General features: G+C 41.7%; 1 long non-coding RNA gene across 1 annotated transcript; it reads left to right on the forward strand.

Annotated features, from left to right (window-relative positions):
* Positions 1-18,851: 18,851 nt before the first annotated feature.
* Positions 18,852-19,560, forward strand: LOC136373366 (uncharacterized). Its single transcript, XR_010745643.1, has 3 exons — positions 18,852-18,945; positions 19,073-19,143; positions 19,396-19,560. It is a non-coding gene; the product is annotated as an uncharacterized lncRNA (long non-coding RNA).
* Positions 19,561-144,179: the final 124,619 nt, after the last annotated feature.

The raw sequence follows: 144,179 nt of genomic DNA on the forward strand, positions 1-144,179 counted from the left end.
TGGTCTCTATTTACTCTACTGTTCAGAGCAGTGTTTAGCTGGAAAATGTCCAATTTTGTGAGTAACAGCTGTTACTGTAGAAGTGACAGGCTCCATTAATTTAAAACTATCTCCAACCTGAGCTGTACAGCCAAGCAAAGGGACCTATCCCAGGGAAACTCTGCTGCTGCAGATATGTGATGCATTAAAGCTCTGAGAAAGGCAGAGAGCATTTGCAGTCTGTCAGGAGAATGGAACAGCTGATGGGGAAAAAACCTGCAGTACCAGCAGCATCCAGGCAGGCCTTTTTTGCAACATATTTTTCTGTTGAGTTCTCACTTGGTCTTGAAGAGAAATAAAAAAGTAGACAGTGGGTTTGTGATATGATTTTGATGTTGTTACCCTTTCTTCTGTGACTTTCAGGAAATTACCTTGGAGCCAAATTTCATTGTGTCAGTATTTCAAATAGTTTGCTTAAATGGTTGTCCCTGAGGCCCCTTCAGATGTGGAGTTATCAGGGCAAAGTGAGCTCATCCTGCACCGGTTATCACTCACAGGGACTTCTTTTGACATACATACTGAAAGTGAGGGGAATTGTGTCAATGTAAACTTCCTCCATTTTTTTTGTCAGTGAGTGACCTACAGCTTGTGGAGCTGTAGTGCCTCTTTCCCATGAGCTTCATTAAGCTTAATAAAAGAGAATGAAAATACTCTTAATTGGACATTTTTTCTGCTTTTCAGGTTTCCAAGGACAAAAAACAAATCTGTTTTCATGTAACACATTTGCCTTCGTTTGCAGAGTGCCATGGATGAAAGTCACAGGGACTGGTGTTTGTTTTTGCAGTAAAGGTTCAGGGGAGTCTGAGAGCTGTGAGCCTACAGAGAGGTAATAGACACAAGAGAGCTTCAAAAACAACAGCTCTTGCTTAAATTTAGCAGCTTCAAAGACCAGGCAAAGGCTGTGATGCAGAAAGCTTTGAGGATAGACAGAGGAGAGCCTGAATTACCCATCTGAGCCTTGCCACATGCAGACAAGGAGACAAGAAAAGGGACCAGCTGTGGTAAACTGGTAGAGAAAACCTGTCCTGATGTCTATCTGAGATTTTATGAGGTTTGGATGGGGAAATGCCTGGCAAGATTCTAGGACACCAGCTAGTTTTTTTCACTCAGTCCTCGCTTGCAAAGGAAATAACAGAGTGTTACATCTTGTACCTCTCCCAAGGTGTTCTCCAGAGGCAAATTCCAGAGCCAAGTTCAGAGGGTTCTCCCATGCTTGTGTTTGCTGAGCTTCCATATCTCTCACAAATTCAGCAGTTTTTGTATTTTTGAAGGTACATTAACTGACACTGAAAGGTTATTTCAATTGACTTCCAGCTCTTTGGAAATATGAGAGGCAGAGATTTTGCTCAAGCCTGCCCTTGACTTTCCTAAACACTTTCCACACTTATCTGTGTTATAGCTCTGTCCAAGAAAGGATTTTATGAGCTCTTCTGCTGTCAGGACTTCCTGTACTCTTTACTTGTTCACCTCCTTCTGACGCCCCAACAGTGCCTGGAATAAATTAGTTAATCCACGTGCTTGTGTTTGCATATGCACAGAGATCAGAACCCCCTTCCTACTCAAATTAATGATTTAGGGATGATTTGTCTACATACAGTTTCATTAAAAGAAAATAACAGCATGGACAAGAGGCAAGCACTCAGAAAAATAACCCCACCACTCTTCTAGTTCCTGACTCTACTGTCCCACCAGCATTGCCTTCAACAGCCTTTTACTGTTGTACATGAACTTGGTCATTTTATGGCTTCCCTACCCTTTATGATGTTTTCTTCTACTTGCTGTGGTACAGCACTACCCTCATGCTCTGCTCCTCAGGGGATCCATTAGTGTTTCATCTCTCTCTGGATCACAAACTGCTAGTCACAGAGAAGATGTCTTCACTTTCCTACTTTTAAGTCTCAAAAAATTGCAGGTAGTGATGGTGGTAAAAGCAGGACTTGACGACAAAAATAAATAAAAGCAGCTCATTTGATCAATTGGCAGCACTTACAATAAAATTTAGAAAATGCACAGTGCACCAAAAGCAGGCACTTTAAATACCTAAATTTTGTTGAAAGGCTGCAAAAGTGTCTGAAAATTGTAAAAGTGTTTTTTGGTTTGTGGATAGCCACTCAAGTCACTGCGATTTCCTGATGCTATAATAGTAAAAGCCAGAAAGACTGCTCAGCCCAGCTTTTCAGATCAAATTGATTGACAGGAAGACTAATCCCATAGAAGCCACAGAATCTGCCCCATTTTCTTCTCCTAAGACCCTCATGCATCACTGACTCTCATTTACCTCTGCACAATTTAGTGTAATTACATCTCTCTATTTTAAGTAGAACTTTTTTTTTCCTGGCAAAGGTGTGTTGAAAGATGTCTCTGGCAACTTCATGGGACTTTGGTCTCTGTACTGTAGAAAAATACAAACTTCATTCTTCTGATTGCTCCACTGTTTCAACCTCCTTCTCTGCTCATTTCCATATGCAGTAGAAAAGGGATGTAATTCTTATGTGGTACTGAGTTTCAGTTTCTGAATTCAGCTCCTCCTCAGACAGGAATTTTGTTCAAATCAATATCAGGCCTTATGGAAAATAATCAAGACTGTTTCTGCCATCTCTACTGATTAAGGATAGGAAAGGGAAATTTGGGGTCGGGCAAGCGGAGATGTTGATTCTTTACTAAATACATGACAAGATGTTTTCACAACCAAGAGTAATTGAAATGCACAGTAGAACAGACTCATGCACAATGAGATGTCTTTGATTTTTCCTGTCATCTTGGGAAGCAGCAAAATTCCTGTGGCTGTTTTGGTTTGTGAGGCAGATGCTGACAAAAGTCTATATTTTCCCTAATCCCTGTGTGTTGAATGTGTCCTGGTTTGGAGTAAATTAGGGAAGAACCTCCAAAAGGAGTCACCTAAACCAAACCTCCACCACCCCTTCCCCCCCCCCAGCCCTGGGTTCGGGAAGGAAAATACCTCGGAGGAAAGTGGAAAAACCGGTTTATTGACAAAAATACACTCCCCAACACCGAATAGTGGGAAAAAGACGGGTTACTGTGATGAGGAGGGTGCTGACGCGTCTCTGTCTGGCCCGGGACTTCTCCAACTTCTCAGGTCAGGTCAGGTCCGGAGCCGGTTCAAACCTGGGGGGGGGGGAAGAAGGAAGGAGGGAAAAAAAAAACAAACAGAAGCAGCGGGGCAGGGGCAGCCGGAGAGCAAAGTGAAGCGAAGCGAAGAAGGCAAAAGGAGCTGAGCTAAAAGGAGCCGAGCTAGCAAAAGCAAGAGCCGAAACAGGGAAAAAAAAAAAGAAAGAACTGCAGGCTCCCGCCCAAGAGGGCAGGATTCAGCTGAGAGACATAACAATGTATCCAAGATATGGGATGGATATATGGGATAGGAGGCAGCTCAACCCAGAACAGAATGATACATAAATAATTATGAAAGAGCTCACTAACAGCTTCTCATTTTATCCCCAAGCTCTGTAAGGCAAGCCACAGGTGACACCATCATGGTGGCAGCAGGAGAGACGGGTTATGTTTTGTTTCTCCTTAATGTTTTTGCAATTTTGGGAGAGCTCCAAACTGCCCTGGAGTCCTGATTGCCACCAGAGTCTAAGGCACATCACAGCTCCAGGAACAGAGACTTCACAAATGTTTTCTTTGTGAAGAAAGTGAACCACAGAATCCTTTAGGCTGTAAAAGACTGTTAACCCAGCACTGCCAAGCCCACCACTCAGCCATGGTGCCAAGTGCCTCATCCACACACACCTTTTGAACACTTCCAAGAACCACTTCCCACTCTGGGCATGTTCTTTCCCAGTTGTATTTCTTTTTCTCCTGAGCATAAATGGCCACTGCCACAGAGGCTGGGCCAGTCCTTAGATGGGCAAAGGTCTGGAGACCAAGCTCTGAAAGCAAACCAGGGGTTTGGTGATGAGTGAGCAGAGCTCCCAATTCAGATGCCTGCTGCAAACACTTCTGGGCAGCAGGTTGTGTCCTCCACACTTCAGAGCTTTTTCTGTGCCTGCTTCTCATTCCCAAGCTTTTCCTGCTGTACTGAAGCACTCCTGGAAATGAATGCTAATGGCACAGTGGCCAAGAGCAAAGCTGCCCAGCAGGAGGGGAGCTCTTGAGCTTTGCGTGAGGAATTTGCATCGCTGCAGCACCAGGGATTCTAATGAGAGGGTCAGGACTCTGTTTGGTGGGGATCTGTAGGAATAAAAAATAGCAGAGCTCTCAGTCTTGGGAATAAGGAACGTGCAACAGCATCTGAAAACAGTGAGAGAGAAGGTGTGAGAGTAAAGGAGGAAAACTGCCCACTAGGGACAGATAAAGCCACTTGTGCTGCTTAGCCTCAGCCAAATCCTTGTGAAGGTCTACCAAGGCTTCATAAGCATGAAAATTATACATAAACATGATTTCATAAAAACGAAGAGATAATAGTAACAATGGCAATATTAATGAATGGTTGCTTAAGATGGTTTAATTTCAAAATAGACCATGTTAAAGGTGAAGTGGGATGTTTACCTTTATAAGAACAAGGAGCTTGGACACAGTATTATCTTTATATATCTTATTATCTTTTAATTTAGGACGTGAAACTCACTGCACAACCTGTTTTTGAGTGTAAATGTCTCAGGTCAGGATCTAACCCAATCAACCTCAACAACCAGGTGACCCCTTCTTAATTACAGGGTAGCTTCAAGGGCAGGGAGGAGAAAGAGGAGAATGAGATACTGCTTGATGCATAGCCGTATGACATGCATAAATTAAAGCAATTTATATTATTTAACGTTTTTAAAGTCTGTTACTCTCTGTCAGGTTGTTGTTTAGGCCATTCCATGACACAAGAGTTCCTCCACGTGCAGAAAATAACACAAAGAACATTATCCACTTTGTTTTAAAAAACTTCAAAACTGGTCTTTATCCCTAAACTCTTACGTGGAAAGTAAAGCAAAAATCTCATTTTACAGCCTGCATGCAATTCCTTTCCCTATAGGAAAGTGCTTCTGTGACATCTAATTCAAAAGTTCATGGTTACAGAGAAGAAATTTTGGGTGACCCAAGGGCTAAGGTACAGCCAGCTGTACAGGCTGTAGGAGTGGCAGTCACCCAGCCCAGAACAGCGTGAGGGTCTGGGCAGTGGAAACAGAAAATGGAGCCACAGAAAACATACTCTGCTGGTTCCTGTAGGTCTGACTTGGAGAGACCAAGGTCAGGTATGCAAAATTCCCATTGTGAAGCTCCAGCTTTTGTAATTGGCATGGAAGAGCTGAAGAGGGTGAGAATACTGTTGAAAAGCTGGGCTAGAAAAGATTTCTGGTCAAGCCATTTCCTCAAAAGGGTATTGACTTCAGTTCAAACCATGCCAGTCTAATCTTCCCTTAAATATCTCTGCTGATGGAAATTTTGCAGCTTCCCTGTTTGAAGGATTTCTGTAAGTAATCCTGCCTTGATTAAGCAATATAATTTTTTTTTTGTGTGTTTTCCAGTTTTTCTGTTTTGTCTGTATTGTTGCTTCTGCAGAAAGACCAGGTTTCGGCTGTGGCTACAAGTAGCTAATGTAGTTATGTGATGTGATTTTTCTTTAAGAGACTTGTATGTTTATTTAAAAATAGAAACAGTCAAAAAGACCTTTTAAAAAGTTTTTTTTAAATTAAGACTTTGATCAGATCCTTACATGAAAATTCATCTTCTAATCAGAGATTGTCATATTCCTTTAGGTTAATTCTGCAAAATAACACCTGGGGGACTTTAATACATTAGACAGTCTGTAAAACTTCTCTTCCAAAATCTGGGAAGCCTTGTGTTGCTAAGGAATGGTAGAAGATCTGTTGCACTTCTTTATTATTGAAATCCCACATCCTTGGTTGGGAATGGCACAGGTTATCAGAGTATTGTGACATTCCATCAGAATTTAAATCACACAGCAAGAACTACTGGCGTTTCTTTCGAGTTTCAAATAATCTTTCCTTCATGCTTGATTTCTCTCTAGAGCACAACAAAAGGACAACCTTTAACAGCTCAGGAGCCCCATGACAAAGTTCTCAAGGGATGTTGGCATGAATTCTGATTTTGATGACTATCCCATGGTGGGCATTTGTAAGGAGAGCATCGCTCAGGTGTTTTTGGCTCAATGTTTTGACTCAACCTTATCCTGCCTTCTCTCCCAGAGTCTGCAATGACTCATGGTACAATTACAGTTGTTACACTTCTTGAATAGATGAATAAAACACTGAATAACCATAAAACCACAGAGAAATTTGGGTTGGAAAGGACCTTAAAGATGATCTAATTCCAACTCCCTGCCACAGGCAGGGACATCTTGCACTAGACCAGGTTGCTCCAAGCCCTTTGAGCCTGGCTTTGAACACTTTCCAGGGATGGCATCCACAGGTATTTACTGTGCCAAAAAGCATTAGCAAAGGCAGAGCCGTGGGAAGGGCATGTAAGAAAAGACCCACTAAGTTGTTTGGGAGGGAATTCACATCCAGCTCAGTGCTCTGGACAAGTTTAAAAAGGATTTATTGCTCAGCCAGGGAGCTGTTTGTGAGACTGGAGTCTGTATGTCCAACTCCTGAACTGTGATCTGATTTCTGCAAGCAAACAGTTTCTCCAGGGTCTTGTGGCTGATGAATACATCCTGTGATTGCTGTCCCTGCAGGCAGATCCTGGGCCAGGGTTAATGGAAACAAGTTCAGTTTAATTTTTTTCCCCAAAACTTTCTGAGCAAGCAGCTTCCTACCCTCTGTCTTGAAAATACAAACCCAGTGATGGACTTGCTGTGGGCTGATAATTTTTAAAGCAGTGCTGATCTCTCTAGAGGTGTGTGGGAGTTCTCTTAGACCTCTGTTTTAACAGACTCCAATTACCAATGCCCTCGTATCTTTATTTAACCCAATAGCAACACTGACAGTGGCCGAGGTGATGCAGCTGCTGAGACTTTCTGTGAAATATCCAGGAGCTGTAGAGTGTTTCTCACATTTCTGTTTTGAAAATGCCTCGGTTCTGCTAACCTGTTCAAAGTCAAGTTCAGGAATTGACACTGATGTGGAATTAGTTTGCCAGATATTTACATCACCCTTTAACATGCTTTCCTTTAAACCTGCAGATGTCTGGAGCAATTTTATGAAGTAAAAGCACAATGTCCTCCTAAGTGCAAAGACCATTTGAGCAATGTAAAAAGTGATTTTTCAACCATTTGATCTTTTGATGCAAAACCTCTGGGTATTGGTAAACTCCAAGTGAAGTCCAGGTTAAGTTATTGCCAATACCAGTTTCTGAAAAATGACCTGAAGATGGTTCCAGTTGTGCTGCTATGCAGCCCTGAAAGCCTCTGAGGTATTGCTCAGAAAGCTGTGGCTGTCCCATCCCTGGGAGTGTCCAAACCCAGGTTGTTTGGGGCTTGGAGCAACCTGAGATAGTTGAAACTGTCGCTGCCCATGGAATGAGACCAGTTTTGAGATCCCTTCCCACCCAAACCTTTTTGATTTTCACAAACCCAAAAAACCCACTGCCTCATCCTGTCACAGGTTCCACCTGCCTGTGGGTTCTTGGATGTTTGACACTGCAACTCTTTTCCTTCTAAACAAGATCTCCTGTGACATTGACAGGGCTGAAAATCCAGAGGTGGCATTAATGTCACTTCCCTTAGGTGGTGCCTTGCTCAGTGTTGGAAACACCAGGCTCACCTTACAGGGACTGCAAAGAAACAGATATTATCAGCTTGACTGATTTTTAACATCTGAGTAATACCCTAAGATGAAGTAATTTTTCCATTGACTCTAAAAGGACATTCATTTCTAGTTCAGGTGTAGACCTTTGGACCTTTTGTTGAGATGAACCCAAATCACACAAGGTTTTGACTAAAGAATGTAATTTTATTTAGGAATGTTGTAAATCAATAATTTTTAATCTGAGATGTCTTCTCTGAGATGCCATTTTTTAAAAAAAGAAAATTTTCCTTTCTTCCACTTTTGGTTTGTCCTTTTTTCTTTGGTTCTTGTTCCTCCTTTTAATTTTTTTTTCTCCAGCTGTGACTGCATAACATCCATCTTAAAGCAGTTTCTTAACTTTTTCTGCACTTTCTACTCAAAGTGTAAGAAAGTTCAGGAAAAGTTAAGCATAGAATTGCTTCACATACTAATATTTCATAAGATGTCCAAGAAAGAATATAAAAATTGTTAGACAAAAGGTGATCTTATATTTTCAACAAAATGCTAACTTTAATGAACTAAAGAGTGATGAACTCCAATTATAACAATGAACTTTAATTATACCATTCATATTTTCATCAATACTCAGGCTGACTGCAATCTTGGCACAATGAGGTCTCTTTTACTGATATACAGAAATAGTTTTATCTATAAAATTTCAATGACATTGACTAAAGAACAAGTTGTTCAATTCTTGGAAGAGCTTTTAACTTAAATGTTAGTCTTTTCTTTGACTGTAGAAAGGAGAGATAGTTAAACGAATGAACAAAAATAACAAGAGACAATGGAGAGACCTGGAGAATAAATGGTATTCATGGTTTGGAGTTAATCCAAAGTCTCTATTGTGCTGTGATGATCTATCTCAATGGCAATAACTCTGATCTGCTGCTGATGAAAGGAGCTACAAGAAAGAAGGAGAGGGGCTTTTCACAAGAGCATGGAGTGAATGACAAGGGGAAATGGTTTTAAACGGAGGGAAGGCAAGTTTAGATTAGATACTAGGAAAAAATTTTCTCTGTGAGGGTGGTGAGGCGCTGGCACAGGTTTTCCAGAGAAGCTGTGGCTGCCCCATCCCTGGACGTGTTCAAGGTCAAGTTGGATGGGGCTCTGAACAACCTGGTTTAGTGGAAGGTGTCCCTGCCCATGGCAAGGGGATTGGAATCAGATGATCTTCAAGGTCTTCCAATCCAAACTCTTTTGTGATTCTATGATTTGTTTTATAAGTGTTAATACATAAGATGTGAGCAATTCAGAAAACCTGAAAAAACCCAAAACCCTAGAGTGCCATTTCAGGCACCATGGGGTGATAACAAGGGGGAGGATGGCGTGAAGATGTGGGGTCCATGCTGAGACACCACCAGGGACAGCGTGTGCAGTTCTGACATCTGGAGAGATGCTGCTGGAATTTAATAAGGCGAAACAGAAGTAATTAAGGCGTTTGGATTTCTCTGATGTCAGAGAGAAGCAGCTAATTGGATGTTCAGCCATTTACAGGGTGTGCATGTTTTCTTTCTGAATGTAAATTCCTTCTGGCAAAATCCCTAGCAGGAGAAAAATTAGGGGAGGTACCTGGTGGTTTATGCTTAAACTGTAGAAAAATTGAATATGGCTCTGTCCTCTTTCTTTTTTTTTTCTTTTTCTTTTTTTTTTTTTTTTTTTTTTTTTTTTTTTTTTGGTGCAGCACTGGTATAGGAGATCACTGCTAAGGTGCAGTTATTACTATTAATGATATAACGTGCAAAATGTAACCATTTCTCTCTAAGACCTACAGAAGCATTTTAATATAAATAGTGCACAGAGAAGCTTATTTTGCATCCTTTTAATTAAAAAAAAGCTAAACTCTTAGTCTGGGTGTAAACCTGAAAAGAAATTTGAGCTCAGTGAGCCTCACCAAATTTCTGCTTGGTAAATATGCATATCCCAAGTGCTGAGCTCTCTATTAGAACATGATCTGTTCACTGAAAGCTTATTGCTGGTTACTATAATCATGCTAACTTTTTAATGGTGAGTCGCACATTTTGGGGGGAATATTTTGAAGGGGGGTGGTAGGAAAACTGTGTAATCAGCCACCTTATCTTTAAATTCTCATCCAATTTCCATTTTAGAAGTCTTTCATGGAAGAAGCATGTTGTTAATTGATTGCCATTAAAATCTTCAAAGGAACAAGCAAGATGAGTGTTTCTTAATGCATTCTGCTGTAAGCTTAACGATACGACACTTCTCCAATTGATTTTATTAGAATTTAAGATGAGGAATTAATTGAGTTGCTGTATTGATCCATTTTATTTTCCCTCCATTTAACATGTCCAGTGGAAAAAAAAAAAGCTATTGAGCTGTGGAATAGTAATGAGGACTTAAGAAGGAAAGTCGATTGAAGATGTATTGGCCAATAAAAAACTTATAAAACCATAGTGTGATGGCAGAATATAGTGGCAAAGACCAATTTATCTCTAGGATAATTAGAGTAATTAAGGTTAATTTTTTGTCATTTAACTGCTATTTTTGTCTTGCTTCACTACCTGTTTGTACTAGATACTGCTTCCTGGTAAGCAATATTCTGCAAATCCATCCAGTTCTGCAAAATTTGCCTTTGAAGATCTCTTTAGAATTACCTCCAAAACCTAAAACCCACTTCCATGCATATGTTTCATCTTTCTTAAAGTTTCTTAAGGGTATTTAAGATTTTTTATTGGTCTACTTCTCCTAGAACATGATTCCTGATCTTTTCCTTGTAGGAAATTTAGGTGTTTAGAAATTAAGCCATTAATTATTTTGGCTGATAATTGTTTTTTGTGTTATTCTGGGATAACTGTCCACAACTTCACAGTCATGGAAAGGATGATATGGGGTGGATCTTTGGAGATAATCTAGTACACCCCCTCATGCAGGTCTGGTGGAAGCAGACTGCAAAGGACTGTGTCCCGTTGGTATCTGTATGGATGGAGCCTGCAAACAGACCATTCCTCTCATTTTCATAGCATAAGGTTAAAATACTTCTAAAAAATCATGGGAATTGTATACAATAGATCAGGGGAGGTGGAAATGAAGGTGAGCCTCGATAGGCCTGGGTAAGGGAACCAAAACTACATAGGCCCTAGGAACAAAGGTTGGGGTTTGTGTTTACTAGATCATGTGAAACTGCACCTGCTAATCATCATATGAATGATATGATTGTTAAATGTAATGATTGGTAATTGAATATGATTATTGTTCAAGAATCATGAGAAACGATATTTGGGGGGCCTGATGAAAACTGCAAGAATTCATGCTTGGATAAGATCAATGTATACAATAGAAAAATAGAGTTTAATAATTAACATATATAGTTATACAATGAAAGAGTATAAAAACATGTCCATCTCGAATCCATGTCGGAGTCAGATTGGGTCTGTACCTTGTTCCCCTGATTCCCAGAGTTCTTCAGTAAAAGCACCTGCATATAATAATTCTGTGATTATAGCTTTCAACATTAAGAATTTCTTTCTGAACCAGAAATTTCAAAACTTAGTGAAAAGTATTCTGAAGGCGAAATGCTTTTCCAGAAGTTTGTTGCTGCAACTGAGATTTGAGGAGCACTGTTTTGGCTTTGGTGCTTGTGTTGGGCAAATTAACTGTTATAGCTGAGATTTCAGAGTTCACATTGATGCGTTCTGTCTTTGTTATTGATATGCTAACTGGAATATTGTGTTTATACAGAGAGATTGCAGTGTAATTAAATACATGATTTATAATTGCATTTTAAGCTCTGGTACAGTTTAGGAGAAGCTGTTTCTATTTGAGCCTCCAAGCTGTAAATTCTCAGCTGACTTCTGCTAATACTTAAAGCTGCAACACAGCTTAGAAAGAAATGGAGAATGGACCTTGGAGGTGTTAATTATAACCATGTCTGGGTTTCCTTGGAATTATATCTCTTCATCAAACATTAATATCTTTTCTTAGGACAGAAATCCCCACATATTGATGTTCTCATTCCCTGTGCAGAGGGAAGGAAATTATAATGGAATGGTAACTTAAACAACATCAACAGCAACAATATAATTTAAATAATAATAAAAAAATCTGGAAATAGACCTCCTTTCTTGTATTGGAAAGACTCTGGCAAAGGAACAATGATGTCAGCTTTCCAGCCAAGGGGGGCTTTTGGAGAGAACTTGTTTCTTTTGCCACTAAATAATTTACACAAGATGCTGATGCCTTCAGTTCTAGCTTTCGTATTTTCCAGATTCTGCACTGCATTAGTATATAACTCTGAACTTCATATGAAGTGTTAGCAAGTTCTCCTCACAGTGTGGTTAGACAAAACAATCCTTTTCCAGCCCCAGAACCAAGGACACCATTGCAGCTTCAGGCCCAAAAAGTATCAACAACAGAGAGTTGAGGAGAGCATTCTGGGGGGATGGGACTTCATAACCTGAAGCTGTAACTGGACGATTAGTCCCAATGTCTTTGTGGACCAAAATTTATAGAACTGTGAAAACTCGTGACCCATTGTCCATCATGGTGTAGCCTTGGCTGGGCTCTTGCACTGCCCAAGGTCCATCCTTTGCAGGCCTTTTAATAAATACTTACTTTATTTCTTTAACACTGTCTGGCCTCTGTTCTAGGCAGCCTCTCCAGGCATCAATGCAGAGCCAGTTTATTTGCAGCCAGATAGCAATCTTATCAAGCTCTATTGATGTAGCTCCTTTGTTAAAACCGTGAATAGCCTCTTATTCCAATAATCAGATCATGGTTTCTCACACATTACTATTAGTGACATTAGCATTAATTGGCAAAGTGATTGCAGAAATAGAGTGTTGTATTTGGGAGCAACTTTAATGAGCTTCTAGAGGATCAAAGACTCTTGGAAGTTCAGAAATTGCCCATTTCTGATGTTCAAACTAACTGAAGCTACTGGCATTTGGAACATTGCACTACAGGAGTGTGTTCTCAATAACAGCAAGGGAAATAAAAATAACAGCAAATATCTCAAATGTCTTTTTTTTTTTTTTTCTATTCAAACACCAGGTGTAAAGCCAAATAATTGTCTTAAGTTGAAGTGAAATGTTGATTACAGAAGTCCACAGTGAAGAAACAGATCTGAGATATAGCCAGAAAACACTCATTAAAAAGGAGTGATGGCTTGGTAGGGTAAGTAGGTAGACTTTAAGAAGTTTTCCCAGTGGTAATTCTCAAAATCCTTTTAGTTTAGATGTTGCAGAAATATGGGTCTTAGCTCCAAATGGGCAGGTACCTGCTTCACCAAAGAGGCACAAAACAGCGTGAATGAGCACAAGTCTTACTTGATGCTTAAAATTAAAAGTAAATTTCAGAGCTGTGAGTCTTTATAAACATGGAAGGAGCTGTTTCTCTTTCACTCACCCTCTGGCTGAGGAAGGAAATCTGATGGAGCACCAGAGGGTTTGATTAACCCCTCTAATCTTCAATGCCAGTGAAAAAGGCTGCAGAAAAAAGCTTGGAAGAATTGGCAGAAGCTTCAAGTGCCTTGATTGTATTTTGTTCCTACTGTTGGTAGTGACACCATGAAATCGTTATGAAATTTGCTGTGAGTGTGCCCACACACACAGACACCATTTTGTGTGAATTTCTTAAAAAAACCTCTGGAGGCCAGGAGAGCTATTTCTCTTCCAAAGAGTAACTGCTTTCACGGCTTGCATAGTCAAAAGGTGGAAATAAACCAGTACTTTATGAGTCCTAGAATAAATTGCTTCAATTTATTTCCTCTCTGAGCATTTGACCAAAGAATGGTGCTAAGTGAGAGCTAATGAATTCACCAGGGAACGAAAACAAAGTAAATACATTTTGTGAAAGATCAATTAGGGGCTTGCAGTCTCTATCTCTGTGCCCATTTTCCTCTCTTTCCCACTCATTTGTGGATTTTGTCTCTCTGCAGAGCAAATAAGGTTGGATCACTGCTCCTGAAACTGGTACATGCCTGGCTAATGAGTGGAGCAGGGGAATTATGCACTGTAGTGTCTGTCACTCTTGCAATTTTTTTCCCAGATCTATTGGCATGGATCTGAGCAAGCACACACATTAATCTATGCCCAATTCACTGAATTATTCCTGTAATTAACTGTGATGTGCCTGTCAAAATAGAGGTGGGAAAGCCATTGAATTTAAGGAAATGAGGCTTGAGTGGTGTGCTATATGAGAGGTAAAGTTCCCTTCACCAAACTTCACCTTTTACGCATCAGTTGAAATTTAAACTGTCCGGGTTCCCTCAATAGCAGCTGGGAAAGGACACGGGAGAGCCTCCAGAGAGAGCTGGTGCCTGAGTAACAGTTGGACTCAATGATCTCAGGGGTCTTTTCCAACCCTTAAGGATTCTATGATTCCACAAAATGGCTTCTTACATTATCTTAAATCTTCTCTCCCTCTTTGCTCGTTCCAGTTATGTTTGGTCCTTGACATCAATGTCTTCTCTGCCATGGGAAAAAGTGCCCAAGTATTTCCTGAATATTTGATGACCTCTTTCTGTCAACACTTCTCCAGAGAGAGCAGGAAGCATTGGGAATTCAGCACAAGAACAGCATGATTACAATTCTGCTTTTTCTTCAGGGTGCTTAATATCCATATTGTCTTGTATGCATACATATTTAAATGCTACATGCTTCTTTTTAGCAATAGGCTGCTGGTGGCTTGAAGTGCCCATAAAACTGCTGGAAAGTGGCAATGCCAATTAATCTGTTGACAGATTTGTTCTTTAAATATTAAGGGGATGTTAAGCAAATGTTGGCTGCTGTACTGAGATCCTTCAGAGTGCCTTCCTCCAAAGAGCTGAGGATTTCACTCACTGAAAATGTCCTGGACACTGCAGGATGGGAAGGTTGGCATAAATGTTCTGTCCCTTTTCCCCCCACACTTCCTAATCACACCATAAATACCACCTACCCCTGTGAAAAAAAGATTTATAAAAGTCTTATACAGAATGTAAACCCCTTATAGCAATAAAAAATTGAGTTGTGAGTTTGTAGAGGGTATAGCAGGGAAAGGTTTAACTCCTGACTGCTTCAACTTGGCAGTGGAATGAGAGGTGAAAGCGGGGTGCTGAATTTGTCTGCTCACTTGGTGATGTGGGAAACCCTGGAAAGGCCTCTGGAGAAGAAGGAAATTTTGGTGCAAGATAAAGATGAGCTTGTGCTGCATCACCCAAGAGTGCTGTGCTGGGGTGAATTTGACTTCCTTGGGACTCGGGGTGCAGAGAGTTAGAAAGAGGAGGTTGGTGGAGAGCAGGTCTGGTTTAGTCCTGTCCATGAAGAAAAACATGGGGTACAAAATAAGGACATTGATTTCTTTACTTTTGATTTTCCTGGCCAAATACAGGGACCTTACCGAAGCCCTGGAGCCCACAGAGGCTGACAGACCATGTGAACTGGGACATCAGATTGAGGCAGCAGCAACATGACAGTAAAGATGCCTCCTCCTCTGCAATTTCAGACTGCTGCTTTTCCCATTTTCTTTTTCCATCAAGCTCATTTGTGGTTCTGAACAGTTTCTTGTTGTCATTTCATCCTTTTACCTCTTTTATTCCAATGAGTTTCATATCTCTGAACCCATCCATCACATTTCAGTTCAGTCTTGCATTGCTGCTGGAAGCCTCCCAATTTAATTTCTATTATTTTAACACATGACATAATAGCATGAACATAATTTGTTGGCTGTTTCAAACTGAAGTTTTTCTTTTTTTTTTTATTTAAAGAAGGTTGTGATAAAGACTTCTTTGAAAGTTTTCAAGTATCCTCACTGTAACCTTATTTCTCAGCAACCAGAATAATAAAAATTTATTGATTTTACTGCAGGTTCACTCCTAAGTATTGGTCAATCATTTGGGTTGCATATTGCAGTTCTTTTGTGACATCTTTAACAAAATAAGGAAGTAAAAGAAGGTTTCTTTTAAAATAGTAATTGAAAATAATGACTCAGGAAAACCAGGTTGATAGCAAGAGATCTGCTCTGGATTTTGAATTTTTCTGAGTTTAAAAGGGTTTTTTCACAGGGGCTGTCAGCTCTCCGTGTCTGGAATATTGTTTGCAGAAATCAGCATGGACAAAAGTTCAGTATTGCTCCACAGTTCATCTTTTGCAGCTGCTCCTCTTTCCTGAGTTACGGTTTCCTGAGTTGAGCTGTAACAAAGATTCCCCATTTTATTTCAGTAAAAGGCATGGTACAGCCATGGCTGGAAGAGAAGAGGTGGATACAGCTTGAAATGAAGTCTCAGATCTCTCAAATCACAGCCAGATGAGAGCATTCGGGTCTCCTGGGTCCCTGTTGCTTCCACTGTAGACATTCCTCTTCATCTGAAAATTCCATTTGTTTTGCTTCCTTTCAAAATAAATCGTGAGATCTGATTTTTGACTTGAGATTAAATAAAAAATGAGTAGATAGCCAAAGAAAAAAGGCTCACTAAACCAAGAAAATGTATAGGTGTCTGTGGAATAAAAGCTAATTTACCTCAAAAAAATCCGTAATATATTGATTACGGTTTTTATTAAGAGGTTGCTGCTGAGTCAGGGACAGCTTCAGTAAATAATACCACAGATCAAAAATTCTCAAGCTTTGGTTTCACAGAAAAGGGTGATAATTACAGTCTGGAGCAGTTTAAACAGATTAATAACTTCTCTTAGAGAAATATAAACCACGGAGATGACATGTTCTTCTCTAGGCAGAAGAGATTTGGATATTAAAAAAAAGATAGGTGACATAAAGCCTCATGTCATTTCCTTTTTAAAAAAAATTTCCTTTATGTGCTTACCCATATTTTTTATTTTATTAGTTTTATTTGGTATTTGCTGTGCTCTGATTTTCTGTTGCACAGAGAAGTGTTATAACAGTGGCAGTTTTGACAAACCCCTGTGGGGTTTTTGTTGTCAAGTTGTGAATTTCTGATCCCTCTGTTACTTGTCACACATCTGATCATTTTGTCTCATGTCCTTTCATGTTGTAGGGGAGAATGCAAACCTAAACAAATGCCAGGTAAAATCAAACCCCGTATTTTCTCTATTTATATAAATATGGTCAGCATGGTCCCGTTTTTCCATGAAGTCTGTGCCTGGCTGATTGTAAATTAACATTTCAGGCTCCACACACAGCTCTCTCATGCTCTTTCAGATGCTTTTGAGGTTGTCTCATGGCCTCAAAGTGCTTCTGCATAAGGCTTTGCATCACCAGGAGGTTTTCTGCCCCAGCTGTCAGTGCTGGGCAGGCACCTCCCACACCAAAGTGCCTCAAAGGGCACAAAAACTGGAGTGCACAGTGAGAGTGAAGACACAGGCAGTGTTCACAGGAGATCATACTTAGCACATTCAGGATGCTTCCACCTTATTAACACAGTGCAGAGGTAATTTTCAGGCTGCTACAGCCCTGGGTTTACCAGGTAAGCATGTGCTACCTGCCTGGTGAATGCAGCACATTAACAAAAGGAGAATTAAACAGCAAATACAGAATAATGATTCCTAAAGGTGGGTGCTGTGTTTAAAGGGTGCTGTGGACTCTGCACTGCTGGGTGTTGGCACACAACTGTCTGTTGCTGCCTGAACATCAGTATTTGGAATTTCTATTCACCTGAGTAATGAGTATGCAAATGAGAAGTCTGTTACTGAGCTGGTTTGGTGACCCTGGAAATGAGAAGCAAACAATGGGAGGAGAGAAGCAACAATGGCTCCATAAATAAAAAAATCCCTGTAGTTCTCACCACTGACATGGAGAAGGATTGAACTCCTTAGCCAGTCATCCCATCAGGATGGGGATAGCTCTTTACAGAAACATGGAATTGTTTAGGTTGGAACGTACTTCAAAGATCATCGAGTTCCAATCCCCTGCCATAGACAGGGACATCTTCCACTATCCCAGGTTGCTCCAGGCCACATGTAACCTGGCTTTGGACACTTCCAGGAATGGGGCAGCCACACCTTCCCTGGACAGTCTGTTCCAGGCTCTCCTCACCCTCACAGTGAATAGTTTTTTTCTAAAAAGCAATCTAAATTTGTTTTCTTCCAGTTTAAAGCCATTTCCTCTTGTTCTGTCACTACATGCTCCTGTAAATAGTTTTTGTTTCCTTTTGAAAAGAAGTTCTGGATCTCAGTCTAAACCTGCTCTTGGATTTGAGAGTCTTGCTGTTCATGTGCTGAGCTGAAAAGATTCCTCATATCTTTTGGCCATGAGTCATAAGTGCAGAACCTGCAAAATCTGTTAAGAAGCACTGAAGTTCTTGTTACAACCTCACTAAACTCTTTTTTGTACATTTAAAAAAGTTGGTTTTCAATTCTCTTATATCTTCCCTTATTCCATCAGTACAGAATTCTCACTATTTCAAGGGAGAACTTGGCCAGCAAACTTTGTGGCTTCAGTGGAAAAAGAGCGTTGTATCACATTTTAATAGCTTCATCCAGAAAGAATTCCTTAATAGGCAGGGGTTTCCTGCCAGGAAAGGAAAAGAAAGATCAGGGCCATTATTACTTTGGTGCTTTTAAATTTTTTAAAATTAATTTTCCAAGGCACTTCTCTTGAGGAAGACCTTCTTTCATCAGGCATATCTTGCTCCCCTCTTCTTCTGCAGAGGCACTAAAACTAGTCACATGTGTTACAGTGAACTACAGTTTTGAAATATTTTTTTTTTCTCAACGTAGAATTCTCCTATTGTTTCTTTTCATATGTATTTTTGATGTTTTATAGTTGCAAGAGCAGTTAACAAATATGAGCTAAGGATAATGGATTGCATCTTTTGTGAAGAGGGATTTGTGGTGTGGGCTTTGACTTTTGCCAGCTCAATGGACCTCAACATGATTTTCACAATCACTCCTGATAGTGGTACCCCATGGCTGGAAACCATCACCACTGGGAGAAAAAGGCTCTTTAAACCAGAAAGTTCTGAATTAATGAGTATTCAAACCTATAATAAGTCAAATCACTGAAATAGGTGAATCTTTCTCCAGAGCAAACACGTGAAGAAGCAGAATGTGGTGCTACTTCTGGCTAGTGATCAAACAAGGGCAAATGCAGATGGTGATTTCCCTCCAGAAAAACAGAACAGACAGTGCAAACTGACTTTTAGCACAAAAGCTACAGATAAATGTCAAGCAGGAAGCAGTTGGGTTAAGAACAGAACTTAGTTAATGTTAAGTCCTGAGAGCATGAAGAAAAAGCCATGATTTTCAGACTTGTTTTATCATGCAGCAACAGAAACATCTTAACCAGATACATCTGCAAGGTTTGGGAAATCTGCCTTTATAGAATTTGCAAAGTGGGTTCCTTTTGCTGGGCTGGTGAAAGTAGGGTTTGCTGTCTGTGCCTGGCCCAGGGAGATCTGCAGAAATGCTCATCAATATCCAATTTAGGATCTAGGACTAGACCTGCAGAATTTTTGGAGGGATTCAACTTAACTCATGATGCCAGAACTTGGGCATGGGTAAGTGTCATAAACTGGATATAAAGGTAGATATGCTGTGACCTGGATAAAAAATAATAGTCTGATTTCCAAACTGGGAGGAGGGTAAAATCTGTGTTAAACAGCAGCATCTGACGATTTTTTTCAGGCTTTTCCTGGTTTGGAGACTGTTTTTCCAGACCCATCAAGTGTCCTAGAAATGGGATAAATGTAGCAGCCCAGACACTGGGTGAAGGGCTGGATTCTCGTCCTTGTACCACCTTTACCTTTCAGAGTGATGAAGTACCTGAATCATCTTGAAGAGTCTGACATAATTCAAACATGAGAGAATTATCTAAATCTTCATCTTGACTGACATGAAATCACTCCACAGCTGTCCAGAACCCCCAATCTCGTTCTTCTGATCTCTGAACTGGCCAGACATGTTTGCCCACAGAGAGTGCATTTAAATATCCTGTGTGGGGGCATAGAGAAGATGTAGTCAGACTCTTCTCAGTGGTGTCCAGTGACCAGGATGAGAATAAATTGGCATGAAGAGTAGTATAGGAAATTCCTATAAATATAAGTAAAAAATGTTACTTGTAGGTAAGGTGAGGCAGATATTGATGCTTGCTACCTTGGTGAAAGCAAACTGGTTTGTACCACTGTGACATTTATTAAATTTTTTCTGCTCTCATCCTCCTGCAGCCCAGAGATTTTCAGCTTCACCACCAGAAGAGTTGGAGCCCACTTTAATAACTACCTCATTTAATGCTTGAAATGGTGCTCAAAGAGCCTTTTAAGCATGGGATTGTTTATTTACAAATGTGCTTTGGTAGCAAAAGTGGAATTTACTGAGCACTCAACAGCAACAAGAACAGCATAAAGATGGTGTTCACCCTAATATTATACATTAGCTCATCAGGATGAATATTATTTTGATAAATACTGGACAAATTAATAGGCATTATACTGTTGTGATTGGAAATGATTATATGGATTTTTCAGCTGAGTGAAACTTCTGCACATGATAAAAGATGCTTGGCAATAAATATAGCATCCCTGATTAAATCAACTGCTGTGCTGTTAAGAGTGATTCTGGATGGGTAGGAGATGAAGTAGGTGGTTCTTCCAGTTTTGGGAACATGGAATTCTGTGCCTGCATTTGTTTTCTCAGATTTAGCAGTCCTAGATATAATGCTATATAACATGCTGGAAGTGTTCCCAAAAACATGTAGCTGTGTTGCTAAGGGACATGGTTTAGTGTTGGGCTTGGCAGTGCTGGGTAAATGGTTGGACTCAATCTTAGGGGTCTTTTCCAACCTTTTCTTTGATTCTGTGCCATCTGTTTTGGTTTCATTTGCTTTTATTTGCCCATCTCTGAAGGAAGCAAAAACTGTCAATTCAGCATTCTCCAAACGTCTCATGACACTCTTCCTCCCTCCCTTTGCATCCCTTTGGATGGAAGACACAGCAGTGCAAAGGCTGAAAGATCCTGACCAGTCTGTTCTATACACCAATGACATCTTTACGTGGTCAGAAGGATCAACTGAAGTTACCTAATTTGATTTTCCATAGCAAAGAAACCAGGAGTTTTTCTGGACTTCATGATAATTCGAACAATAACTTGACATTTAAGGAAACCCCTTCCCTCTGCTCAGTAATGGAGAATCTACTGTGACTTTAATAAGTTTTGGTGCTTCACTACCCTTGCAATTAAAAGCCTTAACTTCATTTCCCTCTGCACTTGCCAACATTAACCTCCTGTTTACCTGATAGACACTTTCCCAACCAATATATAGGAAACCAAATGATTCTTTGAGTGCATAGTACAAACATTTTTAAATTTGTACCCAGTGTTCTGCTAAGCAGAAAGCACCTGTTATACATTTGCCCTTCATAGAAATTTATAATCTCATTATGGCCCCTTTAACTTTCTTTTGGCTGAACTAAAGAGATCGAGCTCTTTCTGTTTTGCATGCAAAGGTTCATTTTGTGCCATTGTATCATATTTTGAACTTTAGATGATTTGCAATGCTCCTTCTTGCTCCAGGGGCTATTGGAACTAAACGAAAGGGAAATAATCTTAACATACCACCCTAATCTATTCTGATTTGCACAATCAGAGTCTTTATTAGCCTTTACAGCTACAGCATGGAGAAATATATTGCAGAGAATTGCAAGTTAGACTAAACATCGTTTATTCCACAGGAAATTAATTACTTCAGTGATACCACGTGTAGCGTAAGAAACTATCTTGTAAAACAGTAGCTCAACATTTATGAACTATGGGGAAGGTCTTCAAACAGTCCTAGTGGGTCAAAATTATGCTGACTGAAGAAATATTACCTTTGTTTTATGTTAATATAGGGAATAATAGTATAAATTTAATTGTACCCCAGCAGATGTGATGAAGGGCAATGCAGTTGCATTTTTAAAAAAAAACCTCTGAAATACTCAATCTTGTTCAGCCTTGACTGGTTAAAGCTGCAGAATACCCTTCTCATGATAACTCCCCCCAGCAATTTGAGGAGTTCTCTTCTCTCTTACTTGTTTTTTGTGCCTAATTGCAGGGTTTTGTTATTCTTTTGACAAATCACTCCCTGGTTTGTTAAAATAATTCTCCCTTTTCCCTGCACACTGGCAATGAGAAGAGTCTTTCAGCCTCTTCAGTGTCTCTAGTCTGATGATCCTGTGTTTTTCCTCTTGTGCTGTCCGCAATTTCTTTATGCTGTTATACCATGGTATCAAATGTATGTCTGTATTTTCACTGTAAGCTAAAATAAAATACTTCAGCCTATTCTGGAGTCTGTTGTATTGATTTTAACAACTTGAGGGACATTGTGAAATACTGGAAGAGAAGCTGTGGCTGTCCCATCCCTGGAAGTGTTCAGGCCCCGGTTGGATGGGGTTTGGGGCAACCTGGGACAGTAGAAGGTGTCCATGCCCATGGCAGGGGGCTGGCACTAGGTGATCTTTAAGATTCCTTTCATTCTGGGATTCTGTGTTTTGATATTTGCTTTTCCAGAGGGATTTGAAGTGAGAATGGACAATATTTTTTTCAGCTCATTAACATTTTCCAATAGCTACTGGTAAACACCAGAAACACGTAGTGGTGGCAGGATCTGCCATCCAAAAAGCAGTGAAAACAAGAGGCTCTAACAGTCTTTACATGGTGGGATTGCATTTTGCACAGGAGTATTGGCACAGCAGCAGCAACCAGCACAAATCACTGCACAGCCAGGCAGAGTATGTAATAACACCACAGTTCTCCAGGCTCATTTCTGCACATTAAACTCACCACTCTCTGTCACAAACACATGAATAATGCATTGGTTCAGCAACAAAGTTGGCAAGCTGAGGCTCATCAGGATTGGATTTCTTTCTTCCCTCCTTCACAGAGATCAGAAGCCTCAAAGGAAGCTTTGTGGGAGGTACTGATAGAAATAGTGGGCAGAAATCATTCACTTTTCCCAAATTGCTGCCAGGATCTGGTGTGAAAAATCCAGGGACATAATAAGCCCCAGGGAACTGAGGTATCCAAAAGAACATGATTCCCTTGACAGGAACCCTTCCAGGAAAGACCTTTATCTGTTTGCTTCTTAATCAAGGCTAACCTCTGTATAATTTATACGATCTGAATTAATGTCTTTCTTTTTTGATGTCTTCCAGACTATGAGAGAAAATAGAACTGGAAGGCACTAAGAAAATGCACAGGATCAATTGTTCTGTGTTATTCTGTGATGGATATTCGGACTGTTTCTGAGAACACGAAATGTTTTTGGACATGTAGAGAGAATTTCTGTGCTGTCTATCCCAGATTTCTTTTATGCTCCTTTCAGAAAGGTGGCTTTTTGTGGGGCATTATTCTTATTTGTTTGTGGATTTTCTAATTTTTGTTTCTCCAGGACCAAGCCTATATTCCCTTATTTCAGTCCAAACCCTTGTTTCTCACCTCAGTCAGAAAGCAGGGTGATACATTCTGTCTCTTTCATTTCTCCTTCTTTGACAGAAAGGTCAGTTCCTGTTTTCTTCCCCTGCATGCCAGGTTTCCTAAGTCACTGATCATTATTGATAAAGCAGAAATGTAATGTCTTCTTTTCTTCCCTCTCCCCCTTCCTTTCTTTCCCCCTTTCCTCATGCCCTCAGTGTTCTGATGCTCTTAAATCTTACACAAAGTAGTAAGGAATTTTTGTCGACTTTCCACCCGATTTTATTTGCCCAGGTTTGCACCTGAAATATGGAGCTGAATCCCACCCTTGGACAGCAAAAGTTCTTTAAAATTCACATATGGAATGTACTTCTGCTGTGAAATGTCAAAGTATTTTTGAAAACTGATGATTTTGACAATATTTTGTTCCCAAAGTATGAAAAATTGATCGTCCTAGAAATAATTCAGCAACTCAGTTTCTGATTTTAGAAAAGCTTGAGCATTGCTATTCCTGGTTTTAATTTTCTTACCCAGTCCTGTGTGACTCCTCTTGTAACTTGATGGCTTTAACAGAGTCTGATTACATGGAACTATTTCCTGAGCAGACTGAGACCTACCTGGGATTTGGGTTCCTGACCTAAATGTGGCCTCCTGACTGCATGACATGAACTGGAATCAATCATCCAGATAAACTGCTCACAGATTTCTGATAAATAAATATTGCTCAGTTCTGCAATTACCAGTAAGGAAGCTGGGGACAAGTGGTCACTGAAAGATTGTCGAAGATAACCAGATTAAATTATTATTACCAGCACAGTTAGAGTGCCAAGTGCCTGTTTATAATAGGCAATGAATGTTCATTTCACTTTTATACTTTTTATTCTTTTACTTTTATTCTTTTATCTTTATTCTTTTACATTTTTATTTTAAGAAACATAACCAAACCCTAATTTTAAAAGACAATTTTTCTCTCTTTATATATGTATGTTTGATTTTGGTAGTGAAATGACCTAGAAATATTCCAATGCATCAAAACAAAATGAAATGCCTTGATTGAGCTGAAACAATTAAGGAATGTTTCAGGCAATTAAATTTTATAAGAAATGTCAAAAATTGGCTTTGTTTCATTTCAGTAAAACAAATCTCTTTTGAAGATGTCATAATTTCCACAAAATGGAATTCTCAAGTTTCTATGAGCTTCACATTTATTGTTATTGGGTTTTAGACTCCTGTGAAAATGACTTGACATGTTTATTCCAATACAGTAACTGTGAAACAAATGCTTTTCTTTCAAGTTGTGATTAGGCTGGCTTGTGCTTGAACTTGTCTGATGGCTATTTCACATCCCCCCCTTTCTTTTTAATTATATTTATTGTTGTTTTTTAAATTATTCTTTGAGCTTGGAGCATCTGCTCTCCTTGAGTATGCACAGAAAATTTGTGGGTCCCCACTGATGCCAAATGGAGACTCCAGGAGATATGGAATTTACAGAGCCATGAGTGCAGAAAGGTGATGTGATTCAGGCAGTGAGGAAAGGATGTGAAAACCTTGAAACGTGGATATTCATCCTGACTTCACCATTGCTCCCATTTGGGACAAGCCATTGTCGCTTTTAATCAATTTTGGCCTGTGATTTCCCAGCATCTCTCTGCCCTTTAACTGTAAATCCAAACTGAAGGGAATCTTTCTTTTCCAAAAAAAAAATACATATCTCGCAGCACTATCTTTTTTTTTTTCTCAATCTGAATCTCATACAGAAAATAAATTTCCTTGTGTCTTTCAATTCTGATGAATGTCAATAATATTGTACATTACAGAAATTTCAAGACTTTATTTTATTACTGAGCTAGTATTTATTAAACAAAAGAAAGGCTTGAATCTTTTGATTATTGTTAATCTTTGTTCCTCCTGTGAGTAAAAACTTCTTTACACAAGTACAAAGAAATTTTTACCACTAAGTGTTAATCACTTACACTGTAAGAAAACAGTCACTTCAGGATTTTTAATAAACTGCCTCAAGGTTAGAAGCAAAATTAAGCTCAGGGTATGCTGGAAAATAAATTCCCCATGTCCCTTAATGTCAAAGAGAACAAGGCAGAACTGTCTTCTGCAGAAAACGTAATAAAGTTAATGCTTGGATAAATATTTGTACCTGTTGCTGAAGTAGCAGCAAGATTTTAAGGAACTGCCAGTAAATGCTGTTGTGCAAGTGTTTTGCAGGTGCAAAGAGTAAGATAATTTGTGGGGAATTTGTTCCAAAAATAGGTAATCAAGATAAATATCCTTGAACTGAAGCTGCAACTAAAATCTTGTTCTCTAGAAATGTATTTAAGCATATGATTTGCTCTGAGCACACAAACACTGGCACTGAAAACAACCTCAAGGCCAAGCCAAACTGAGCTGAATTGAGTTTCTTCTCTGTTTTATAAAGTGGGTATTAAGCAGTTAACACTGCTATTGCTGTACCTTCTCTTTTGCCAAGATGGACTAATAAACATGACATTTTTAATGTATAATTTGCATAATGCTTCTGTTAATTTGTTATTTTCATTACGGCAACAGAATGAAAACGACATATTACGCCCATAAAAAATATACAGCGGTGCTAATCCCTGTAGTCATTACACTGTTAACCGAATTGCATCTTTTGCCTGATAATTATTGTTATTTATAAAGCCTCTTGATAAAGGCTGAGTGCAAGGCAATGGGAAAGTCTCCTGATTTATCAAGAAAAGAATAAAATACTAAAATGAAGGAGAAAGCCAAGAGGGAGGGGAATTGGGACCCAAACCCCAAACTGACGAATGTGCTTTGGTGCAGAGATAGAAATGAATTTGTCTTGAAGTGAGATTTTTTTGGTAACAATTGTTTGCTCTCTGGATCTGCCTGTACTAAATTTAACCCCTCACTGTCTCAGGTGTCTCACATACCTAGCAAAAACCTTTGTCCCATTACACACCAGTGCACTGTGAGCATTTTGAGGGAGAAATGATCCATTTTTATGTACAGAGAACTGTGGAGGAAGCTGGCATAAAGCGTATGGTGTCCCACAAGTATCTAAGATGCTCAGAGGGCTTGAACACTTTGCTGTGGCAATGGGCTGAGAGCTGGGGTTATTCAGCCTGGAGAACAGAAGGCTCCAGGGAGTCCTCATAGCACCTCCCTGTACCCAAAGGGGGCTTTACAGGAAGGTTGGAGAGAGAATTTTTCCAAGGGCAAGCAGTGGTAGGACATGAATAATCACTGCCTGCATTTGGTGGATAGAAACTGAGGCACAATAAAGCCTAAAATTGAGTAAAATGAGTAAAAATGGCAGAGGCTTTAGTGAGTGGCAGTTGGTCTTCAGGAAATCCTCAGGAATATTAAAAGTTAATTGAATGATTGGGTCACTTGTGATGTTAAGCAAGAGGATTCATTGCCATGGTTTAAAAGGTAAAAGTGATAGAAGAGGTATGATCTAGCATAGGAAAAATATTATAATACTACAAGACATATTATAGTAGCATTCCAATAATACCTAAAGGGGACTTCCATGGAGGCTGGAGAGGGTCTTTTCCCCATGGCATGGAGGGACACGACAAGGTCAAATGGCCTTAAGATGAAGGAGGACAGTTTTAGATTAGATACTAGGAAAAAAAATCTTTAATATGAGGGTGGTAAGGCCCTGGCACAGGTTGCCCAGAGAAGCTGTGGCTGCCCCATCCCTGGAAGTGTCCAAGGACAGGTTGGATGGGGCTTGGAGTAACTTGGGATAGTGGAAGGTGTCCCTGTCTGTGGCAGAGGGTTTGGAATTAAATGATGTTGAAGGCCCCTTCCAACCCAAACCATTCCCTGATCCTATGATACAGGCCAAAAGTTGAAAAAAGGGAGGGAATTGTTTTTCTCCTGCTCCCATGGCCTGCTGTCATGCTCCTCATGAACATATCATGAAGTAGTGTTAATGCAACACAGGAGTTTTGGATTAGACACTGGCAAAGAAAGTTCTGACACTGAAAGTTAAAAAATGCTGGAGCAAATTGCCTGAGTCAAATGTGGACTCTGTCCCACAAGGCTTTATAAATGTGGTGGGTGAACATCTGGGAGGAATGACCTAGTGACAGGAAAATAGGATAGCATATGAGTTCCTGAGGTCCTGTCAGCCCCATTTTTGATAATTAAGTGTGAAATTATTACTACCAATGCCTAGTCAGACAGATAAGGGAGACTACAAGTGACTCTATTCTTCCTGACTCCCTTTCTACCTACCTATGATTCCTTAGTGCCAAATTTTCACCATTAAAAGAGTTTCTATTTGCTGTTTTTTAACACACACCACTCTTTCTCCCTCTCTCTCTTCCATTATAATTCATCCATCACCACTGCATCTATCTCAATGTTCCTCATCTACAAACATCATGCATGATTAGGTATCCCTTATAACCTCCTCTGCCTCCTCTTTGCCCTGCCCAGACTCACACAGTGCCTTCTGAACAGTGCCATTAGTTACTGAATACTCACAGCAGTGCTGCTGTCTGAGGTTACAATTTTATTTTCTCCTGCACAGCATTACAGCTGACTTACAGCCCTTTCTCAGAGGGAAAGCAAAGCTGAGCCATTCTCTCATCTCATTCTCAAATGTAAAGTAGTTAAGAGTTATAGGAAGCTATTTCTTTATTGCTTTTGTGTTCCTGTCCTTTTAGCCACCTACACAGCTGCCAGATGATTTAAGACTCTGACAGACAAGAGGAGATAAATCTTGCTGCAGAGATGAGAAAGGCAACCACCTGCTGCCAGTGACTGCCACACTTTCAGGGTGGGAGGATGCAGAAGTCTGGATTTTGGTCACTGAGCTCAGCCTGACACTTGTGACTGAAGTGCCCACAAAAGTGCAGTGAGATGATAAACCTGGCTTGGCTGGATGTGTCTTGTGGCCTGATGGTGCCGCTCAGCTGAGGAGCAGTAGCTTCCAGTAGTGAGGAAGGGAGTTTAGCTGAGTGTCATCTCTCCTTGTAACCTGATGAGGCCAGGGCACGGGCCACTGTCTCCTGGCTTCATCAGCAGATAATGATCCCCTGGATTTTTCACTTGGCTGATGGCCTTGAAGGTGGTAACACCACAAATTACTTCAGCAAAAAATGTATCAGAGATCGCAGAGGCAGGAAGATTTGAGATGATTCCTGGGGAGACAAAGATAGCAGGAAGGACTGCTTTTTTGTACCGAATGTGATAGATAATATCAGTTTTATATGTCTGAGTTTATGTTTCTTGAAAATAGGATGTCAGATGGGCTGTCAGGAACAAGAAGAGCCTATTTCCTTTGGACTCCTCCTGAACTCCCTCCTGACAGGGAGCAGTTGAATACACAGTGGAACAGGCTTGCAAATCTCAGCATAGAATTGAAGACCTGTAAAAGTGCAGACCCCAGGGACACCAAGAGATGACCAAGAGGCTGGGGCAGATCTCAGGGAGGACAAGAACTTGCTGAAGGGGAGAAACATGTGGGCAGGGTTTGGTGCTTCTCAGAAATTCACTGAGTTAATTAAAGGTCATGCAAGGATGCAGTAGGCAACTGAGTGCTGTGTGGAAATGTTTTAACAGATTTTCTGTCTGACAAAGACAAAATGCTCTTTCACAACAGTTGTGCCACTGCCCAGGGTAGAACCCTATCACTGTGGAGGTGGCTGGGCAATTTGTGGACATGTGTGAGGAACTGAGTCACCTCAGCTTAACAAATTATTTCTCATTAGCTGAACACTGTTAATGACTGAATGCATGAGCCTTGTGTGCAGTGAGTGCAGAGTGAAAAGTTTTGACTCAAACAGCTTCCAAATATTTCCCTCACTTCTTAGAGCTGGGCAGAAGAAATATCTTTTCATTTGACGATACTGGCTTAGAAGATTGCTCTTCCCCAGAAGCATTTGGGATTGGCTTACCTTTTAATAATTCTGATGGCAGCTGCATCAGCACTGCTTTTTGGATCCCAAAGCCTTGACCTGGGCTGTGGGAGCTACAGAACACATGGCATGAACTAGGGGGATGTATGGCACACTGGATAATGCTGATGGGAAAGGCAGCGGCTTGTAGTCCTATTAACCAATTCCCTTTGCCTTTCCTTAGGTTAATGTATCTTTAGAAGGGTAAGATCTCTTCCCTTGAACTGATTGTTCTTCCTAACCTTGCCCAGAATCTTGTTGACTATCGTTGCTACAAGAGCACATTGCTGTCAGGACTGTGGTCAGTTTATTGTTTGCCAGGATCCCCAGATCATTTTAGACAGAGATTTCTAGAGGATGGTACCCAGCCTGTACTGAAAATATTCCTGAGGTGTCTGCTGATCCATTCCCAAGATTGACAAGGTCCCCCTCAATGGCAGCACACCCATCTGGGGTGACAACCACTCCTCCAGTTCTGTATCATCTGCAAACCTGCTGTGGGTCCATCCTGCCCCGCCATCCATGCCATTAACAGGATTGGTAAAGTGTATTGTCCCCAGTATTGATCCTTGGCAGACAATCCTGTGGACTGGCTTCCATCTGGATTCCACAACACTGATCACAACCTTTGTGCCCTACATTTTCACTTGCTTTTCAGTCTACCTCAGCGTCCACTTATGCAATCCATTTTTCATCCCTTTGTCCAGAAGGATTTTATGAGAGACAGTGTTAGAAGCCTTGCTAGTCTGTTTACAGTAATGCAGTATTTTTTCCTGTCTTGTACACTTAAAAATCCAATGCTGATACTTCTCAAATATTGCATCTGCAGAGAGGGTGAACTTGCTTTACTTGCACAGTGCCAACATTTGTATAGGTGCCACAACCACTGTGAATTGTGGTTCTGGGTATACAAATGCTAATTGCATCCACAGCTGCTTTCATTCTTTTGCTCAGTGCAAGTGACCTCTCATGCTGACATGATTAAACAAGTTCATTTTTTTAAGACATGTTCACACTGCAAAATGCCTGAACTGGCCCTTATGAAACAAGTTTAAGTTCCCAAACAGGTCTTTATGCGGCACTATCCAGCCTGGTTTCAGTGAGCCCCCACGAAGAATGATGCTGATGGCATTTTTTCCTGCCACCAGCCCTGGAGCTGACCAGCAAAGCAGTGTTATCTGCACAACAAAGTGCTAGTAAATGCACCACTGTGCTCCTACTGACATCCCAGTAAAGCCCTTATGCAAGGAGAAGGCACTGATATGTTCAGAATATAACATCCTTCTCTTCAGAGCTGGTTTAATATAATTATGTTGGCAATTAAAAGAAATAAAAGAAAGTTTCCAAGATAATTTTCAGGAGGAGTTGAGGAAGAAGGGACAAGACAGGCTCAGCACATAATTGGGAAAGTCTGGAAGACATTGGAGTTTGGTTAGGAATCAGAGCCAAAGCAATTCTGAAAGGGAAAAATGCCAGCTTAGCTGTGTCCTGTATGCCAGAACCACCTCCCCTCTGGGCAACTTGATATATATACTCTCCTTTAATTGGTTTAGATGGCCTTTGCTCTTTTCTTTTCTAAGCTGGGGTTCATGTCTTGCAAAAGCTGTTTGTGTTTCCTTTGCTCATTACATCGACTACTGAGTTGGAAGAATTAATTAGTTGATTATGATAAAATCTAATTACTGTTTGCAGTTGGATTAATTAACTAAATTCTGAGAGATCCCTTCTACTCCCTAGCTGTTCCAGTGTAAGCAAGAAGATACATCCTAAGGGGTAATGACTTGGTAAATACTTAATAAGCAGCATCTGCAATAGACATATTTGCAAAACTCAAACATTGGAATTCAACCCTTGGATGTACTTTGAAAACTTGTCATTGAGTAGGAGCAATGAGAGGATGGAAGTAAATATTCTCACAATGAAGATGCACAACTGATGTGAAAGATTCTGTGGTTGAGGCCTAGTTCTGTTGTGTGAAAGGAGACCTGCTCTGAAAAATAAGTTTGGGCAAAACTCCAGCACAACCAAAAAAATGAGACAGGAGGCAGTGTGGTGTCATTGCTATCCACTGGGCTGGCACAGAGACTCTGCAGGTCTGACACTAGAAGAAAGAAAGGCTCTGTAGATGCCTGGAGCAAACTGCATCAAAAACGCATTCATGCTTTCATCAGTCTCTATCAGCCACGTCATTGTCAATCCTTCTTCCGTGCTGGTACGTTGGACTGGGAAACGTGGTTGTGGGGATGGGAATGTGCTTTTTTCTGGCAGTCCACCCTGCATGGTGTTGACCTCCAGGAAAAGAGAGCTGCCAGTGCTGCTCCATTCTCATCCTCTTGCTCTACCCCTTGAGTGCCCTCAGGGCTTGGGGATAGTTTTGGGGTAGGTTTAGAGAAGTCTCCTGCCTCTTTTTGGATATTTTCAGTGGTACACCTCTTCAGTAAGGTCACTGCTTTTGACCTGGTGAAGACAAAAGAGTGTGTCTAGGTGGAAATTCATCTGAAGTAGGTCAGATATCTACTTCAGGATGTGATGATGGGCACTCTGGAGAGAGCTGTTCCTCTGCATTGACTACAAAACGACTTCAGTTCACTTACAGACTCTCTAATTTAATAGAATTACAGAATGGTTTGGGTTGAAAAGGACCTTAAAGATCATCTCCTGTTTCATCTGTCCCATCCTGGTGTCTGCAGAAGGCATGCAGCTGTCTGTAAGCTGATACTAAGAGTGTTAATATGCCAAGGAAAGAAAAACAAGGAATAGGGTGCTAGGACATCCTCACCCAAGTCCAGTTTTAGCCATGGCTCATAATCTGAAGACTGTTCATGCTTTCAATGTTTCATGCTTTCAAATAGCATAAAATGTAAATATATTTGGAGGAATATTAATTTTGAATATGCCATACCTAATGGCTTTTATGTATTTGTGGTGACATATAGCAGTATATAAACTTCTACACCAGTAAATGAACCAGCACAAGTAAATACTCTCAGATACTGGCGCCTGCTTTGGCCTGGGCAAACTCACCTCTTGAGGGGTTGCTAACACAGTTACAATGGCCAGTGGCCATCTGGGCCAGGCAGCTGGATGTGGCCATCACAGAGTCACAGAATGGCTTGGGTTGAAAGGCACCTTCAAGGCCATTGATTTCCAGCCCTTCTGCCATGGGTAGGGACACCTTCCACTAGGCCAGGCTGCTCAAGCCCCCATCCAGCCTGGCTTTGAACACTTCCAGGGATCCACGGGCAGCCACAGCTTTTCTGGGAAATCTGTGCCAGGGCCTCACCATCCTCTGAGTAATGAGTTTCTTTGTAATATTTAATCTAAGGCTATTTTCTTTAAGTTTGAAGCATTACCCGTAGTTCTGTTGCTCCAGGCCCTTGTAAAAAGTCCCTCTCCATCCTTCTTGTAGGCTCCTTCAGGTACTGAAAGGCCAAAATCTGATCATACCAAAGCCTTTTCTTCTCTAGGCTGAACAATCTTGATTTTCTCAGCCTTTCCTTGCAGGAGGTATGCTCCATCCTTTTGATCATCTTGGTGGCCTCCTCTGGACTCACTCCCAACATTTCTATGTCCTTCCTGTGCTGGAGATTCCAGAGCTGCAGGCAGCTCTGCAGATGGGATCTCACCAGAGCAGAGCTAAAGCTATTCCAATTCAAAGCACTAATTGTCCATGTTGAAAACAGCTGAATGGTTTTTTCACTGTGAAGTTTTTTGTATAAACTCAACCCAAACAATTTCAGCTCAGGAGTAGAAAAATACAAGGCTGTCCTACAGATGTCTGGCTAGTTGACTTCCTGTCTGGTTGATTTTCTTTATTGGCCAATTATAATCTGTGAGAAAACTTCCCAGCAGCACATTGTGGATAAACATGTTGTGAATTGAATAATGCTACAGATTATATGATGTTCAATAAAGTGAAGGGACAGCACAGACAACATCTGGAAGTAAACGAAGGGTTTTGTTGTGTTAGGTGATGGCTGTGAGTCACCACACAGCTGCATGTAAAATGCAGGGAAGAGGCAACAGTTTTGGGGCAAGCTGGATACAAATATATGCCAGAAAGTAGGAAAGCATGAGAGAAATTGTAGAATGGTGCTGTGTGAGGTTAATCTAAACCCCACATAAATTCAGTATAAACAGTTAATTGAAAAGGTTATTGTCTTTTACAGATATGTGATCTGAGACTCTGAGAGGTGAGACATTAGTCCAAAGTCACCAGATGAGTCAGTAGATGAACTGAGAGTGTCTAGAAGTGAAACTATGGTCCCAATGAAAAAAAAAAAAAAATCCATACCTCCGTGAACCAAAACTTTTTCTTTAATATGTCTCCTAGTTTCCACTCCTATATCCTGCTTTGTCAGACAGTTCCTAAATTGCTCCATTTGGAAAAATCCTACAGGGAGTATTGACACAATTCATCATTCAGATGAAGAAGGTTGATTAAATGGGTGATAGATTATTTGAAGTAAGTAGTGCCAACAAAAGCTTCATGTAAAGACTCATCTATCCCCCTAACTCTAAAATCCATCAGTAATAAATTCTGGACTGTCTACAACGCCACATTCAAAGTTGAGCTTGGTTTCAAGCTGTAAACTTAACCCACACTGGTCTTCTGATATAGATTATAACTTATTCAACTTCTTTAATTGCTTTTATGTCATATTTTGTGGGGTAATTATGGAGTTTTCCAAAGGAAGTTCAAATCATTGACAAAATGGAAGAGCATGGGTTGCAGAGCCTGTTGGAGCACTTGTGACTGATATTTGGGAGACACTCATTGAGCTGAGATGAAGCTCAGAGTAGAGATCTTTCTGAAAGCTACACTTTAGGTGGTTGAGGGAGCTGGAATGGCTCAGCCTGGAAAAAAGAGGCTCAGGAGATGCTTTTGTGCTCTCTACAACTCCCTGACTGTAGGCAGTTGGGGGCTGGTCTCTTCTCCCAGACAAGAAGAGGAAATGGTCTCAAATTGCACCAGGGGACATCAGGAAGGATTTTTTTAACTGAAAGGGTGGTCAGACATTGGAAGGGGCTTCCCAGGGAGGTGGTGGAGTCACCATCAGTGTAGGTGCTCAAGAAACAACTGGATGACCAATGCTCTGGACAAATTGACAAAGTGATGCTCAGTCGAAAGTTGGACTTGACAATCTTGTAGTTTTCTACCAACCTTAATGATTCTACCAGGGTCAGAGTGGGTATTGCTGACCTGGAAAAAACCTCCTGTATATCAAGATCTACAACCTGCTTTAACTCTGAGGCTGATTTCACAGCATCTTCAAATCAGGACCATTCAAATAAATTTGAATGAGACCAATGCAGAGAGGATTATGTTCTGCATCTGAGTAATTTGCTCAGTTAATTTCTTCCAGCAGTAGAAGATTGCTCAAGCATTTTGGAAGCAAACAGGCTGCAATCCAGGCCATTGAAAAATCTCCACTGTCATTGTTTTGTTTGATTGGTCATTTATGTATATTTACAACCAGGGATGCTTCACAGATGATTATAGTTCTGAATGAAATACTGACAAAACCAGCTAATATGTAGGATGGTTTCATTTCTTTTTTGTTCAAGATCCTACAAAACTACAAAATGTATTTTTCCTAAACTGAAAAACAAAATATTTTTAATCACATAATACACACACACACAGAGAAAAAAAAAATAGTACAAGAAAATGGTACCCAATGTGTAATGTTCTGGTTGAATTAAGAAGAGAAAAGCAGACACAGCATTTCTGATAAAGAACCTGATTTTGTAGAACAGCTGAGAAGAAGAAAAAAACATTTTATAAATAAATTATTTTTGTTCTTTTATTATAGAAAAGAGATTAGAAAGAAAGAATGAAAACCTGACATTTTGTATTTTAATTTTGTTAAAGTGTTTTCAGTTAGAACAGAACTTCAAAGTTTACTTTCTGTCTCTCTTGTTTGCTTTGTTTGGGGATTTCTGTCTTACTGTTAATTCTTTGAAGGTTCCTTCCTTCAGCAAACACATATTTCCCTGTCAATTAACAGCAGCCTTTCATAGAAACAGAGTATCCTGAGTTAGAAGGGACCCACAAGGATTGCCAGGTACGAGTCCTACTTTCACACATCTGTTTTTCACTATTTAGTCCATTCTAGTCATATAGAACAAGGACTTTTACTTTATGTTTGTCTACCATGCCTAGAGAAATTGTATCTAATCTAGTTTAAGTTATGACCACAATGTAATTCTGAGCACAGATCACAAATTTCTTACATTTCCTTATGCTGGGTTTCTCAGCCATCTGCTCCAAGGTGAGAGAATTCAGGCTTGACTGTGCTGTTGGGACTCAGTGCAAGCCTTTCTTGTTGGGGTTTCTGCTGCCAAGAATTCACCAGTGATATCAGAAGTTGTCTATGGTTTGGCACAGTTTAGTGCCATGGCAGGGGATTAGAATTGGGTGACCTTTAATGTCCCTTCCAACCCAAAACAATCTATGATGGTTCTGTGATTCTATGACTTTTATTTTGGACACTGTATCTATGCAGATAGTTCTGCCATCAGAATAATCAGAATTGTTCCAATATCTTAGGGGAGGCAGGAGCCTCTCCAGATGTGATCTTCCACTCTTGGATAGCAGTGACCCACACAGGTCTTTCTGAGCTTACAGGGTAATTGTCATCCTAAATGATTCAATGACTAAATAATAAATTTTTGCCAGGGTGACTCTCAATGAGTCCAAGGGAGTGGGCAGCATCAGGAAGTGTCTTCTCCTATAATAACATAATCATGGAATGGTTTGGGTTGGATGGGATCTTAAAGCTCGTTCAGTTTCAACCCCCTGCCATGGACATGGACACCTTCCACTATCCCAGGTTGCTCCAAGCCCCATCAGAACTGGCCTTGGACACTTCCAGGGATGGGCAGCCACAGCTTCCCAGGGAAACCTGTGCCAGGGCATCACTACACTCACAGTAAAGAATTTCTTCCTAATGTGATGTAAATCTGTCCTACTTCAGCTTAAGGCCATTCCTTCTTGTCCTTTCACTACACTGTGGTGGTGCATTTTGTTTAGGTTCACCTTTATATTAAGTTTGTAAAGCTACATGCAGTGGTTTGTTCTATGTACCCCTCCCCCATGTTCTTCCCCTTCTGTTTTCCCCCCAGTTACAGTTATCTATCAGTCATTTGTTATATAACCCCCTGGTCCTGTCAGTCACTCAGGGGCCTCTCCCTGTGTCCAGAATATTCCACGGAGAGCGTTGAGTGATTGGACAGGATCCAGGCTTCCCCCTCCCATTATGTTCTGTATGGTTATTGCACCTGTCTATTGTGTGTTGAGCCCACACCTTTACTGTACCCCATTGGCCTCTGACTGAACCCTCCCCTGTGTTACACCCCCACTTAAAGTTGTTGCAAATCCTACCCGGGGTCTCTCTGAGGCTGGTACCCCGAGGTGAGGACTCCACCTCGGAGCCCAATAAACCCCTGCTGGATTTACCCCCTTGAGAGTCCCTTCTTTATTCTCTCTGCCATCATCATTCTGCACTCCTGACAAACCAAGACCCAGATCTTGCTGTGGTGCCAGGGCTGACAGGACTCAGTGATATAGGCACCGCCACACTACACGTCCCTGTGAAAAGTCCCTAATAATCAGAAGCATCCCAGAACACACAATTTTCCTGCAGATGTTCCCAGACTGACTGACTTGCATGTCCTCCTTCTTACCTTCCTTGCAATCCTATGCTTGGAATCACAGCATTTCACCCAGCAAGAGGCAGATATTGAAACCCAAACCTTTCCAGGTGTCTCTCTGTCTCTCTCTTTTTAATTTTTTTTAATAGCACTGTTTTCTATCTGGGAAATTTTATCTTTATTTTCTTCTGGAAATTACCATATTTTGTAAACAGCTACTGACACAGGGGCAGATTCTGGGAGATTTTAATTTTGCTTGAATGAAAAGTGTATCTCAGCTGGTGGTGGTAGCTTTCAGGGCAGGAAAGTGATTGTGTCATAACTGTAGGGAAAAAAAAAAGCAAGGCATAATTTGTATGGACCTACATCTGGCATTTTCCAAAGCAAAACTACAACACAATCATGATCAATAATTGCCAATTTCAGGTGAGTCATGGTTAGAAGAGCTTTTGTGAAGAACATGTAGGGAGTCACAGGATATTAATGGCAGTTTTTGTTCTGTGGGTCTTTTGAAAAGAAACCATTTGATAAAAGAGAAACTCATCTGCATTTCAAGGCTCTCCCTTCTCCCCCTTTTTTTGCTTTGGTTCTTTGCCACTCTCTGCCAGACACTTAATTAATGACCTTAAATGGACACATTGCTGCATGTGACTTTGATGCTGCCCCAAACCTGAGCTTGTTGTCCAGGTTTGACATAGATTTTACAGTGATGTTTATTTCCTCCTGAGCATCCACTGGCCTTTTATCCCTCCTGAATAAATCCAAGTCTTGGGCACAGGAGCCTTTCCTTCAATACATGTGCTTGTACATACAAAATTGCAAACACTGGGCATCCAACATAATCCATTACTAACCTTGTCTGGGTCTTCAGCACAGGTTACAGCACAGAAAAAGAGAGAAGATGACAAATGTTTGTCCAAACAGCCAAATGAATATTGGTAAAGAAAACCATGACTGGGGAGGATGAATTGAAATAAAGGGATTGTTCAATTATAAAAGAGAATTCTGGTCTCTGCACTCTGACTAGGACAAAAAGATTTCATTTAACATTCAGGAAAAAAAAATCAGTTGGGGAGAAAAGAAAAAAAAATGAGTACCTGTGGAAGCAATACTTGCTCTGTCCATCACTGCCCATTTTTAGCCACAGGTTATCAAATAATTGGAGAAATGATTCAGGCGTCAGTAGTGCCTTGAGAGAGGATTAGGGCTGTGCACCAGCTGCCAAGAGTTAACTGCCTATATTTTAATTCCTTCTGGCTGGTCAGTGAAATACTGGTCTCTCAGATGAACTGAAGTGCAGGAGGATGGCCAGTGTTCCCTAAATTAGCAGAGAAGGGCCTAGGAGGGATCACAAGGACTCAGAGGAGTTTGTGAAATATTGAGAAAGGTAATACTGGGTGAAAACTCTTCCATCCTTCATGGCAAGGCAGTGAGCCAGCAAAGTGCTGGATAAGTAATTGCTGGCAAAAACTCACTTTTTCAAGTGAGGGATGTTTCCAGCTAGAGCTCTTCCTTACAGGCACCTCTCAGAGCCCACTCTAAGGAGTAAAGATGCTGTTTATGTAGGAAAAGAAGTATTGACATAGGGGAAGGTGTCAGCAGCTGTGGAGTAGATCTCTGGAGCTGTCCCCTATCCTTGATTTCTCTAAGCTGCATCAGGGAGCTTTGTACACCATAATTAGGGAAGCCCTGCTTTGTATGGCACAGCTGGGCTGAGCACATGAGCAACTGGGGATGGGGAAACAATTAACACCCAGGATTATAACTGATGGCAGGGTATGGCCTCCCACTCGTGGGTGCTTCTGCTCATGTTCCTTGTGCCTCAGGGAAGTCCTGTAGGGAATTCAAAATGCTATTTTTCAAATAAATATACTTCAATAACCTTAATGAGAATGCAGTCTTATTAAACACTTAGAGAAGCTGAATCAAAGAGAGTTTCAAGGCCCATCTTGTCATGGATCATACAACCCACTGAAAGGATTGGGGTGAAGATTGTGCCCTTGTCCCCATGCAGGAACTGGTGGGATTGAACCACTGTCCTCTGGTCCTGGCACATGATTGTTCCCATGGCAGCAGTCTGAGAGTAGAACACAAAGTAATGACCATGTCCCGATGGAAAATTTGCCTTGATTAAATAAAAAGACTTCATCAGAAACATTAGCCCTAGCCAAACTTATTTTTCAGCCATCATAGGATATCATACAGCATCCTGCAACTCCTGAATCTGCACTTCAGACTGGTTTTGTAAGGGAAAACAAGAATTTTTGGTCCATTGTGTATGCAGTATTACCATATAACATACAGTATGCAATAAATTGCCAACAGCAGTGGCAAAAGAGAGGAAAGACAAAGGCTATTTATGGATGGGATGCAACAATTTCAATTGAAATTCAAAAAGAGATGCTGTTCAGGAAGAAATTCCCTGCCATTAAATAATGTTTGGGCAGCTCCAGTCAGCCTCCTCCTCCCTTTACCTTGCCTGTAATGTTATTCGGATGATGGCAACTGCAGGCTGCAGACAAGGGCTGCATTTCCTCACCCCATGAACTCTGGGTGAGATTTCAGGTGCTGGTGTTCTGCTCTGGATGAGATTTCAGGTGCTGGTGTTCTGCTTTGGGCTTCCCAGGGATTATCCTCCAGCCCAAGTTTCTGTTGCAGGATGAGGAATGGGCACAGGTTAGGTGGGAATATACCTGTTCTGAACTGAATTTCACCTGGTTCCTCAGAAATGAAAAATTATTCCACTTCTTGCTATGAAACAAGTCTGAAGTGAGATTTTTGAGCCATGTCCTGGTAGATGTGAACATGTGAAAACCTGTGGTGAGTTAAGAGATATCTCATGCTGTGTTTGTGGTGGAGCTCCCCTGCCTTCACTTTGATGGTACGGAGAGCAGAGCCCAAATTTTTCCATCTCTTTTCCTGGGAAGGCTCATGCAAGGCACCCAACCCAGATTTTCCTTCTCACTATTTGTATATAGATCAAACCTCATGCTGTATATACTTCCAGCACATTATGGAATTATTTGAAATTTATTTCACCTCTGACTCACTAATCTTACCTAAAACTTAATTATACATGGAGCCAACCACTCCTGTCCCTTCCCCACTCACCCAAGCACTCGTAAGGCTGATTTATTGTCACTCCAAACTTATTAATCACAAATAATTTTATCTTCCTCGGCCTCCACAGAGACCTTCCCTAGCAATTAATATTTACCATAAATGTTTCATGAGAAGTAAATTAGGAGAGACCAAATAACGTTTCAGGTATTACAAGGTACTTCATAGGAGTTTTTATCTGAAGGTAACGGGTGGATATGAAGGGAATGTGTAGCTCCCCATTGCTGTGAAATGAGACAAATTGCTCCAAAATGACCCTTTGAAATTCACTATGTTTAGTCTAAATTAAAAATCCTTAAATGCAGTGGAGTTGCTAATTGTTGACAGCAAAGCTGCTAAATATGTAAATTTCTAATTAAAATATAAATTAATCCTCACAAATGAATACCTGCTATCTGCAGAATGATGAGCAGAAATTTTATGCCATTAATTAATGTTATCACCTATTAGCTTTATTTACATAAGTACATAATTCATGCTGCTTTGCTTTTTCTGATATGCAGCAGTAGATTTTTTTTTTTTTTTGTATCACTCTGAACTAATTACTGTTCCTTTGAACTTTCACAGTGTATTTTAGGCTTTCTGTGTTACCTTTCAACATGTAACTTAATTGGAGGTATTTTTCCTTTATTACCTCTGTACTTGATGTCATGGGGTAGGTGGAGAAAGAATAGGGAATTGCTCTCAGGCAGCCCCAAATAAAACAACAGTCACTGCTCATTATATTCTGAGTCTTAATGGATTAGATAATTATTTACCATTTCCAGCTTTGATATATTTTTATAGGACAGTTGAATAGAATATAACTGTTACATTAAGAGATTATAAAGTTCTTTCTGGATTAATAAAGCATAATAAAAGCACTGGCATTCAGCTTGTAGGTATAAATATGTATAATGACATTGTCTGTACTTCAGGCTGCTTTTCTAAGGGAAAATATGACTTTTTATCCCATTGTGTATGTAACTCTAGCATATAATAAATAGCATGCAATGAGTTATCATCAGCAATGGCAACAGAAAGGAAAGAAAAATGTTATTTATAAGTGGGGCTGCGACAATTTCGATTGAAATTCAACAAGGGATTCTGTGCAGTAAGAAATTCCCTGCCATCAAACATCATTATTTGGGCAGTTTCCCAGTTTATGTTTGTTAAGTGCCTTTCCCAAACTGCCCTTTGAATGCAGCTGATGAATTAATTTTCCCTCCTCAGGTATGGCTGCCTGGTGAAAGGCATCAACCACCACAAATTCATAGCAAAGCTGTTCTGCTGTCTTGCCTGTGTCTCCTATTCCTCCTCAGGGCCAGCTCCATGCCTGCACTGGATCTTCTCTCTGTGGGGAACCATTCCCTAACAACAGATGGGATAAACAATCGTTTTCCTAAGCAAATCAAGAGACAGAATCCACTTCAGCCTTTCCCACTGGGAGCAATTCCCACTTTCCAAATGCCACATGCAAAGTGAGTCCTGCCAAGTGTTTTTGCAAGCTGCTGCTCCAGCCTGGGATTTGTTCCCTCCCCACCATGGCTTGCGGAGTCTGGCTTGTCCCAGCCTCCTGTTTACTGACACCATTAACTTTTATGGAATTACAGTGCTAAATGTTTATGGCCAGTCTTTGCTGGATTAATCTTTAATGATGTTTTCACGAAACACAACTGCATGCTCTCTGACCAGAACCTTGCAGGAACCCAGGAGGCATTAAAAGGAAAATTCACACCACTCCTGACTGCAATGACCTTTCTGAGAACCACAACCACTGGTCGAAATGGCAATCATCCAATCTGATAGCAACTTAACCCCCACCCCAGAGGGAATCTGCCCAGGATGGGACAAATCCATAATGAGATATTCTATGCTGAGAATTGTTCTCCTTCTTTCCAATTGTGATCAACTATTTAATGGGTAAAGAAATGAAAATAGGACTGTTTGAGTTTATTATCAAGTATCTCACAGGGTTTTATATCACAGTGCCTGCTGAGATCTGCAATTAAAGTAAAAAAAGAAGAGTTCATTTCACAACAGGAGTTCAGGGTTTCTTGATACAGTTTGGTTTGGTGTTTAAGATTGTTTATAGCCTTTGCTGTGCATGAGCTTCATTGGAGAGTTGCTGTTATTCTGAAGTTTGCTCTTTTACTTAAACCAACATTTGGGATGTGGAGGGTGCTCCTACAGGAGTTCTTGAGGAATTGGCCAGGGTGACTTTTCAGAGAAGAGTTTTGGGTCAGATTATAAGAAGCTGGTCAAAGAGCAAACTTGTTTCTTCCTCCAGCCTTGTTGCACCATTCAGACTGCTTGGGGGGCGTTACAAACCCCTGGAATATTATCACAGTTCCAGTTAACTTTCCTGTCAGGTCCCAGGCTCTGGAATCCCATGCACATTGGCTGGAAACTAAATTGCTCTGACAGTTAGACTGAATTGTGCACTGACCGCTGAATCCAATACAGATTCCAGCCTCTCGTGTTCTGGGGATCACACCCTGCTGTAGCCCTTCTCACCTCTCCTAAATAATCCCTCTGATTCCACTGTTTCTGTAGGATTTGCACACAGATAGCCTCCCATGGCCTCCCTTTTCTCTTTCAGACATTTCTTAGACACTCAGCCGCTAAAAAACACCGTCCTTCAGTGGACTGTAGTGCAACCATGCCAATTAATAATGTTTGAAGAACTGGAAAATTAAACTCCTTTAAATTTATTTTAATGTGCTGTTCCATTCTTATTTTTAAATTTTAACTTTATGATTACTTTCTATTTAAAAAGATCAATAATCTTTTAGAGAAGGAATGTAGTGAATACAGATCTGTGGATATTTAAATACAATAAAAAAAGCTGGTAGGCACCATTTTATAATAAACACCCTAATTAATCACAAGAAATTCCTTTCTCTGCTGTATGTGATTTATGAGACAAATGCCACACCTCATGGACTGTTGATCTGTCCAGAATAGCAACTTTAGATTTGATATTGGAACAAAAATCTTTACTGTGGGGTTTTTGAGATATTGGAACAGGCTGCCCAGAGAAGATCTGGATGTCCCAAGTGTCCAACGCCAAGTTGGACAGGGCGTGGAGCAGCCTGGCCTTGTGGAAGCTGGAATTAGATGATCTTTAAGGTCCTTTCCAACCCAAATCATTCCGTGATGCTGTGGTTTTGCTTACATAGGGAAGTTTCCCTAACAATTTCTAAATTTATAAGTCTCCTCCGTTACTAATGTTCAGAAATCTCTTGAGTTGAAGGAAACAGCTGTTTGAAAGTACTCAGAGACAGTATATAACAGTAAAAAACCCAAAACCTAACTTACTACAAATTTCTTAAATTATCCAGAAGTTATCCATATTTGATCAGAACCTTCTCTTTTGTTTTTTAAAAAGCCACAAAGAAATTTTCCAGTATAATATTCTACAACAGCTTTACTGCTTATATAGAGCCTGTCATCTGGACAGGATAAACAAAATTTCTACTACATTTATTAAGGATGCACTTTCATTACTTGGAGCATACTGAAGAAACTAAGCTGGACATTGTTACATTTACATAAAAACAGCATTTCTAACTGTAACAGTGCTCAGAGCACTGAGCTGTGTGTGCAGACAGGCAAAGGGTTCCTGCTGAAGCCCAAGCAGGGCTGTGACCCTTCTGGTGTTTGATGATTTGATGATCCTGAACTGTTGCATGCTTTGTTAGGAAGACCAACCTCCTCGCAATGTTGCCTTTACATTGCATTCTCCAAAATGTCTGCCTACAGCAGAAATGTTTTTAGTCTATTTTTCTTCTATTAAAAGGCAGTATTGTCAATATGTTATTATTGATATAGATGAAGAAAATAATACTTAAGGTTTTAAATACAGCTTTACTTTTTAAAGGCAAGTTTTATGTTTTTGCTGTGCACTTGTCTAACCTTGAGCTACTTGCTTGCACTGCCTGTACAGTGGGGGGAAATGGGCTTCTAGTTCATCAAATGTGTTTTAGTAAATAACCTTAGGGAGTCTGACTCTTGCAGAGCGAAATCAGGTGAATTGCCCTGCCTTTTTCAGGCATCTGAACTCTCTCCTCTCCTTGTTGCTTTGCTGGAGTCCACTCAGCCCCCTCACACACCTGTCAGAAATGCAGCACGTTTTCACAGGGATATGAATTCAGGGAGATGTGTCAGGATGTAGGAGAGCTGGTGGGGGAAGGATGCAGCAGAACTTGCTCGTTCAATCACAACTGCTGGAAATGACATTTCAAAGGCAGCAACAGGCAGCACTTAACATTTACGAGGAATTGCCTCCTTGCACTCCTGGGGCATTAAGTGTTCATTGCTGTCTGCGTGGGAGGGGTGGTGTGTGCAAAGCGCAATATGAACTGTTTCTAAAGGTTTTTTGAATGCCAAGAGATCCTTTTTGCTTTGTTCTTGGAGAGGGTTTTTTCACTTGCATAGAGAAAAATTAGCAAAATATATGCAGAGTGAAATGTGGAGCTGGAGAATCCTTTATCCGGAATTATGACGCTGGTTTACCAGAAACCACATGAACTCTATTGGATTCTGAATTTTTTTGTGGACACGGTTTTTGCACTGAAAACTGCCCTGTTTGGTAGTTGTCTTCATATAGGATTTAATTCCTTCACCTTCTGTGTGCCTCCAAGACTGAAGTCCTACAGAGAACTTTGCTGTTCCACATGAATAAAGACAGCAGAATGTCAGCTTGTAGGTTTAGTTTCTGATAGAGATTCTGGAGATCCTCTCTTCATGTTCCAAACCTGAGCTTGGGAACAAATGGAGGAGAGAAAGTTAAATTCTTGAACTCTTAAGTGTTTCATGGTCGATATAATTGTGACCCAGCTGAACTGGGCCGGTGTGCAGCCTGCTTAGCATGAAACTATGCCTCACCATATAAATGTTGTGTTGGTGCCATAAACTTCTACATCCCAGACTTCTGTGTCCATTTAATTACAACCTCTGCATTTCCCTTTGTTACTGTAAAAGCTGGAATGCTCATAAACCCTGAGGAGCTTTTCAAGAACATGAGGGCGAGGCTGAAAATCCCCCTTGTTGTCTCCTGTCTATCTGCTCCTGGGCAAATTCCCTGAGGAATCAGAAACAGAAAGTTTTCCTTTTGGTGTTTTGTGAACTAGGAAACAAACAAGAGGGAGACAAAAAGGGAGGCTGTAGATAAGCACCAAGAAATGCTCTGTGAGTGGCTTTATTTACATTTACACCAGTCCCACCCAGGGTGAGCAATTATGAGCAAATCTTGCCAGGGAGAGTAGAAGCTTCAGGACAAAGTTCACTAAAGAAGCCCTGCAGCTGACTGAGGGTCAGAAGGAATTTGTTTTTTGTGTTGAAACTCTTCCACTGGAAGAGATTTGAATAAAGGTAAATGCTTTCTTGCCTGAGGTTTTTATGTACAGCTTGAATTTAAGAAATCATTTTGTCTCACAAGTGCTAAGGACAGCAAACATTTATAAAAATGAATTATTTATTGAACAGATAAGTAACAGATGAAAGACCTTAATCAGAGTTACGTAGTGCAGAGTCTAAAACTAAAATAATTACTAAAAGATTACAGCATAACATAAAACAGTGCTTTATATCAAGGTATCTATAGTGAATCTAGCAAAAGAAATGGTATTGATTTGGAGATGAATGTAATTTACAACAAAATTTTGATAATCTACAAATTCCTTTAACCGGTGGGAGGAACCATGAAGCAGCATCTTCACTCACTGGAGAAACTCCAAACTTTTCCAGGGAAATTTGCAGAAGATTTCCACTTTGTGAAAGTTTGGTGTGGCTTTTATAGCTGTAAATCAAGTGTCTGTTGGTCAGAAATCCATCTTACCCTTTCAAATCTCACTTCAACACTAAGATGTTTATTTTCAGCTGGGAGATGCCAGACCAGTGTTGACCCCATGGCACCAAAATAACTCCCTACAAGACAGCTTGTTCTGTTTGAGTTATCTGACTGGATAACAATCAACAGAGAAACTCTTGTGAGGGCTTAGATGCCCTGCTACAAATGTCAAAGCTGTTCGGGAAAATTTAAGTCAAGAGATATTTTTTAAGCTCTTTCTCCAAAGGGACAGCACATTCTGGCCCGTTCTTAGACAAGCAACACAAGCCACATTTTTATGCAGGGTCACAGAATCATGGAATGGTTTGGGTTGGAAGGGACCCCAAAGATCATCCCTTTCTATCCATCTTCCATGGGCAGGTGAGGTCCTGGCACAGGTTGCCCAGAAAAGTTGTGGATGTGCCATCCCTGGAAGCACTCAAGATCAGGCTGGATGGGGTTTGAAGCAACCTGAGATAGGTGGGAAGGGATCATGGAAAGGTGTCCCCGCCCAGGGGGGTTGGAACTGGATGGTCTTTGACATTCCTTCCAACCCAAATCACTTTGTTATTCTGTGATTACACGATCAATAGATAGAAAAAAGTGTTCTGCAGTCCCCTGTGACCTCCCTGTCTGTCATGTGAGAACAAACCCTCTGTTCAAAGCCAGATGAAAAGTTCTTCATGAGCACTTCATCCTACCACAGCTGGCTTGAAGGTATTCATGCATGGGTCTGAAAGTTGAAATCTTCCATGGATTTCTTCCACCTTCTTTCACAGCCATCTTGGTAACTTGTATACCAGAACATGATTGTTGTTTTAATTCCTCATCTCCTTCCATTATGACACTCAAGGCCTTTCAGGGCAGAAAAATGTTGACATTTTGCTTCTGTCTGAATAAATATTTCTATTGTAAGCTAGAAAATAATCAGTTGTGTGAGCTGTGCTTCAAATTAAAATTCTTATGCTACAGAAGAGGATAGCTATTTCTTTCTTACCCTGTTTGGTTTATCTGTGGAGAAGTTTAACATTTTTTACCAAAACAAATTGCTTTCTGTGATGAGATTCTTTTTTTTCCTTTCCCTTTACAGCCTGGGTATGTTGAGAAAAAAAATGGAAGGGCAATCAATGCCCGCTGAAAGATGGATACATCCTCTATTGAGTAAACAAAGTTACTGTGTATTGGCAAAAAGTTCCCTGGATTGGATTCTTCATTGGACTCGAGTTGCCAGCTCCAATAAATCAGTATGCTGGACTTCTACCTAGTCAATGTTTCTAGACAGCAGTGAGAGAGCTTCGTATGTTAAAGTGTAATGAATCGTAACAGTGAGTAAGTCTACTCCCAGTCCCTGCTAGCATCTATCAATATAACAAAGTGGCTGTCACCCTGATGTACAGACAGACACCTTGTCTGACTGATGGGTGCATCCCTCCCTCCCTGAAAATACCCTGAGCTGGCTGAAAAAGAAAGCATCCCTTTTTTTTTTTTTTTTTTTTTTTTTTTTTTTTTTTTTTTTTTTTGCCATGTGGGCCTGCATTTGAGGAATATGTGTCCAGAGGAGATTTTGGTGGGGAGAACAGGGGGTTTAGATAATGAAACAGTTTAAACCACCTAAACAAGAGGTTTTAACCCCCTAAATCTCTGGGGCTTGGAAATCCTCTTCCCATGCTGATAGACCAGGGTCTGTTTTTAGCAATTACTATTCCTTATTTTAATTTGGATCAGAGGGATGCCTGAGTAGTCCAGCTAGAGATGACACTTAGCCCACACTGGGGGATTTTTGTGGAATTTATACCTTAATACAACTGGAATAAAAAAAGTGAATTACATCTGGTGAGGCCCAATGGATGGACAGGGATAAATGTGTAAAGTACTTGTGTTTCTTGTAGACTACTCTATTAAGCAGGATGCATGTGAAGAGCCCTTCAATTCCAGAAGACTTTGTAGAAAGTAGGCAAAGATTTGGCGTGGGAAGATCAGCAAAGAGGAGGTCACCAGCCAGCTTCAGTGGTCAACATAAGCCAGAGTCAAATACAGAACTGTTCATTGATGGACAAGGCTTTTGCCTGGCCATGCTGCCCCTTTCCATTAGCATTGGAGAACTGGGTGGAGAATATCAATCAGCTCTGTGTTTCCTCCCCAAAACGTTTTGAACAATTGAGTGTTTTCAACTGCGTAGATGAAGATGATGAAGATGATAAATTGGAACTCAAGTACTAATGAGATTGTGGAAACTCACATGGATAATTATTGGCACTTGTGTTCTAGAAGCTGGGCATTAGATGGGGAGGGAAATTTATTTTTGGTTTCACAGTCAAATTTGATGACTTCTTGGTATAACTGACAAAACCTCCCAGTCTGTTCTAGTGTATATTCCCTTGAAACTTACCACAGTAAAACTGCAGTGGTTTTCCTGTAGGATCAGTTTATCTCAGGCTTAAGCAAATTAGGCTGTTTTGTCCTCAGGCTCCATGCGGGAACAGATGGAGCTTTTGTGTTTTGCCACAAAAAATATTTGGCCTTATCATGAGGAGGCACTTGGCAAGAGATATGGTAAAGGTTGGATTTAACAATCTTGGAGTTCCTTTCCAACCTTAATGATTCTATGATTCTAGAAAGTGCTGCTGCAGATGTCCCAGTTGGGTGCTACCACAGGAGATGCTCAAATACTGTTTGTGGTGGGCATTTTTTCAAGACTTTGTTGGCATAACCAGCAGGTACCATGCTTGCTGTAGGCTGAGATTTTTTTGAGAGTAACTTCTTCCTCATGAGTGAAATTGGCTCCTTTCTCAAGACACCCACTGCAACCTTCTTTAAACAGAAAGTGAGGAACCTTCTTCCATGTGAGAAAGAACGTGGAATAGAGGATGACTTGGAGACTGAACAGTGCTCCTGAGCAGGAAGCAGGAACAGGCTGAAGTGCTGGTTTTCCTTTTTCTTAAGGAATCTGAGGTACAAAACTGTCTGAGGGACACCCTTCATAACTTCTGGGCTCATGACTCTGTTTGGCAAAGCTCACGTTCCACTTGGTCAGGAAATATTAGGAAAGGAATAAAAATCTCAAAACCTGCACAGTGTTTTTGAAGGGAAGTAATTTTTAAAGACAAAATTTTAAGGGTGTTTTGTAGAGTGCCAAAATGCACTCTCAGGGAGTGCCAACTGACTTAATGTCCTCTAAAAGATTGCCCCAAAGCTGATTCTGTTAACTAAGGATACTTTATGCTCAGCCCTATGCTCAGTGATTCATTTTTCCCCAGAGGGTCACAGCTGCTGTGAATTCTGTGCAGAATCCAATTTCTGATACATCTCCAGGGTATGCATCATCAAATAATTGAATCAGAATGCAGACCTTGCACTGGCACCAGGAGCCAGGGAAAAGCCAACTGCAAGATACAGGCACAGGCTGAGCCATGGAACATTGCAGTGCTCAACAGGTACCAGATGGAGTCTTGGCGTCGGGTTCACATTCAGCTTGAGGTAAAACAAACGCGGGTGTTCCAGCCTGAGGCTTAGAAACATGAGGTCCACTATGGCCACTGTTGTTGGATGGGAACCAATACCTCTGAAAGCTAAAACCAAAAGAGATTTGGAAAGCTGGTATTGAGGAATTGCTCCTAGCCTTTACTGGTTGAACAGTAAAGACCTTTCAGCTTCCCTGTAGCCTGATGAGGGAGGGCTGAATTCCTCAGAAGGCAACAAAGATGTCATTTTGTCAATTCTTAAAAGCTTTTGTACTTTCTGTCGAGTGTCACCTTCATTCTGCCTGAAAACACAATTCAAGAGACCCAGCCCATGAGCACAATTCCTCACGGGCATTCACATCAGAATATCCTGAGTTGGAAGGGACCTGCAAGGATCACTGAAGTCCAGCTGCTGATATCTCACTGCAGTGGGCATCAGTGAACTGCATCAGCTGATGTCTGACAGCTGAGCTCCCTGGTGAGAATGTGATAAACCAGCCCCAGTCCCTTGCTCCCACTCCACAGATTTTTCCCAACTGGTCTCAGTGGAAACTTCCTGACACTTACCCTGCTAAATTTGGTGGATATGCTGCCAGGCTGGTGTTGTGAAAAGCTTTGTTCTGCAGGAGAAATGAGATTTGACACGTGCAGCTCTGACTCTCAGGGGAAATGTCCTTTCCACAAGATTTCAGTGGGTTGGCTGTTCTACTCTGCCATGCAGAAAGGTGGTTCTGCCAACTTCAAAAGCTGTTCCTTGTTTCTGTCATCTGACATAGAATAAACAGTTTGTTTTGTTCCATGTATTTAATTAATCTTGCCTTTTATTTCTGCTCAAAAAGGCACTTTGATTTTTTTTTTTAAATCTGTATCCAGAAAAATTCTGTGGATATTTCATGCCAACAGATTTCATACGCGTCTGCTCCTGGACATTCACCATCTCTGCATGACAGAGCAACAGAGCCAAATGGAGTTTTTAAATTTTCTGACTGGACATATAAAAGTGGACTAAAGAGTTTTGGAGGTTGATATGAATAATTTGAATACCTAATTTTAAATTAGGCTGATAGTATGAGGAAACATACTTTTTCGAGTCCTCCTCATAAAAACATGGATAGATTTTGCAAAAGGTGGAGTAAAGGAAGACCAATAGCTCCTACTCTCCTCAGGAGATCCATTCCTGAGGCTGATCAGAAGAATAAAGCAACAGGAAGAGAGAACATAAAACTACAAAATCATGGACTGGCTCAGGTTGAGAGGTACCTTAAAGATCATCTAATTCCAAACCCCTGCTGTGGGCAGGGACATCTTTCACTAGGCCAGGTTGTTCCAAGCCTTATCCAGCCTGACTTTGAACACTTCCAGGGATGCGGGATCCACAACCTGTGCCAAGGCCTCATCACTAGATTTTGGGGTGAGCTGACAAGTATTAGGGAATTTAAATGGCAGAGGAAAGCGTGTGAAGGCATAAGGTCATAAGTGATTTCCTTCTGCTCTTCACAGAGTCATTTGTCTAAACATGGTACTGAGATACCTTCTACTATTTCCTAGGCTTCCTTCCCACTGCTGTTTGAGCAGGACTCAGTTTGTTGCATTTTCTTTATCACATCAGACTGGCACAACAGCTGGAGGCATCTCAGATACCTTAGGCTGTCTGAACTGTCATAAAAAAGCCTCTCTTTAGGCAACTGGCTGGTGTCCCAGGGCCGTGACTCTTGCTAAGGTAAATGTGGCGATCAGTTCCCACCACAGTTGATGAAGATGCAGTCAATGCAGACTGAATTTTTTTGGGATGATTTGTCTCCCAGTGAAACACCTGTGGCTTTTGGAGCAGGAAACATCAAAGCCCAACAGGCCAGAGAGTAGAAGAGAAACCAGGTATAAGCCTTATGAAAAACAGGTTTCCTATGCTAACTTTTCTTTTTGGATTTTATCCTGGAAAGAGCTCAAAGGGTGGGATTCAGCTACTTAACTTTAGTTATCTTCTGTGAAGATTTTTAGGTTGATCTAATTGACCAATCTCATTTTATACCAGCTGACAAGAAAGAAGTGCTCTAGGGCCAGATGTATGTGATGGATTTTAAATATCTGAATAGACCAGATGAATCAGGTCCCAAAAGTGAGTGTGCTGCTAATTAATGCATCTTTTTGGCCAGCTGTAAAATTCCACAAAATTGTAACTGTGAAACATTTACATCTCTGTCAAATGTGGCTTAAGCTGCCTTAGGCTTTGCTTCTGTGGGACTGATGGGGCAAAATGAGGGAGGAGGACAGCACAGGCTGAAAGATGGAAGGCCCACTAAACATAATTACCTACAAAACTCTATGTAAAATGCTGGAAGTGAAGCAGCCATAAATACATTAGGGAGACAAAGCCAATACACATTAAAGATTCATGTAGTGCTATTCATTTGTGCTCTCTCTTTTGGCTCTGGATAGGCAGATATATGCATTTAAGACCAGGTAAAGTCCTTTTAATGACAGACAAAGACTCATGAATCCCAGGAACAAGTCCATAGCTCACAAGGACAGTGTCTTTTGCCCCACCTTTTGTCTTCCCACAAAGTTAGAAAAGCAGATGTATTGTAATCTAAACCTACCTTCTGACCTATGTAATTTAATCTGACATTTAAAGGAACAAACACTATTTATTTAAAAATAAATGCCATTTCGATGTGAGCTGTTTCGCCAAGTGGCCCCTCTCCCCCCATGCCCCCATTCCCCCAAATATCACAGGTTCACAGACAAAAATTGGCAAGATTGGAAAAAATAAAGAGGCCACTTGGTCTGTCCTCTGGCATCTGGGAAATAGATATGTAAGTCGACATGAGGACATAAAATAGGCAGGTAAATGTGAAACCCTCCACCCTACAGATTCCAAAAATGAAACAAAACACACACAATAAATGATTTAAGAAACCAAGAACTTAACAAAGTGACTTTATCAGTTTGCTAAGGACTACTGGGGTATTTATCTTAAAAGTAGGGGAGCAAGAAAGAAAGAAAACACCAAATCATCACCTGAACTACCTAAAATGATGAACAAATAACAGAATATCACAACTTCTTCACCACACTGAGATTACATGAAGTAGAAGAGACTTTGGAGCACTAAATTGCCTTATGAAAGTCCACATAAAATAGGGTGGAAAAGAAGCAACATTCTACTTTAAAGCCCAAAGAAGAGATGACCTAATAAACTAAAATTTACTTTGTCCATGCTTCAGGAAGGAACTCACCTGCTATGAGAACCTTTTCCTCTTCATTCTTTTTTTTCCCAGATGCTTTCAGATACTGAATCTTATTTTATTATCAAGCTGTTCCCTTTCTACAGTATTTACGTATTAGAGTGCATTGATAGAAATTAATTGATCAGCTAATGGTATGAAGAACCTGGAGATGCATTTCTTATTGTAAATATGAAAAAGTTATAGATGTTTCCCTGGTAACCAAAGCTTCATGTTCAAGGAAAAATTTTCTTCTAGACATGTGGAGAAAGGAGAAATCAATCACTTAATTGAGATGCCTGCAGGGGATGTGTATTTGCCCTATCTATGCTGCTTGGAAAATCAGTAGAGAGAATAAGGTTCCTGCAGAAGGTGATTTAGATGTTCAGCTGTTTTACATGGTAACAGATTCTGAGTGTAGACAAGCACTTTCAGATGGACAGGGATATTCTCTCAGACCTTCTGTTGTGGAAGGAGTAGGTCTGTCCAGCCATAAATGGCAGAATGAAGATGCTCATTAAATATAGTGCAAGTCTGTATATGTTTTCTGCTTCAAAGTGAACAGACCTTTCTAAATTATTATGTACTTTCCAACACTGAATAGCAGATGATATAATAAAGGACTTCTCAAACCAGCAATTAAGCACTGTGATCCCTTTGATGAATGTTACTAAACAACAGAACTATCTCATTTTGCTGCAGCTTTCCCTTAGTGTCTAAATGGCATTTCATTTTTTGTCTCTCTTTAGGGAACATGCTGCTTCTGACAACCAGCTCAAACAGTTCTTCTGTTTATGCAAACCAGTTGGCCAGAAGATACAGCAGTGTATGGGATACAATGCCATGACCTCAAAAACTGACAGCCTGGGGACAGAAAAAGAGAGAAGGTGCTGAACTGTAGCCCCCTGCACTCAATTGTCCATATCTATTGAATCAGAAAGGGATTATAGGGTCAAAATGAAAACCCAGAGCATGTGGTTTCTCCAGAAGCAATGAATCAGAGTAGTGTGGATTATAGAGGAAAAACATGCCAGGTGCTTGTAACCTATGAGACCTCTGAGAATTCCAGGAATTCAGATGTTTTCAGTTCGGGATATAGTGTTGCTCGGTGCTGGTGAGATGCCTTTGAATTTTCCCACACTATGGTAGTTATGTAATTTTTCCGCTTTCTCATTTTCTGCTGCTCCTAGAATACTTGGAGAAAGGTTCAGCAGAGCAAGGAGAGCCTCAGAGTATTTAATCCTTTAGCCCACTAGCTGCTGGTGCCTCTAATTTCTTTCCAGTTCTTTTGTCTTTAGCCTCTGCAGAAACAAATGAGCTGTGATTAATGCTGATGAAAGCATTAAGGAGATGATTTCCTCTACTCCCACCAAAATTATTGACTGGAACGCATACTGAGGAAATCCAATTAAAACTGTATGATATGTCTGTATTTCCTTCACCATCTATTTAAAGGATGGATAAGGGGCATCTGCTATTCCCTTTCTCTCCATTATTTAGGTTGTAAAGTAGGTAGTCAAAGCTGTTCTTGAGTATCAGTTCTGTTACACTTCACACATTTATCTCATTTTTAAGAGGTGTGGGAAAAGAACTTTTTCTGTTTAACAACAAATAACAAGATTCAATTGTACTGCGTGTGCTCCGGGTGACTTTCACCATTGCTGTGTTACCTATTAAATTAAGACATGAGGACTGGGATTGAAAAGAAGTGGGTAGAACTTGTAAATTAAAATATTTTCCCTCAGTCATCTGGTCATGACCTTTTTTTATTCTGAAAACTCAACATCCTGCCCTGTTCTGTGTGTGGGATATATTTTAACAAGCTCATAAATAAAAAATAATTTCTTCTGGAGTTTAGATAGTCATTTCCAATTGTCCAGAGCAATAATAATTTAATCTGTAAGGAGCTGTAAATGTGGAACTTCATTACAACAGGATATCTCTTCAAAAATATTTTTTCATTTGTTTCTCCATTGAAAGAAGAAAATTTTTCTGCATATAAAGACATATCTGTAACTGATGTTGATAGGGCAATCTCTGAATAGCTCAGTATTAAGGAAATGCTCAGTCCTGTGTCTTTCTTGCCACAGGAGTTTTTCTATTGACTTCTGAGGAGTAAAAGACCAGGTCCATGGACACTTTACATCCATGGCTCTGCCTACACATAGCAAGTAAATTTTTTTTCTGACCAGATTTATCCTTACCAAAAGAAATTCTTTGAAATGTGCTGGATCAACTACATTCGCTGTTTCAACTGGCTATTCCAGGTTCTTTGTAAGAATAGAAAAGCAGTAATTCCACACGCCTGGCACTGTCTCAGGCCAAAGTTACTGTGGTTTAGCTAAACCTCTTGGGTTCTCATTTTGACTTTCCAGACTACTTGAATCCTTGACATCCAGATTTGAGGCTTTCAGGTCTCCAATTTAGAAGCCACTCCTCCATCAGAAGTTCTGAGTTCTGAGAATTTCTGAGAATCAATCCTACAGGAGCTATTATAGTATAGGAAGGGGTGTCCTGCTTTTCACCTGACTCTTCCATGTTGAGTGAAGGGTTACAAAGTCATTAACCCCTTGGCAGGTGACAAAGGGCCTTCTCCTGTTGCCTAAAATCAACAATCCAAAACTTGCAACAGTGTTCAAACAGTAAGGTAAAAAGCAGGTCTTAAATGCAAGTTTTCAGGTGCTCCCATGGCTATGGGCAGACCCAGCACTGGATTTCTACAATTTTCATAGGTTTAACTAATTGACATATCTGACAAATATTGTCCAATTAGAAGAGCAGTTGGTTAAGATAACATCCCACCAGGTTCTGCTCTTCTGGAGTTGTTTCAGGGGCTTTCTTGTATCTTCCAGGTTCTAGTGGAAAACAAAATGTTCTTGTCAGGCTTCTCAGGACTAAGACTAAACAGAATTCCAAGTATGTATTAGAATAGTTAGCTTATTATTCTAATATCTAAAAGAAAGGGTAGGAAAAATACCTGGAGCTATATAACCATATATTAACAGTCTACAAAGCTACAAACATCTGAAAAATGCATAAAAAGCTAAAATCTTTAGCATGACTGTCACTGGATAGGTATTTATAAGGAGCACATTGACAACTTTTTTTTTTTTTTTTTTTTTTGTCTCGTTCTGAAGTTCTGATGGAGGAGTCTGGGTGTATTTCACTCAGTTTCTTTAAAACCTTGCCATCCATAGATGTCTTGCTCACTTTGGGATCTTTCTATCCCAAGCTTGTCCCATCAGAGGTGGCAGAACAAAGTGCACATCCATGCTTTGACAGCCCCAGTACTACTTCCAACTGCTAGCAGTGGCAAAACTGCATTGAGAACTGGACAGAATTCAAAAAAGATCTGCATTTTGAATTAAATTAGGCATGTTGGACTGAAGTGATCTAAAAAAATGTCTATACAATTATACTCGTTTGATGTCAGGAGTAAGCAAAATAATCTCATTCACAGTCCTTCCCACTCAGATACTCTTATCCTAATTAAGAATAGCATTACTTGTTCTGCTTTACTTTGCTTTCTAAATGTTCTAAATAAAACTGAAAGGAAGCCAATCCTGCAGTTATATCAGAAAACTGGTATCGGTGGAATAAGAAATACTGTCCTGTGCAGGCAGGTTTTCAGCCTTTCAAGTTACACTGTGGCTGTGACACAGATACCTGAGTGCCAAGACCATAAAAATAATGACAGTATACACAGTGCTCCATTTGGGACACATTTTTTATTTATTTCATTCATCACAGCCTATATCGCCTTGCCTCCTGAGGGATCATCTACAGCGACTTTTCCAATGAATATTAATCACCTGGGAATGCAGAAGAAACCACCTCTGCTGTGACAATAGCTTGACTTCTCTCTGGGGGAAAGGGGTTGAATCTCAGTGCCTCTCTAATGACATTATTTGTTATTTTCAGGACAGGCAGTTGCATCCTAATGGAATTCAAACATAATACAAGATAAAAAAGAAATAAACAGTCAACAATGTGCTCCTAATAATTACCCATACAGTGACATAAACCCCTCATTTCTCAAGGATATCAGAGCTCTGCAGTGAACAAGGGTCTGGGACAAGTCTTCCTTTTGGATTTTGGGGAGTGTTTAAGCTGTTTTGTGGAATTCCGGTGTTTCTACTACAGTTTCCTTCCTGCTTGTTATAGAAAAGTGGACATTAAAACATGCAAATCCTCTGAAACCCAAGAATATATCTTGGAAAAGTACATCCAGGTCTTGCCAGGAAAGTGGGTGAATTTTGTGTCTTTGAGGATCTCTTGAATATTCAGAGCATAGAACTGAAAGGAAATCCAAAATCACCGTCATTGGTCCTTGCTTCAAGGCTCCCAACAGACTCTCAGTGGTTGCTTGCTGAGCTCAGAAGACGGTTCTGAGATCAGGGAATCACTGGTCCTGTATTTAGTGGAAAAAACTGAGGTTTTTGGTGCATGGAGAAAAATAACGAAAGTATAAATAGCAATTCCTACCAATAATGAACAGATTGTAAGCCAAGTCTTTCAGCAGTAATAAAAGGGATATGTTGCCTTTATTACCTACCCAGAAAGATTTAATGAGTGTGAATTATAGAAAGGTTTGCATTTCTGGGGGATGAAAATCACTGAGATGAGGCTCTGTTGGTGGCACCAACACACCTAATTTCTACCTAGGGACAACCTGGTCCCTTCAGCTTTTGAGGATAGCTTGCAGACTGATTTGTCCTTTTGGAAGTTCTCTTTTGATGACTTTTAAGTTCTAAGTTCTTGCACAACTCTTTTCAACAAAGTGATAAATGCTGGAGTGATCAAGAATTGTGAAGATAAAGAAGATGGGACCTAAAGAAGAAGAGATGGAGATGAAGTTGAAAGATTTCCATGTGAAGTTCAGCTACAGCTGTTGTGCTGCACTGGGATCTCATGTTCTCATTCTGCTTTATGGGCAAAATATCCTGCCAGATTTTATTTCCTACCACACTTCCCAAAGCAGAGCTGATCTCCCACCATCTGTTTAACAGCACAGGCTTCTGTTCCCAACTGGAAAGAAAGTGTTAAAGTGGAGAGTGTGCTGTGGTGTTTTTATATTAATTCGTCACTTCCAAACTCATCTCTGGACTTATTTATTCTGTAATTACTTCTCAGTGACATGAGTGATGAAGTGAAAATGCACTAAGTCTTCCTGATATTGGATTCTGTTGGCTCAGGTCATCCCCAAAAAAATCGTTGTTTGGAAAGGGATGGAGACAGAATATACATTCTGTCAGGCACTTGTGGATCCCTCCAGATTAAACAACAACAACAAAAACCAAAAAGCATATAAAAGACCATCACCTCAAAGGTAAAATGGAAATAGCATTGAAGACCAGAGAATGACCTAAACCTTTAGTTTCATGGTTTTAAAGGCTTCTCAGAGTATTTCAAGTTAATAAAACAAATAGTACAAATGTTTCAAAAAAATGTGCAAAGAAGAGCAAGATCTAAGATTTTGCTATTCATGTCCATTGTATTGGTTAGCTATTATAGTTTTTTAAAATTTAGAATACTGTTCTCTGTGCTTTAGCCAGGATCTTTTCAGACTCTAAGGTCCTAGGGGATAACATTAGAAAGACTCAAGGCTTTTTAACAGTGAATATTTTTCTTCTTTTAAATATTTTTTAATTGGAAATCATTCAGCAAAATGTGAAGGTTTGGGGTGATGGTGTCTCTAGCCACGGTGGAGGTTGGAATGAGATTGTCTTGAAGGTCTTTTCCAACCCAAACCATTCTATGATGGATCCTATGGCAAAGCCTCCATTCGAGGTCAAGTTCTAAATGCAACCAATCTGATTTTTTCCGCAGTGGGTTTATGTCCTGAGGACAAAATACCCCAAACATACATGCACATTTTATGGACAGCCAGTCTGCTCCAGCCAAGAGTGGATACCTTTTCATGATTACTATATAAGGATTCACAAAGTTCTTTAATCTCTACCTCCTTTGTGGAGAAGGGTGACTGTAAGATGGAAAGCCACTAGAACATGAGTGTGTCCATGCATCATAATGAATGAGTGATTCACTCCACCCACCCATTACACAGGATTTTGGTGTCCCAATTAAGCTGGAAAATATCTTCACTTCTCTGTCATGCAGTCACACACTCTCAAAACAGATTCTGAAGGTAAATTCTACTGCAAAGATGAAGTTTTACATTGCTTTGATTCTACATTTAAAGATCTGGCTGGAAGACAGTAAATAATCCATGGATCACCCTTTACCAGTAGTGCTCCTGACCATGAGGGTGGTAAGGCCCTGGCATAAGTTGCCAAAGAACTGTGGATGTCTAATCCCTGGAATTTTTCAAGGCCAGGTTGGACAGGGCTTGGTCTAGAAGATTGTGTCCCTGCCCATGGCAGGGGTTGGAAGGAGATGGTTTTTAAGGTCTGATTTTAACTCAGACCATTCTGTAACTATGATTCTATTTGAGGTACCATCTGAGAGGAATCAGTTTCTTCGGGGAAAAAAACCCTCAGCTGGCCTTTATGCAATTAATTATTATTAACCAAGTATCCTTAGCAGTTAAAATGGACATTATTTGCTAATTTGCTGCAGCTGAGTAGCCCTTTTCTAACAAGCAGGGTTGTCTTACTGTGGAAAATAAAGCTGCAAAGCAGGGTTGAGAAATGTAAAAAATATTACAAAGGGTAAAATAACTTGTAGGTAGAAAACATCTCATCTCTGATGACTCAGTAAATCAGGGTGTTGCTGTAGGAATTAGGATGTGCTGAGCATTAGGACAAGGAAGACATTGCAGAGAACAGGAGTTTAGGGCCAAAGCCTAAATGGGTAGACCAGTGAGAAGGGATGACTGATCTGCATTACAAAGCAGATCAGGGTGAATGGTTAAAATGGTCTCATCTGGCCTTGAATTTTTTTTTGTCTGTGGAAGGGTTTCATTTAAATTATTCATAACGAACAGCAAATTCTGAACAATTGCAGAAAAAAAATCAGTACAAGCCTGCTGTGGATTGTGGGATTTGGTCTTCAATATCTGAGCTCTTGAACTTTCCTAATGAAAATACTAATAACTTTTTAATTCTAAGCTTCAAGCCTCATTGCAGAAAATCATCAATGATATATTAAATTGTAAAATTCACAGAGGGCTTCACAGTTATATAAATCATTCAATTAAAAAGAAAGTGCATTACATAGACTGAATCAATGAAATGGAGGTTGAGAGTGGATTTAGTTCTGTACTTTTCTTTAAAAGCACTGTGTGCAGAGGTATTTGCTGTTCATATAAAAGCTAAAATAAAATTTCAGAAAATTACCTTTTTATGGTGCATGATGTTAAAAAGGATTATAATAAAGAATTATGACTTATTTTTCAGTAAGGATTATCCCTCTGTTTCTTAAATGTGTTTTGAACCCTCAGAAACACAGAATGTGGGTTGTTTTCCCCCTAATGTTGCTAAATCTTTAAATTCATGCATGTACAACTGTTTCTAAGTGAATAAGTAGCAGGGGAATTAGAATTTGATGATTTGGAAGGTCCCTTCCAACCCAAGGCCATTCTGTGATTCTGTGAAGTAGTGGTTCATGTCTCATTTGAATGACATTTGGATGACAAAAGTATCAGCATTGCTTTGTCTGTGAGCAAACACATATTTTCTACTTTGGAATAGTGTGTATAATCCATAACTTCTGCCAGTCCTCTACCACTCATCTCCAGCCATCCTCATTGTGCTCCTTTTAGTTGTTTCTGGCATTGGTAGAAGCTCACACAGCAGCTCTTAGAAATCTGGTACTTGATAGTGCCATTGTTGTCCTGTACCTGTTCATGAGCCTCACCTGGGCTATGTTGGAGGCAGAAGCTGCAGAGTTTGTGCTGTCATACCCCAGAACACCTGCAGTGCTCAAAAGGTCAAATGCTAATTGAGAGAAGCAAAGAAATAAATATATCTATGATTATGTAGGGCATGTGAGCAAGACGGATTGCTCAGTGTGTTACAGGACCCATGGAAAGATGGAAAGAAATATGGCCTTCATTGTAATGACTGTGCTTCTATAGCCCCAGGCATCAAAAACGTCATCGTGTTTATGTGCTAATAAAATCTTAGCAGTAATTCTCTCTCCATGCACCGAACCTTTGCTACAGTCTGTCCTCTGAATCACCTTTGAGGGAAAAAAAATAGTAATTTCATTCTTCCTTAGGGAGGGATAAAGTTTGTGCTGCTGTGAGACTCCTAATGTTGGTGTAATGCATGGGTCATTGTACCTGGGAGTTTCTGGAATGCTTGGGAGCTGCCTATTTAGGGGGTTGTGGGAGGATCAAGGGATTGGATCAAAAGTTTCAAATCTAATGAGTATCTGTTAAAGTTGCATCCCTTGATCATTAGCTTAATAATATTTGAAATCAAAGGAAAATGCTTTCTTATAATATTCAGCTAAATATGTGGAGACTCGTCTTAGATTTTTCTGATAAACCCAGCCTCACTCCTCTCTCATCTAATGGTGGAAGTGAAACATTTCAGTATTTCCTGTTATAAACAAAATAAACATGATACTGAAATAAATAAATAAACACTAAAAAACCCCTCCTTGGTTCCATTCTTACTGGTGATTGGGCAGCTGGAAAAGGAAATGTTCAGGTGCCATCTGTAGTGAGCATCTCAAATACCTTTGGGAATTGAGAACTGGGTGGGATGGCAGGTCTTAGATGGAAGCTCTTCTGAATTCAGAGAGCAGAAGTCAGAGCACCATATTTAGCATCCATCCATCTCCAGTGATGTGGATCTGTGATGTGGAAAGCTGCAAGCTGTAATGTAAACAGCACTGGTATGCAAACACAGCATAGAAAAATGGGTTCAGGAGTACACTTGGAGGATTCTCCTACTGAGAGTTGGGGTTGTTCAGCCTGGAGAAGAGAAGGCTCCAGGGAGACCTTGGTGCCCCTTCCAGTGCCTAAAGGAGCTACAAGAAAGTTGGAAAGGGATTTTTTCACAAGGGCATGTACTGATAGGACAAGGGGAAATGGCTTCATAATGACAAGGGACAAGTTTAGAGTAGATAACGGGAAAAAATTCTTTCTTTGTGAAGGTGGTGAGGCCTTGGCACAGGTTTCCCAGAGAAGCTGCGGCTGCCCCATCTCTGGAAGTGTTGAAGGTTGGATGGGACTCTGAGCAACCTGGTCTGTTGGAAGGTGCTTGGAACTGGATGATCTGTAAGGTGCCTTCCAACTGAATCCATTTTATGTTTTATGATTCTATGATCAACACTGAACAGGGCTTCACAATTTGGGTTTTGGGACTTAAAGTGAACTTCTTAGCACTCAAGAGCCAACTCTTACCATCAGTGATATTTGAGCATCCAACCTCAGCTGAGGGCTGGGTCTCAGAAGTGCTCGGCCCACCCAACTGATCCTGGGATGTCACTGTGAGACAAACCAAGAGAAGAGAATATCAAGAAACAATAAAAGACACCAGAAAGTGGAGGGGAGGAAAGATCTCATGAGAGATGAGAGGTGGAAAGTTTTACCTTAATCATGGGATTTGATCTGATGTACAATAACGAAATAGTCATGGACCTGTTCACTACAGGCAGAGAAATATAAGAGTTTTTCACCTCCCTGGCCTTGGCGCATTTTAACTCTTTGTTCCCAGCCTTGGCAAAGCTGTGTGTGGTTTTAACTAATGTGGAACAGCATCTTTGTGTCTAACATCTTCTATGTTTTCTATTGCAGCTTAACCTGTGTGAACATACATTTCTACAGAATATGATATTCTTCTGGCAGTCATCTCATAAAGTGGGTCAGAGCCCATCCCTCAGACCTCTATTTCAGGCCAAGAAAATATCTCTGTATGCATCCCGTACAAGAGGGAAGAGGAAGCATCTGGGATCTACTAAATGCATCCATGTTCCTCCAAACATATAATTGGCTCCTTTGTGCTGGGGTGGAGCTGTAAATCAAAACACGATTATAAAGGTGAATGCTAATGCTGAGTGACACTCATACCCTAAAGGCTGCTAGGCAATAAATAAAGACATTTTTTTCGCCTTACATGATGTTGATGTATAGGCTAATCCCAGATCAGTAATTCTTCTCTCAATCCTGCCTGTGCTTTTCTCTCTGGCTCCAGATGCTGGCATTTTGTTTATGACGGTCTTGATGGGGTTTATTCTGCTCCTGGGAAGTCTCATCTGTAATTTACTGCAGCCAGATTTGTGAATCTGCTTAAGCAAAGTTATTCACACCCAGAACTTCTATTAAGCCTAGGAAAAAGGATTTTAATTAAGTATAACGGAGTTCTGAAAGGTCTAATTTGAGACTGGCAGTTAATTTCTTTGTAAGATCATCTCATCATGGTAAAAAAAATAAATAAAATCTTCCTTTGTCAACCACAGGAATTTTCAATGTAATCAAAATGTATTTTAAAATTCTTTCTTCCCACAAAATCCTTTTTTTTATGGGGAGGAAAAGAGCAAAACGCTGAACCCAAAAAACATGATAACATGATAATATTTTTGTTTAATAGGTTTTGAAGGGTTTATTGTAATTTTTATTTAAAAATCAAAGAATTTTGGCCCAAGACCAAAGAATTTCAGCACGAGGAAAAGTATCAGTTGCTGAAATGCATGGTTGATGGCTGTAACTTACAGCAATACAACTTTTTTTTTCAGATCATCATGATCCTTTTGCATGATTTCAAACTTGGGTCATGAAATCTGAGGTACAGTGATTTAGTTTTCAGCTGAGTATCCCCTTGATTCAACATTAGAGTTCCAATAACCTGATGAAAGCAAGTAGAGGTTCATATAAATGAGTTTTTCAGGCATCATGAAATATGAAAACTTTTGGAGGGTCATACATTTCCCTTTGGCTGTCACTACTTCAAAACATTTAAAGGTCTATTTTTTTTTGTGATCTATTCCATAGGAAGAGTGTATAATTTACCAGATATCCCCTGCTCTTTTGGTTGAGATAGAACGTGAGTTGTGTGGTCAGCACTTGTCTCAAATATATCACCCAGTAATATAGTAGAAGTACCTAGTTTATAAATCTTTTCAATAATATATAATAGATTACACAGCCATTTGTTATCTGTCTTCCCTTTCTCTGTGTCTCATTCATAGTTTGACATATCACACAACATGGAATTTTTGGGTTGAAAGGGACCTTCTGCAGTAGTACAACCCCACTGCCATGGGCAGAGACACCTTCCACGACTCCAGATTGGTCCATGCCTCATCCAACCTGGCCTGGAACATTTCCAGGGATGAGGAAGTCACATCCAGGCAACTTCTCCCAGCATCTCACCACCCTTACCTTTACAAATTTTCTTCCTCATAATCAGACTCAATCTACCATCTTCCAGTTTAAAACTGTCCTTTATTCTGTCACTACAGAACTTGGTAAAACTCTCTCTCCATTTTTTTAATGTCCTTCACTTCCCCTTATAGAAAAGCTTCTAAAGGTCTCCCTGGAATCTTCTCTTCTCCTGACTGAGCAGCCTCAATTCTCAATGACACAGGCTTGGCCTTGTTGAACTTCAGAAGGTTTTCATGGACTCATTCCTCAAGCCTTCAAGATCCCTCTGGATGGAATTATTTTCCTGGAGTGTATCCACTCATCTAAAAACTGTCAGTGTCAAAAATCCCTCTGTCCATTTCACTGATGAAGACATTGAATAGCACTGGTCCCTGCAGGAACTCCACCTTTAATGGGTTGCAGTTGGACATTGAGCCATTGACTATAACTTTTTGGATGTGGCCACCCAGCCAATTCCTTACCCATTCCTTATCCATCAGAAACACCCCCATGTCTCTTCACTTTAGAGGTAAGAATGCTGTAGGGAACCAAATCAAAGGCCTCATCAGTAGCACTTTATTTGTCCACTGATTGAATTCTTCTGCGTGGGAGCAGCTCTGCTGAGGAGTTGTAAAGGCTGTGAAAATGAACCGAGGACAAGCCAGGCCATGAACCACTTAAATGTGTGACAACAGTGGATTCCCTCCAGTGTTAACTATTAGAAACTGCCATTAACGTTGTGGTCAGAAGAATACAGAGCAATACACACTTGTCCTATACCAATCATGTGATTGTTGTGAAGCAGAGCAAGAACTCTGGCATTGGGCTCTGACCAATTTAAGAGATGTGAAGCATTAGGAAACATTCAAAAGGCTACAAATCACTGCTGAGATTCTTATGAGATGTGGGAAGCTGAGAGGCTCAGAAGATTGACTCATAATAGTCATTTAGGTCCTAAATGCTGATTGATACATTGTTCTGCCTGAATGCATCAATGCCAGTAAGAAGGGCAAATCTGAAAATTATGTCATCATTCATTGGGAAGTAGTTACAGCGTGACATGTCAACCCTCATGATTGGACCTGCCATCCAGCAAGCTGTGCATCAGGGTTTTTAATTTATTAAAATGGCTGTTTTATTTTTCCTTTGGAAAGGATTTTCTAAACAGCTCATTTGAAGGATGGTATCAAGCGTCTTTTGCTTCATTAGTTTCTTTCAGCATATACTATGTCTTAGAGCCAGACAGGGAATTATAAGGCCATTATAAGGATCATAACTATTGCTGTCAATAAAACACAAGGATGAATTCAGAAAATAATTCCCTCTGGGTTTAATTGGCAAATAAAATTGATATTTTTTATGACCTTTATGTCTTTTTCTACAGTGGGGATTAGGTTGGGATTACTCTAGACCCAGGTTTCTAAGAAGATGGATCTTTTCTCATGCAGAATTTTGTCCTGGCAAGAAAAGGGAGTAGTAAGCCATTTTTCTTCCATGTGGCCTCTTAATGAGGCCTAAAAGTAGGAAACATTTCAGATATTTAGAAACCAACAACCTGTATATAGCAACCTGCAGTGATTCAGGCAAATTCTGGATTTGTTGACTTTTTTGCACAAAACTCTGCTATGCCTCTGCTTCTAAGTTTAAGGTCCAAGAAACGCAAAGAAAAATGAGGAACACTTGATCTATTCTGCTGTGGCATGTTGCAGTGTCTTGGGTGTTTGGTCCTTGGATTACTCTAGAGGGGAAATATCATCCTATGTCATATAGGAATAGAGTCAATTCACTTCATTGCTTTTCCTAACCTCTGCCACCTGGTACCTGCAATTATAGATACACATTGTTCCTCCCAGTCCTGTATTCCAGAATTTTAGTAGAGTAATCGCTTACCCTGATCTTTTCAGAAGGGAAGTATTTGATTATTTTTCTTTCTCTAGTAATATCTTTTATTTATTACTTTATCCATTCTAGTTATGAAGTAATGTACTACGGTAGAAAAAAGTTTCAGTTTTGTCAAGAATTAATGAGTCAAATCCAGTTTGCATTGATTTTAACATTTCTTCTGTTGAGATTTACCTCAGGTTTGTCTTCCTGTCCTTCGATCAGCATGGTGACCTGCCTTTAAAACTTCCCAGGTGTACAAAATGCAGAGTTAAAATCCGGATTAACACATGAGAAGGAGCAGCAAGATCACTGTGTGTTTTCAGAAAGGTGCTTGGCCCTCCATCCTTGCTGTCACTGTGGTGGGACATGGCTCAACTCAAACCTGCAGTGACTGATCTGCAGCATAATAACAACGAGCTATCAGCAACAAGACTGTGAGGATGAAAACATGAGGGAAGCCATAAAAGGTCAGAAAGCTTTAAAAAAGTATTGATTTTATGTAGAAATTTCATAACTCAGTTTCAGGGTGTGAAGGTCAGAAAAACTGGGAGGATCATTGGGTGGGGGATACTTCATCCTGTGATCTGTCAGCTGGATGGTGAGACTGGATTGCAGTCAGTAGCTGAGCCCTGAGATTCAGTCTCTTTTATTTTCTTCTTTTTTTTAATTTTTGAGAGTCACACATACAAAATCAGATTTTTATAATGAAATGAAAAAGTGATGATAGAGAGAAAAACTGATGGTATACAATCCATCTTCTCCTCTCAAAATAAAATATTTTAAGGGATTTATATAAGTGTGAAAAAACCCCAAAGAACAAGCCACCATTTTGTAAAAAAAGAAGTGTGAAATATCAAGGATCCATTCTGGAGTGGTTTTCTTTCCATTGCTTCACCATAGCACACCTTCCAAAAAATTACTATACACTGGTAGAATAGAGTTCTTATCTGTCCTCACCTCAGGTTTGGGTCTAAAAATTTCAGCAGGGATTACTGTGTTGGGAATTTGTTTTTCTCATACTATAAGATGTGCTTCTGCTCTTAGGGACAAAATATGGCTTCGTTGGTCTTCTAAAGGGGTTTTCAGGCACATGATTTGAAAATTGTGTGAAGCAAAAGAGATGTGAATGTGCAGTGTTAATGCACTGGGTGGCTGAAAATGGAGACCTCCCTCCTTCCCAATGTTTGGCCTTTGATTGTATGCAAAGATTCAATACTAAGGCCAAGGTAAAAGGTTTGAAATGACAAATTCTGAGAGCTTAGTAGCTTTGCCTCTAAAAAATCTTCCCAGGAATTCAACAGTCCCTCAGATGGGAAAAATTCCCTTAAAAAATTCTCAGTGCTCCCCTCTTTATGATTGTGGATACTGCCTCCTGATTTAAGCATGTTTGGCAGAGGTAATGCTGATGAATAATCTTTTTTAACTGCACAAGGCTTCAGCGAGGCTGCTGAACAATGCCAGAGGCAGAATTCATTGGGAGACATTAAATAGTAAAGTTTAATACATTGAAAATGAGTTTTAAATTGATTAAGGCTTATAAACAACACTAGCTTGGGTTCTCAATTTTTTTCCAAGTTTGTTTTTACTTGTTCTTTATGAAAATTAATCTATTTTCTCACACGTCATTTTTTCAGTACTTTTTATAGGTTGGCTTGATTGCTGTCAATTCATTTCTTTAATGTAAGCAATTAAACGGTTGATCGTTTTGCTGGCTTTCAATTATCTTCCTGCTTGACAATTGCTCCAGCTGTAAGTAATTTTCCTTCTTTATGTTCATAACCCTCACCACATCAGCTGTGTCTTGCAGACAATGGGAATGTCAGGTGTTAGCTGAGGTGAAGGAGAGGCAATGGCTGCAGATTTGGCCTCTTGCTTTGTGTTCCTGGTCGTTTTTGCTGGTGTGAGCAGAGACACAATCCCTTGGATTAAAGATGGAGTCTCTGAGATGGTGAACAGGCTTCCCACTTGGAGGAGGTGGCAGCTTGCTGGCAGGCAGCTGGAGCAGACCCTGATGCTTTGTTATATGTTTATAGGGAATTTGCTTGCTCGGTATAGAGGATTATTTGGCTTGTGATAACACAGGCTTAGGGCTCACTAAAGTGTTTCTCAAGGAATTGAGCCTACCAAAGAGCTTTGAAGGAACAGGAAAGAGTGGGGAAAAAAACAGAGCCCAAGGCCTCAAGTTTTGGATGAGAACTAAACTGACATTCCATCTTCACACTGACATAGAATGGTTTGGGTTGGAAGGGACCATTAAAGATCATCTATACCAATCTTCCTTCCATGGGCAGGAACATCTTCAACTAGACCAGTTCTCAGGGCTCCATCCAACCTTGAATGTTTTTAGGAATTAGGAGTTCAAAACCTCTCTGGGGTATGTGTTCCTCCTTCCCTATTAATAAGAGGTTTCCATTACATCACTGGATCTTTCAATTTAGGTTATCCACCCTGAGGTCAGGGATAGAGCCTTTGTTGTTGAAAACTCTTCCAGGAACACAAAACCTTTGTTTTTCAGAAAAGTTTGTAAACTTTTTAATTTTTTCCCCCTTTATTTCTCTCTTTAGTGTATTTCATATTGGAATTTTTCAGACTACCCTGATACTACCAGGCATAACTTTCCTCAAAGCAGGGAAATTGTCCTTGCAATGAGGAGGCCTAAACCAAATATCCAATAAATCCCACAGAAAACGAGACTCATGCAAGATTAGTATTTTGAAATACAGTGTTCAGACAAGTTGTTACTCTTTGGTGATTGGAGTCACCACAGTCCCTTAGACTGTGGATCATAAGGGCCTCCTTACGCTGGTGGTCCCTCTTCCTGGGTGAATTATTTATTTATTTTATAATTACTCTGTAGGAGTAATAGATTATAGAAAACACACTAAAAATATTATCTGGATCTCAGCTAATGAATCCAAACTATTGTGGCAATCCAGTGCCAAACTTGCTGACTCCAGAACACAGAGGCATCTGTCCCATCAGGAAAAATACTATAACAAGGCTAATTAACTGCAGGACTAATTAGCCAAGGATGGGAATTAGCATACTTATCCAGCTTTCTAGGTCTCACCTGACTATTTTTACAGCATGGAGCTCTGCCCAGAGTCATATCAGCATGTTCAGAGCTAACTTGAGCCTCTCTAACCTGGCACTGCATCCCCTGATGGAGATCACATTCCTCCCTCATCTTCCTCCCTCCATTTCTCACCCAATTGACACTGTCTGCTACAATTACTTGAACACCTCCAGCAGTATTTTTCAGGATAAATCTTAAAAATGGCTTCTCATGGCAGGAAGCTGTCAATGCTGGAAATACTGCTCATGTGTTCATGATGTTCAAAAATCTACTTATATTTAAAAAAATTCAAAGGACATTTTTCTGGGAAGGGTTTCATTATAGGCAAACTTTCCTGTTCCTCCTGTTTTGACAACATTTGTGGTATTGTAAATACTTAAATGCTGAGCATCAGTATCATGATAAGTCAGTGGCACTACACAGCATCCTGCAGGCAAAGATGTTGACAAACTGAAGCTCACATTTCTCTGAGCTCAGAGGAACTGAGAATTAGTTTCACATTAGTATCACAACAGCTTTGCTTTTTCTACCTGTGCAAGGCACTGATTACCCTTTCAGTGCTCGCTGAAGACATCTGTGCAGCAGATAACTCTGCCTCAAGGGCTGAGGGGAGTTAAAGATAAACTTGTGCTCGAGAGCAACGTGCTGTCAAAGAAATCCTCCTGTCAATTGCTCAGGCAGAAGCTCTTTTTCATGAAACTCTGAAAACCAGTTTAAATCTAAAAGTGTTTGTGAAAGCTCACTAAAGGACTTCCACAGCGGGAGTGAACACCCACACCTCTCATTCCAATACACGAAAACCTATAAAACAATGGGAGCAAAAAGTAAGCAATTCAAATTGGACCATGGGGGCAACCACAGGCAATTTATGAGAGTGTTTCACAGCCAGAAATGTGTCATTAACACACCTCTCACTACAGCATGGGCCATGGGGAAGATTTGCTAGCAGAGGGGGAGGATATACATATAAAATGCAGATTTTTTTTTCCTGCAGTTTTCAGAAAAGTATGGGTCTAATTAATGTAAAATAAAACATAAGTTTTGCTGTGTCAGGCAAATCTGTGAAAAATGCAGTACAGACAGTCTGGTAATTTCCAGTACGTTAAGACATGTCAAGTGAACACGTGGTGTGAGATCTATAGAGCGATGGAAGAAATAAAGACAGGTAACAGAGCAAAAGCAGAAAGCAGCTGTTTTCAAAGATGTATCTGTCTGATTGATAGAGCTATCTGTAAACTGAAGGAGAGTCTGACTCCTATCTGTTAATATGTTTAATGAAATATTCTATGGCAGGGGAATATTTAATTTGCATAACACACAATAAATTTCTTTAAGAAGTAATGAAGTTCTGTCTCTGCCTTGCATTTTGGCAATAGTCAGGAAACTTGCTGTACCACGAAGTGAATGGGGAAATTTGGGTTCTTTTCTGCTCAGAGTTTTTACATGACAAACAAAGTTTGCCAGTGCTGTAGAAGATGTTACACTTGCTAAAGAGTACCAAAAAATGCATATCTGACCATATGATGATCACAGAATCAGAGAGTATTTTAGGTTTGACAATAACTTTGCAGTCACCAAGTCCTACTGTTAACCCAACACTGCCAAGTCCACCACTAACCCACGTACCTAAGTGCTACATCTAAGGGCTTTTTAAATATCTGCAGGGATGGTGGTGGCTGCTTTCTTTGGCAGCCTGCCCTTGACCCCTTAACGAAACCAGAAGTTAGATACAGACTGTAAGGAGCTCCTCTAGTTTCTCTCTGCTCTCTGAAAACTCACACAGTGAGATACACAGGAGCTGGAACACAAATCATGCGATTACCGCATGAGTAGTAGGTGACTTTCAAGATTCAGTTCTAAAGCAACAAAGTCGTGGGTACAAGGAGTATCCTACCTTCCCCATCACACATAACTTGATTATGAGTCAGCTGCTTTATTCCACAAAGAGGACAAAGGAAGTTTTCCTTGACCTCTCCCAGCTAGGCATCCTGGCTGCATGGCAGTGATCTCCCCTTGAGCTGGAAGGATTCTGAAGTGAGAGGGACTTTACCAGTAGCAGATCTTTGGTAATTGACTGATATCTGGCATAACCTTGTAGTTTGGCAACTTCGACTTGTCACATGGTAGGCTAGAATCAATGTTCAAATGACTATACCAATCAGTAACAGAGTGACTCTTGATCTCAAACTTTGTTAAGTCACATTTTTGAACCTTGTATTAAAACCACCTTTGCTAATAGCTTTGACAGTGGTTCTTGAAGTGATCAAATCACCCATTCACAACATATTAGTGTAGTTTTCAGGATGGTGAGTAGTATCTCTGATGGCTTATGGCAGCATGGAATAAGTCTGAGTCCCAAATTCTCAGAACTGGTTCACCACCACTGGCATGACTGGAGTGTGACTGCAAAGCAATTTAAATTATCAAGAAGAAATACTGAAAATGGTAGAGGAAAAGAAATTATTAGTAAGATGTTAGGCAGCTGCCTAGAAACCATCTGTGAGGACACGAAAAGGCATAATACAGAGAGACAAGATCTGAGAGAGAGAATAGAAGGCAGCTGAGTTACTACTGTACATGCAAATTGAGCAGTTACAGAAGCCATTACAGGGAGAAAAGGAGAAAGCACAAAAGTTGGAAGAAAAGATCTAAATGATGGCCATGTGGGCCCCACATTCCTCTAACCCCATGAAAATTAGGAAACTGTGTCCCCAGAAGTTTGGTATGGTGGCATTTGGGGTCATCCTGATGACTGTGATGAGGGAAATGATGACCAGTTGTTTCCCTCAGATTCCTCTGGATATGAGACTACACCCATCATTAAAGTAGAATGAATCTGATTCCAGTTGGTCCTTGACAATATCAGCTGAAATTTCTAATAGGATTGGGAGCACAAATTTCAGCACTAACCGTCTAGGATGCCAAGAAGCAGGATATGTGACCTGGATTGTGGAGAGTTAAAGTCACCAGAGAAAATGGAGCCAGTGTTACTCACCAAAGCATGAAAGTTAATTTATGGCACCCAGGCAAGAAGCAAATTCATCTACTTGTTTTGTGATTATGAAGCCCAACAAAAGTAATTTGGGGTTTGATGTTTTGACCACATGAAACAGGTGCTTGCCAAAAGGCAGTGTGTGGTTCTTAAAATAAGTCCTTTAATATTTAACTTGACTGAATTTGAACAGACAGAACAGAGACATTCGAAGTGGGGCAAGGGGCTTCCATCTTTAATATGAGCAGTTAGACTAATTAAACCACTAAGGGGTGAACTGCCTGTAAAACTCCAATGCGACTTGTGTTGTTTTGCCTTTCTAGGAATGACAACGCAACAAAGCTGGGGAAGGGCTGTGGGGAGTAAGGCATGTGAGGAGCAGCCGAGGATCTGTGGGTGTTTATTCTGGAGAAAAGAAGGCTCAGGGGAGACTTAAACTCCCTCAGAAGATGGTTGTAGCAAGGTGGGCACTGGATGCTTCTCCCAGGCAACAAAACAAGTGGAAATGGTCTCAAGCTGCACCAAGGAAGTTTGGATTGGACATCCACTTTTCTTCACTGAAAAAGTGGTCAAGCATTGGAGCTGGTGGAGCCACCATGACTGGAGGTCATGATAAGTCTGGACATGGCCCTCAGTGCTGTGGTTTAATTGACCTGGTGGTGATGAGTCAAAGGTTGGACTTGATGATCTTGGAGGTCTTTTCCAACCTTAATGAGTCTGTGATTCTGTTATATCAGGAATGATACCAGCACATGTCCTCTTTAGATCAGTTTAGCCATTTGAGGATTGCTCATCCTTCTCAAAGGAGAACCCAACATACACATCAACACAGCTTGACCCACAGGGTGAAGACCCTCACTTCTTTATTTATACTAATTGATACGGTAACTATAGTTAAATTCTACACCTTGCGTTACATATCTTCCTCAGCTGTGGCTGGAACCTGCTGCTATAGCAATTAATAGGGATGGCAATGAGGGCACATTGGCCACTGATAAACAAAAGGTAATTTGGGATTATGACACTCACTTTGAAAGGGCTTCCAATCTTTGTGACATCCTGTTAATGACACTTATTACCCCACTGATGGTAAAGCCACAGCTTTTCTTTTAACAGTACTTGGTGCTTCAGTATATTCCTTAGACCCAGTCGTCGTGCTGATTAAATCACAGTGGAACTGTCCTCTATCTGTTAGAACATATAAGTATGAGCCCAAAATGGGAGCAACTGGCCAACTATGGATGTTGATGTGTGATTGGACAGGAACAGCAAGGATTTATTTGTGAAAATAATACTATTAAGAACTAAGGCATTTGCCTTCATGGCTAACAAAATGTCAACATTGTGCTGAAACCCCTAAGACTGTATTTGCATATATTGGAAATGGTTGTATCTGTGCAAGAACTCTCTGTGATTCTGTTTACAATAAACACCACTGTAGAGACATACAATCACTCCAATAGCCATATATGTAGTTTTGCAAAAATTATGGGATGTAGCTTTAACTATTCAGCTCCTTCACAACCCACCAAGTGCTGCAATCCAACAATACACTGTGTCAAGTTCCATTGCCTATCACTGCTGGAGTGAATCTTGCATTGACAAGGAAACTGTTGCAATGTGATGATCTGAGTTCACAGCAAAAATGAACCCTCACAACATACAAAGAACCCAGATTGCCACCCATCGTCATGCAGAGAAGATGCACCATGTCCTAGAAAGAGTGAAGAGAGATAGAGGATATTGCTGGTGGGAAACTATTTTTGGAAGGCCACCCACAGCAACTGGAATTTTGAATTTAATGCTGCATCCAATAGTAGTTTTGTTAGTTTTGGATTTATTGTGTTTACTGTTTATAATCATCCTGTATATGCTGTCAGAAGATTAACCAACTTATATCCATCCAACATATAAACCATATACAATGAACTGATTACATGAAATGTTATATAATTAATAATAATTCTGACCCATAAAATTAATTCTGACCCAAAAAAGAAAACCTATCAAAAAATGGTACTCTTACCTCTGATCTGCAATATGCAATATATTTATGACAAAGTGGAAAGACATAACTGTATTACAACTCAAGGAATTGGTAGTGTGGATTAAATGTCGTCACAGGGTGATGGAACTAAAAGCTGGACATAGGACATGAGGTATGGCCACAGCAGGGCTCACCTGAGAGGGACAGTCACCACCCTAGTCCTGCTGGCCTTACTACTGCTGACACAGAATGCCAAGATGCCACTGCATTGCTGACCATAATCCTGCCCGACCCTCTACCCTGTAGGTATGCATTTCCCACACCCGGCAAGTGTTTTCCATATAGAGAAAAGTTTTAGATTTACCCCTTGCACTTCTTAAAAGGTAGAGAAGCCAGAAACTTCCATACCCTCCTTGCAGTGATTGGCTCAGTGTCAAGAAAGAAGCATCTATTGAACCATTTTGCTGTTCTTCAAATCCTGTATCTCTCCTTATTGGCACCAGGCCCAGTTTTCCCTCCTAAAATATTCAGTATTTAGGAAGGGGCTCAAATAAAGCGAAGAGGATTTTTGGAGCGTATTTAGGAGGGTGTGAGAGGTCTTCTCAGACACCTGTGCAAGAATTTTCATTTGTTTAGTGTAAGGCTTGTTATTTTCATAATTTTCTTTACTAAACATTTTGCTTTAAAAAACACCTCTGAAGATTATTCTCACAAATTGATTTAGCCACTTCTCTGCAAAGGCTGGACCCTCAGACACTGATACATTTAAACATGGTTCATTACACTTGGACCACGTGTTTAACTGTACCACTGTGACATCTGAAATAAAAAATGGACATTTTCCTTGGCAATCATTTGTTATTAATATTTATTTAAAAGAACGCTTTCAATAGTCTTTCACCGTAGTGACTAGATTAAGTTCACACAGAGCTTTTGACTTTCTGATCATATTTCTACCTGCGGTTGGGGCCAAGGGCTGGGACACATGGAGGGATGGGTGGCAAAAGCACTGTGGCACGGCACAGAGCTTCTTTGGGGAGGTTCAGGGGAGGAACACACAAGGTGGGATGAGAGAGAGCTGTGGGATGAGAGAGAGCTGCAGGTCATTGGGAGAAGAAGAAGCATAGGCAAAGTTGAGAGGCAAAGGCCCAGAAAAAGCCTTTATGACCAGGGGTGTCGCTGCATGGAATCCGCCAGGCCTCTATACATGGGGCGGCCATGACCACCAGGCCTCTGTGACCCGCGGTGACATCGTGCCAGGAGGCCATTGTGACCCAGGCCCGTGTTGTGACTGTGTGGGCTACAAGCCCCTGCGGTTGCCACTCCCAGGAGAGCAGCTCTCTGAGGAGGCAGCAGCTTCTCAGGAGGCAGCAACTTCTCAGAAGGCAGCGGATTCTCTGGGTGATTGTGGTCAGTGTTCATCAGAGCACTCCCACAATGTCTAAGAAGGAGGAGGCGAATGCCTACGGCCAGCCCCGTGAGGGGCAGCCACTTCTGTACAAACGGCGACAGGTGAGGGACCCGGGGATAGAGGGAGAGGCTGCAGTGGGATCTGAGGGAAGCCCTGGGGCAGAGACAGCCATGCCTGGCACCAGGCCTTGCTCTGTGGACGGGCCAATGCTGGGATGGCCCAGACAAAGCAAAGGCCCAAAGGCAGCGAGCGCAGCTGGGAACCCAGCCCAGCCTGGCTACCATGGTCAGCGCCTGCCTTGGGGCCAGGCCTGGGCTTGCAGACCCGTGGCAGACACTGTGCCCTCACGGCTGCCTCCATCCCGTGCCTCTTCCTGCCCACAGGTGACCCACAGGCAGCCCCAGGCAGCACCGCAGGTCACCTGGACGACCATCGTGCCCATCCCTGAGGACGGGCCGACACTGTTACCCAGACCCGTGCAATCACGGAGCCCCACCAGATCCCGCTCACGCAGGCGCAGGCAGGAGGGCAGGCACTCGGTGCCCCGCAGCAGTGTCACAGGGCCACAGAGATTGTCGGTGTCGCACTTGCCGCCTCTTCACGGCCCTCACTTGACACTGGCACCTCCACGCCAGCTCAGTGCTCAAAGGCCAAGAGCAGCCTGTGAGAGCGTTAAGCTGCCTGCTCTGCCAGCAGCACCAGCCTCTGGATCCTCTCCCAGAGGCACAGCACGTGCTGTGGGAGCAGCCTCTGACAGTGTCAAGCTGCCTCCTCTGCCAGCAGCAGTAGCTGCAGCAGAAGCCTCTGGGACTACTCCCAGAGCCACAGCACGTGTGGCGGGCCCTAAGGCCCTGGGCCAGCCAGAGCTTGGGCCCCCTTCTCTGAGGGGCACTGTGTCTGTGGGCAGAGCCCAGGGAACACCTTCCCTGGAGAGCAGAACCCTGGAAGGGCTCTGGCATGGGTCAGCGGCAAGGCAGGGCCATCGCCTGCTGCCCATGCGACCCGCATGTGGCCTGCCGCTCTGCACTGGGAGCCAACTGGCTTGGAAGCACCCGTGGTGCTCCCAGACAGAAGAGCCGGTCGAGGTGCAGGAAGGACATGGTGGCAACACCCACAGAGACCATTTTGGAGGCCTCAGCACATACCTGTCGCAAGACAGGTCCATCATGTCCACCTGCACCCATGAGCAGTCAAGCGTCCACCAAGAGGGAGGTGCACAGTCCCAGGAGCTGCCCAGTGCTTCCACTTCAAGCAAAGGCTCCAGAGTACAGGTGAGAAAATGCTCCAAGCACTGTCCCCTGCTGAGCTGGCAGAGCACAGCTGTGTCTCTGAAAGCTCACAGCCCTGGGACACTTCTGAAAAGGAGCTGGAGGAACAGCAGGAGGAGGAAGAGCTCCCGGAACCAGAGGCTGCAGGAGAGCGGGACAGCGACCTGCAGAACGCCTTGCCTGCCCCATTGAAAGAGAATGAGGTAGAGGCAGAAGCTTCTGCCCTGGCTGGGGATACCTGGGATGAGGGGCATGGCAAGCTCTTCCTCACATCAGAGCCTGAGGAAACCTCAGGCTTCTCAGCTTCTCCTTTGTCTGGAGGCCCCTGTGAGGAGGGGGCAGCTGGTTGGCCAGCTGAGCACGCTGCCCTTCAGAAGCAGCTGTGCGTGGGGCCTGATGCGTTGATTCAGCTCATGCCAGAAAAGAGAGAGAAGCTAGAGAAACTGGAGGAAGACACAATGTATGCAGAGCTGTTTGGAGACATCTCCTCCTGCACGAGCAACGGAGAAAGCCCCGTGACATCCAGCTGCGTCCTCAGGGATCCAGCAAGTCCCGCGCTGGAACCTGTTGCAGACCCCTCGGTGCCGCACGGTGCTTGCAGTGCGACCAAAGTCGCCACAGGACGGAGGCCAAACTACTCAGGGTTTGTGTCTCCTGACCTGTTGGAAGACTTGTGGTCAGGCTCTGATGACTCGCCGTGCCTGGAAACTCTTCTGAAGGAGCTCCTGAAGAAGCAGGAGTGGGAAGAAGCGGCACGAGAGAGGGACAGCGCGGTAGAGAGCCCGTTGTCCCTCTCACCACAAGGCGAACAGTCTGAGCCAGCACCTACTCCTGCGGATGGCGATCTCAGTGACGAGGGGCACAGCGAGTCTTTTCCCTTGGCACCTCCCAAAAACCCGGAAAGGTTGGAGGTTGGCGCCTTGCCTGCTGGTGCCGCTGCTGAGGACGACGCAGCGTGGATGGAGGTTTGCCGTGCCCAGCCCACCCCTGGCCAGGAGAAGCCCTGTGGGGATGAGCCGCCGGCAGAGGCTTGCCCGGAGCCCGCCCAGCACCCGGCACGCAGCGTTCCCGCTTGCCCCGCTGGCAGCGCAGCCCTCCCGCAGCCCCCGGCCCCACGGCCACGGCGCTCCGTGCTCAAGACGGCCCGGCGGGCTCTGCGCCGGCTCTTCTCCTTCAGCTGCCTCAGGGGGCAAAGAGAGGAGTGAGCCCGGCTGCCGGCACCAGCTCGAGGACGGACCTGCGGGACCCAGCTGGACCCGAGTGTCCTGGACCGTCCTCTGACCTCTTTCCCACCTCATCCCCGCCCTGATCTTCCCCATGTCTCACCATCCCCACTCTTCCACACCCCACCCCATCATGTATTGTCCTCCTCCCAACCACACTCTTCCACCTCTTTCCTTCTCTCCTTGTCCTTTTCTATCCCTTTCTCTCTCTCTACCCCATACCTTTTTGTCCAATAAATCCCCCATTGTTAACTCAGCTAGATGCGCTCGCTTGGCACCTTAATTTGCGCACAGGCGTCTCTCACTCATCACAGCCCAACAGGGGCACACCTCTGCACACAACATGCCAGGTGTGGCTTCCCCTGTGCTCAGCACAGAGGGACAGTCACAGCCTTGGTCCTCCTGGCCTCACCATTGCTGACACAAAAGGCCAGGCTGCCACCAGCCTGCTTGCCCACCTGGGCACACACTGGCTCACGTTCAGCCACTCTCAGCCAGCGCCCCCAAGGCTTTCCTGCTGGGTATCTTTCCTCACACTCTGCCCCCAGCCTGGGACACAGCAGGGCCTTCTTGGCACACAAAGGCAGCACCCAGAATTGCTCTTCTTGAACCTCACTGCTCTGGCCTCACACCATCAATTCAGCCTGGCCACATCTGCCTCTAGAGCCTTCCTACACTCTGGAAAATTGACACTCCCACCCACCTCGGAGGCATCATAAATTTAATACTGAGGCTGCCCTCAATGCCCTTGGCTACAACAGCAGCACACACCCTGAACAGCAGTGGGCTAAGGGGGCACCGCTACTGACTGCACACCAAGTGGATGCGGCACAATTCCCCACCACTCTCCGGACACAGCCGTCCTGACAGTTCTAAGCCCAGCAAAGAGGGCCCCTGCACAAGCCCTGGGCTGCCAGCTTCTCCAGGACTGTGCTGTGGGAGATGGAGTCAAAGGCTTGGCTCACCTCCACAGACACTCCATCCACCGCTTTTCCCTCTGCCCCGAGAGGGACCACCCACACCCCCAAGGAGATCAGGTTGCTCAGGCAGGACCTGACTTCCCTAAACCCACAGTGGCTGGGCCCCATCCCTCACTTGTCCTCTCTGGGCCCGAGCGGTCGCCCTCACGGCAATCGGCTCCTCGGCCCTGCTGGGCCCCGAGGTCAGGCCGACAGGCCAGCAGTTGCCCGCATCCTTCCTGCGGCCCTCCTTGGCCGTGGATGTCACACGGGATCCTGTCATCTGCGATCTCCCCGACTGGCCAGGTCTGATGACAAGAAAGAACAGGAGGGCGGCCTAGCCAGCTTTTCTGCTGGCTCCCTCAGTAGCCCTGGGGCCCTGGGCCAGCCCCACAGACCTGTCAGTGTCTCAGTGCCTCTGCAGGTCACTAACAGCTTCCTCCGGATTGTAGGCGGTCTGGCCTGGCCTGCTCCCCGTCCCTGTGTGCCCGCTCAGGGGGTCGCTTGCCCTCCCGTTTAACCCATCTGACTGTTGAAGGCTGAGGCAAAGAAGGCCTTGCCTACCTCAGCCTTTTCCTCATCCCTTGTGACCATATTCTCGTCGTCCCCAGGTCGATTAAAAAACGGCCATTTTCCTTGGTGCTCCTGTGTTCCGAATCTTTTGAAATGACGACTTTCTCTTGTCTTTTACAATAGTGGCTTTTATAAATAGAGTTGATTTTTGTGGGAGGGGTTCTAAAATAACGTTGGCCTTCGTTGGTGGGGCCATGAATTATTAATCTAATGAGTTGTTAGGTATTGTTAGTTAACATGACACAGTTGATGTAATGAGATGTAAAGCAATGAGCTGTTCAGTTAGGTGTACTGTTACACGAGAGTGGATAACCGCAAGAGGGGGACAATGAGAGTTTGATGAACTAACCAAGAGAACCATCCAGAAAATGACTTCATGAGGTGATGGCATCAATTTGAACTGTGATTGGAGAAGGAGCCAGCCACTGAGATTAGAGTGTTCCAGAATGATTGGTCAAGAGTGCACCTTCATATGAACCAACCACACCAAGGGAAAAGGACCAATCAACAAGGGGATTGGAAAGTGCACCAATCCGACAGCTCCATTTAGACTTTAAAGCCCCCGGGCGCCAAGCACCTGGGTCCTTGGGCAAAACATTGTGTCCAAAGAAGCACCATGTGTGTGCACGCAGTTACTGTTACTCTGACTTGCCCAGCAGGCCTTAGGCTTATCTTAAGGTCTCATCCCCGGCTGTGTTTAAGTTTTAATAAACAGGCTCAAAAGTCACCAGCCTTGTTCTAGCCTGTGTTTTTTTTAACAGTGGCTGGATTGAATTCAAAAAGGTTTTTGTCTTTCTGATCGTCTTTCTACCTGGGGTCGGGGCCAAGGGCTAGGACACACGATGGGCTGGGTGGCAAAAGCACTTTGGCACGGCACAGGGCTTCTTCGCAAGGTTTAGGGCAGGCACGCACAAGGTGGGACAAGACAGAGCTGTAGGTCATTTGGAGAAGAACAAGCGTGGGACAGGACAAAAGGTAAAAGCCTAAGAAAGGAATTTGCGACCAGGGGCTGCTGCACAGAAAGCGCCAGGCCTCTGGGACACGGGGCGGCCATGCTCACAATGGCCTTTGTGACCCGCGGTGACATCGTGCCAGGAGGCCATTGTGAGGTGGGCCCGTGTCACGCCCGCGGGGGCTATAAATGCCCGCAGCGGCCACTCGCCGGAGAGCAGCTCTCCGAGGAGGCAGCGGCTTCTCAGGAGGCAGCAGCTCCCCAGGGTGCCCGTCGGCAGCGTCTGGCAGAGCACCCTCAGCATGTGGAAGCAGCAGGAGGCGAATGCCCACGGCCAGCCCCGGCAGGGGCAGCCACTGCTGCACAAACGGCGTGCGCTTTCAGCGAGGCCGGCCCTTGGCACGCCGCCCGTGCGGCCCGCACCTGCTGGGCCGCCCTGCTCTGGGAGCCGGCCGGCTTGGAAGCACCTGGGGCACTCTGAGACAGAGGAGCTCCTCACGGTGCGGCAGGGGCAGGCGGGCAACAGCTGCAGTGGCCTGTTTAGAGAGCTGGGCCCGTATCTGCGTGAGAGCAGGCCCCTCACGTCCACCCCGAGAGCCACCAAGTGGCTGAGTGGACGCCAAGTGGCGGGGGGAATTGGTCGGCCGGCCCAGCAAACTGTGCGTGGCAAGCGGCTGTGCGCGGAGGAAGAGGAGGCTTTGATGCAGCGCCTGCGCAAGAAGAGACAGGAGCAGGAGGAGCTGGAAGACAAGGTGTATGACACCATGTTTAGAGCCATCTTCTCCTCCCTGGACGACAACAGAAGGCCCAGGACGTCCAGCCGCATCCCCAGGGATCCACCAAGCCCCACCCTGGAGCCAGCTGCAGGCCCCTCGGCGCCGCACAGCCCTTGCCGCGGGACCAAAGAGGCCGCTGGAGAGAGACCAAAGTGCTCCGAGCTGGTGTCTCTCGACCAGCTGTTGGCCGAACTGGGCCCTGTCCCTGAGGACTCGCTGTCCTGTGACGCTCTCGTCAGGGAGCTCCTGGAAAACTGGGAGCAAGAAGAGCTCCCTGACAGAAAAGCGGCAGCAGAGAGGGACAGCCAGGCAGAGAGCGCCGCGTTTCCCCCAGCAGGAAAGAAAGAGGGACGTGTCCTCGGGGATGGGTCGAGCGTCACCCCGGAAGCGGCGGCAGGCTCCCAGGGGCCGCACAGCACTCCGGCCGTGACCAAAGGCTCCGCAGGAGAGGCAGAAACCAGCGCAGAGGTGGCACCTCCTGACCTGTTGGCAGGCCTGTGCTCTGGCGACTCGCTGTCCTGCGACGCTCTTCTGAACGAGCTGCTGGAGAAGTGGGAGGAAGAAAAGCTCCCTCCGAGAGAAGCAGCAGGAGAGAGGGACAGCGAGCCAGAGAGCGCACGGCCGCTCCACCCGCCAGATGAAGGAGCAGAGCCAGCGGCTTCTGACCAGGACAGCCATCCCTGCCGTGAGGGGCACAGCGAGTGTCTCCCCACGGCACTGCCCGAAGAGGCAAAGGTGGTTGCGGTTTGCGCCTCGCCTGCCGATGCCGTGGACGAGGCCAAAGCAGCATGGATGCAGGCTGGCCGTGCCCAGGCCGCCGCTCCCCAGAAAAAGCCTTGCGTGGCTCAGCCGCTGGCAGAGGCTTGCCCGGAGCCCGCCCAGCGCCCGGCACGCAGCGTTCCCGCTTGCCCCGCTGGCAGCGCAGCCCTCCCGCAGTCCCCGGCCCCACGGCCACGGCGCTCCGTGCTCAAGACGGCCCGGCGGGCTCTGCGCCGGCTCTTCTCCTTCGGCTGCCTCAGGGGGCAAAGAGAGGAGTGAGCCCGGCTGCCAGCAGCAGGACAATGCCCAAAGATGCCAGCTCACCCTGAAAATGCTCATCTCCCCTTTCATTATGTTATTGTGATGGTGAATAACATTATCATGTTCCAAGTCTTCTTGCAGGGCATCTAGCAATTTTTATTAAAAGACAACATCTTTTTATACATGGCTTTGGTACAGTGGTATGTGACTGGTCATTAAGACCAACGCCTCTATATAAGCCAGCTGTAAAAACAGCAGGTGCAGAGATTAGAAATGGTTTGGAATGTCTGTCTTTTCACAGCTCCTCCAGAGCAATGCCTGCAAAAGTCTATCTGACCTCTTTTCTGCCTGATGCCTAAAAGTTTCTCTTAGATTTGGCTGTCAACATCCACACTCCCAGGGGCAGCAGCAGCTCCCAGAGGCAACGGCACCAGCTCTACACAAACCCTGGGTATACACATCCATGGATGGATGGATGGCGCTCACGCTGACCACTCGCCAGAGGCAGGTCCTTCTGGCAGCCTCAGCCCCTCAGCCCATGCCAACAGCAAGGCAGCCTGGTCAGGGATGGCCTGCTGTAGAAGGATGCCAGCACTGCCTTGTAGAATGGAACAGAAGCTGAGTTAAGGCCCAGGCTGCATTGTGGGGGTGCATCTCCAGCCTCAGGGAGGGAGATTTAGGAGCTGAGAAATGTTCCTTAGGCCTCAGAATTGCTGGGCAATGATAACCAATCCTCCTTTCACATGGTGCATAAGAAAACACTTCCCTGATTGCTGAAACATGGCCTAGGTGTAGGTGTTAAGAATGGATAAAAGATGACCGGGGCTCCTCACCTCCACAAGAACCAACAGGACCCCCTTTGCACAAGTGGGATTTTCGAAGGACTGATGGGACTGTGCTGGAGCCGAGCATCTTAGATAGTCTTCTGTTTGATCTCTTCCCCATCCCACCCTGGCCCTGATCTGCCCCATCATACCTCTAAAGCTCTGCATAAAACCCATGGATGAATAAAGATTTTTTTGTTTGAGGAGGGATCTATGCAGACATGATGCACACAGGTACTCCTATTTCAATGAGATATTTCAGTTTCCCATGAAGTATTTTTTAGAGGTCTCTCAGTGAGGCCTCCATAGAGAGCTTTCAGTTCAGTTGATGATAAATCTGCTAATAGCAGCTAGCAAAGATGCCTTTTCTTTCTTAACCTTTTAGCATATGGCTGTATAAAGCTGCGCAACTAGCAAACAGTCATCCAGGGAGTGTCAGACAGTTCTTCCTTTTTTTTCTATTAATTTTAATGGATGTGACAATATGTTCTGTCTTGATTCAGGCAAAAGTAAGCAATCAAACCTGAGGGGCAAACAGCAACAAGTGCTGAGGGACTGGCGAAGGCACAGCACCTCACAAGCTGCAGAGAGGGGCCAACAACATCCAGGGAAGCTCAAAGTCTGTAACAGGATGCTGGAAGTATTATACACAGTGCTGCTAAATTACTGTCTGCCTCAGAGAAGAATTCGCAGGAAATTTTACCAATCAAATTTTAAAAATGGAACAAGCTTTAGGCTTAAGTCCCTTTGAGCCTCTGAGCAGAGTTTCTCATGGCAGCAAAGTTCTGCATGCAACCTGTCAGTATGAAAAGTTCACGCTGAAATGTAAATTCACGGAATGGGAAGCATCTGATGAGCCATGGGGACAGGCTCTGATGATTTTCTCTTCCATTTATACAGGAAACTGGAGATGATCCAATGGTTGGAGCATCCATGCAGGCCATGGGCTCTCTTCCTGGCTGCTGGTGCTAACTTCAGGTGGCCGTTTTGCTCCAGGTCCTCATAAAGGACCAGGGCTCACAGCCTCAAGACGTAATACTAGCTATGAGATGTTAAATGGGAGGCTGTAATTAACTTAGTCACCTCCAGCTCTCTCTAGTCACTGGAAAAAACTGAAGATTAAATTAATCATCTTAGCATCTACCAATCCTAACCCTCTGAAGGTACCTATAGCAACTGCTCTACTAAAAGTGGAGAAATTTAGGTTAAATACTAGGAAGAAATTCTTTACTGTGGGGCTGGTAAGGACCTGGCACAGGTTGCCCAGAGAAGCAGTGGATGCCCCATCCCTGGAAGTGTTCAAGGCCAGGTTGGATGGGGCTTGGAGCAGCCTTGTCTAATAGAAGATGTCGCTGCCCATGGCAGAGGTTTGGAATGAGATGAGCTTTACGACCCCTTTAACCCAAAGCATTCTGTGATTCTAATAACTGCCTCAGTTAGATGCCTCAATTTGAATGTGAGGTGTCTGAGCCTGAAATCAGTAGGAATGAAAAACATTGAAGGTCACTCACTTTGTCTAATTTTTTGCATTTTGATAAGCCTGAGTTTTCTTATATCTGAGAATTGTGCACTGTATTATAGACTGTAATCAGGCTGGGATGCCTGCACTAGCAGGATTATAGTACAAAAAGCATCCTTCTTTTCCCTGTTACTGACTCAGTCCATTTAGGTGACAACTCATCCAGATAGACCTCATCCATCCCTTACCTGACCATTTTTTTTTGCCTGCTTTCCCTCCTCAGCTATGGGTAATTGTGACTCTCCAATCATCTTATAGCAGCAACTATGGAGATTGATATTTTGGCAGTGATACTGCCAGATTTATATCATCTGAGAAATATTTCTCTGGAACAAATGAAAATAAACATGACTTGGGAAAAGAATCAAGCAACTTAACTCTGACTTTTGTTTTAGGATCACTTCTCTGCTCTATTCCATAGAGTCTGTCAGGATGCCTACTTATTTTTATTCCTGTCAAGCTAAATATAGCAGGACAGTTGGAAACTGCAAAGTAAAATCCCAGGTATGGTGATCATCCTTCAGCTCCAGTTTTAGACAGCTTCCTTTATGCCATTTATTATCATCCTTGCTAACAATCATCTTCCCCTGACTTATCCCATGTTGCAGTCCATCTGGTGCCTTAAACTCCAGCTTAAGTTTTTATAAAAATATTTTTTAAAAGTTTCAATACTCATTCAGCAAAATTTGCTGGAAGTATTTATTGGTTCTTTTTACTTGGAAAACCCAAACCAGTATGGATCAATTTTTCATTTTGTAGTGATGGATACGTATATATTTCTATCCTATTGGTGGATATGTATGCAGTGCATCTTATGCTCATTCATATCAGCAATATATATATACACACATTGCTATTCCAATAATAAAACATATAAGTCATTCCAGGTTATTATAAGTGCACCCAGAAAACCAATACATCATTTTGGTCTTTTGAGATTTTCAGCTATAAATCTCTGAGTTGTTTGACATGAAGTTCTGTTTTTATTTCCCAGGAGAAATTAACTGGGAATATTTTGGCCCAAGTGAGCCTAAAATGCACTCTGACCATGTTAGAGATATCTGGAAAATCTTTGTTGGAAAATTTCAGATACCTTTACTGGAAAGGATATGCATATTCTTATCAGATTTGATGGAATTATAATGATATTCTTTCTCTGTACTTGCATAACAAAACCAAAAATATACATCCTGTCATTGAAGAAATCTGGGTGCTTCCTATGTCTAAATTCTCTGATGGAAGTCATAGAAGAGTCCTTTACCCATCACTGCCTTTCCTTCAGCAGCTGTTGCACAAAGTGTTGCCACGGGGAAGTTAATTTTTTATATGGTCAACCACCATGTAATAGGAGATGTGTGTCAGCAGGGTCCAGATACACATCACTAGTCTCCTTGTAATCTGGAAATCTTTAAATTATCACTCTCTAATGAAACAAGAAATGTGTATTCTAAATTCATAAAGATTTATAAACATTCACTTCTGCCATCTGACAGATTTATGCATCACCTGCAGTTCTCTCATTCTTCATCTCTGTCCTATGAGCCATGGGAAAATTATGTTCCTGCACCATTATGCAGGACTGAGAAATCTGAAAAAGGTCAAGTTACAGAGTCTGAGGGAACTGGATGACTAAGAATGAACAACAAAGGAAGAACAAGCCACTTAAAATGATAAATCACAAGACAAAATATTGCACAGGAACTTGCCACCTGGCTTTTTTGCCTGGTGTTTGACAGAGTAGTCACTGGATGCCTTTTTCTAGGGCAGAGGTACCACTGCATTGGCACTGGAGCAGTGCACAGTGTTCTGGCTTTTAATAGTCAGTGCAAGACAAAAGCATTGTCAGAAAATAATTTTCTTCCTCCTGTAAGGAGCTGACATTTCATTACAGAAAGCAATGCCCTCTGCCCACACACAACATGTAAACCTCTTAAAACTGTTCACTCCAGAAACTGGGAAGCATTTCCATTAAATTTCACTTTTCTAATCAGGCTTCGTATAATCTACAAATGAAGGGTCTGTTTTACCACTGGAATTCACTCTGATAGCCCAATATTTACTCCACTTACCTGTTGGACTAAAATGACATCAAAGTTTGATGTGACAAATGAAGAATCCACCACTTCCTGCAGGGAATTTGTTACAGTCTAATCATCTTCAGCCTTACAAAATGCATTAACTTCCAATAGAAAATGGTGTAGATTTAGCTTCCAGCCACTGATCTGCATTCCTTCTCCAAACTGAAGAGCCCCAGTGCATGTAATAATTCCCCTCCACGAATTTTCTGATTTTCTATAATTACAACACTTTTGATTCCTGTCTTATGATACAATAAAATATTTGTTGTCCTGTACATGACTCAAACGTCTCTCTCTTTACAGAATGTAATATCATGCATCTGGCCAGATGAAGAAATGAAAACACCTTCTAGCATAGCTGTGGATTGCAGGGTGTTATTCTCCTGAAAGCCTGTGCTGATGTGTTGATGCCGTGGGATCAGGGCTCATGTTCACTAAGCATCAACCCCTTTATTTCTGGGCAAATGGTTGTGTGGAAGATGTGTTGGTTACACAGTCCTGTCCCAGCCAGTGCTCCTCATTGCTCTGAATCCAGACATGAATCCATCTGTTTGAATAAGGAAGGGGAGACAGTGATGTGGCTATTTCACTGTTACATTCAAGATATTGCTCTGCAACAGCATTAATTAATGGGTCATGGAAGAAATAGAATCTCTTTCAGCCTCTCCCTTAACCACACTCTTGTCTCCATCATCTGCCAAGATTGGTTTTGTCTATAAACAGCAATGATGGGGTTTAGTGTATTACACAACCACTGATTCAGGTGTAAAAGCAGGTCTGGTTGAGAGCTGTGCAGGGTTTGCTGTTGGTGTTGATATCCCTCAATGCAAACTGTTTTCAGTTCATGTGTCTTCAGTGCACAGGGGTAGTCTTGCCCAGATATGAGGCTCTGTGGCACTGAGTGCCTCATGCAAACTTTCTTTTGCCAGGTCAGTGCAGATGCTTTTGCCAAGGATGAGTAGACCTGGACAAAGACTGTACTAACAAGTGTACACAAAGTTTGAGTAACACCCTCTGAAACAGGTGATTTTTGTCATTCCTAAAGTACAGCTCAAGAAAAAATTCTTAAAAAGAAATGGCAACACCTAGGTGGGGCTGAGTTGATAAAGAACATTTGGTTTCTTAATTTCCACAAAGTCCCTGATCATAAATCTAGCCACCTTTCTCAGAGAAAGAGATTCAGAACTGGAATAAACCAGCATAAATCAACTCCTTGGGAGAGGAGCACATCAGCCTGTGTCTATCAATGGATCTTGGTTTGAAATTATATTTCTTGGATTTCACAGACATGAGACCATGAGTGTCATTACCTATAGAGAAACAAGAAATGGGTTTGCAATGCATTTATGCAAGAATTCATTAATGATCATCATTTATTTACTCCTAACAAAAGAAAACAGGCATGCTGAGGTTTTCTCAGTGTGTGTGTGTGTGTGTTTGTGAACATACCATTCCCTTTTGTTGTGTAAATCAGAAGAAAACACAGTGGCGATGCCAGGTGGTCAATAAGAGATTATATTAAGCAAACAGCAAGTGTCAGTGGAATGTATTTCTGCCTGACGATCCAGTGGATAACTGTAGATAGCTCCAGCAATCTATGCTCACTTTTAGCCTCCACTATTAAATTGGGTAAGCTACCAGCTCCAAGTAATTTGTAATTTTAAATTAGTACAAGGCTCATGACATTTCTCTTTTGGGACTGTTCCAGTGAGTGGTTTGCTGCCATCATGTTCACATTTAAATAGGTAAGGCTGCTTTGGTCAAACTCTATTTATCAGTTCCCTGTTCCTACTGTTTCCTTGGAAGCAAAAAATGAGATTGAAAGGGAATGCAAAGGAAAACTTTTGCTGGTAAGTCTCCATGTTTTCCGAATTTTTGTTATTTCAGTTTAATTCTGGTTTTCACTTGGGGACATGTAAGAACTCCAAGTATTAGTCTGTTACTTGCCAACTCCTCTGGACTGGAGAAAGTGATTATTAGATATACAAAGAGAGAAAGCTGAATGGAAGTTTTAAAATGTATTGCTGTGTTTCTGTCAGCTAGAATTATCTCTGCTACCTGCCAGCTTGACTTTTTATGTGGAAAGGAAAGCAGAACAAAAACAAACTGAAAGAAAGGCTAAATTCAGGAACATATTTCCCACCTTCAGTCAGTGGGGATGACCTGTCCTGTGGCTATATGACCCCCTTACCTTGCCAATCCTGTTTTCATTATCAGGTTGGATCAGAACAACATTTATGTCCTCTGCATTTGAAATTTCTCAATGTAACTGGTAGGTGAAGAGATGAGCAATGGTGGACTTGGATGAAAGGGAAACGAAGAAATAGGAGAGCAAGGCGAATGCCTCTGGTTCTCCTCAGAAAGTGGACTCATTATCAGGAGAGTAAGTAAGTCCACTGTGATTCTCCCTCAAACCAAATCTCATTTATTTTTTTTTCTACACATTTCTACCATTGTAGTGCCTGAAGGAGCCTTACCACTGTTACTGAAATTGTCATGTCTTTACCCTGGTCAATGGGAAAGCTGAGTATGTGAATCCTTGAGGGAAATCATGGCAAGTGGATCTGCACACAGCTCTTCTCTGTCTGCCCTTCACCAACATGAAGAGCTCGAGTGGACCAGAGGAGGCCATGAAGATGATCAGGGGCTGGAGCACGTGCCATGTGTGGATGGGCCGACAGAGGCGGTTTTGTTTAGCTTAGAGAAGGCTCCAAGGAGACCTTAGAACACCTTCCAGTGTTTAATGAGGGCTTACAGAAAAGATGGGGTAGGACTTTTTCTCTGGAGGTGTAGTGACATGACATGGCAGAATGGCTTCAAACTGAAAGTAGTTTATCTTAAGAAGAGATTCTTCCCTGTGAGGGTGGTGAGGCCCTGGCACAGCCTGCCCACAGCAGCTGTGGCTGCTTCATTCCTGAGGAGTGTTCCAGGCCAGGTTGGATGGGGCTTGGAGCAACCTGGGATAGTGGAAGGTGTCCTTGTCCATGGCAGGGAGATTGGAATGAGATGACCTTTAAAATCCATTTAACCCAAGCCATTCTGTGATTCTGTGAATGTGATTATTTTCACTGAAATGTCTATGACAGGAAATTATCCAAACAAGATAAACAAAATCAGGTTATCTACTCTGTGATTCCAGTATTTGTGAATATATTTTGATTGTGAATAGGTAGGCAGCACGCAAGTGCCAGGAGACATTATGTAATCAGGTGGTGCAGGAAACTGAGCTCTCCAATAAATACTTCTCTTAGGCATCACCATATTTGAAAGAGAGGTCAGATCTGGAAAACTTCAGAGTTCGTTCTCTGCTTTAGTCAATATAGTGCCCTATATAGAAAGTATGACCTGCTTTTGTTTCTTGATTTTTAACTGTTTTCAGTCTTTGCCTGATTTCATTTTTTTCTCTCCTGCCACCAGCCCATGTTGTTGGAAGCAAAGGTTCCTGAGAGAGTCCTGTAGGAAATGATACCACAGCACTTCAGCAGCAGTGTAGTTTAATGGGATACTTCACACAAGAACAGATTAATTTGCATAAACCACAACTAATTTCAGTCTCACACATTCACGAGCACTGAGAAGCTTTTACTTTAGAGAGCCAACCCATAATTCAGGCATTAAGGCACCTGTTTCCAGGGAATCCTTTTGGGATTGTTTACAGTGAGTAGAGGACAAGGAAATCAACTTCTGAGACCCTCCCCACATTTCATGGTTTCTTTTTAAGTGAGTACTGTTGGTTTGGGATGTGTCTCATTGTGCCAACGAAGAGCTGAAAGTGATTAATCTCTTTAACCTGACCCACCTCTCTAAGTCATGAGGACTGAGTCACTGTCTCTGCTCCAGAGCTCCTTGTCAGGAAAAATTGCAGGAAGTTGTGTGCTGGGATCTCGATGACCTGCTGCCATAGGTGTCAGCAGCAAATGCCTTTTGGCACCTCTTCTTCTTCTGGTCTTTTGTTCCTGTGCCTTCACATTCAGCCTTGATTCATATCAGTATAAACATATTTTTTTCTACAATTTGTCACAGCTGTAGAACTTTCCTGGGCCTCTGTTTTCTAATACATCGTAGACATGTTGGTACATACTGACAAAAAGAGGTGATAGCTACCTCTTATGATGCAATATTTTTCACCTCACAAATCTCACAAGCTCTTGGTATTGCCCCAGGTATTTCAGCAATATATTGCAGTAAACTTTCCTCCTTCCTGGCTCAGGATTACAAAGGAATATTATGGTTTACTTCCTTCCATGTAATGATTTTGCCTATAAATTTTAATCTGATCCAATCTTCATATTTTCTCTATTTTATTGGATTCTGGTGAGAGTTATGATGTGTCTTGCTATTTTCCCATCCTCCTTTATTCGATTTATATAATTCCTGTTTATCCAAGACAAACTGAAAAAGGTTTGAAAGGAAAAGAAAAAGATAGAACAGACAAAAGGAAATCTTATGAATAATGGAAAAAACAAGTAATGAGTTCACTTTAAAGTATAATTCTAAGTACTCTATTTGCGTATTGCATTGTTTCCATTCCCCCCATTTTGGTCCCTGATAGACTTAATTAACTTCCCCCATCCCAAACACCTTGGGGCTTATTGAGAGCCTTCTGAAGTCAGGGACCCCAAGTCTCCATTTGACTGTTATTATTTTCCATTCCCTTTAACATTCAATTATTCACATTTTTATTTCTTGTTAAAGAATATTTTAGTCCTTACATACACTTCAATGTCTATATATATACTCAATTTATATGTATACACAATGTATATTTACACACTGTATATACATATATAATTATATGTATGTCAAATGCATCTATGTGTAACATCACTCGTATTTGTACTCTCTATGTTTATATATAGAAAGAGAAATCTACATATCTAGAAATATGTACATATTTTTGTCTGTGAACACTCCTGGGTCCAAAGGAAAGGGACAGTCAAACAGCTCTTAGATCACAAGGGCTCCTGAAGTGTTTTCTTGGATAAAAGCTGTCCATAAATGACTAATATTGAAAAAAAAGAAGGAAATTTAGAAGGGACCGTTGTAATTATAAGCACAACCCTTGAAAGTAAAGCAGATGATTCTGCCAGAGACCTCAAAGGTATGAATGTAAATCACAATAGTTCAGTTAGATGGCACTGAAAAAATGCAATTGTGACATATAGAAAGAGGAACTTCAGGATTTACAAGAATTTTTACAGAATAACAACCCTCACAATGGACAGCAAAGACATCTGTAAATTGTATGTAAGAGCATAAGAACATTAACTCGTTGAACAGGCTTCTCTCTTCCAATATCTGCTGAACTGGTCCCTTTGTGTCCTCTACTGCTACAAATGTGAGCAGTGCTTTGGGGTTATGAAAGGAAAATACACCTGGAGGAGGCAGTGGATGAACACATGGAATGCCTGTGGGATGCAGGGACACAATGATGGCCAGAGCATGATTAATCCCACTTCAGCCCATGTACAGTGATTTCATTCAGATGGACACCAGGACCTGTATGTGGATGGGGACATAAAGCAATGTGAGCTCCTGCAAATCCCAGAGACTCAGCCTGCCCATGGGGAGTTTTAGTCAGTATCACAAATTTATAGAATCTTCTTTAGAACGTGAGGTGCGACCTCTCATCTGGCATGTAGTAGGTACCACAAATCTGTACACTTCTTTCTAAAGAGACTTCAATAGAGCTCAGGAAGTATTTGGTGTAAGAGAGAAATTGTCTACAGGATTTAGCATCTCCTTTTTTTTCTGTTTGACTGTTTGGCTTTTCTTTTAGCAGGATTAGTAGAAAAAAAAAAAAACAGAGGAATGAGGCCAATGGAAAAGAACAATGCAGGAAATTTATAAGGAGGGTAATGCATCCAATTATAATTTGAATCCTAAACAGTGTGCTGTTAAGTGTAACTGCACTTTTAATTCATTTTGTTGGTCCTATCAAGGAAAGCAGGCTAAAGCACACAATCTATTTTTTCACTTGGCATTTCTGTATCCATCAAACAATCTCAAGTAGCCTGAGAGTAATTTCACATTATGACCATTTCCCTTTAAGTTAGGCCAACTCAAGTGTGTAGAATTAAAATTAATTATTCAATGACAACAAAGGCTCAAATGTGATCAAATTTGGCTGGTTTGTTGGTTTGTTTGTTTTTCTCCTCTCCAGGCACTTCAATTCCCCAGGCTCTGTCCTCCTCTTGTGTGTGGCATTTTGAAAGGCAATGACAGATTGTAAATTCAACCCAAGGTTGCTGAACCGTTCAGCAGAGTCAAGGGAGGCCTGATGAATTCCTTTTATGTGTCCTGCATAAGAGTGTATTATACACTCGTTAACAATGTGATGGCCTGAAATTTGTTGCCGTTTTGGTACAATAAATCATTGTTCCTCTGTTGGTTTGGAAAATCTCTGTTCCTCCTGTGAGCTGCTTAAATGCCACTGTGCATAATCGAGTATCCTTGAGGTGAGACAAATCCTGACTGTATGTTTGTGGTGCTGACAAGAAACTTCACCTTCAGCAATGTGGGATGTGAATAGGGCTGTCCAGGACTGCTTGAGGTGCTGGAGGGTGTCCAGGACAGCCACATATGGCAGTGACACATGCCTTGGGCTTGTAATACATCAATACCAATGGCATGGCCACTGCTGGTTATTTCCTCCTGTGACAGATCCTTATCATCTCTGGCACTCTGGCATTTTCTTAAAGCACTGGTTTAAAGCACAAGAAATTGGAATAACAAAACTTCAGATAAGCTTTGCAGAGATGCTAAGGGTGCAGGCTTTGTGCAAGGTTTTTTCCTAAATTTGGGTCCTGCAGCTCTGACAGAAAGGTGAGCTCTTGTCTCTTTTCCTAATGAGATTATACAGAGTGTGCACAGAAACCTCTAGACTACAAGTTTAACACCTGCTTCCTTTCAGAAAGCTTATCATTGTTGCTTTTAGTATGTTTTCACTGAAAAAGAAAAGAAGGTACACGGTTAAATCTGTTGTCTAATATGTTTGTTTAGAACAGAGACAGTTTTAGGAAAAAAAATTGTTACTCTGAGCTTTACCAAAATTGTGCTTCAATGCTTAAATTTCTTCCTCAGAATGGAGTAAAGAGGGCTTCAGGGAGAACCTAAAGCACCTTTCAGTTACTAAAGGGAACTTATTGGAAGGCTGGAGAGAGACTTTTCACAAAGGCATGGAGAGATAGGACAAGGGGAAAGGATTTAAATAGATAGAGGACATGTTTAGATCAGATATCAGGAAGAAATTCTTCACTGTGAGAGTGGTGAGGCTCAGGAACTTCTGCCCTATCCCTGAAGTCTCCAAGGCCAGGCTGGATGGGGCTTGGAGCAGCCTGGTCTGGTGGAAGCCGTCCCTGCCCATGGCAGAGGGGCAGAACTGGATGGTCTTACAAGGTGCCAAACCATTCCAAGATTCTGTGATTTTCAGAGGACTTAGTGGGTGAACTGGCTGTTCCAGAGGTCAAAGCACACCCTGGAATAAGACATGGACATGTCCCTGAAGGAAACATAGATGGGGCAGAGTTGGTCCCTTGAGTCACAAAGGGCACCAGGGTGGGACAGGAAAGGAACCGTTTCCGTAAGTTAAACATTGCCAGGACATATTTGCCAATACATTTGCCAAGTTCACAGGGGTACAGGAATCCGGTTTGGTTCATAATAGCTCTGTCTTCAGCACACTGCTGAATGCTGGGGAAACTGAGGCACAAAACCAACAGGCCTGGAAAGGTGACAAAACTTGTTGTCAGGGTGTTTTTTACTGGTATTTAATGGGGACACAGATGGAAAATTTGATGTTTTCCTGCAGTGGTCTGTGGTTTACATGCCAGCTAATGAAGAATGCAGTAACACTGCAAATATCTGTAAAATGTTAAGTCGGGGAAGAAACGAGTCCAGGGACCATCATGAATAACCATTAGGAGTAAAGCAGAGGGCATTGTAGGCTCTGTATCAGGAGGTTTCCATGGGAAGTGCTGGACTTTTGATGGGAATATTTAATGATTGGACAGCTTATGCTGTGGACACTGAAGAGCAGTACTGGAAGACACACTTCATTACTAACCATGCCTGATATGACATGCTGGTGGGGGAATTATTATTCCAACTGGGTTTCTCTTTTCTTTTTTTTTTTTTCTTTTTAACTTACTTCTTGTGTATGTTCATTATTTGCTAAAAGGCAGAATGACTTTGGAATAATTCAGGGTGTATGAAAATTTCCCACAGAGATTAAACATCTCCTGAGTGGAGTTTGCCTTGTGCACACCACCAGAACGTCAATCTTCCTTCACCTGGAACCACAGTGGGGTATTTTAACTGGATGTCTTTATCAGATCTCTGCTGACAGCCTGTCAAAGCATTCCTGGGGAATGACTCATTTGCAAATAGCTTTCCTACCTTTCCCTTCTCCCTTCACTCCCTGTCTCCTTAAATTGCATGCTATAAATAGTGCCTGAAGAAGCAGAGTTTGAGAAGCAGTGCATTTCATACAAATCAAGGGTAGGATGCTGCCAGGGCTGGGATTTCCTGCAGAAGAAGGTGGCTCCAAGCTGATTTTTGTAGAGTTCTGAGTGTGGCTGTCACAGTCCATCAGATCAGTGACCTGTCCTGGCTGCTGCCACATTTGTGGTGGCTGCTGGTTATCTCACTGACCATTTGCCATGTCATTCCTAGGAGGAAATTTTCTTTCCAATACTGAGTTTTTCTCATTAAGCCATTTAGCAATAGTAGTACATGAAGATTGATCTTATGAATTTTTATCTTACATAGTGTGGGAATAACTGTTAATCAGTACTAGGAAATGTATTTGCTGCTGGATGTTAATAATGCCCTGATATGACTTCTCATATCATGACAGATTGTAAATTAAATTCCCACACCAAGGAGAAGTCTCCTAAAATGCAAAACTTTTTTTGCATTTTGATGCTTCTGGTTTCAAGAAGAAATGGTTTCTACTGAAATTTCCCCTTTGCATCAGAGAGCAAGAACAAGCCAGTTTGTGTTAAACAGTTTCAGATGATGTGAATTCTGTATCAGTGGAGGAGTGATGTCCAGCAAGGGGCTCCCCTTGTTCTCCTCTGACTTCTTCTGTGTTCCTCCCTAACCTTTGACTTACCTTCTTGCACCACCTTGGAGGAGCCCTGACACACAAGGTATTTCAAAACTAAGACAAATCATCCCCCAACACGCAGCTCTTGCAGATCTTTCATGCTGCTAATGGTGCAAGATTGGACTAATCTTCCCTCTCTCACACTTCCACGCTCCATAAATTGAGTTCAAATGATTTGGAGGAGCTTAAACCAGTCTGGCATTGCTCTCATGAATATCAGATCAGCCTAAAACACTTTGAACCCAGGGACTTTGCAGAAGCAGAGACTTCTTTTAGTGTTTCTGAATTTACTGTATAGAAATTATCAGAATGAACAATGGAAAGAATCAAGAAATAACCAGTATTTGTTATCTCCAGAGAGCAGCAAGATTTCTGCCAGTGATGGAGCTCCCTGTACATAGATGCTGCACTGAGAGCAGCTAATTGAAGTGGCCAGATATGAATTAAAAAGATATTAACTTTTACATATCATGGCTTTTTCTCTTTATAACCAGTTTTAGTTGGCAAAGGTTAGCTTTAGCCTTAGGAGGTGAGTTTTCCTCTGTAGTCAGCGGAGGAGGAAAGGGCAATTTGGAACAAAAGGCTGACAGAGGTGCTGATAAATCAGCCTGAAGCTGTTTAAAAAGAAAGACGGGATGAAAGCTGATAAACATAGAACCAACACATGGTTTGGCTTTATGACTGGATTCCTTGTAAAAATGTCATGCCTCTAGTGAGAATTTAAGCCTTTACAGGGCAGGGGGATTTTTATTTTTTTTTTTTTTCTGTTTTGCCTCTGTGCTTAGCATCTACTGCCAGAACTGTGTCCCAGAAAATAGCAGAGGTGACATCAAAAGGCTGCAGGACCACAGCAAGCTGTGCCCATTCCACTGCCCAGAAATATTATGTTGAAGTAATGTCTGCTTGTATTCTGTGATCAGACAACTGACCACAACAAGAGGATGTGCTGATAGCAAGGATGATTTTATGCTCTCAGTTACCAGGTTGTAATTCTGGTGCCTAAACATAGATGTCACTGCCTTTGGAAATGCTGTGTAGTAACCCAGAAGGCATCTATCCCAGGGAAGCTGTGGCTACCCCATCCCTGGAAGTGCCAAGGCCAGGTTGGATGGGACTTGGAGCAACCTGGGATAGTGGAAGGTGTCCCTGTCTGAGGCAGAGAGGACCAGAATGAGATGGTTTTTAAAATCCCTTCCAACCAAAACCATTCTGCTTCTATGAACAAGCGAGAAAACACTTTTTAGTCATATGAGTGAATTTTCTAGAGCTCAGTGAAGGTCCTTACCTCCCACCCCCTACAAAATTCCTGCTTGAAAATGTAATTTCTGGTTGTGGCTTCTGTCTGGAAACCAGCTCATCCTAAAAGCAGATGCAGCCACTATTATTTTTCTTCAGCTTTGCTGGAAGAAGGATGATTTGCTTTCATGTTGAACAAAATTTAAGTTCCATCACTCCTTGAGGGCAAGGGTATTTTCAGATTTTAGATATGTAGACTTGGTGAGAAAACTCAAAAAATCCATCTTGACAAAAGACAGGATCTGGCCATTGCACAGGGATGATTTTAGCAGAGGCAACACTGCTGCTGCTGCCAGTAAATAAAGACCAGCAGGGAAGGCAAGACTTTCACTGAAAAAAAAAGCACCATGAATAAAATCTAGAAGGGTAAAGAGTGAGGGAGGTGAGAGCACTGGTTTGCTTACGAAGCAGGGAAAGCAGCTTTGAAATAAAAGGTAAATTTTAGAACCTGCTGAGACCAAATCTGGGGCCACAAATAGATCTAAAAACTTAGTGAGAGCTCCTTTGAGCAAACATAGTCACAAATGAAAGAGGGGAGGTGAAAGTGTTCAAAAGAGGCTTTATTTTACTAAGTGCTTATTCAGGCACAAATTAAGATAAATGTGAATGAAATATTGTTGAAAGGATATAATTGCTTAACAAGTGGCGGAAAGAAGGGATTTTTAATCTGAAATTTTAGAAGTCTGAAGAGACAGAAGAACGATGTCATATGCAGGCATTTACATTGTAGGCAGAGAATGTAAATAGTCTCATAAATTATGTAGAGGTAATATGAAGAAATTTACTGTGGGGGTGGTGATGCCCTGGCACAGGTTGCCCGTAGAGAAGCTGTGATTGCCCCAGCTATAGAGGTGCTCCAGGCCAGGTTGGATGGGACTTGGGAGCAACCTGGTCTAGTGGAAGCTGTCCCTGCTCATGGCAAAGGTTTGGAATGAGATGATCTGTAAGGTCTACATCAACCCAAAACCTTCCATGGTTCTATGATTCTTTGTTTGGTTTAACAAGGAGTTAATTTTTTTAGAGAGATCTGCAGGCTGGAGTGCAGCTCATTCATTTCCATGGTGCCCACATTCCTTTTGTGATACAGAAAAGGACAATTCACAAGCCAGAGAAACTGAACTGCTCCTGGTAGGATTCATCCCACGTGATTCTGCACATCATTGGAGAAAATGTTCGACTTCATCTGTCACCAACAGACATAAGACAGAGTGGTACCTGCAGGTTGCAGGGACATCAGGGACAGCAGAAGTGGCTGTTCCCTCTCCCCTGCCAAGTCTTGCCTCTGTATTCTTCTTATTTCCCTGAGAGATGTGTGATTCTGCTGACATTTCCTATAGGGAAATCCTTTTCTTTTTACTTTTTGCTGACAGCATCATGTCAAGGCAAATCGGAACTGATCATGCTTTGTGGCAGAAAGATAAAAAGAGAAAAGCCTTTAATTAATGTTAAGATATTTCAGGGTAAAGAAAAAGTGTGAGACTCTACATAAAAACTCAGTATGTCAGTCACAGTGTGGTTTATTCCTTGGTTCCACAATCCTTCTCTGATCTGGGATTTTGAGTCAGTCAGCAGGTCATAGGTTTCTTTGATGAGAATGATTTTTAATTGTCACCCTGGATCAAATTCAGGATCTAGCAAGAACATTGTCTGTCTCCAGTTAACCTGCTTGCACAGGAAGTATACAAATCCTTGTTGGATGTTGGTACAAGATTTCTGTGGTCAGGCACAGGGTTTTTTTTTGAGTAGCTAGAGTCTAGTTTAAGACTTGAAGCCTGAAGGCTTTTATTTAGGCTAAAGTTCTTTTTTTGATTTTTGGTTTTCATCTCAAAACTTTGGCTATTTTCCTTATCCATGAAAAATGATTTTCACTGGCGTTTGCATCTGGCCTGTTCTTTAGTGGTGCCTTGTGAGAGTCTGTTCCACTGTGGCAAGTGGCTCATTGTCTGAGAAAGCTTTTATTTCCTCCTACACTTTATTTTCCCTTTGCCTATATCAGATATCCTTATATTTTTCTTTCATTATACAAAGGTCAGCAGAAAAACTCCCTGTAACCTTCATATCCCAGCTGGTTTTGAACAGGAATATTTAAGTGCTAAAATGAGGAGGAGCAGAGAACTCAACACCTTCTATAGCCAACCCTCAACACTCTTTCAAGCTAAACTACATCTTGTGCTTCTTGAAAATCATCCTTCTTTCTGCTAATCGTGCCTGGTTCCCTCAACTGGGATATAAGCTCTATAATTTTGTTTTTTAAAGTTGCTCCACCATCTGGTGCATTTGTACCATGCTTTTACTCATCTGATTGAATGAACTTAGGGAAATTTGTTCCAGACTGCATGTACCTTGAATAAGCTCCATTTAAGCCATTTTCAAGTCTATTTACAGGTACCTGCAGCTTCGTCTCCTTGTGAACCTGAAAGCTTTGCACATCAAAGCAAGAGGCTGTGCTGTTTTGAGGTAGTAGAACATCCTTAAGGGGATATATCCTCATAACTGTATGCAGTTATGCACTTACAGCTACTTCTGAAGTTCCCAGAGATTCACTTCACATTTTCACCCCAGAAAGATCCTGGAGCCAAAACTAACCACTAAACTTGATGTCACTTGATTCCTAACTCCTAGAATCACTGGGTTCGGCAGCTGTGATAGATTAATTTTAAATGACAAAGCTCAGAAATAATTAAAAAAAAAAATTGGGATCAGGTCTCCTCTGTGTGCTCTTTGCTGTGTGCTCACCCAGGTGACTTCTGTGTCTGTATCACAGTTAATGGAATGACAGAGGTCTCAAATATATTCATTTGCTGTTATTTTTATTAAAATGCAAGAGTACAGATGTTATTGAGCTATTAGACTGAGCAGAGAGATTCCATGACTGTCCTTGCTAAAGCAGAGCCTGTCAGAAGAGCCCAGCCCTCACAGCTTGTTACAGGACCTGCATAAGCAATGTTCTGCTGGTTCCTCTACTCACACAACACACCATGAAACTTCTGATTTAGACAGCTACTCACAAGCAGCCCAAACCCTAAACATGTAAAAATTTCAGACATGACATGACAGACACGAAGAACCAGCCCCCAGAAATCCAGTGTGTTTACCATTGATTTAAATTCTCATGATTTTTAGCCAAACCTGTGATGGGAGCTGACTTTGATGATCCTTATGAATTCCTTCCAACTCAGGATATTCTAGGATTCTCATATTTTGTGGGATGAGAAAAACTGATGGCTGGATGTTGAATTCTGGGAATCTGTGTCATCAAAATCTCTCTAACTGACCATGGAAATGCAATGCTGCATTACTTACGGCTCAGGCAGCCTAAAAATAGGATGTGGTGATAACAGGGTAGGTGACAAACATGGAAGACACCTCTGAAAGAAGAAAAATAATGTCATGCTCCCAGGGCTACCCAGGGGCTCTTGAAATTCATGTGACACATAATCCTACATAAGGACCAGATATTATCGCCACACTGTAGCACAAAGTCTCTTGCTAAGATTTGCACAACTCACAGCCTGATCCTGGCAAAGTGCCCTCCTACGTGCCAGGAAATCAACATGTATTCAGCAGTGACTATCAAAAATATTTTTTCTTTCTCCAGCAGCACAATTAGAGGTTCATTATATTCTTTCCACTCCTCTAATGAAGCAACCAAAGAGTTTGATGTAGTTACAGAAGGGCAGTCACACAAACAGCTAAGTTAGGCAAAGTCCAACTCAGACTAAATTCCCAATTTATTTATTTGACTTCAGAGCTCCCCCATGAGACATTTCCATGCCAAAGGTTCACCTCTTGGTATGATAGATGCTAGTCTATGCTGGTTTTTATATCCCTAGGATGCTGGTCTGTACACTTGTGTTTTCAGTGGAAGTTAAACATTTAAAGAGAATGTTACAGGGAATAGATTTTGGCTATTCTTCCACATCTGCCCTGTGGAGCTGGGGAAATATTTGCAAGGTTAACTTCAGTAAAGATTGGAAAGCATTCAGATGGTGCAGAGACAGGAAACAGATAAATAAACTGTATAGAGAGATGCACAAATTGCATTTAACAGCTGAGCCAATGAATCAGCGTTGTTAGAATACATTTGATTTTCTGTGTGCAGAGCAATTAAAGGAAATAGCTTGCAGGTGAATATAGAGGGGATAGATTCAGGTCTCTGCACAACAATGATGGCTGATATAATGAAGATCTAATGAGAACAAAATTGAGATTCAGAGCTACAGATGGTGTTCCTTTCCATCACTATCTGGGACATTATTTTCTTCAAGGATTTTTGGTATCATTTTTCTGTGGTGCTTTACAGCAGACCCAGCTGTCAGCAGCACTGGATATATAAAATGGCTGGGGAGTGTGTTAGGTGATTATACCATCCAATTTTAGCTGCCTAAAAGCTAAGAGCTTTTTCTAAGTCAGCTGTCTGGTGTCTCTGTAGGTTTGGTGGAAATTGACACCTGAAGAAGACAATAATTTCATCTACTCTTGCACCCAACTCAAAGTTTTAGGTCCTGAAAACCTTGAGGACTTCAAACTATCAAGCTATCCCAGATTATGTCAATAGGGTGTACCATCTGTTTTATTCCTTTCAAATGGGCACATGGCAGAATTTCTATCAGACATCTTAAAAAAGGACAGGACAAGAGAAGATGGCCTCAGGTTGCATCAGAGCAGATTTATATTGGATATAATGAAAAATCTCTTCACAGAAAAGGGTTGTCAAGCACTGTAACAGACTGCCCAGTGGAGCCACTATCCTTGGAAGTTTTTTGAAAAAAAAAACCACATGTGGATGTGGCACTTGAGGACAGAAGTCAAGGGGATACGTGGTGGGGTTCTGGGTTGGAAGCTGGACTTGGTGATTATCTCAGGGGTATTTTCCAACCTTAACAATTATACAAATTGTTCAAGAGGATGAAGAAACTGGGCATTCTTTCAGCTGTCCTCTCTGTTATTTATCTCGGAACATACCTAAGCAAGGCTCGGTGACCATACAGTTAGAAGCATTATTTTCTGACTCACGGCAATGGCTGGACTACTTCCACGAGATACCAGAGACAGGTTAAAAACTTATATTTTTATAAAAATGTTGTTATCCTGTTGTTTTTTCCAGCGATCACAAACCTTGTGTCACTCTGATCAACAACAGACCTAAGCAAATACAAACTTTGTGTGGATGCCTGTGTGTTTGCTACAGAGCTAAATTCTTCTTTGGCCAAGTACCTGTTCTTCACAAAAGGTCCCTTTCTGGCCTGGTGTGGAGAAAGAACCAGCTTTCACTTTTATGAGCAGCTGCTGCTGTCTAGACACCTGTGGAGATGCTGAACTCAACAGTAGTTTTGTCGTGGCAACTGTCTTCACCTTCTAATCGCTGCTGCTCCCTGCTTTTCCTTGGATGTTTTGGGATCTGACAGGCTGCTGATGAGCTCAGAGATGCCAAGAGCAAGGTCTGGAACATCTCAGTCTACTTCAGTTACCAGCTGGAGCTTCATCTTGGCTCCTTCTGCCCGATGGGAGGCTGTGGGTCTCAACCATGTGCTGTGCACTTCCTGAATGGTGTCTGTTGTTGGCTCAGCTAGTGGGGAGCCCATGTTTGGATCAGGCTGAAAAGCTGCTGTTGTTTCCCTTCTGGGATTGCAGGCATCAGTTTCTGACATTCTTTAATTCCTCACAGTGATGTCTCAGTGGATGCCAAATGAAGCACTGCTACATCTGCAGCTTTTTCTGCCTCTCTCCTCATCTGTGTACGTTTTCACTGTGTTGTTTTGGGTTCCTACCAGGGCTCTACCTCCCTCTCCTCCCCTTTAGAGCTGTGGAAACATTTTTGCTGCTCAAGCCATAGCAGCAAATGGCTCTTTACTTTTATCATCATTGTTGCAGTATGGTCTCCTTCCCAGATTCTGGAACTCTCAATTTCACACATGTTGTCCCAATGTTTGTTAGGATACAACACCAGTGGCAGGTCTGAAAACAAATTCTGTCCTACCCATGCAGAGCTCACTGCAAGCTCAGTGCAAACCCTGGTAGAGGACTCCTGAATTTTTGTGTGTGCTCCAGAAATATCTCCAAAACCTGTGAGTTCCAACCTTCTAATCATCAGTGTTTGGGAAAACAATGCAGAATCCAATTGTATTTTCTTTTTTACATGATCATCTCATAGCACAGGGATACCAGTATTTTCTTTTCCCCCCATTTTTCATTCCTTTCTGCTCTGTCCCCAGCCTGACCTTGTGCCACTGATGCTGCAAGGTCTATGTGATGGAGCGTGGACCTAGCCTGGGGCCCCTAATCCCTCAGGTGGATACGTGCAGCACAGACATAGCCACAGACACATTGAGGTGCACCTGCTCTGGCTGAGCTGATTGATGGCCACAGATATTTCAGGGTGTTCTCCTCCCGTGTGGACTCATCTGCAGGTCACCGTCCCTCCAACTCATCCACAGGTCACTGTCCCTCCAACTCACGTTCATGCTGGAGTTCCAGCCTGTCCAGTGAAGCAGCACAGGAACAGCAGTGACTTCCTGGCCATCTGCCAGGGCAGGCACATCCCTGCTCCTGTTATCAGAGCATTCCCAGCGCAGTCAGAGAGGAGCAGAGCAGTGGAAGAAAAGAGCAGCCACTAACGAGCACTGGGCTGCAATAGACAGGCAAACGAGTCCCATGACAAGCACAGGAGCTGTCAATTAACAGCTAAACAGCAAAAGCAGCTCGATCCAGCATATGCCAATCAAGTCTGTTGCTATCTGGAACCCTCCAAGTCCTGTGGTGGGTGCCAAAAAGGGCTGTTGTAGATCAACCCCAGACAGCAGCACAGCCTTACACAGCCGCTCACTCATTCCCTGCTGGAGGGATGGGGAAAACAATTGGATGAAAAGTGGGAAAACTCACAGGTTCACACAATTTAATAGCTAAAGCAAAAGTAAATGCAAACAAAGGAAAACAAGGAATTAATTCACTGTTTCCCTTGGGTAGGCAGGTATTCATCCAACCCCAGCAGCCAGGCTCCATCATACATAGCAGTGAGCTGGGAAGACAGATGCCACCACTCCAAATGGGTCCCCCCATCCTGCTCCTACCCCAGATTTATAGTCAGAGATGGTGCAGTGTGGTCTGGAATATCCCTTGAGTCACTCAGGGTCAGCTGTCCTGGCTGTGTCCCCTCCCAACTCCTTGTGTACCTCCAGCACATTTACTGATGGGGTGAGGAGCAGGAATGCCTTGACTCTGTATGCTCTGCTCAACAGCAAAAACAACTCTGTCTTATCAGCACTGTCCTCACGAAAAATCCATAACACAGCTCCATACTCTCTACTGTGAAAAAAATTAACCTTACCCCATCCTAAACCAGCACAGCTCTCCAGATTCTGATCTTCCCACAGCAGAACTGTCCTTCCCGAGGAGCCAGGCACCGGGCAGGCAGGAGAAAAGCTCAGCTGCACTCCACTAATTGTAGGATGATTAATGGCCTGTGAACATGAGCTATACAGAGATTTAACAACCTGCTAAAAGCTTGTACAGCTCAGAGGAATCAACCCACGGGTTTAAGATGCTGCCATAACATTTCTTCACTAAGGAGGGATTTTTACTCTCCCTTGTCCCATTCAGTGATCCTTTATTTCTGGTTCTGCGCTCCAACCCATCACGCGAAGGGGGTTGGCATCATCCGACTCTTCTCCCCCGGAAAGGTTTTCCCCTCTGCAGTTCCCTGATACCAATTATAGCTGCATCAAGTCTGATTTAGCTTTCAGCCTCGCTGTTCTGCTTTTTTTGGGGCAATGAGCATTGCAATCTGTGAGCAAATAGCTGCCGTATGGAGAAGTATCATTTATTTAGAATAAAGACCCTTCAGATAAAGCAGATGCTTAAGAGCCTCAGCGAAGTGAACTGTTAAGCAGAGTTACCTTCCTTGGCAGGTTTATCAATCCCTGGTGATGAGAAAACCCACCTCCATCAGATTAACCCACATTGTTGCTTTTTTTTCCTTTAACATCCTCCCCTTTAAAATAGACTTTCAGCCCTATATGTCACTTTTTTATTCCTTTATTGCTGCTAATTTTGGGTGCTCAGGAAGGGTAACTACCAGGAATTGAACTTCTCAGATACTTTTAAAAATTGTTTTTTATTACGTGCTGTTTCCTTCCTGGTGCTGTAGGGATGGTGGTCTTATTTCAGTACTTTCAGTTTAAAAATATGTGCAAAATTTAGATTTAGAAAACACCCAGAGTTTTCTAGAATATGTATGTGCTTTTCAAGGGGGGCAGGACTAAACCCAACCCTGTTAAAACTGAGTATTTTTTATCTGTCTTAAATACCAACTTGTTCCTCATTGCCCTGTGTGAATAAAGAGGATTTGTTTTTTGTCTGCTGTTTTCTGTATCTGGAGAGTCTGGTAATACTGTTATTCCCCAAAAAACCAGATTTACTCCTGATTTGCACCACGGTAAACAGAGACCAGAATCAAGCTCCAAGCCTTCAGTGTTGGGGGGAAAAAAAAAGCCAAAAAATGAGCTTTGCATGGGAAAATGAGTTTTTAGGAGTTTTATCCACAAGCTCAGAAAAAAGCAGGGGGTGGAAATGTTGAATGTGGTGAGCTCCCTGCAGACCATTTCCAACACTGGGAGACCCTCTAGAGGAGGCACAAGCTGTCATGCAATTATTTACTCTGCTGTTTGAAGAACAAACCACACACATTTTCCTGCCATAGCAACTGGTGCAGCACTTGGTGTTTGCAATGTGTACCCAAATTCTATGAATCATCATTAAAATAATCATCTTTGTGACCAGTGGACTCTAGTAAGTGACTCATTAGGAGAACCACTGGAAAATAATTAGCACACAAACTTGTTTATATGACTGCATCTCCACAGAGGTCTCGTTCTTGTTGAGGTTTGGTTTAACTCCAGGGGAATTTTGCTTTCAGTGTGAAAACACTTGTTTCAATCAAGGTAATTACCTGAGCAGTACAATTTTGTGTACAGTGTTTCCATTAAACCATCCTATTACCATGAGAGTAAATGGAACAGTTAGAGTCATTTTTGGAGCAGCCCTTGGCAGTGGTCCAGACCAGTTATTTTTTTTTTTTTTTTTTTTTTGGAAAATGTCTATGCTGTTTTCAGCTTGAGCATCTAAAATTGTCTGTCTGTAGAAACCTCATTACCAAATTCTTCAGGTAGAAACTTGCTGCCTCAGGTGCTCAGCAGGTTCTTTGAGGTCATAGCTATCTGTGACTTACTATGGAATTCTTCTGGAAAGGAGCCCCTGACTCTTCCTGTGTCTTGGTGCAGCCAACATACATGGGAATGGATCAAGGTGCTGCTTGTTTGTGCGTACAAATGCCAGTTTGGCAAATGCTCTTTTTTTTTTTTTTTTTTTTTTTTTTTTTTTTTTTTCTGCCACATTTCAAATATTGTCTTTATCTGGATCCATTGGTAACTTCTCAGCCTGGTGCTTTCCAGGGTTTACTTAAGAAATATTTGTTGTTTCTAGGAGAGATTTATTTTAAGGAACTGGAAAACTCTTTGTATCTTCTGTACAATGTAAAATTAAAGACAGGAGCAGAATTCAGTTGTTGAAATATACGTGTTTAATGTTGTTTGGGCTATTGCAAGCTAACTCCAGAACAGTCTGATTTTCCCTTTGTCCAATGTTTTCACTGCCAGCCCCAAATCCATGTTGTGTCCCTTGCCCACGGGCAACTGGGGCAGCTTCAGTGCTCCACTAACTATAGAGATTTCAGATAGCAAATATAGATCTCAGTTATTCCAGCTGGCATCTAGCACCAGCTGAGTTGCCTTTATTATCTCTTTTCTGGCCACTGGAAGCTTCAGGAGTTCTTCTGTCTCTTGTGGGTCCTGTGAGAAGTCTGCCAGCCTAATGTCAGTGCTTTGACTACCTTATTACAGCTCAAATAGAATCACAGACTCACAGAATGGTGTGGGTTAAAAAGGACCTTCAAGATCCCCTCATTCCAATGCCCTGCATGGGCAGAAAACACCTTCTATTAGACCAGGTTGCTCCTTGCCCCGTCCAACCTGGCCTTGAACACTTCCAGGGGTCAGGAGTCCACAGCTGCTCTGGGTAACCAGTGCCAGAGTCTCACCATGCTTATTGTAAAGACTTTTTTTTCCTAATATCTAAATCTATTCTCTGACAGCTTAAGTTCATTCCCCCTTGTCCTATCACCAATTACCTTTAGAAAAAGTCTCTCTAGCTCTCTTGTAGGCACTGGAAAGGGCTCTGAGGTCTCTCTGGAGCCTTCTCTTCTCCAGGCTGAACACCTCCATCTGTCCCAGCTACACATCACAGGTGCTCCAGTCCCCAGAGCATCTTCATGGCCTCCTATGGATTTTCTCTAACAGGTCCATGTCCTTCTTGTGTAGAGAGTCCCAGAGGTGGACACAGCTCTCCTGGTAGGACATGATGACTCCAGATTTTTGCATTCAGGCAGCTGGATCACCACCAGACAAGTACCTTCCTTCAGACACTGAAGTTAAGTGCCTCCTTCCTTCATGTGGGGTTTCTCCTTGACTCCCTCTATTACTGAACTTAGTGTTCCATTTTTTCATTTCATGTAATTTTCATAGCACAATGCTGATTTCCTCAAGGATGAATATTTCCCATGTGTTGAGGAGCAGTTCCTGAGTACATCATGAATAGCCTACCTTCACAGCGTTTCTGAGGAGTTAATTCAGATGCTGTGATCTGCACACAAAATTCCTTTCATTTGAGATAAAAATGTATGCCTGTTTGATGTGGTTGCTGGAGAATCCCAGTTAGCCCCTTTCCAGACCATGCCAAGTGTGGCTCCCCCAGACTGGGAATGGTCTGGGTGGAGGTAGAGGAGGGCTGCTGAATCTGGCAGCAGCAAGGCTGCCCTCAGCAGCAGCTGGGGGTACAGTGTTGAAGATCATGGCTGTCAGATTACACCCTTTTCTGACCCAGAGATGGAGCAGCTGAGAGGTGTTTTAAAAACTATTATTCCAATGTCAGTCTCATGTGAAGGGTGAGACGATACAGATGTTACAATTCACGCCATCACAATCAGAAACCAAATATTTCCTAATTACAACACATTATAAATGGGTCTTGGCCTATCAGCTTTTGCCACACAATGCTGTTGACGCCTTATAGCCAATCTTTCAAAATCACCCTTTGTGGGCGTTAATACAATGCAGCTTTCGTAGCTCTATTTCTCCAAAATATCTAGTATTATTTTCAAGGCCATCATTTGAAACTTGTTTCCAGTTCTGTTAAAAACAGGCCAGGAGACCAGCTCCCTTTTAACAGCCTTTGTTGAAAACAGCTCTGGGTGGGGGCCCGAGGGGTGTGCACACCGCTGCTGCTCCTGATGGATGATGTGCTGGAGGAGGAGGTGTTCAGCTTGGCCACACAGCAGGGCTGGGGCTTTCATCCTCGAAAAAGTCCCTGGGAGGACACTGGCTCATTGTAGGTCTGAGGTAGTCATGGGGAGTGGGTGTTGTTCAACTCAAAGTGATGAGGCAAGGAGCCCCAACAAGTAGCCTGATGCTTTCCCTGCTCACTGCTGTAGTTTGTAGTCCTGTCTGGGCAATGGCTCGCTGGCTCTAGGGGTTTTTAGGTATCCATTTCACTTCCTCTGGGCACTGTGGTCCATGGGAGTTCTCTGGTTCACACGTCAGACAGTGTCATTGCCATTAGGAGTGTGCAGGGAGCAGCAGAGGCAATGCCCAATGGGAAGGACACAGTTACACAATGGATGCTGCTACAGAGTGGGGCATGAGGGACAAGGGTAAAGGTATACAAATGAACTTATTCAACAATATTTAACGAGTGAACTTGGAATGATAAGGGATACAAATGAACAAGTCTTTAACCTAGTAAACTTGAAATAGTAACTTCTAATGATCACTACTTTAGCTAAGGGCGTGTACTTCAGGGTTTTATTTTTCACAGTTCCATTTCTCTCTCAACAACATCCATGCCATTCCATGGCATTTCTAAGTCAGCATTTCTTATCTCAAGGTTTGCATACAGATGAGCATTATGCGAGCCTTCTGTCAGGCTTTGAGAATTCTCTACAAATCCACTTCTGACATTTTTCCCTCTCTCTTGAACAGGAAAGACTTATTTGATGGCCTTGTAGGTGTGCCCAGCCTACTACAAGCAGAAAGCATTTGGGGAATTGAGGGAGGTTGTTCTGGCAAAGCTAAGATGACCCTCTTATAATTCTCATCTGCATTAGAAAAAACAGGGCTTGTAATTAACTGGAATGGGCTGACTCGTCAAGACATGGCCTTTTCACGAGTTCTTGAAGCTCAGACAGTTAAAAAAGCCCTTTGGGCTGCATTTTTAATATCTCTGAGCACAGCCTGAGGCAAAGTCTCAGCTTGGTCTTCTGGTTTACCATTTAGACCACAGCCCCTGAAGGAACAAAGAGGAACCGTCCATGTGTCTCTCCAAACAATTTACTCCCCGAGACGACCAGGGACAAAAAACCAACTCACATCTCTTTGCACTGGCTTTTAAGTGGGGATGGGACAAGGGGTGGGTACAATGCAACAACCGATCAGGAACAGCAGGGGAGGAACTTAGGGAGGGGTTTACATGATTGCAACCAATGGGGAAAGCAAGGGGAGGATACAGCTCCAGAGAACCTGTAGGGCATTGAGGAACATGGAAATTTCTAGACCTGAGGGCAGGATCGGCTGTGGATTGACAGCATTAAGAGGCAGGGTCAGAGAGGAGTTTAGGATTGACAGGGAGCCTTCTAGATCAAGAGGCGGGGATCAAGAGGGATTGGCAACTGAGTAGGTGTGGTAAAAAGCATGGTTAAAGAGTAAATGACATCTTGGACAGGGAGGGGTAAACTTGGAGCAGACCAACTCCACGGAGGAAAACAAGAACAGACCATTAGAGGGATTTACAGAAAACACACAGTAAAGAAAAAACACACCACCACACCTGTTATCTGCAATGAATTTGTGCAGATTCAAAAACCATCCAGCTGCACTCAGTCTGTTTGATACCAGTCAAAGAAGTAACATAAATGCCTGGGAAACACAAATTCTTATTTCAACTGTACTTCTAGAGTACTGGGGAACTGCAGAATGTCTCTTACAAGATGCTAATTATTAGACTAATGAGCTAGATGGTCTCATTCTTTTGGGACCCTCATGGGACACCCACGTTTGAAGGGATTTACAGACTAGGAAATGTCCAACAGTTCTACTTAAAGATCTGTTCCATGGACTGACCTCATTTGCTGGTAATGGCTGGAACTGAATATGTTGATGAAATAATGAATCAGTTAAGTACTTAATGCAGACATGATGTGAGATAATAACCCCAGGAAGAGCAAATGATGTACAAATGATCATTTTTTCTCAGATTTAAGCTGCCATTAATTAAGACCTATTAATCTGTATCTCAAATTGCTCCATTCAGGCACCTCTGCACAGTGGAACTGCTCTAATCTACCAAACTGCCTTGAAAGAATTTTCTGGCTGATAAATTTGGTGTTAAATTAAGCCACTCAAAGCGTTGAAAGAGTTCTTTCTTGGTGAAAGACTTGGAGTATCTAGGGACAGAATATATATTCTAGAGATTATAAAAATACTTTATAAAAAAGCACTTGATATCAACAAGAGACCTTGTCTGTTCAGACATCAGTAGTGGGATGAGGTCCTCCTTGTGCTGAGATTTTTTATGGTGGCCATTTGAATGATAGGAAAGGCAAAGAGGGTAAAAATTGTTTAGAAAATTATTTTTTTGTTTTCAGCATGAACAACAAGGAGCACCATTACGTGAACATCCGAGCATCCAAGTCTACCTTTTTTTTTTTTTTTTTTTTTCTTACCCCATTTAATGCTGTGTCAAGTCCTGGGAAATTTGATGAAGTTGTGCCTTCCAGACAAAAATTGAATTTTTTATTGTTATTTTCCATTCATTGCCACTTCTGTAAATTACCCTACTGCTAAACTTATCCTTTTGGTTATCCTTTTGGGTCATCCTTAAGGTGCATTTATTGGTAGATAATATTTTCAACCAGAAGCATTCCTTGATTCTGATTACAGCACTAAAGCTCAAAGAAAAGAGTCATCTCGGAAATGGACAATAAACAGTGGTATCAATCACTACCAAAATCAAACTTTGTGTTTTATGAGATATAGACCTATTACAGTGATGCAGGAGATAACCTGAGATATAATAATCTGTGTGATATCAGGACTAGAATAGGCTGAGGAACTGTCTAACAGCATAAACTTTCAGGAGCTGATGTCTTTCCCAAATCGTGTCCTGAAGGAGACACTGGATTTTATGTCCAAACGGAACAATTCTGTGCAGCAGAGATAAAAACATAGTTTCCCAATACAGGAAATTTATCCCCCAGGAGCTCAAAACTAACATAAGTGTTGGTAGCTTGTTGTTTCTAAGCTGCACCTTACTGTGGAGGATGCAGGTAAATATTTGTAGAGGCACTTTTATTTGGAAGGGGTGATAAAATTTACTTTTTAGTGCAGCTGCAAAATGCTGTTAACCAGCAGCCTGAGACTGGAAAAAAACCAAACTTCAATTATGGGTTTAGATTTCAAATGGTCAGCAGCTATTGGAATGATGCTGCTTGAGAAGTCAGTGGCCAAATATTATGTTTCTGTTTGTAAGCAAGAGATAAATCAAACTAGTGAGCTCAGTATGTCAAAATTGAAACTCAGTAGTAGATTACTCTATTCAATAGTGAAAAATTGTGTTGACCTTAAAGAGTGAAAGATTGTCTTGACCTTAAAATTAATAATTTCTTTCGGTTAACTCAGCATCTGTTCCAAGACAAGCATTTTTAGTCACAAATATTCTTCCCACATAACCATAACTTGAACTAAATGCAATTTGTTCGGGGGTCAGGGGACCCAGTTGCTTTACAGGCAGCCAGGTTCTGTTCCTGGAAAATTATATTTAAAAAAAAGAAAATAAGTTAAAACTTCAATTCACCTTTTCATTCTGTTTTCTACACTTGTTATTTCTGCTGCACTCACAGTTTAAAACATAAGTTGAGTGAAATCCACGTCTTATTTCAAGCAGCAAAGCAGCAATATTTTGTTTCATAATGTTTATGTTCTGACTTATGCTGGTGCCATAGTGTTACACTCAGTTGCATATCCAATTCCACTCTTTAGGTTCTTCTATGATTTACAGTGTTGGCATCTGAGATGTGAATTTTGGGCTCCTGCTTATCTGTCCTGTGTAGATTATGCTCGTGATGAAGCTTCTGCCTTTATGTGAAAAAAATTATTGGAGATTTTCATCAAAGTCCATGAATGAAATTCTAAGATTACCAAATGGAAGTTGTTGACAGACAACTAAACAACTAAAAGGAAGAAAGGATTTCTTTTGGGACAGCAGAATCATTTATTAGATCACTGTCCTCATTAGTATTTTGTTCTGTTATTTGAAGCCAAAATCTTCCTAGGTTCAGAGAATGGTTTGGGTTGGAAGGGACATTAAAGATTGTCTGCTTCCAAACACGAACATCAAACCCCTGAGCACCTTAACTCAAATTTATACCTGCTATGATTTAGCTCTTAAGAGTTTAGTCAAAGTTCATTGTCTGGGATCTCTTTATGCTCAGCAGAAGTAGAAATGTACTTCCACAGCCAGACCCATCCATGCACATCAGGAATTTAAGGGAAGGATTCCAGTCCCCAAATTAAATAACTGCAGTTTGGTTTCCACGTGTAATGCCAAGCAAAGTGTCCTAAATCTCATTATAAACAATGGGCATAGCATTAATGGAATTGATGAAATAGGAAAAGCTGTTCTGCTGACCAGGAAATTGGTGAATTATTCAGTTCCCTGAACATGGACATCTGGGGCCATTCAGGTGACCTATGGTGACACATGGGCTGGGAAATATGACACAATCGGAGATCACACCCTTCTGAAGGTTGTGTGGGACACTCTGTAGTGCCTGGAACACCAGTAATTTCCCATGGTTGGGGAATTAAATGTGCAACAGACTCCTGTAGAGTGAAATCAGGTTTGCAGCCCAATGCACATGAAAACATTTCCATTTAGGCCTTTTCCCCTGGAACTGATTCTCATCCTGGTTTACGATTGCATGAACTGTGTTCTGAAGATGCTCCATTCTTTTCATCAGCTAAGACATAGATGGGAATCTTAGATTACATGGCTAATTTTTAGATAGCTGAGATTAGGTGACATAAATTTCTCCTTCTCTTTAGGGCTTAAGGGAAAAACTTTACTTTGAATGTTGGAAAGACTGTAGAGCTATTACATTTTATGAGCCAGGCACTAAGCAAGGAAATGCAATGTACCCTTAATAGCAGTTTATATTTGCGTGTTTAAAAGCCTGAAAAGCCTGGTTGTAGTTTCACAACTTTTTGTGTGACCAGTGCACAAACAGGCAGAGGAATGAAATCATATTATGTGATTTTCATGCTCAGGGAAGGAGGCAGCACTTCAGTATGTCTTGAAATAAAGTGGTTTCATGAAACGTGACTTGGATAGGAATTGTGACATTCGTAATACACAAAGTGATAGAAAGGTTAGAGCTGATCCTGCCGAAATTTCAACTCCAGCCCCATAACTGTGCTGAAGACCTTCTCTGTGTTCATAGAAACATAAAATCACATAATAATTTGGGCTGGATGGGATCTTAAAGATCGTCCAGTTCCAACCCTCTGCCATGGGCAGACCAGGCTCCTCCAAGTTCCTTTCAGCCTGGCCTTGAACTCTTCCAGGGATGGGGAGTCCACAACCTCCCTGGGCAACCTGTGCTAGTGCCTCACCACCCTCACAATAAAGATATTTTTCATAATATCTAATCTTTCATGCTGAAGGCTCAGATCCTTTCTAGGTCTGCTGGTTGCTCCAACCCACCTATGCCCTGCAATAGCTCTATTTTGACTTGATGATTATGTCTTTAATTCAAAATTCACTGAAGTCTTTCCATCAAACACCATGGAGGACCATGGAGTAAGTGCAGGGTGATCAGTTCCACCATACGTGCTGCTTTGGTGCTATTTCCATGGCTTCTGGTGGCTTTTTTTTCCCAAGTTACTAATCTTCCAAGAATTGCCTCAATAACTGAAAATGGTGGCAGAGACCCTCAGGGTTCTTCAGGCACTTTCATTAAAGGTGGGAATATCCATTTGCATAACCGAATGCATCAAGCTCCATTTGACTTTGGGAACAATGGAGTTGTCTGTGATTGGGCCACAGAGATTTACATTAAATTTCTTATGGTTCTTCGTCTGGCTGGGTATCCAACTGTAGCCCCCTGTAAATGTGCTTGTTTGTTCTTTTTATTGCAGCCATCTCCTGCAGACACGAAAATGGCTGTTTCAAACACCCCATTGTAGTTTTGCTGGCCAGATGGCTAAAGGGGCATTACTGCTCCCTCCCCATAAACTGCATGCTTTGCTGCAGGCATTAACAAGGCAATATATTTTTTAGGAACCATTAAATACTTGAGATTTAGGTACTAGCAGGTATTGCAGTTGTGAGCTTAAAGATGCTTTTAAAGTCCTACGCTTTGTCCTTAAAACTCAGCTCAAATGAGGCTGCCTCAGGAGACAAATTAAAGTAAAAATAACCCTCCAAACACAAAGTTTGGTGGTGCTCCTGAGATTAGCTCCTGTTAGGCATGGAATTGTGCAAGTTGTGAAATGCCTTTGAGCTTTCCTTGTGAGATGCAGATCTGGATTTCCATGAGCACAGTAATGATGCCTCCTTTGAAATTGTTATCCTGCTTCCTCCACCCCTGCATCTGCTCCTAACGCATCAGAAGGGAGCACCCAGGGCCCAGAGAATCCAATTACTGAAACAAAGCAAAGAAACTCATGACCCTGTCATATTTCTCATGAGAGAGGCCAAGCTGCCAAATCTTTACTGAAGGTTTACTCCATCACATTACTCCATGCTGGGTAATAACAGAAGACGACTCTGTGCTTGTAAAACTAAACTGTTCTGTAGTTAGAGAGCCATTTATAGCTGCACCTTCCAGCCCTTTCCCTTCGTACTATCAGCTCCAAAGTCTTCTCCCTTTTCCCTCCTCTGCTATTTGCTTTTGTCCTTCCAAGTGGTGCTGTTTCTCCAGAAGGTTTTTCCATGAGTTGTAAGGTCACCATCTTACAGTGTCCACCCCCAAAAATCCTACCTAATTTACTGTGTGTAGCAGACCAGATTTCCAAGTAAAAAGATGCAAAATATGAAGATTTTATAGAATAATAAAATCATTAAGGATAGAAAATCCAAGATCATCAAGTCCAGCCTTTGACTGAATAACAACATGCCCATAATAGTTGAAAATGCTGCATCTGCTCAGTTTTTGAACACTTCCAGGGATGGTAACTCCACCACTTCCCTGAGGAGCCTGACCGAATGCTTAATAACTCTTTAAGTAAAGGTATTTTTTTCCCAATATCCATGTTCTGGTTGCTAGTGACTTGGTTTCCCACTCACAACATCCCTCTGAGGAGAATAACATTATCCCCATTGGAACAAAGAGACACTGGGGAAATTAAATCATTATGTCTGTGACATGTAGTGCTTTCTTCACATGCTTGTGAATGAGCCTTGGATTTGTTTCCAAAACCTGTAAAGACTATTCCAAACCCATCAGGCTGTCAGGAAGCTTCTTCTTTCCTTGCACCCAAGAGGTCAGTGATGCTTTTGCTGACTGATTTTTAGCTTCCTTGAAGGCAGCTTTGTATCTTCTTCCAAATGTCTCACCCTTGGAGGGAGATCTCTGTAAAATAACTGTGGACCTACCTTGCTCTTCTTTTCTAATCCCTTTTGATTCACGATTGGATGATGGCAGTTAGTGATCAGTGATGAGTGAATTTGAACAAGCCAGGGATATTCCTTTCTCACCTCTGTGGATATTAGGAAGACATTCTTTACTGAGGATTCTGAGGCACTGCAAAGGTTGCCCAGAGAAGCTGGAAGTGTTCAGGGCCAGGCTGGATGGGGCTTTGAGCAGCTTGGGATAGTGGAAAGTGTCTCTGCCATGGCAGAAAATTGTAATTAGATGATCTTTAATGTCCCTTCCAACCCAAACCATTCCATGAGTCTATGATCCCACTGCACCCACCTTTTGTGGCTTGTATGTTAAGTTGCTTAGGGACGGGGTTGGTCTGTCTTGGTCTGGGTTTCTACAGCTGATAAATCTGCAGGAATAGGGACCATGATTAGTGATGGGGTGTTGACACAGGATAATGATAAAAATGTCAGTCATAATGAATTACCGATGCTGTGACTCCATCATATCCCCTGCTTTGTTACTCTTTGCAGACCATCAGGACTCTTACACTCAGGCCTGGGTGGACATTACATCTGGTATTTTCCAAATGGAGAAGAATAAAGTGAGTCCAGGGGGTTGTTCATCATCCTGTGCTCTGAGTGCCTGGTCTCAGCTCACTAGCAGACATCTTGAGAATTCCTTGCACACCTCACCTCCTCACAGCAGGCTCTGCTGGGATACTTTGCACTGCCTTACATTGGATTAATGAGGGGGAAAAGTAAAGATTTTGGACAACATTAATCAAGAAGCCAGAAAGAAACTGCTTTTACCCAGTTTCAGTGCCTGCCACCTCCTTTGTGGCACTGACATGCTCCAGTCCATAATCTGCTGTCCCCTGATGATGGCTTTCCTACCCTCCTTGCCTAATTTTCAACAGCTTCTGTGCAGTTTCTGTGATCATAGGAGGTGCTATCAGCAAGCAACCAAAAAAGCACTGGACTGTTTTTCAGATCCTCCTGAAGCTTCTGTTTTTCACTTAGACCTACAGAAAACATCCAGCAGTCAGACAGCTTATTGGGGTCCCTTCTTACCATATTTGTGATTGCATTTTCACTCTTCTCGTATTTGAGGTAGGCACAAAGGCAGATTTTTGTTCCTCTGCATCCTGGACAGCACACCAAGCAGAGAGAAGTTTCCATATTTACTTATTGAGAGAATAAATCAATCAGAGGAATTAGATTACATAGACATATCAACACCTGCTGTGTCTGCCCTGGCCCAGCTCACATTTTATGTGTGTCCATTTAGACAGGAAATATTTACAAAGCAAACTTGAAAGCTTCATGGTCATCATAAGCACTGCCACAGAACGTGTGCTGACCAAATACACAATGAAATAAGTAAATTTACAAAATTCAGGGCCATTACTTGTTCCTGAGAAGTCTGCCAGAACCTATTAGCCCATGTTCGGATCAAATAATTTTGAGTCGCAAAGAAATTTGAAAAAATCAAAAGCTGCTAATTGCAGTTTGCAGATATGAAGGAGAAGTTAAATTCTTTACATAAATTACTCAAGAAATACTTTGCTTGGCTTTTTACCACATTTGTAACATTAGAAAGACGAAAATTTGCAGGCAAATTTAGTCAATTTCTTTAAGATATAGTAATTCTAGTTCAAGATTGTGCAAATTCAAAATTATTTTTCTTTTCAAAACCAAATTAGTGCTTGGATTTTTACAGTTTCTATTGTCTTTGCTTCTCAGCATGCCATTGATTTAACCTTATTTCTTTGGTAGGAATATTTTCTGTTCACTTGGGCAACTCAATCAAAATATGGATTTTGGTCTTGGACTTTTTTGAAGCCGACAACATCAAGAAGGTCAAGTCAGGGCATCAGGGCATTAGAGAAGAGTGATAATTATTGTCTGTAAAGATAAGAGTTCATTTTTATCCAGAGGATCTGTTTTCACACTGCTTAATGATTTCTCTGTTCTATTATCTATTTTCTCTAGTGTTTGTTGTTACAATGGTGATATTGCTTTTGGCTGATGATACTTTAATATAATTTTTTCTTTCAAACTGTTGCTAATTTCCAGACTTATGCATCTCTTTAATCCAAACCTTAATGAGTCAGTATATTCATACTCCTATAAATTTGTCTGTCTACTCCCAGAAATGTTTCTGTCTGCAGAAACAATCTGTCTGGCATTGACTGAAGGTGGCTTCAGGCCACATGCACAAAAAATCATTTTTGTGAATTCTGATCCCATGAGCCTTCATCCCTCATGGAAATACCTTGTTCATCCTCTTTCTTGGAGACAGTTACTGTGAATGGTTCAGCTTCACCCCTTGGATTTTCCTGATCCACACAGATGGTGACTCAGAGGCTTTGGCTGCACTGCTGATGTAATACTGGACTTTATCAGTCTGTCCTCAGTTATCTTCAGTGAAAAAAGTACTTCTCATAATGCAGAAATATGCCTTTATTTTGTTATCTCACTCAATTGGAAGTTTTTCTAGGGCAGAATAGGAAGGGAACAGGATAAAAAAGGACTCAGGGAAATGATTTAACTTGGGCATGGACCTGAGCATCCACCTCTAGTCCTGACCCCCCTGAGCCAGCTCAGTCCTTGCCAACTGTGTGGAGCTGCACTGAATGAGAGAGATAAACCTTCTCCACCTCTGATTTCTCTCACAGATGTACTTTAGACCTTAAAAAACTTACTTCATCACTGTTGTAAATAGTGCAGCGATATTTCATCCTAAGGCTTTCCCCTGAAAACTCTGTGTTTAGACAGGCTCCCCTGTGAATATTTCAGGCAGATATCATTTACTTATCAATCTCCATCCAGATTGATGAAATTGTCATCAAAAGTAATTGTGATGTAAGAAGAAAGTAATTCCAAGCAAGGCTGAAAAACAGATATTCTCTGATTGTTTTTTGTAGAATCAGTTTGTTTTTCAAAGGTGGCAGTTCTAGGGGGAGGTAATAAACTCTTTCAATACAGGAAAATACTGTGAAATTACAAAATACAGTTAAACCTTCAAAAGAGGTATTCCCTATTAAAACAGAGGACTTTTTTTCAACTAAATGATTTTTTTCTGTGCCGTAGTGACAGCAGAGTGCAGACAGAAAGCCATATTAGAGAAAGCATCCACAATTAATTTCAAACATTTGTCTCCATATAAAGAAACCTTGCCGGAATTGACACTTTCCTTGATTCTCATAAGTTTTTGAAATAAATGAAGCTGTTTCACATGAAAAATCATAGAATCATAGAATGGTTTGGTTTGGAAGGGATCTTAAAGATAATCCAAGTTCCATCCTGCTGCCATGGGCAAGGACAACTTCAACTAGAGTTAAAGGTCAAAGACTTGCCTTAAATCCCTTTGGCTGTGATGACCAGATCTCCTTGAGTTGTGAAAGCTCCACACAGAGGTCTCCTGAAATTTCTACACTTTGCAGAGCACTGGATGCTGTGCTGGTGCAGCCAAAGTTAGCCTTGGTGTTGGATTTGAGATTGAAACAACCAAATTGAGAACACTCCACATCCCACTCTGTGATACTTCTCTCTTTGTCCCAACGGAATTAGCCTAAAATCAGCCTGACTGCCAGAGCTGTGAGATCCACATTCAGAGTACTCCTTGCAGGATGACTCTGTAGGAGAATAGGCCAATATTTTTCTCTCTGCTCCTGGAGAAATTTTTAGATGGTTGCTGGAGCAATTTCTGAAACCTAATACTCCATAAGTACGTTTAGAGACAGGGACACATGATTCACCATTCAGTTTAACAGGTTAAGGTTGTAAATATGTTCAGGTCAAATCAAAAGGGTTAGAAGTATTTAGTTTCAGTTTAATGAATAAAAGCCTAAGCAAAATGTTTAAACCTGACAGTGGAGATTTTTTTTTTTGTATATTATAAAGGAGAATAATCAAATGAGCAATTATGATTTTCACTTTTTTGAACAAATATTGCTTGTGTTTTAAGTCAGAAACTGAGGCAGAAAAGAACATAAAAAATGCTCATTACTGCGGAAATCTCATTTTTTATCCCTTCCAGTTACAAATCTTACTTTCCACAGATAGTTTCATAGTATATAAACATTTTTCTCACTTTCGGACTACTTGCCTGTCTTCAGTGGGTTATTTACTTACAGTCAAGTTAAGTAACTCAGTCTGTAAAAAAGAAAAAAGCTAGAAAATAATGAGTAAACCCTTAATTTTTTCCACGTGTGGTTGCAAACAGCTTTGTCAAAAGATAACATTTTTTGTTGTGAGGTGCCCAGAATGACGCATGAGGTGGCCATTAGTGGTAATTATGACCTGGCATCTGTTTAGCGAGCTGTTATTTTTCTAATCTTCCACGGAAGCTCCTTCAGTCAAGGTCAAGTTCCTTCAATGTTTTCATCTTCAAGGAGAGTGCCTCCTCTCCCTCCTGTGACAATTGGTATTGTCACTTTTCTGAGCAACCTCCTGCAATGTGTGCGTGTGGTGGAAGGAAACAACCACATAGAAAAGAACTTTAACATTCAGAGGAGAACAACATGTCAAAATTCCTTAAACCATGATAAATGTAGCAAAATCATCCAGCTCTTTCCAAACAGTGGTGAGTGATGGTGATTTATGACTGTGGAGATTTTTCTTAAACTGGTAGTTTTTGCAGAAGAAAGAAAGGTCATCTAGTTGGAGTGTGCATAGTTTTATCTTGTTCTCTGCAGTCTGCTGTTCCCTTTGAAGGAGGCTGTGCCAGATTAGAGTCCTGCTCTGGGGGAACACCATTAATAATCATCTTTATTGTCCTAACCTAAAGAAAAAGGGGCACACACACACATACAAATTTGCAAGCTCCGTATTTTTGAACCCTTTGACCCTACCACATAAATAAAGCCAGGAATTCACAGATGAAAAGAGCAAATCCCAACAGGAGAAAGAATAGCTGATCCTGAAACTAAGCAAGAAAAAACTGTATCTAAGAAACTGAATGGAAAAAAAATAGCAATGGTTTGCTCTGTGTCAAAGAAACTACAATCTTTTATGGGTAATAAACAGCAGTGCAAGCCCCCCAAAAAAGGAAAAAAAAGAACATGGAAATTTTACATGAGTAGGAAAATGGGAAAACATATTATCCAGCAATTACTGGATAATTACTGGACGGTCTCTTTTCCAGAGGAAATAGCACAGCAAGCTTTGCTTTTTCACTGCTCACCTTAGAGAATTCTTATCTGCACCAAGCAGTGGGAAAAAAAAAAACAAACTTGTTAAGGTCTGGGACTGAGACTTTGTTCCACAAGGAACTCCACAAAAATCCTTACTATCCTCAGATGGTGCAGAAATTAAATACAAAGACCATCAAAGCACCATAGGTTTGTCCAGCCCCTTGTTTTGCCTTTGACAGGTCAGTAACAAGAAAAGTTAAATGACCAGGAGAATGTCATTTTCCTGAGAAAACTCACTTTCCAGTCATTTCCAAATTCCCAAGCAAGAGGTAATCTCATATGGAGTCTTCCATATGAGAATTTAGTGCAATTTCCTTTGCTGCCATCCTACTGACAAATGGAAAGATGGTCCTGGCTCAAAGAGCGGTGAAGGGAGAGCACGGCCAAGGAAAGATTTAACAGATGTCTTTATGGAGGCTGGGAGGGGTGAGTGGTAGAGATCTATAAACCTCTGGCTAAGATCTGAGTACACGAATCTTGTTAACTTTAAAGGTAAGTGAATGGACAGAGATTTGAGGTTATTTGGAGAAAGAATCACGGTGTGAATTTGAAGTCACACAAACAAGCAAATAACTGCCAAGAAATTATAAATACTTTCTAGATTCAGAATTAAATCAACTAAAGAAACTTAGTGCATTTTCTGTTGGCCCAAGCTCTGTTACTGCCTTTTAGCTCACATACAAACCTAATTAAGATATCACACAGAACGGACCCAAAATTTACTTAAGTATTCTGGGAATAAATTAAATTCCTCTGCCTGAGGATGTGTGTCTTGTGGTAAATTTGCTTTGGCTTTAAGCAAGGTTTAAACTATGACTGAAGATTTTCTTATGCTTGGGGCACCTGTAAAAAGTTCTCTCCCATGTGTATTTTCCCATCTATGCCAAGATTTATGCTTGTTTATTTTCCTGCAGTGGCAGTGCCTGTAAGATCTCTCTTCTGCCTCCATGAAATGTAATTATCTATGAGGCTTCAGGCTTTTCTATCGTTTTGTTTAATGAGGTCAGAAGTTATTGGCGATGCACATGCAGAAATACACAATGGGGGTGAGACCACTTAGGCTTCATTTCCTTGGGAAAACAGGGAAATAATTGAACAGTTAACCAGAAAACACACAAAAGGATATTCTTCTCTGAGAAATTCAGGAGGTTGGTTTGAAGAAGTTGGTTTAAAAGGATGTTTTCAAAGAGAAAGAAAGAACTTGAGGCCAAAGAGAACTTGTTAAAGGCAAGGTATTTCCTACTCTGCAGTCAGAGAAAGAAGGAAGGAGAGAGGGAAGGAAGGAAGAAAGAAGGAAGGAAGCAAGGAAGCAAGGAAGGAAGGAAGGAAGGAAGATCCATGAAAACCTTCATTTCAATATACTGGAGAATTTAATGTAAAGAAGCAGCTTTCCCCCGTATTTTCTCTGCTAGAAACAATTCTCATCCGGCCAGATTTTCAGAAGCATAAACAAAGCCATGGACATCTCTCCAAACTCACCCAACTTTTGTACATTTTGTTCATGAGAATTTTGGCCACACAAATGTAACTAAACTTTTAAATTAGGATCTGGACTCCCGAGTCTCATGAGGAGAGGGCAGTACCTGACATGCAAAAAAAAAAAACAAAACAAAACATAGAATGTTTGGGTTAAAAGTGGTCTTAAAAATCCTTTAGTTCCCACCCCTATGCCATGGCCAGGGGCCCTTCCACCATCCCACGTTGCTCCAGGTCCCATCCAACCTGGCCTTGGGCACTTCCAGGGATGAGGCAGCCACAGCTCCTCTGGGAATCTGTACCAGTGCCTCACCACCCTCACAGGGAAGAATTTCTCTCTAATATCCAATCTAAACTTACTCTCATTTTAAAGCCATTCCCCCATAATATCCAGACACAATTGTGACTATGAAAATAATTCCTCACATCGCCGAATTAATGCCCTTAATCAGCCCCGTGTGAGGATAGCATCAGTGAAAGCACTGTCCATGCTCAGAACTATTTTTGATAGATAAGAATGAGATAAAGTCAGTATTATTTCAAGACTGTGATTTTCAGAGCAGTCTGCAGATGATGTGAACAGAGGAATCAGTCAGTCTGCATTTAAATAGTAATTACAGATATTAATGTCTACTTAGCTGCCTTAGGAAAATAAATGTAATGGCTTTTCCTGCCAGGAGGATGCTTCACATGATGGATCACTTTGCTGATGTGACTAAATACCTTTCTGATATTGACTGACAAAGAGAAGGAGACAAAACATAAGAAAATTCTTCAGGCTGCTATAAAACATCCAGGGAGGGAGTTCAGGGATGTGGCAACACAGAGCAGAATTTATAACTTCAGAACTGTCACAAAGAGTGCTTGTGAAATGGCCAGGTCTTGTCAGCAAGAGCTGACAGGCAAAGAAAAGGAGTTGTTTCTTTATCTTTCAGGTGTCTGCAGGTCCACATGTCCTTCTGGAACAGACAGATGCAGGAGTGGGATAAATTTGATTGCATTGGTTTCTGCAATATAGTGGATTTCCAGATGTGTTTCATCTCACTCTGAAATAGATAGGTACTTTTTTTATTTTTGCTCTAAGATCCTCAACCTTTCCTGATGTATCAGATTGGATGGATTCTGTCCAAAAAGGGGAAAGATTGGCAGAGACCCACACAGAGCATGGAACATAAACTTTGCTTCCTAAAGAAGCCATGCAAAAACTGTCAGTCTATTTCATTCAAGACATTCTTGGCCAGTGCCCACCCCAGTAATTTTCTTGTTCATACTTTTTCTGGTTTAAAACACCAAATCCTTATGTGATTACGCTGAAGAGGTCTGGAAAACTCTGTTACCCTCAGCAAAAGAAGTTCCTATAATTTATAATCCTCTCAGGATCATAATTCCAGTCCTTTAGATGCACAGAAGAAGGTGCCTTGCCTCTCAGGTGGAGAATACATTAACTGTTATCATCCCTTTGGCTTTAGAATAGGCAGACTTCAATTAAAACCAGTGCAGGATATAGAAATTACCATTTCCTTTTTAGCTTGTTTTAGCTTCTATCAGCAAAGCTCTCAGATGCTGGGGGAATATTTGCCAAGATGTCTCTTGGGGACCAATTTGCAAATCAATGGGATGCTGGTGGCATACACCTGTAGGCTTTTATTATCCAGCCCCTACAGCACAGGTGTGCTTGGCAGAATGTAATTTGAGTGCCATAGGTTTGCTATGAATCAACAGGATAAAATGGATTGTTATGCGCTAATTCTTCAGGTCCCAATTAACTGACCCTTGTGCTCTGAAAAAATAGAGAAAACAGAAGATTGAGACAGAGACATGCAAAGAGATGTAGGGGGAATAAATGAATATGCACAAAAGTGTGGTTTTATATAAGGCCAGAATATGAAGTTAGGTGGTTTTAGTGATGGGGTTTGGAAAGTTGGAGCTCTGTTACCATTGAGAGGATAATGATAATGTGTCTTTCATCCCCATAATGATTCAGTCAGCTGCTCATCTTCTGAGATCCTGATTTCAGGGTTGAATTTGTATTTTATCTTAGAGAAGATCTAGGGAAAAGGCTAGCTAAAATTACACAGAAGTTGAATCCTGAATTCTCTTATGTTCTGTCAGCAGTAAGGAAGATTTGCTTTCCCCCTTGCCCTAATATTCCTAAATTTTTGTAATACCTGGGAAGACCCATATCCAGTGGGAATAAATATGACTGAAGTTTTATTGAGGTAGCTGAACAGAGGAGATGTCACACAAGATTAGTTTTGATATTATCCTTTTTTATCCAGGTTCCCTATTTTGTCTCACTGAACACCTTTTAAAAATGTTGGATTTCAACCAACTTTGAGTCAGGTATAGAGATTTCAGGGGTAATTAAATTCCTGCATGATTCCCAGGAGCACATTAGAGATGCCCAAATGGATGTTTTCCCTGGAAGTCTGGCAGAACTCAGAGGTGCATCATGTCCAGCCAGGACAAATGATGGGTGCATATTTTAAGAAGACAGAATTCCTTATTTTCACTTCTCTCCTCACAGGTTGCTCATGCTGCTGGTGGAAGTGCTGCACAGAGGCCTCATCCTGCACATGCTGTGGAGCAGTCAGGAAGGTGCAATTATTGTGGATAATTAAGGATATTTTTTTTCCATAAAGATACCAACATGGAATCCAGCTGACCTTCTTTCACCATCACAATCAATCACTGTTGACAGAGTTGTTTTTATGGATGTGCTTCAGTTTGGGACCCAGCTATCCTGAGAAATGCTCCAACACACAAAACACAGACAGACTCCAACCTCCTGGCCTCAGTGGCTCTGCCCATATCCTTCAAAGGCATCGTCTTCACATATAACTCCCTTCTAAAATTTTGTTTCTTACCCCCTTTTCGAAGATAGTTGTTGAATGACCATAGTTTATATTTAGGAGGATTAAAGAAAATTTTATATATGCATCTGAAACTCTGTCTTCTGACATATCTGCTTATCACCACTCAGAGACCAGCCATGCAAAAAGATAATTTTGGAATGAATGAGAAATATTTTAGCTTTGTAAAGAATAGCTGATCCTTGTTGCTTACCTTATGTTCCTTTGATCATGTAATATCTGTGGCCAGAGCTTGTTAAAAATATTCAGAAGTCTGCATTCATAGACGCCAAGCCTATTATTCATATTTTGAAGTCTCTGAATTATCTCTCCATGAAGTGTAGATACGGAGTCTAAGGTTTTTTTGTTCTCATTCAAACACTGGAATCACTGTGGCTCTTGGAGATTTTAATTCCTTTTATGTTCTTGGATGAATAATCCACTCTAAATCAATGTGTTTGCTCTAAACCAGAAACCAGTGAGAGAAAGCCTCTTTCTATGAGACAACCTCAGCTGTGCAGTGTGGCAGCCAAATGCCATTAGATATGCTCTGTGTACCCTCTCCCATTAAACAGGAGCCAATGGAATGGGAATTATCTCCTCAGCTGATGGTTAAAACCTACTCTTGGGTGAATATACCAGTGACTCAGGAGCTCTTGGGCACCTTTTTCCCCCAGCCCTTCAGAGAAAATGTAGTGATATCTCAGTCATCAGGCTGTGAAAGTGGAGGATATGGATGTAGAGACAGGACAGCAATTAACAGCCTAAATCCAGAGTTCTCAAGTTTTAACTTGAGGCCCTTTGGAGGATCCACCCTAATTTTAGACTCTCTGTATTACATAAATACAGCTATTTAAGGCCCATTTATTATGGGCCTGACAGATATGCACAGGACATGAGAGATATGGTTTTCTGGAATGGTAGGTGGAAAAAGGAATTAATCGTTTGCAGCATCTACAATGACACTACACGTGTGTGTTTAAGGCCACGGAATTCCATCCATTGGATCTGGGCAGGTCACTCTGATGTGAATGCAAAGCCAAACTGTTGAATGTGGATTCAACAGCCAACATCTGGCAGCTGAAGATTTTTACCAGCCTGTAGTTTGAAGACCTCAGCAGATGAAATGTGTCTCCTTGCCTTCTGTGGATAGGGATGCCAGGAAAGTCTTACCCAACCCTGGCATAAATTTTAACTCCCCTTTAAGAATCTTTAAGATGATCTTAATTAACTTCAGAGTTTATGAAGATTTCTGTTTTCTTTACAGACTCCTCCCTAATGGATGATATAAGAGCAAGATTATGGACAGGCCTGATCTTACATCTTACAGACAACACAGACCATTCCAAAATACTGGCAGATGACAAGAGAAATTAAAGAGCACTGATAGAAGCTCATGTTGTGCTTAGAAAAGCAGACTGTGAGACTAAAGGATTTGTCTACAAAAATGGTGTAGAATGTGAGTGAAATCTTAATGTGTCAGGAATTCAGATACCAGGGTGATAAGTGCAGTGTAAAAATGGAACCAGAGCCCAACAAAGTGTAGCTTTGCATGAATCACTCCTACTAGATGTGCAAGCAAAACACATATTAGGCTGCATTGCAAAATACTTATTAAACTGCATTGCCAAACTATCTTTTGCAGTGAAAAGTACCAGATGAATGTGGGTGTTAGTTGTTGTCGATGCACTATGATGTACCAATTTCCCTTATTTTTTGAAAATAAGGAAAACTTAAACTTTGACTTTCCTGGGATTTTTATTTTGCATCTTGCCAGATATGTTACTTATATATTCATTTTTACCCCCCACCATCAACATCAACACAAGTCTATGACCTTCTCAGATCAGAATTACAAATAAATTTTTTAAATCTGTTTTTCTGCTGTTGAAGGATTTTTCTTGTTTTCCTTCCATGAAGGTTGTTGTTATGGCTAAGTCCTTTTATGCTAGAACTGGCACTTGTAATGTGTGTCCCCTGAATTTATGTAGATCTAAATGAACAACTGCAGTGAAGCATCTCATAAGCTTCTATATTTTCATTTTAGATTTACTACTGGTAATTACATGCTGCGCATATAACAGAGGATCTAAAATCAATTGTGCGCTTTACATTTTACTGGGTACTTATTAATTTCAATATCTATCTCAATTTAATCGACATTTCCTGCATAAATAAATGAGGTCCTTTTTTCAGGATGCAGCAATAATTCATTAGTGATATTTATGAATATTTTTAAATGACTGGTGATGCCATGAAGTGAAAAAAATATGGAAATATGCAATGACTGATGAAGCACTCATTGCCTTTGAGAACTGACCTGTCCCCTGAATTTCTTACTTTCACTATTTTTGCATTATGAGTCCCAGAACAACATGTTCTTGAAATGCACAAATGGTGTTATTTTATCCGGGTGGAGAGCCCCCCTCTTTATTTTCCTTTTGCTGTGTCTGAGGAGTTTTGTTTGATGCTAAAATGGACTTGCTGAAGGTCCTGATCAGTCAGGAGGAGGATGATTTGTTCCACCACATGATCAGGTGCTTTCTGTGGTAGTGTAAGGCACATCTGGGGGTATCACACACTGGTGACCACTGTCCTGCACAGGATACCCCAACAATCTCACCCTCTGCTTGGGAGCATTGTCCAAATGCTTTTTGAGCTCTGCCAGGCTTGGTGCTGTGACCACTTCTCTGGGAAACTGTTCCAATAACCAACCACCTTCTGGGTGAAGAACCTTTTTGTAATATCCAACCTAAACCTCCTCTGGCACAACTTCAGGGCTCAAGTCGTGCCACTGGTCACCTCAGAGAAGAGATCAGTACCTGTCCCTCCTCATCTTCTTATCAGGGTTTCTGGCTTCTTTTTTTCCTTGCCAAGGTAGGGATCAATACATGGGAAACTCAGGTTTCGAGTTTGGACTTGGATGTTTATTATTTCTTATCTATTTACAGACTCATGAGGCATGAGCTCTAACTAGCAAGTTAGAGAAATGAGGTAAAATGGAGTGCTTCTAACTTCTTCCAATGTTATTTAAGTGATAATTACCCAATAACGAGGTGTCACCTATATTTATTTATACTTTTGACCCAATAATGACCACCCAATGCCCACAATGTGGACCCTTTTCACCCAGTTGCAGAAAACCAGCTAAACTCATGAAGAAGAAGGAAGAGGAAAGTGAAGAAGAAGGACTTAGACAATTCCCCAAATCCTCCATCTTGACTCAGATGTATTACTATATACTAAAATCTTAAATCAAAATTTTTCACCCTCTGAGATCTCAAAGTACTGTTCAAAGTGCACATCCACACCCCCCATGCTATCACTCAATCTTGGGAGCCTGTTCCAAGACCTTAAATCAAATGTGATTCTTGCTTGAGGCTCAGCACCTTTTAACACAGAAAGCTTGAAATTTTCAGCCTCCAGGATTTCAAGAGACCACAATGAGGTCTCTCCTCAGTCTCCTCCAGGCTTAACAGACCAAGTGATTTCAGCTGCTCCTTGTGCATTTTCCCCTCCAGACCCAGTTCTGAGTCTGCTCAAAGTTTAACTCAGTGCCAATACCAGCTGCCAGCAGTAGATGGGGGTGACATTCCTCATTTCGTTGTTGAGGTGTGTGCCTGTTTGCTGTCTCGGGGGGATGGATGGATCCACTTGAGCGTAGGTTTGGATTCGTGTTTAATTGACATTGAGGACATAAATGTGATTATTTAGGTCTCAATTAAAAGAGAAGCATTATAGTGTTGCAGGAATTGTAAATCATTAATAACAATGCTTTCCAAGAGCCCCTGAGGGAAGTTTGTATTTCTTTCTGGGCACATTTTTTTCACAGATTCATAAAACCATAGAATGATTTGGGTTGGAAAGGACCTTCAAGATCATCCCCCTGCCATGGCAGGGACACCTTCCACTAGACCAGGTTGCTCAGATCCCCATCCCTTGAGCATTTCCAAGGATGTGGAGTCCACAGCCTCTTTTGGCAACCTCTTCCAATGCCTCATCATGCATATAGTAAAGATTTTTCTCCTAATATCAAATCTAAATCTCTCATCTGTTAGTTTAAAACTGTTCCCCTTTGTCCTGTCACTATCCGCCCATGTGAAAAATTGCTCGTATTTTCCATAGGAACTCTTCAGCTATGGCCAAGGAATTCTATTACTCTTCTTGCCAAGGTCTTCCTCAAAGTCCCTCCTGTTTTTCACAGACCACCACACCACTGAAACACAGGCAAGGTGACACCTAGAGAGTTGTGTCTCATGGGAAACCACAGTGGGTTTAGCACGCTGGATGACCAGTTGTCCCTTCTCCTCAGGTGTGTAGCTGTAGGACCAGTGGATTTGGTTCATCTGTTTAGCATGGGCACAGTGTGAAAATGGAGTCTTTAACACTCCCTTTCTAATCACTCATGAGGGAAAGGCTTTCCAAGGTACTGCTTACCTGGTCCATTTTAGTCATCTGCTTCTGGTAAAAAGCTGAGTGATGCTGTTGGCATGCCTGGAGGATGAGATGCCACCCTGAGGGACCTGGACAAGCTTGAGAAATGGGCCCATGGGAATCTTATGAGGTTAAACAAGGCCAAGTGCTGGGTTGGGGCAACCCTTGGTGTCAATCCAGGCTGGGGGATGAGCAGATCAAGAGCAGTTCTGCCAAGAAGGAGTTGGGTTTGCTGGTGGATGAGAGGCTGGACATGACTCAACAATTTTAAACTTGCAGTCCAGAAAGCTGAACATGTCCTAGGCTGCATCCAAAGCAGTGTGAGCAGCAGGTGAGGCGGGAATTCTGCTCCTCTGCTTTGCTGTGGTGAGACCCCACCTCTAGAACTGCACCCACTTCTGGGGTCCCAGCACAGGAAGGACATGGAGCTGTTGGACTGAGTCCAGAGGAGGCACCAAGTGGATCAGAGGGATGGATTCCATGAAAAACCATTTCACACTGTGCTCCTTGCTGGAAGTTGGCTCCCGGTTTCTTGTCTGTAAAAAGAGTCAGTGCAGGTAAGTCAAGTGTAGACATCTTTTTTTAGCAGATGTATCCTGGTCTAAATGAGGTAAGCAAGGACATCCCTAAATCTGTAACAGAGTCAGAAACTGAAATAATTTCTTCCACTCTTTAGATCTGGAAAGTTACAAAAATAACTAATTTATATTTTATGCCCATGCCAGTAATTAGGAGATACATCAAATATGTGAAAAATACCTGCATTTCTAATTAGGTTGTCACAGGTGGCCTTAACTCTACCCTCTCTACTCTCACACAAGGTCAGTGAGATGATCTTTAACTACTCTTTTCCAAAATTATGGCTGTTCAGACTTTCACCTGCTGTCACCAGGAGCAAGGGATAAGGGACAGAAACATGTGAATTTTCTAGTGGATGGAAATTCAAGCACTCAGATTCAGGAGTGGTAATTCTCACACAATTATAACTTAAGGATCTTATTTCTTGTGGTTTTGTATTTTTATTTTTCAAATGTTTGAACTCAGTTGCTTTGATGGCTACAGAATACTTGTCACATGCATTCTGAGGTCTGGTCTCTCTGAAGAAAATTAGGAAATGGCTGGCAATCCAAGCAAGTTCAGCTGAGGAATTATTAAGTTACATCTCAATTAGTCATTCGTTAACAAGCTGTCCTTGCCTCTCACTTAGCAAAATTAACAGAAGTCATTAGTTTCTTTCAGCTGTGACCATATTTCCCAACATATGTGGATGATATGCAATTGGTTTGAGAGGGAGCTCAGTGATATGAAAGTCAAGGACAGTTTTTCCTGAGAAAATGGGGCAGCATCACACATCAGACAGGCCACATTTCCACTGATAGCAAAGAAGAGACTGAAAGAAATGGGAAACCTGTGGGTTTCAACCCTTGTCTGCAAATTCCCCCTTCCTCTGCCCTATTCTACCCCTCTTCCCAGCCAAAGTTTGGGAAATCTTCACTCAGGAGGCTGAGAGGTGGAGAGCAGCAGCACCTCAAACACTGCAGGGATAGAACCAATGCCTGTCTCAGCTGCTGGCACTGATTTCTCTGGTACCCCTGCATGGGGCAGGACATGTGTGAGCCTCAAGGCGAAGTACAGGTGGCAGTTTATTGCCACATCTGCTTCCTGGAATGAGGAAAATCCACAGGGAATGCTGCATCTTGAAAATCATCACCGCTTGGGCCACATGGAATGCCCCCGTGATTATCTCAGACAGTTCAGCAGTTTGTGTGATGTTCAGGAACCCAACTTAGAGCTCAATATGGGCAATGAGGGGCAGATGTTTGGGGCATTATGGTCCCCTAGACAAAGCCCCAAATGTTTTTTTTGGAGAAGGGGATTAAGCTCTCAAATCTGTATGATGTTATAGACAACTTGTCCTTAAAATTGCTCCTGTCTGTTGGTATCCCAGGCCTTAATCTCAGCTGAAATGGCTTAATGTTAAAGTTAAAAATAAAAAAAAATAATCAAGAATATTTCACTCCAAACCAAGATGTTAAAGCCTGATCATTCATAGGTACTCTCCAGACAGTACCAGTGAGCTTCTTGGAGCATGACAAATACCACTGTGACTTCAGGAGCTGAGATCTCATTTATTTCAATTTACTGTCTGGCTCCTGAAGATCAGACATTGTTTGTGAGGCAGCTTCTCTACTTGACATTGTCTGGTGGGACTTACCACAGGTTATCCAGAAGGCAGTCTCTGAGGCTTTCATTTTAGTCTTGATTTAGATAGAGAATCAAAGGATTGTCCGTGACCCACTTTGCTGAGTGGAGAGAGCTGGAGATATCCTTCATTGTGGAGGAAAGTGCAAAAAGAATTGGAGACAGATGGAGAATGGTTTCAAACTGAAACAGAGTAGGTTTAGATCAGATATTAGGAAGAACTTTCTCCATGTGAGGGTGGCAAGGCCCTGGCACAGGTTGCCCAGAGAAGCTCTGGCTGCCCCATCCCTGAAAGTTTTCAAGGCTGCAGAGGCCTTGTAGCAACCTGGAATAGTGGAAGGTTTCCCTGCCTGTGGTAGGGGATTGGAGATGATCTTGAATGTCTGTTCCAACCCAAATCATTCTGTGATTCCATGATATAGATCTACACACAAATATCTTTATATATAGGCATACACACATGTTGCTCTGCTGCAGGCCTGAAAAGTGAATGACACTGGTTTAAAGTTGTCACTGTTGTAACTTGGAGCTGTCACTGATTGGGAATTCGTTTTCTACTCAGAGAGAGCACAGTGACTTCTTATTGGGAAAATAGAGCACTAAAATGAGACCTTTCCCTGTGTATAATGAGTTTTGACTGTAAAGCAGGTTGCTGTTTCTGCCTTCCTGCTAGATCTGGAATTCAACAGTATTGCCAGGCATTGGACCTGGTGATCCTTGCAAGTCTGGATATTCTATTCTCTGATTAAATGATCATTTCTTTTGGAGGGCTGACAAATGGAACATCACAAAACCCAGAGCTAAGATACACAGCCAAGGGTCAGAGACTAGAACACAAGGTATTTGCTGGTCTCTGCTCTCTGGAAGCACAACACAGTGAAAACCACCCAAGTCATTGAGGGAGGGACTTGGTCATGGCTTTGAGAGGTTGAACTGGGAGATTTCTCCATTTCAGTCGTCTGGAGCTGTGTAAGAGGCCTCATGATTTCCAATGGACACAAAATTACAAAAAGAATGTAACAGTGGAAGTTGCCCTGGTACTGTTCCCTTTGATGGGCATCACATACTTGACCCTTTTAGGACTTGCCTCCAGTTCTCACCTTTCTATTTCCCTCCAGGGGCACAACCCCAAACTTTTGCTGCCACCAGATCCAGGTTTGTTTGTGCTGCTGAGGAACTCTGATCTGTGTCTTCTGCCTGTCAACAGCTCAGTTTTCGGAGAAACCAAGCTCAGCTGTGGTACCAGGCAGCCAAACCCCATCAGAGGAATGTGGTGGAGGATCCCAAGAGCAGGACAGTGCAGGGAAGGCTGTGGAGGGAAGCAGCTGCTCTGAGCAGGTCAGGACTGCAGGGCTAAGAGATATTTGGGAATATGCCGACTCACAGGCTTGTGGTTTTACACTGTCTTGTAGTTGCTCTCACTTCCAAGAGATTCATGGATTTGTCCTCACAAGCTCTCAGTGAAGGTTGTGGTGTGTGCTGCTCCCTCTCTTCAGCAGGGGCAGCAGGAGAAGCGTTTTGTTGTGGAGAGATTTAACTGAGGTCACAGAATTCATTGAATCCAACCCCTGAGACAGGAGTTGACCTTTTTCCATCCCTTTGAAATGGTTCATTTTGGCTGACACTGTGGAATCAGTTCTCAAGGTTGTGAGATTGTGTATTTAAGCTTTGTATTGAATTGTTCCTGAAAAAAGAGAATTGTCACCAAAAATTAAATCTTTTTTCACACCAAGACATGGAGGTAATACAAATATCAGGTGCCCAGAATTTTGTAAATATAGATACTTCTTGAATAAACTGAAAAATATGTTCTCATTACGAATCTAGGACTTTAATAGTCACAATGTACAAAATATTTCTTTTTGGGCAAAACTGAAGAAACATTATGGACAAAACCCCTTCCTTTTTCAAGGTAGAGACTTGAATTATGAGTTATGAGCTGCATAAAATGACCTGGTGGCAGACTCAGTGAGCAAGGAGAACATTTCCATCTGGAATGATTCCTGTTTCTGTGCATGCCTCCTAATGTTTCTGTGATCTGCAAAAAATCAAGAGGGATACTTACCTACTGGCACCTCAGTGCCTCCATTCTTAAAATGAAAAAAGAAAGAATTCTCAGAACCTTTAAAAATGTATTGTGAAAACTTGATATTCACTTCTGTCTATTTTTTCATCCAGCTAATTTAGAAGTTGGCAAAATTTCTGAGGAAAAAGCAGTTTTATGTGAATCCTATCCTAAAAATAAAAATAAAAATAAAAAAAAAAAAAAAAAAAAAAAAAAAAAGGTATGGAATACTGCACTTACTTCACTAGAAAAAACATACTTAAAAAAAGCCCCAAAAAACCAGTGGTTTGATTTTTTTGCTTTTTTATTTTTTAGTATCAGCTTGAAGATGAGAAATGGAGAAATCTTTCCACTTTCTTCTTTAGGGTGCTGTGGAAAGTCATATCAGCAAGACTGAGCAGAGTTTTCAGCTTTGTGCATCTTTTGACTCATCCCTTAGCACTTCTGGGTGTTTTCTCCCCATCTATGGAATTAGAATAAACTCCACCACCCTTCTCTCCTTGATGTATTTTATCCATAAGCTCCTCTGGGCAGGAATATTTTTTACTTCAGTTATTCTTTAAGTAGGAAATGGATGTAGTTGATTCCCCAAACAGACATTTTTAACCAAAATATTTACCTTACATTTTGTACATTTTAACTTTATTATAGTTATTTGGTGATATAATTAAAATATAAGTCAACAGGAGGAAAATTCTGTGGTGGATGAATCAGATTTTAGCTGGAATTTGTGGATGTATTTACCAGTCTGTCCCGATATGGCAGCACCAACTTTCTCTCAATCCAAGATATCAGGCATGAAATGGGCATTAACAATTTGAACAGGAAAAGCAGACAAAGCAAACCAGCCATAAATTGGAACAAATATGGAGCAGCCTGGTTACACTCCTGACTGTAACAAAATTTCATCTGCTTTTCAATTAATTACAAAGTTCAGCCACTCCGGTAGCAGTCGGGAGTGACAAAGAGAGAGCATCTTGTATATATGTCGAGGAATATTGCATTTTATGACTGCAGCAATTTTAAAGTTTTTTTCAAATGGAAAATGAATATTTTTTCCATGGAGCTGATGGGACCCAGCCACCCTCCAGAGATGCTGGGGATACACAAGAGGTTCTGAACACCATTCCCTGCTGACACACCGTTTGCTCTTGCCACACAGTGACTTATGCAGGGATTTGCACTCATCAGTCCTGGTTCATTTCACATCCATCTCTGGATGGGAGAGGGAGGGATCCCTCTGACAGGTTGAGTTTGAATTGCTTCCACAGACTGGGCTGACACCCAGGTTCTGAGGTGATTTATACAGAAGCTTGGTGGAAGCTGGTGTATAATGCAGTGTGATCTAAAATGATTTTGCTGGCATCTTGAAGTGAGCATCCATCCATCAATGCCCTCAGAGTCACTCTGCTAGCCACTAAAAGTGTTCCTGGCAGGTGTCTTTGCTATGAGGCTTCTCTATCCTGTTCACACATATTTTTTAAACCATTGAGTTAGGATTAGTTAGAATGCCAAGTTTTCAGCTGAAAAAGCTCATCACAAAGGAACTTGGCCTCTGAATCCTACTGGAACTGCATATCATCTACTGGGGGAATCACTGGAATGATAATTTTAAAAGTGTTCTAGGATATCAAGGTGACTCATCTTTGTACTAATTTCTCAGATGTGCTCACAGGGAGAGATGGGCACACAGAGTGAGAGTGAGCAGGGACCTGTCTCTCAGAAGTATTAAAACTTCTGTGAAGCCCAACGAATGTTAAACACCTATATTACATCCGAATACATTTTCACAGACTCTTCTTCTCATTTTCTTCTTTCCAAGAAAGATAAAAATGAAATCAGTACATCTGAGCATGAGGATCGTAAGGTTATTTCAAAATCAACCAATGTGGTTGTTCTGCAAAGATTACTGCCTGATGGAATTCTTGTTTGTCATTGCTTTCAAGTAATTTGTGAGCATTTTCAAGCTGAGTGTTTTCTAGGAAGGCATTGTCATGACAGAACATTGTCCTTGAACTGAATGACTTAGAGTTTAAAAAATAGTGAGGAAAGGAGATGGATCAAAAAAAAACCTAAACAAACTCTCACTGTAAAAGCATCTTGTTGGAGCAAATCCTGAGGAGACCATGAAGATTAGAGGAATAGAATATCTCTCCCATGAAAAAAGACTCAGAGAGTTGGGGTTGTTGAGCTTGAAAAAGAAAAGGCTCTGGGGACACCTTGTTTAGCCTGAAAAAGAAAAGGCTCTGGGGAGACCCTTTCAGTGCCTAAAGGGGCCTAGAGAGCTGGAGAGGCACTTTGAACTAGGGTCTGGAGTGACAGGAAAAGGGGAAATGGCTTTATACTGACAAAGGACAGGTTTGGAATAAATATTGGGAAGAAATTCTTCCCTGTGAGGGTGGTGAGGCCCTGGCACAGGTTGCCCAGAGAAGCTGTGGCTGCCCCGTCCCTGGAAGTGTTCAGGGCTGGGTTGGACAGGGCTCTGAGCAACCTGGTTTAGTGGAAGGAATCCTTGCCCACGGCAGGGGGTTGGAAATGGATGATCTTTAAAGTCTCTTCCAACCCAAACCATTCTGTGATACTGTGATTATTTCTATGGGACACCTGCCCTGCAAATGCTCATCTCAGCTGGGATGGGATACAATGGAATTTTTCTTTCTATCACCAAGATCTGTGTAAAATATGCACAAATGTCACAAAATCTTGTCATCCTCATGGGGTTTCTAATCCACACTGAAGACTGGCAAGACTCTTCTGATTTTTTGTGATCAAAATGTTACTCCAGACTTAGCACTGAGCATGCTGAAATTCCACACTTTAACTTACTCCTTCAGTTAAAAATGTGATGGTGAAAAGGTGAGAGGGAGCCTGGATAGTGTGAGGTGAGTAGGAAAAAAATGTGCAGTATCTCAGTTTACCGAGAATTGTGGATGGGAAGAAATACAGATTAAAGCAATTTTTTTCCCCTGATACTTGTGAAACGTTGAAGCCCCGTGTTGAGGCAGGGACTAATTTGCTGTGCCTGGCTCTAGTTAAAGCAGAATTACGTCCTCTGACTGTGTGGAGAAGAAAGTCACTTTTCATGCTTGTGCATCAAGGGTTTCAGACTTCTGTGAGAGCTTTACCTCTCTCAGAGAGTTCATTTTGCACACAGAGCTCCCTGGCTGGTGCATGGCACCTCCCTCCATTTTTACCTCTACAGGAAAAATCAGGGAAATATCCTCGTTCAGTTCTGTAGAGACCTTCACCAAATTGTAAGAAAACTTTTCTCAGACCCTTTCTGAGCACTGTGGCTGTTCAGAAGGTTGATGATTCTTCCTGAGAGATGCAGCTCAGTTTGTTTTGAAGATGAGAAGCATTTTATCTTTCACTTTTTACATTATTAGGAAGAGCAAGTTGCCCATTCACACTGACAGGAGATAGTTTAATCAGCTGTTATTGGCTGGGTAGGTAAGACTAACCAGAGTGTCTGGATGTCTTTCCACAAATGAATAAACTCAGATTCAGTGGAGGATGTGGCACAGTCACATTTTTCTCACTTGAGTGTTTCTGAATGTAAGGTCACTAACCCCTTAAGTTTATCTGTATTCTCCAATGTGGGTAACCCCAGGGAGCTGTTTTAACTTCCCACACACTGAACACACAATTGGAAATAGAAAAGACAGGGAAAAAAAATAAAAAAAGGAAAGAACCTCTTCCCACCAACAAGCAAGACAGTCAGGAAAAGTCAGGAACTCAAATTCATATGGATAATGCTCAGAGTCAGGACCATGTGTGGGAACACACAAAATACTCAACTGCCTTGAGAAAGCACTGCCAGAATTGCAGTGAAAATGAAATCTCTCCCTTTTTCTCCCTTGTGGGTGTCTGAAAGGGCCATTTCTGCAGCAGATGTCTTTTTAGGCTCCATAACTCATCCTGTCCCTGGTTCCTGTGTGGACACAGCTGGGAGGAAGCTGAGCTCAGTCCAGTTCCAGGGTAGAAAGGGCAGCTGTCACTTGGGATGATGCCTGCAATTATTCCTACTTCCATAGCTCTGCTTGCTCATGAAGAACTTGCTTGAAAAATAATTTGTAATTATTCTTCTCCTGGCTGCTTGTGCTGTAATTATTAATCAATCTTCATTTTTATGTGATATGTACTTGCTTCCTGGTTAATCTTTTAAACTGATATTGTGTTGTTTTTGTAATTATTAATAACGATATTGTTATTTGAGCATGATGATTGTGATTAGAGGTAAATGCAATTTCCCAATGGAAAATTGTTAAGCTAAAAATACCACCTTCATCAATTTCTATAATTTATGGTGGAATCTCTGCAATTAATTCAGAAAGCAATACTTCAGATTAAAATACAGGATTTATGTTCCAGCATTTTACCAAGCACAAACCTCCCATTATATTAATAAATTCTGGAGGAATGGTTAAGTGCACTGTTTTAAGATTACTTCATTGGTCATACTTTGGCTCACTGTTGCTAACTGATGTGCCTAATCATATTCCTTTTTGAGCAAAATAAGTTTCTCAAGGAAGTGTCAGTAAAGAGAGCTGAAAACTTTGGTCCACACAGCTTGAGCTCCACCTTCTTTCACTTTTTTTACCACACTCTGGACCATCTGTGCAATACTCTGCATCATGCACTGACATCTCGTGTCTGGAACACGTACTGCAAACAGACCTCTGATAAAAGTCTGTCCAGGATATCAGGAAAAGACCAGAATAATCACAAATCACAGGATGCTTTGGGTTGGAAGGGGTTCCTTCAACACCATCTTTTTCTATCCCCCTGTCATGGGCACAGACACCTTCCACTATCCCAGGTTGCTCCAAACCCCATCCAACCTGGCCTTGAACACTTCCAGGGATGGGGCAGCCACAGCTTCTCTGGGAAACCTGTGCCAGGGTCTCACCACTCTCACAGGGAAAAATTTCTTTCTAATACCTAATTTAACTCACTCTAATTTTAATGCCATTCCCCCTTATCCTTCCAGTTTGCATGAAAATTGCCATCGTAAAGGAGAAAAGCTCAGAACTGAATGCTCTGAATTAATGTTGCCTCCTAATATTTCAAAACTTTGTGGAAAATCCCTCCTACTATGGCAGACACTGTTTCAGGCCCTATGAATTACTCAGCTATAAGTCTCAAGATACACAAAATGTGCTGCACCTTTTTTTTGGGTCGAAGTACCTGAAACTTTGGACAGCCCACACTTGGGAGGTATTTAAAAGTAATTTTGAAGATCCTTTCTGTGTTGCTTGGAAAAATGTGGCTTAAAAGGAAGAAGAGATGCAATATCATAAAATCATGGAGTCATAGAATCATTAAAATTGGAAAATACTTCCAAGATCATCAAGTCCAACCTTTGACCAAACAATGTCATTTCCACTAAACCATGTGGTGAAGTGCCACATCTACTCATTTTTTTAATACATCCAGGGCTGATGACTGCACCACTTCCCTGGGCAGCCTCTTTCACAATGTTTAAACACTCTTTCAGTGAAGAAAATACTCTTAATGTCGAACTTGAACCTGCTTTGAAATATTTACACTTGTGAATATAATTTAAATATTTAGAAACTGGAAAAGACATCTGGCTGTTCTTTATATTGTGGGGTAGTACTGCTGCAGCATGAACAAAGATGAGGACCCACTTGGGACCTCTTGCAGAGACATGAACACAGCATGCAGATTTAGACCTTCCCTGGAGTTTGGAATTGAAATGGTGAGGCTTAATTAGTAGGCAAAGAGAATTCAACAGTAGACCATGGTTCATAGAATAAATTATGTGCCACATATAGAACGAGCAGATTATTTTTATCGTTTGCATGTAAGGATTAAAGTTTAGTTGATGTTTACTGGCAATCACATGTAGAAAGTTCTTACATATTCCAGGTTTTGTGGTGTCTTTTGTAATTCCAGGCTCTGAGTGGCTATCCTGGGCCATTCCAGAGATCTGATTCACTTGAAGATATTCCTTGTTCTCTTCTCCTTCGACTTCCATATTTGTGTTTAATATTTTATAACAATTGACTGTGAGCAAGTTTAATATTTCCCCTTGCCATCAGCAGAATATTTTAAGCTTTCATTTAACATGTCAATTATCCAATTCTTTGCTTCATCAATATGCATTTGTCACCAGGGGCGTTCACTAAGCCAGACCAAAACACAACAAGGACACCAAATGTCTAGAGAGTCTTTCAGCCTTGCAGCTGCTTGAGTTTTTTTCAATTCCCCTGTAGGGAGCTTAGACAATGTATTAGAGAAATTGGTTAATTAAAACATAATTCCCAGATTCATGGCAACAGATACTCAGCCTTGCTGCGCTACTTGTGCTGGTTGGGTTAATAAATCACTGAAATGATATAATTGTTTTCCTCAGCAAGTGCAGAGCTGAAATGATTTCTGTGGTAGATTTGTTGAGAATTATTGCAGCAGAACACAACTCACTTCCTTCAAATCCCAGGAACTTCCATTTTCAGGCATTGAACAGGAATAAAGGAAATTATGAATCCCATTTTCTCTTGTGAATGGAGGCAATAGCTTGGACAGGGTTTGGATTGAATTTATTGTATATAACAGATTATGTAATGCAACTACTGACATTGTTGCCTTTTTTTTCAGGAGAGGATGGTCTGACTTTATTCACCTGCTCTTCATTCAGAAGGATCCTTCTGCTGGAAGGATCCCCAGAATGCATAAGTGCCTTTTTACATGACACTTTCGATGTTCAAATCACTCATGCACAATTTATCACCTCCAAAGGCCCCCACAACAAATGAGTAAATACAATGCCCACTGCTACAGATGAGAGAAATGAAGGCATAGAAGGCAGAACAAGGACCCTGAAGTTGTTCACTGATTGAGCAGGAGAAAAGAAAGCAACTTATTTTTCTTCAGAAAAGTAAATTCTCAAAACTCTCCATCTTTTGTGTTGAACATAATTATTGGTGAACATATTGACTTCAGCAAACACTATAGCATTCGAAATGTGTAAGGAGCAAAATAGATAATAAATGTAATTTTCACAGCTCCTGAAAGAACCTTTATTTTTACTTTTTAGCCAAAAAATGATGTTTTCACTTAGGAATTGATATTTTCTCTTAGAAAGAAAGGAAAATACTTAAAAATAGTCTGAACATAAAATACCATATTCCAATTTTGATCAAAAGGAACATCTTGTTCCTTCTGGCACAAGAATATGTCATTTCATTTAGATTTTGTTAAGAAACAAAACAAAACCTTTCTTATCCCTAAACATCAGCTTGAAAACAACACTTCATTATTTTTCTTCTTGTAACAACTCTTGTTCCATCAAAAGGATTGCTGAATGACAAGTTCAATGCTTGCTGCTAACAGCTGAAAAATAGACAATATTTTTTTGTTGTTGTGATAAATCTTCAGCTTGCATCATAGAATCAGAGAATCATTAAGGATTAAAAATCTCCAAGAGCAATGAGTCCAACCCTTGACCCAGCACTGCCAAGTCCACCACTAAACCATGTCCCTAAGTGCCACATCCACATATTTTGTGAATGCTTCCAGGGATGGTGGTTCCACCACTTCTCTGGTCAACTTCTTCCAATGTCTGATCACACTTTCAGGGAAGAAATTTATCCTGATATCAAGAGAAGAAATTTTTTCTAATATCCTAAAATTGAAACCTTTCATTGGTGCAACTTGAGGCCATTTCTTCTTATTTTATTACATGTTACTTGAGAGGAAAGCCTGATTACCTGGCTAAAACCTGGGACTTGTAGAGAGCAATAAAATCCCCTCCAAGCCTCCTTTTCTCCAGGTTGAACCCTCCCAGCTCCCTCAGTTGCTCCTCACCAGACTTGTGCTTCCAGACTCTTTCCTGACTTTTCCCATTCTGAAATGCACAAGAATTATTTCCCCCTCTGTCCTGTCCAGATTATCAGTTTATAGAGCTGGATAATTCCAAGTCCTTCCTCTTTGGTTGCCAACTCCTTAATTGCAAGCCATGTTTTTGTGTGCTGCCCTCACCAACCCCACTCCTGCCCTGGTCCACAGCACGGTCTGTAATTCACAGATAAAAGTGTTCTGTAGTTCACAGCTAAAGGTGTTCTATAATTCACAGATAAAGGTGTTCAGCTGAAAGTTAATATCCATGAAGGAGGCAGCGGGCAGATATTCATCATGGCACTGACCAAGCGTGCAGCTGGGCCTGGCTGATCCAGCAACATGACACTTTATTTTTATAGATGAAACATGAATTACCCATCTTTCCCCTTCCTTCTGGTTCACAATGCAGTAACAAGGCTTGTAATGTACAATAAGGGCTTGTAATATTTGCATGACCAGATGCCTTAATAGCATTGGGGGCACCTGCCTGGATTTTATGTTCATCCTCTTTTTTTCTGTGTGCCTCTGGGGTATTGATTTAAAATATATATATATTTCTCCGTCATTTTTCACCCTTTCTTCCTTCACTTGCTTGGTTCTGCAAGAAAGTGATTGCATAGGGAAGATCTCTCCCGTAGATTAGTAAAGTATTTCCAACATTTACTTATTGCCTATGACTAGAAATTTCACAGATCAACCATGTGAAGAGCTATGTGGGTTTTTTGTTTGTTTTGGTGGGTTTTCTTGTTTGTTTGTTTTTTGTTTTTAATCTGCCATTTACTGTCTAAATAGAATGCTTCCTGTGGCTTTTACCAAAAAGGAAAGTGAACATCTGATCCTTTCTCCCCCTCCCCACGTCATCTCTGATTTGAGGGGCCTGCAAGCTGAATGATTAGGAAAATAAGATTGGCTCTGTGTTGTTGCACTCACAAATGATGTGTAATAGACCCACCACCCCAGGAGTGTGTCACTTACACCCCTCAACATCCTTTTAACCACCAACATAAATAATGCAAAGCCATGGAAAATGCAGCCTGCTAAAGGAACAGCACAAGAAACTCTGTAAATACATCAATTACGGAACTGTTTTGCTGATGTTATTCTTGACAGTACGTTTTTGTCTGGGAATCACCACACGAGTGTGGCTATGGAAGGGAGATGTGCAGAATCTCTGCCAACCTGATTAATCTACCACGATTTTGGTGTCAGGAGGTTTTCTGATGTGTTTCCAGATTCTTTCCTTTTCCATTCTCCAAAATGACAGATATGGAGCTAACCCCATAGACTGATGGACGCTGTAACCACGGAGTAAGTGTTGCTCATTTTGACAGACTTATTCTCAGGCACTATTATTCTAAACTCACATTTCAAACCCAGCAATTAAAACCTGCTCTGCCCAGGGAGCCCAGGTTTAGTGTGGTGAGTTCAGACACACCAACCAGTCAAAAGGAGATGAAAGATGAGGAAAATGATCCACAGATGAGAAGTAGCTCTATGTGGTCAGAAGTTATAACAACCTTTCAGCAGCCACGCAGAGCAGAGCTCATCTACAGAGGCAAAAGAGTGTGAAAACCCTCATGACTATGCAACAGAGCACTGAAGGACAGGAGAGTTCTCAGCATTGGCCCAGTCCTCCCACATAAAAGATGGATTCTGGTTGCCATTTGCTCCTTCCCTGCCTTTAATGTAATTTTCTTTTCCTTGTAAGCTCTTCTTAGTTGTCAGAAGTGTTAGTCAAAACAGTTTCTGTGCCACTTTGATTTTATATATCCCTAACCTGCAATTTCCTCTGGGAGATTAAATAAGGTCCACGGGATAAGACAATGTCTGTTACAGGCAGAGTGGTGGGGGAACTACCAATATGAAGCTTCATCTTGAGTATCAGAAGTCTGGAGGAGGCTTCACACTCTACCTTACAACATAGAACTTCAAAAGAACAGCAAAACTCTTTCTGGAATGAGGGAAATCCAGCAAATTTTGTTTGGGTTAGGTAACATTTTCCAAAACAATGAGAAACTTCTTGTCTGTGCTGTACAAATGAGCCTTCATAGTGTTTCATTCAGAAGCAGCTCTTTTATCATGTGAAAATGTACTGAAAAGAAAAGAAAACAAGAGAAAGGGGAGGAGAAAAATAGGAAGGAAGGAAGGAATGAAGGAAGGAAGGAAGGATTAGATGGGAAGGTAAAAATTTTAAAAGACAATTGAATGACCTGAAAATTTGACTGTGAATGAATCAGGGAAAGACAAATCAGGTTATTAAGCTGTCCATTCTCCCTTATTTTCTATGAGGCTCAATGATTTGCCCTTCCTCTTCTCCTGCCACGACATCTGCAGTATCCTTTGCTCTTGGCCAAGGACCATGACATTGTCCCCATTCCAGCATGGCTGTGTGAGCACCCAGAGCAGGACACAGAACTCAGTTAGCTACAAAACAAGGCTGTGCATGGCTCTGAGGTACAAACTTCTGGCTTTCTACACGCTGTAACTCATTGAGCCACCAAAGAATCTGATATTCAACATCAGCATATGATCTGACATTTGGCATCCCACCTGCTGGAACTTCAGGAACCTGAGAGGCATTTCCAGCTCTTCATCCTTCTCAAAAAAGAGGTGCTAAAATCATAAATATATGGTAAAGTCAGGGAAAATACTCCATGAAATGGCTGGATTTGGGTCTGTAAGCCAGGGGGAAGGGTTATAACTTAATTTTGGAAGAGGATTGGAAGGTCCCCCACATCCATTAGCAGAAAACACTTACATTGTTAATAAACTCCTGTTTTCTCCTTGTCAGTATGGCTTTAGCAAAACCAACAGCACAGGGCATGGAGCTCCATCTGTAGTGTATAATAGGAGGGTGTTTTACATTGGACAAACATTATGATTTATTTTCAAAAGGAGAG

This window comes from Sylvia atricapilla, chromosome 1 (genome assembly GCF_009819655.1).
Source record: "Sylvia atricapilla isolate bSylAtr1 chromosome 1, bSylAtr1.pri, whole genome shotgun sequence".
Lineage (NCBI taxonomy): Eukaryota > Metazoa > Chordata > Aves > Passeriformes > Sylviidae > Sylvia > Sylvia atricapilla.